The following is a 143,257-nucleotide window of genomic DNA, read 5'->3' on the forward strand; positions in this document are numbered from 1 at the left end:
TATTTCCAAAAGTATTGGGACACCCCTCCAAATATTGAATGCAGGTGTTCCAATCACTTCTATAGCCACAGGTGTATAAAATTAAACAGCTAGGCATGCAGACTGTTTCTACAAACATTTGTGAAAGAATGAGTCACTCTCAGGGGCTCAGTGAATTCAAGCGTGGTGCCGTGATAGGATGCCACCTGTGCAATAAGTCCATTCATGAAATTTCCTTGCTACTAAATAATTCATGGTCAATGGTTAGTGGTATTATAAGAAAGTGTTAGCAATTGGGAACAACAGCAACTCAGCCACGAAGTGGTAGGCCATATAAAATCACAGAGCGGGGACAATACATGCTGAGCTGTACAATGTACAGAAGTTGCCAACTGTCTGCAGGATCAATAGCTACAGAGCTCCGAACTTCATGTGGCCTTCAGATTAGCTCAAGAACAATGTGTAAAGAACTTCAGGTAATGGGTTTCCCTGGCCGAGCAGCTGCATCCAAGCCTTACATCACCAAGTGCAATGCAAAGCGTCGGGTGCAGTGCTGTAAACCACGCTGCCACTGGACTCGAGCAGTGGAGACGTGTTCTCTGGAATGACGAATCACCCTTCTGTCTGGCAATCTAATGGATGAGTCTGAGTTTGGCAGTTGCCAGGATAACAGTACTTGCCTGACTGCACTGTGCCAAGTGTAAAGTTTGGTGGAGGGGGGGTTATGGTGTGGGGTTGTTTTTCAGGGGTTGGGCTTGGCCCCTTAGTTCCAATGAAAGGAACTCTTAATGCTGCAGCATTCAAAGCCATTTTGGACAATTTCATGTTCCCAACTTTGTGGGAACAGTTTGGGGATGGTCCCTTCCTGTTCCAACATGACTGTGTACCAGTGCACAAAGCAAGGCCCATAAGGACATGGATGAGCAGGTCTAGGAGGAACTTGACTGGCCTGTACAGAGCCCTGATCTGAACCCGACAGAACACCTTTAGGATGAATTAGAGCAAAGAGCCAAACCTTCTCATCCAACATCAGTGCCTGACCTCACAAATGCTTTCCTGGAAGAATGGGCAAAAATTCTCATAAGCACACTTTTAAACCTTGTGGCCTTCCCAGAAGATATTCCCCTTCAGTATTAGACCATATACAAGAACTTGTGGCCATAGGTGGAAATTAGCAGAACATTTTTAACTAGGTTTGAGAAAGCACTTCTTTACACAGCATGTAGTTAGAGTATGGAATAGCCTCCATGTTAGTGTAGTGCAAGCTGAAACCCTGGGTTCCTTTAAATAAGAGCAACATAAGGTTTTAACTGTGAGCTATTAGTTAAGTTTTCCCCAAATGAGCTTGATGGGCCGATTGGCCTCCTCTCATTTGTATATTTCTTATGTTTTTATTGCATGAATTTTCCTCCTAGATATCTTTAGCAACCAAGAACCCTGTGCTTAAACTCTCATGAGGCACACGTAAATTGAACTTCCTCACCCTGTTCTAACCCTTCTTGGATAAAAAAAGCTAAGTCATTTAAATATGAGTTACATGTATGCAAGAAGAAAAAAAAACTGTCTGTAGCATACAGTATATACTTTTTTTTTTTTTTTTTACAGGCCCCCCCTAGGGCATATATCCAGTGATCCATGCAGGACTTCTACCAATTGTGGAAGTTGGTGAGAGTGGGACAAGTACAGATTACATGGGTGGACCAAACAGCAGGGTTGTCCAGGCAAAATGGTGCTGTCGCTTCCAACAGCACCAAATTATTATGTAGAAACTCACAGGCCACCCTACATGCTTTTATTTTAGGCATGAAACAATGAATCACAAAATAACAGTTAAGTTCCATAACTTTAAATTTATAAACACAAATGATATAAAACTGTTTTAAATACAGTCTCATTCTGGAAATGACAAATTTTAGTGTAACATTAAATAAAACTATCACTGGAAGTATAATTATTGAGAGTATTACTTATCATCAAGTACATTTCAGAATATTTTTTTGTAACGTGACTGAATATGGCTTCTACCATCCATTTTCCAAACTGCTTATCCTACTGGGTCACAGGGGGTCCGGAGCCTATCCCGGAATCAATGGGCACGAGGGAGGGAACAACCCAGGATGGGGGCTCAGCCCATCGCAGGGCACACTCACACACCATCCACTCACGCATGCACACCTACGGGCAATTTTAGTAACTCCAATTAGCCTCAGCATGTTTTTGGACTATGGGGGGAAACCGGAGTACCCAGAGGAAACCCCACGATGACATGGGGAGAACATGCAAACTCCACATACATGTGACCCAGGCGGAGACTCGAACCCGGGTCCCAGAGGTGTGAAGCAACAGTGCTAACCACTGCACCACCATGCCACCCCCAGCTTCTACCATGAATTATATATTAAGAATCTAAAGCCAGATATTTAGTTGACATACACCGTCAGAAAAAGGGTAGACGCATGGTAGTTCCGTTCACCAATATACAAACATTAATGCTACAAAAATGTTCCAGAGTCCATTTCTGTCCCTTAAATCAGAGGATACGACATAGACATCAGGAGGTACCTAAAGAACGGAAAAGAATTTTTTAGGGGAAAAAATAATTACACACACATACATAAATATTCTTAAATAATAATACTAGTGTAATTTATACTTTTTTCCTATTGCCAACATTTCAGACAAAATTGAAGAGCATCTCCTCCTTTGCTACTATTCAGTTTATATATGAATCTGTCAAATTTGGTGTTTATTTTAAAGTATTATAAACTGCTAAAATAATTTTAAAGTCTGACATGTCACATTGACAGTGGTCCGACCATATCTTGATGCACATCTCTGTATCCATAGGTATGTCCTACATCACGCAGTTGCATAACTGCGTGATGTAGGACATACCTATGGAATCAGCCACTCCCCCCCCCCCCCCCCCCCCCCCCGCATCCTCATCAGATACCTCTACATCTGCAGGACCCTTAAATGATTTGGCAGATTTGCTCTGCTTTACTAAGCAATTGGTTTTCTACAAAATATCTAATCAGAATACAAAAATCTTTGGAGAAGACGTCAATGTCCACAACGGATGACAATTACATACTGATTTGCAATGCAATTAAGTAAACTGAAAACAGGTGACTACAGTTAATAAGTCCTTACTGAATGAGAAAAACAGGAATACCATACCAAAAACACTTTATTTATTATTATTATGAGGGAAGGTAACCCCCGAGTTCAGCGACACGTGCTGTCTAACACAGCCCGGGGGGGGGGGGGGGAAAGCGCCGCCCGTACTGCACAGAGAGTGGGCGGGGGCGCGCGTCAGGAAAGCGCTCCGGGCGCGAGCCGCACGTTCCTCGTCCGCTGATTATCGATGGTGGTCGCGCGAAGAACCGTAGATCTAAGCGCGAAGCAGTTTCTGGCGCTCGCGGCGCTAACGTCACCGTTCCCCGCGTGCTCTGCTCGAGAGCAAAAACAAAGCTCTTTGTGATATTGTGACTCTCCAGCATAAAACTGTACACTTGGGTTAAAAATTAGAAATTAGGATTATGGCATCAAATGAAAGAGCACAAAAAAATCCTCAAAAAATATCTAAAAATACGACTTCCGTACGGTTTTGTGCTGGAGGGTCACATATCAAAAAAATAAGAAGCTTACCTTTGGGAAGGGTCGGGATGTGCAGGACAAAGACTTCCCCAAAAAAGTGGAATCGTGGGAAAGGCCAGAAACTAACAAACATTAAAATAATGCCAAAAACTACAGTGCAACAAACGTCTGCCCAGTGAGGACTAATCTTAATGAAACAGTGAGGCGTATACAATATTCCTGCACTACTGCGCCCCATTTGGAAAAATGAGAAATAGCAGAGTTTTAACTTTTAAAATTGCAGTAAAGATTTTTTCAAATCAACCGGTCCTTATTCTAAAAGATATTTTACCTGTGCTATTTTTCCTTATCTCAAGTGCACTATGTGAAAGCAGGCAGTGGATCTTGTTTTACACCAGTCATTTAGCAGCAGTGAGGTTTCATGACACTGCCATATACAAGTACCTTGATCATTACCACATTTTCAATTAATCACATACCAAGAGAAAAAATTGGAATTTGATATAAGGTAATGGTGAACAGTATGAAGTTATACCTTCAATGATTCATGAAGACACAATGGATGGATAAGCAACACAGATTAAGCAATTGTAATTCTATATTTTTACTGTTGTACCTCAAAATAAATAAATTTGACAAAAAATTATGTAATATTAACAGATGTACGTCATAGTAACATTCATAGTTAACCAGCGTAGCACACATTCTAAGGCACAACTTAGAATTAAAAAATTAAAAAATCAGCAGCCTGTAGGACTGGGGTCTCCAACTCCAGTCCTGGAGAGCTACTGTACTATCCAGTAGGTTTTCTGTCCCACTTGGCTTCTGATGAGCCACACCTGTTCCTGGTATTTACCTGAGAGCAGATGCAGCTCATCAGAAGCCGGGTAGGACAGAAAACCTACTGGATTGTAGCTCTCCAGGACCAGAGTTGGGAGACCCCTGCTGTAGGAGGTGCTTTGCTTAGTCAGAGTATTATTAAAATTCCATAGAACAAAACAGAAATTGAGCTATTAAAAGTTTTGTCTCCCATAATTGAAACACACTGTTCCAATCTAGATTAATAAAAATGAAAGATAAAACCTTGGACTATGGAAAAAGCAGATTAATTTTCATGGAGACTCGAGGTAATGGCCGCCTTTGTAGTGAAAATAGCTGTTTTAGTGCACTATGGACCTGAGCACTGGACTTTGCCTGGCGACCTCATCTGGCATGTGAGGCTGGTGAAGGACAGAAACCTTCAGAAAATGTGCTCTGAACCTCAAACAAGGACAGACTATTCTAGTTTCTTCTGCAGCTTCTTCTGGAAGCACACAGGCAGGATGGAGAGAAGGGCAAGTACAGCCAGCAGCAGCAGAGAGTTCCAGGACACAGCCTCCCCTGCTGTGGTCAGCTTGTACAGCGTGGTCCCGGCATTGATGGCCACAAAAGATGGAGGCGCCACTCCTGCAAGAATGGAAATGGGGTTTCAGATCCCAGTGACAGGTTAATGTAGCAGAGAAAAACCAACAACGCCAGAGAGGACAACTGGTACCACGGTCAAACAGTACATCAGCTTTCATTTATACTGGACAAACATACACAATATATACCACACTGGGAGAACATGCACTGCATATGGAGTTTGCAAGAGCAGGACCAAAGTCCCTAGTACAGGAGGTGGTATAACCAGGCGATTATGTGAACAAGTGTAAACTTAATCTCATTTGTTGATATTGACATATCTCACATATTACGTGTCACTTATTACACACATATTGGGGGCTCTGTAGTTAAATTAATGTGACATCAATGAGCATTAATTGGTCTTAATCCTTACCTAGGAATGTGCCAAGGAAAAAGAGCCCTAAAGGCACATTAACGACGGGGGATGTGATATTGATAAACCAGTTGGGAAGGAAGGGAGTGATCCTCAGGAATATGATGTAATTAATAAGATGCTCTCTGTGGTTGTCTACCTGCACAAAAGAGCCAGAGGGAGGGAACATCTTAATGAAAAGATTCAGAATGTAGCTTGTCATAGGGCTGGACAGTTAAATTACAATTATAATTTTGGCTTCCAATGATTATTAAAACAAAATTGAAGGGAAAAAAAAAAAAAAAGATTGTGCCGCATTTAATTTCGCGATGATGCTCCCACTTTGTCTTATAAATCCAGCACACCCCCTTTCCATCCACTTTTCATTTGCCCTACTCTGTCATCGTGCTGCTCTCTGGGGAGCACTCTTTAAAACAGGGATATGGAACTCATTTCAGTTATTGAATTGAGTTTGACACCAGTGCTTCAAAGGACACTTCAAACAACAGTCTGCTTTTTACTGGCCCTGATGGCACAAACGTTTTTATTTAGCTCTTCAGAGGTTGGCCAGATTCTCATACTCACTCTTGCCAGTTCAGACACCCTCACCCCCCACACCATATCAAACTCCAAGTCATCGTCAGCGTCTCCCAGGTACATCCTGACTGACCGATATTTACCTGCTGAGACCACTTCTCTGCCTTCTCCGTCAGGTATTTATAGACCACAGGTCTGCCCACCAAGTAGGAGAGCATATAGCAGAAAGAGGCTCCAAGTCCAGAGCACTACAAGCACAGGAGACGTGATCAGAAGGGGCATGAAGTACATAAAATGATATGAAGTTCTTATTTAAATCCATTATGGCATAGTATCATACTTACCAAGCAAACCAGGAACAATGCTAGTGGGAAGGAGTAAAGATAGCCTGACAGGATGCTGAGAAAGATGGAGCCAGGGATGGCAAAGGTCTGGAGGCTATGGCAACAGAATTAAGGCCAATACCAGCAGGGTTACAAAAAAAAAAAAAAAAAAAGGTTTTCATAGATGTACAGAAAAGGCCATGTATATATAATTATAAATGTCATATACAGCATACCATAGAAATAAAACTGCACGGATGACTTTTGAAAATCTTCAAGACAATTCCCACAAAACCGCTGCATCCTGATTTGAACACCACTTGGGTGATTTCATTGTACATTGAAGAGAGACTGAAGCCAGTCAAGTAGGATTATTGCTGTCCCACAGAGATGAGAATGATACAGCCCCCTCAGTTGAATGCTGCTGTTCTCAGGGGCAAAAAAGACCCCGACCACCTTCTCCTGCTCAGTTAAGCTATCTGCTATTGGGTCCTCAGCCAAAGTATCTTTCATTCATATGTTTAAAAAAAAGTTGTGGGGGAAAAAACCAGATATTAATGTACCCAGTGGTCCCTGAGAAACACACAAGCTGCATGTTGTATATTATCACTAAAATTACCTTATACACCAATTAATGAAGAGTACTGATTTACTTAACTATTTGTATTGCTTCTGAAAACTGCAAACAGTGAAGAGAGATTGCATAAACAAAAAACATCCAATGTTATCCCAGTTACAAGCTGATCGAACACCAAAAATACGTGTTCACAGACATCCAAATAAGCCCATTACCCTCAATGACATTAGCTCCAAGGGACACATCCACACACTTATCTTCTGTAACTAGTAATTAGTAACAAATTACTCGGAAATACTTCATTCAACATATCACACAGGGGAGACGGTCTAACTTTTGCTTCAGGGAGCATCAATAGCTCTAACTGTACAATCAAGTCTCTCAGTTAATTTAGGAAAACAAATGTAAATCAAAGCCAGTGCACACTTTAGTATGCTTTCATATTACAAAGGATACAAGACATATGTGGTGAAATAGGCTATCAATACTTGAGTGTAGTAAGTATCCTTGTACTTGGACAGAACTGTGCCCAAGGCTTTGGCATCATTCATGTCTTTGGGAATTTTCATTTTTTCCCACTCTTCACTGTACGGGAGAAAAAAGGTCATAGATCAGTGTGAGGAACTCCTCTGAATGGAATACAAATTGCATATTCTACCTAAGACATGGCTATAAAACAAACATATAGATTTGAAAGCAATACAGACCTAAGAAACACATAAGGGTCAGTCCGTGCCAAATCAAACAATGTCCAGAAAAGTTCCATGAGCATCATTCCTGATTTCGATGAAAACTTGGTATTTTGATCCTTATAGAGAACACTGAAAATTCCCCAAGTTTTATTGAAAAATTCTGATGCAGTCCAAAGTTATGGCCCTTTCAAATTTGGGTGCCACGCCCCTTTTTTGCACTCGCGAATCACGCATATAATTTGTAAGGGTTTTCAGGAGACTATATCTTCTAAGCAGGCTAGAGACCTGAAAATTGCTCTCCTGGTATACTTTTCCCTGCTCTTTCAGAATCTGTCATTAGTTCCTGTGACAGGTCAGTGCTTCGGGAAGTTTCCAATGGAGCAGGTATCCAGGGAGGAATTACCAGCCATGTCAACTGAATCCATGTTGGTTATTGGGAAGTCAACTCACTAATGAAATGACTGCCTTGTGTCTTAGGAAAGAAACTGAATGTACAGCAATTAGGCCTTTTCTTGGAATTGACATCATTCTTAGTAATACTTATCCAGGATGTGAAACATTCCTTAACAAGCCAATGTACCAACTGGACTACATACATGACATAACAGTTTTCATTGGAGTTAGGCTAATAATTCTTACCTAGGCTTGGCCAGTGTGACCTATTTTTACCATAGTAGACTATGTTATAACAATATTTTAAACTATTTTGAAAGTTGGCAGTTTGAAAACCTTAACAGAATGTTTGTTCTGGGATTGACTCCCTAACAAGCCACACCTGTCAACACCATGGTAGGCAGTCGTAATGAAAACCATGTCTAGGCCCCATGTTTGGCACCTAACTCAGTTGTAGTTGCCTACCTAATACCTTGATTTAGTGTAAAAATCAACCAGCATCAACCAGCATTAGTTCATAGATGTATTGAATGCAAAGGGCCATATTGCTTGGAAGCTATTTGCAGGGGGTGGGGCTCATGCATGCCAAATGCTCATTTTTTGACTGGAATACTATATGCTGAAGGAGTTGAGTTGAGATAGTTATTTTCAGCCTTTATAGTTCAGATATGCTCAACTGTACTGTGCACTGACCTGTCACAGGAACTGTGTTAGTCCGGATGGATTGACCAAAGAATATCTAAGAACTGTGAACATGGCTTCTCATTAATTCAATGATGCTACTAGTACGTTTTTCAAATTTACGATCTGATTTAAGTATCTCTGTCTGACAGTGCTCCTTCTCATGAGATTCACATTTCAAGAGGGGTATTCCCAAAATTGACCTCTTGGCAGCTGAACGGAAAGACATATTTGACCCTGGGAGTTTATATTGAAGGAATTGAGTTGAGATAGTATTTACAGTTCAGATATGCTTCTTTCATCTGTATAAGTTTCATTCCCATCACTAACTATCTACACAGTCAACCTCGCCCCCGAAGTAGGGGGTCCTGTAGGGAATTTCTCACCTGTGACCATTTTCAGATGGCAATATATCAAAGAATAAATGGTTATTTAGAATGAATTTGCATCTGCTTACAGTATCTTCCTCAAATAACAAAAATATAGAAGAACATTGGATGTAGGTATGGTGGTGACCCCACAGCTTGGGGTCAAAATCCGAAAAAAGTGAACCAAAAACTGATTTTTGCAGGTCCATAACTTTGAAGTGCTTCCCCTGAGCTTAATTTTAAACTTAGAAATGAAGATATAGTCTCCTGAAAACCCGTACAAATGACATGCGCGATTCACGAGTGCAAAAAAGGGGCGTGGCACCCAAATTTGAAAGGGTCATAACTTTGGACTGCATCAAAATTTTTCAATAAAACTTGGGAAATTTGCAGTGTTCCCTATAAGGATCAAAATACCAAGTTTTCATCAAAATCAGGAATGATGCTCATGGAGCCCCTGGTTGATTTGGCATGGACTGACCCATAAGGGATACATGCATCATTGTGAAGAGGCCAGTCAGGAAGATAAAGGAGATTAAATCTAGCCTGGAGCCAAAGAAACTATGTTTCTCATACCTAGCAAATTTTACATGCCATATTGCTCCGCTTAAGCATAGCATAACATCCATTCATCCATCCATTTTCCAAACCGCTTATCCTACTGGGTCGCGGGGGGTCCGGAGCCTATCCTGAAATCAATGGGCACGAGGGAGGGAACAACCCGGGATGGAGGCTCAGCCCATCGCAGGGTACACTCACACACCATCCACTCACGCATGCACACCTACGGGCAATTTAGCAAGTCCAATTAGCCTCAGCATGTTTTTGGACTGTGGGGGGAAATCGGAGTACCCGGAGGAAACCCCACGACGACATGGGGACAACATGCAAACTCCACACACATGTGACCGAGGCGGAGACTCGAACCCGGGTAGCATAACATCTTTATTTATAAAAGACTAAGTCAACCATAGCTGATACAAAGTGCTGTACATTGGAGCACTGGAGAGAGAAAATAAAAATAAAAACAAATACAAAGTCAGATCATTAAAAGAAAACTAAGTCCAGCTGGGAGATTAAATTTTCTTTTTTTAACTAAAGCTTAAGCAAACTGCAATCAGATTTGATTGTCATCAAATTGAACACAGCAGGGCAAGCTAAATTCACACATGGCTGACAAATCAACATAAGATAAGATAAGATAGGACTTTATTGATCCCACAGTGGGGATATTTGCGTGTTAACGCAGCTCCAGACAGCCAGCAAGAGAGAGTTTACAAGAGTAAAGAATATAAAAAATACAAGTAAGAATACAAAATAAAAATAATATAAAAAGATAGAGCAAATAATAATAATAAATAATAATGCCTATGTGCACCCATACCGTATGGAATATGGGTAGTGGGTTGTGGAAAGTGCAAATAGTAATAAAAATCAACTGTTTAACTACTATATATACAAAGGGTGGAATATTGTGGTACTTACTCGCTCATGTGTGGGAAATTTCTGTACACTAGGTACATGATACAGGCAGCACAGGAGAATATGGAGACCAGAAGGAGAAGCGACATCCGAGCAGAGCCCCTGCCAGAATAAGACAGGCCTTGGAAGGCAGAGGGAGGGGAGAAATCAAATCATTCTAAACTCTCAAAGCTCAATGGCAGAACCACATAAATATCACTGCAACATTTAGACTTGTGTTTCTCAACCTGGTCCTCGGGGGCCCCCAGAGAGTGGGAAGCTGGGAGGGAGCAAAACGTGGACTGTCTGGGGGCCCCTGACAATAAGGATATGAAGCACAAATTTAGACTCTGATGTATGTTTAATTGCGGTGCAACACCTTGCATGAATTTGCATCACTTGTTGACACAGAACATAGGAGTAGTTGAAGCTTTTTCCTCCAGGTGACGAAGAATTACTCAATATTTAATTTAATTGTCGTTGCCCGAGATTACCAAAATTTTGTAAATTTATTTTGTCGTATTTACCGGTCTAAAAAGAATTTCTTTTAATTTTACAGAATCACATCGTTTTCTTCGAAACTCGTTTGACATAACGCCAAGAGATAAGATCATTTAGGTCGGCCAAACATACAAATAAGAGCTAACTTTTTACACGCAGCCGACCAGACAAAAATACACAGTCACTACGTAGAAGCAATAATAATAATTGTATTTATCATTGTTGTTGTTGCAATTATTACTAAAGAGGAAGAAATCTTCCGAAGAACCAGAATCAAGCGGGGAACCCCACACTCCGCTAGACGGCACCGGACAAGTTCATACAATTTACTGAATGTGACAAGGAAAAATAATACTTCAAATTAAAGACACCTGAAACATATACAAATTAGCAAACGATTACCTGGTTGTTTAGATAGACTGACACAACCATAAAACCATATCAATATAACTTGCCATTTTGTTTGCCTGTCAGTTTAATAACGTAAGCCACCCTAAAATAATGCATGTCATACACATGGCGTCTGTTGACCGATTACAACTTTAAAAAGAGCAGCCGGTACCTTTTGGGACATATCCCTCCTTCGGTTTGGTTTCCTCTTGTTTTAAAGTGTCTGTCGCAATGCGCTCTATAGCCTGTCTTTCTGTTTGCCTTTTCGCCATTTTTACTTAACCTGAAAGACGTTTTTTAATCTATTGCGTAAATATAATACCCAGCATTACCGGGCAGCTAAGATAAAACCGGGTAAGTCCGGCCGCTCGCTGCCGCAGAGAACTCACTGGCCTTTCATGTTATAGTCGTTGGCTGTTGGGAAAAGAGATGAAAGAAGCTCGGGATCGTTATTAAAAACGGTGAGCCATTTCTCACTAGCGCTCCCATACGGGCGCCAGTCGAAAGTGCAGCGATGAAGATGAACGATGTATGTACACAATTACAGCAGAAAAGTGCAAATTAAATACACGAGTGCAAACTTCGTGGTAGGACATGGACCACATAGTGCACAGGAGGAGTTCAGGGGTCTTACAGCTTGTGGGACGAAGCTGTTACAAAGTCTGGTGGAGCTCGTCCGGATGCTGTGGTATCTCTTGTCAGGTGGTGAACAGCCCATGCAGTGGATGGGAAGAGTTTTTCACAATGCTGAGGACCTTGCGGATGCATTGCTTATGAAAGATGTCCTGGATGAACAGGAAAGAGGTCCCAATAATTTCCTTTGCGGTATTCACTGTATTCTGCAGTTACTTGCGGTCAGGGACATTGGAGTTCCCAAACCAGGATGTGATACAGTTGGTCAGGACATTCTCAATGGTTCCCCTGTAGAATGTGGTGAGGATGGGGGATGGGAAGCAAACCTTAAGAAATGCAGTCGCTGCTGTGCTTTCTTGGCCAGGGAGATTGTGTTGAGGGTCTGGGTGAGATCATCTGTCAGGTGAACACCAAGCTTCTGAAGGTCTCAATCTCTCATCCCATGATGTACAGTGGGGAGTGGTCAGCACAGGCCTTCCTGAAACCAGTAATTGTGTTTTTCATCTTGTCCAGGTTCAGACACAGATTGTTGCCTGTACACCAGTCTGGTAGTTACTCCACTTCTTTCCTGTAAGCTGACTCATAAATCTTTCTGATGAGACCCAAACACTGTGGTATCATCAGGGAAAGGACCTATGACCAGTGTGAGAGTGTGAGTGAGCCTTGCAATGGGTTGGCGCCCCATCCTGGGTTATTCCCTGTCTTGCGTGTGTAGCTTTCAGAATAGGCTCCAGACCCCCATAACCCTGCACAGGACAAATTGGTATAGAAAATTGATGGATGGATGGATGGATGGATGGATGGATGGACTTGTCGACAGGTATGTAGCCAGTGAGTAAAATTATAAGTTTGAACACCCTTCAAAATTAATTTTTGGGTATGGGTTAGCCAGAGGCCTCATACTAATTGACCCTGTTAGTTTATTTCAGGATTTAAAACATAGCTGCACCTTAAGATAAACCAATTTCCTCATACATGTAACACACTTTCGAAATAAAGTGATTCTGACTGCAATGTCAAAGGAAGTTCACCTAAACTGGTTTTCCTGTCAAATCACTGCAATCTGCCCAAAACAAAGCAACACTGAATTATATTTTTTTCCATTGCACTTTCATTGCAATTCTTCCAAATATATTACAGTATTTAAAAACAAATTCTAAATGAAATGCAAACTAATAGATCTTTAGACAGGTGTAATGTTTTTCTTCTACATAAAAAATAAACTAAAACTTGCTGTTTTATGTTTAATGTTGCTCTTATCACAGTCCGTGGTGTGTTAGAGTATGAGCCCTACAATTTTAGGGCCATGTTAATTTTTAAGCCCACAATTATGAGTGTGTCATGAGACCATTTTAATTTTGAAGACCTATCTTATTTAAACTGTGCTGAATTGCACTCAGCTTTCAAAAGTTAGACCATAAAGAGCCACACTCCGCCAATATTAACCACCTTGGGATTTTCGACAGTGAAAGCTTTTGAGAGCAGGGATGGGCAATCTTACCCAGAAAGGACCGCTGTATATGCAGGTTTTCGGTGCAACTCCCTAATTAGATTACTAATTAGACTGGTTGGCTAAAGAGTCCTCACACCTGGGTTATCCCAAAAACCTGCGCCCACAGTGGCCCTTTGCGGATAAAATTGCCCACCCCCCGTCATAGAAGCACCAAAGCAATACCGGACGTACTCCCCGATAGGTCCTACGTGGTGTTTCCTACACCATGTCTCAGCAGGTCAACATTAACAGGCAATTTGTAGCGTCCGTGGTTTTTCTGGATGTAATCATAACTTAAACTTTAATGTCGACATTTATATTCGGTGATTTTTTTTTTTTCTCCAATTTTTCTTCAAACGTTAGACTTTTTATTAATCACAAAAGCGTAGAGATAGGCGTTTTCATTATTATTTGAATATAAAGGGCGTTTCTTTAATTCTGGAAGCAGATGGGCTGATAGGCTTGTTTTACACATGAAACACAAAGCATTTTAATCTTCTTTGATTCGGTTTTCCTCTTCCTTTTAAGGTGCGCGTTCATTCTGGGAAATCCCACGTGAAGCTCATTGCAGCACATTATATTTTCTATCCACGTTTTTCACCTCAAGCTTTTGTACACTGATGTATAAACCAGTATAATTATCGTCATTTATAATATACACAATTTAACGTATTTTAATGGCTAAACATTTCGAGAACAGACGCGATTAATATTTGAATTACACGCAAAAAGATGACTGCAATATTTGTCAGAACACTCCAGCACCTACAATTAACTGTAACGGAGCCATTACAGCCGTCGCGTGAAATGTAGGCAGCATGGAAACGCGGAGCTCCTTAAAGATCTGGCTGCTGCAGGTATGATTTCCATCCTCATGTCTCAAAACTTGGCTTTATCAAGTCAGCTACTCGTTGGTCATTTCTCAGATGTGAGGAATGCTGTTGTATTGCTATGATCAGTATTTTTGTTGTTAATGACCTCAGTGTAACTTTTTGAAGGGTGTAAATATACTATACTTGCTGCGTGTGTGTGAAACTTTTTTTAAGATGGGCATTTAAGGATTCCCCCAATTCGCGATTCACTTCGATTCATGATTCAATCTTTCCACGATATATTTTTGAGGAAAAAAGGCTTAATTACCAAAAATGTAACACTTTACCACTTAATATATCTTTTGTTAACTTTAAAAAAAAAAGTAATTTTCTTAATTGCAGTATATAAACATTTGTAAAGCTTGCAGTAAAATGTAGTAGCCTGTTAACGCAAATATTATATTTATTCAAAATGAATAAAGTTTATAAATAGGCATTTTCTTGAATTATTTCGCCATTCCATAGTGTTATTTCTGAAGGTTGCATTGGTTGATTTCTGGTAGGGGGGCAGGCCTAGTTATTGCATTTTGCTGTATAAACAACGCAATTAAAGCTAGCAAAAACTTAGCTTTCGCAACCTAATCATTTTTAAGCTACTTTTTATTTCCACGATTCGAATAGTCAGATATGTACCGCGATTTATCCTCTTAGCCTAGTTTGAGCGTTAACCCATTTACTGTGCATTGTTATCCATGCTGTTATACTGTAGGTAGTCATCTCCAAACAGTTGGATTGAATTGCTAGGCAAACACGTGCTACTGCTCATGGTGAAGTTGAATGTGTAGGGATCCTGAGATTGCTTTTAGCCTAGAAAATGACTGGTTTGATTTCAGATGTTGTAGAGCAGTTGTCCTTGTCACCAACCCTGCTCCTGGAGACCTACCCCCCTGTAGAGCTTAGGTGCAGCAATAATTTGCTACACCTGATACTGAAATTCAGGCTTTTTTAGTGGCATCTCCATGTGTATCGTCTGTTTCTAGCAGCCGTAAGTGCTCAGCATATATGTGGGACGTCCTTCAGGACATCTGGAAAAGCATCCCAGGCGACAATCTCATGAAACTGGTGTAGAGGAGACCGGTGTAGGGTCAGTCAGTCCATGGCACAGTTGAGGTTAAGGGTCTTGCTCAATGGCCCAATTGTGCGATCACTCTGCCGACCACAGGATTTGAACAAGGAACATTCTGATTCCAAATCCACCTAGCTGCCCCACCCTGCCTAACAGAGAACTTAAATACGTTTTTGGTCAATGAATAAGCCATATGCCTGTTGAAAATAAACAGCATAGATCAGCATTAATTCCATGCCCAGCATAGCTGTTCTGGTCTTCCTGCACATGAACCTGGTCCACCAGCACCCAAAGACAACACATACCGGTATGCACAGCACGCTTTATACTGGTCATGCTGATAACCAGCTATGCTGCTCTGTGGTGTGTTTTCAACAGGGATATATTTTACAGTTTTGTTCTCTTATATGTTATATTGTCTGGCATCCCCTGGATTTACTGTAAATATTATAAAAATGAAACGATAAAATGTGATCTTAGTTTTTCCTGATTTTAACACAGAAAACAAAGCATGAAGCCTGTTTTTCTCTTCCTGTTCTGATTTTAAAATAATTTGGTTTTGAATTGGAGAATTCAAAGGACGAATGATACTCTCATTCATACATAGCTGGCTACAGTACTTATACTAAGTAGGGGTGAGTGATTTGATATTAGATTGTGAATTACTAAAATGCCTGTGGTCTGCATACATGGAGAGATCATCAGTATAGTGCTACAATGGACATTCTATCAGTGGCAGTTCTATGGCTCATACATAAAACTTTAGTTGTTTCAGCCAAATCGGTTTCAACACACCAATAAACCGGTAATAGCTAACAGTACGTAGGTTGATTTCTTCCTCCCTCCTTTTCACACCCTCATCCCAACATGCAACACGTTCCCTATTTGCCAATGTAGACATGGACGACGTGGAGGAGTTGGTCGATAATAACGGTTCATCTGTACTGTAATATGGAACCCGTTTAGATTTTCCAAAAATGACTTGGCACAAGCAACAGTTATTTGCAAAATTTTCAAATATAAGGTTCACACTTCGAATTCCGGCATGATAAACTCTTTTAGCCACCTCAAAAGGAAACGCTATTCTTTACGTTTTACCTTGTAGGGGTATATTTTTTTAAAACAGGGGAATCAGGTTGGTTCCTGCTCTACAGGATACAAGATGATTGCTGCTTGGTAATACTGTTAAGTAACTTACAAAATAGTTTTAAAACCAAACATGAAGAATTGTGATAAGATCGTGGATTGTGATGATACCTGAAAAAAATCGTGATATTTTTGCTGTATTGCCCGCCTCTAATACTAAGGGTTGGTTCAGAAAACGATAGCAAATTAATGGAATGCATTTTCTATGAAATAGCCACTATGTCTCTTTATAACCTCCTTTGTCTTCTTTTCATACCAGGAAGGAAGCTTGCAGTATGTTATGAGCATCAGTAAGAACTAGAAATCTTTGTACAGATGTACTGTTTGGAACTGGCCCGTGCTGTAGAGGGCATTGCGGTCTGCAGTTGATTCTTGTAGTAAATATTTGGGGTTATTTCTCTCAAGTGAGTTATAAGCATCAGATTTACTTGTTGAGACCTGAACTTTGAGCAGCTTCCAAACAATTTCGTCACCCTCCAGTGTTGTAACATTAATATGGTCTAACAAAAGAGAAGTTTCACTGACTTGAGGCTGCAATTTCCTGCTATACAGGAAGATGAAATATTAAATGAGTAATATTTTTTCCGCTCAAAGCATCAATATTCTAAAACACTGTCTCCTCTTTCCTGTAATAAAGGATAGATTGCTACTGAACTGCTGTCTAATGAAGACATGCGTTCACTTCCGTGCTTTTTATCCCAGGTGTCAAATACGTGAAGAACATGGTGAATCAGGATTGGAACAGGAGGAAGACCAGGACCACTGAGATTACTTGCAGCCCAGGAAAAGACTGGTGCTTGATTGCAGACATTGTAGAGCAGCGGTCACCAACTCTGCTCCTGGAGAACTACCACCCTGCAGAGCTAAGGTACTACCCTAATTTAACACATCTGATACGGATAATCAAGTTTTGTAGTGGCATGCCTGTATTCAAACACTTCAACATAGCTGGCTCCAATACTTATCTGAATCAGATGTGTTAAATTAAATCTGCCCCCAAGTTCTGCAGCATGGTAGCTCTCCAGGTGCAGGGTTGGTGACCATTGTTGTGAAAGGGTAGGGTTAGGGTAGTCCACTCAACTGAGTACATCTAAAGACAAACTGCTTGGTCATTATCATTGGCTCGGCAAATGTGATGCTGCTGTATTATTAATAGTTGTGTTTAGGCCTTGCATAACTTATACCGAATATCATAGCATGCAACTTTTTTTCTAACAGAAAAAGGAAGATGAACAGATGACGTTGTTGCTACCAAAGTAGGATACCTGAGTTAGCGTAAGTGTGCTTCAGTCTCTGGTTTATAAAAGAATAACTAACTGAAATGACACGTTTAACCTCATACATCACACACCAGTATTGAGTTTCACTCCAAAAAAAGTCGTCTTGTTTTACTTTAGCCTCATTTCCATCAGCACGGCACCGGTGCTGGACTTTTTCCCAATCCAGTACTGGTTCCATGCATTTCCACTGCAAAAAAGTCTTTGGGCCAGAAAAAAGAAATAGCTCCAGCACGGCACCACAGAAAAACTGGGCCCAGAATGTGGCACTGTAACGTCAGTTAACGTAAATGTGGGACAGGCTATAGCATCCAAGCCTTCTTTATATCTGGAAAATTCAATCCATAACCAATAGTTAGTCTAATAACGGTTCTGGCAGTGAAACAACTTTCGAGCTTATTAGTGGAATAAGGTTACATTGTTTTGTTTTTATTTTATTCTGAGAGAACCAAAGATCAATCTCTTGGGCAGATTTAATCCCAAAGTATAAATATGTCACAGGTTGAATAAATAAAATATTGTGGCGTTCGTGTGGCGAAGAGATCATGAGGCGGACTGCAAAGTTTAGTTTTTAGCAGACACTTTTATTGCATGATCCTTAAAAGGATGGCGGTAAAACAAATACTAAAGAATAAGCTCACTAATATACACAGATATGTAATATGTGACCCATCACCACGAAATGAGTCTTATGGGTGCAGTTCTACCAGTGCGATTTAAGACTCATTTCGTGGCGACGGGTCACATATGTGGATACAGACAATAGAGACAAGATGCAAAAAATCATACTCCGGAAACCTTTTTTCCGCTTCGGCAAAATAAATCCAAAACACAAAATACAGATTATTCTTTACTTTCACTTCTGCCAATGTACCATTTGTTCCATTCTTTTTTTAAACTGGTAGAAACGCATGCTGTATCTCAAAAGGCACCAAGGAAGAACCAGCCTACCGCTGGCACCAGCACCAGCTCTGTGCTGGTAGAAACGAGGTATTTGTAGCTGACCAAGACCTTTATAATTATGAAAGCTTGGATCTCTCTACTTGTGGTCATTTTCTTTTATAATACCTGAAGCTGTTCAGAGCCATGATATGTAATAGTTACATCCTTTTACATCTCTGTACTTGTATGTGCCGAACACCAGAGTATCCAGTCTTTTTGGAGACCTCGGATGGGGTACTGGAAGGCACCTTCACTGGGGACTCCATTGTCCTACTGGGGGACTTTTAACGCTCATTTAGGTAATGACAGTGAAACCTGAAATGGTGTGATTGGGAGGAATGGCCTGCCCGAACTGAACCTGAGCGGTGATCAGTTATTGAACTTCTGTGCTGAATACAGCTTGTCCATAACGAACATCGTGTTCAAACAATAGTGAGTTTATAGGTGCACCTAACACCAGAACATGCATGTTTATTGACAGCAAATTTTTTGTAACCGTGTCATTCAATCTGTCCGCATGTTTTAGACACTTGAGTGAAGAGATGAGCCGAGTTGTCAACTGATTATCACATGGTGTAGTGTTGGGTCAGGTGGGGGGGGGAAGATGCCGGATTGACCTGTTACACCCAAATGCATTGTGAGGGTATGCTCGGAATATCTGGCGGAGCCCCCTGTCCAGGAGATCTTTAACTTAGAACTTCTCTTGCATCCCAAAGGAGTCAGGGAAAATGGAACATGAATGGGCCATATTCCTGGACTGGGTTACTGAGGCAGCTATGTGGAGCTGTGGCTGTAAGGTTGTTGGTGCTTGTTGTGGTGGCAATCCCCGAACCCTGTGAAAGACACCAGTGGTAAAGTGAACTTTCAGGCTGAAGAAGGAGGCCTTCCTAGTTTGGTTTCCTTGTGGGACTCCTGAAGCAGCTGACTGGTACTGGCAGGCCAAGTGGAAAGCGGCATTGGCAGTCGCTGAATCAAGAACTCGGTTGTGGGGGGAGTTTAGTGAGGCTATGGGTAACACATACTGAATCCCTCAGATGTCAGCAACTACTAACCAGTATCACTTTGAAAAATTCTTGAACGTGCAGTTTACAATTAGCTGTGTTTCTCTCTCTTTCAGAACAACCTTCATGATCCTAACCAGTCTGGCTTCAAAGTGGCACATTCCACAGAAGACTGAACTCTTGGCTGTCACTGAGAATCTACATGCTGTCAAAATAGCCAAATTCTGTCCTCATCCTCCTTGACTTTTTCAATGACATTTGACACAGTCAACCACAACCACTCTTGTCTATCCTTATGAGTCTAGGAATTCATGGCTCAGCATGGCAATGGTTTGCTTCTTACCTAGAAGGCCAATCATATCAAGTGACATGGAAGGGATCCACATCAACTCCACACAGACATTCCACTGGCATCCCTCAGGGTTAAGTTCTTGGTCCTCTCTTTCTTCAGTTCTTGGAGCAGCTCTTCACCCAAACAAGGATACTGGAAAGTTCATTGGAGTTGCCCAACCAGTCTACATATGTTTTGTGGACGGCATCCGACTGTGTCCCTTGAGGGGGGGGTCCTGTGGTGGGAGCTTCAGGAGTGTGGGGTACAGGTTCTGTTGTTGTGGGCCATCAGGTCCCTGTATAAATGGAGTGAGAGTTTGGTTCACATTGCCAGCAGTAACTCAGACTCGTTCCCAGTGGGTGATGGACCCTGCCAGGGCCACCAGTCATTGATTCTGTTCATAATTTTTATGGACCGAGTTTCTAGACGTAGCCAAGGGGCAGAGTGGTTCTGGTTTAATGGCCTCTGGATCGTGTCTTTGCTTATTGCAAATGATGTGGTGCTGTTGGTATCATTGGGCTGCGACTTGTGCCATATACTGGAGCGGTTTGCAGCTGAGTTTGAGGTGGCCAGGCTGAGGATCTGTACCTCCAAGTCTGAGGCCATAGCTCTCAACTGGAAAAGGGTGTGTTGCCATCTCCTGATGGATGAGTTACTGTCTCAAGCAGAGTAGTTTATGTATCTCGGGATCTTGTTCACAAGTCAGGGAAGAATGGAGTGGGGAGTCGACAGGCAGTTCAGTGCAGCGTTGGTGAAGGCAAAGCTGTTGATTTACTAGTTTATCTGTACTCCAACCATCACGTATGGTCATGAGCTTTGGGTATTGACTGAAAGATTTAGATAGCGGATAAAAGGAGCAGAAATGAGTTTCCTCTGCAGGGCATCTGGGCTCAGCCTTAGAGAGAAGGTCAGGAGCTTGGACATTCAGATGGAGCTCAAAGTAGAGCCACTGCCCCTCTGCATCACAGAGCACATACACACTACCGGAAAGACACCAGTTAGTCTTGTTGCATGTTTTTGGACTAGAGGAGGAATTGCATGATTTTAAGAGCGTGCTTACTGCACACAGGGCGCACGTATGATTTGAACTATCAAACAAGGAAGTGCAAAGTAGCAGTGTTACAATTAAGAGCATGTACCTCTTAATATAGTTAAAAGGGATGTCACTGCCTTCATCTGGCCTGTGATGTAGGCAACTGAGAACAGTGCTCCATCACTGTCGTCCAGAATATGTCTACAGTAAGATGCCAAGTGGTATGTCTAGCAAATGACATGAGATGATGTTTTAAGGTGTGTGTTACTCTCCCTCCATTTGATTAGTCAGAATAGTTTTGTCATGTCTAGCAGCAGGCCTGTATGTGATTTTTAGCAGTTTTCGTCTTTGGCCTTTTACCCATGTCGCATTGGTGTTTTACAAGATTGTTTTTCCTCTGCCACACATCAGAAGATGGTCTCATTTTTGGTAGCTTTTGCCACTGCTGTATGAAGTGTTCTAGCAAGATGGCGCTAATTTCTTTAAGTGTTTGGTTTTACTCCCATGTCTCATCTGTTATATGCAACTTCTGCTTCCTCTTATTTCTGCTCTTGATTTGATTTCTTGTTTCCCTTGAGGTTTGGGGGTCTTTTATGGAGACTTCACTTTATGTATGGAGTTGACTAAGTTCTTCTGGCATAGATACAATGCTTCTGTTTTGTATCTGTGACAGTTGATACTACTGTTAGGGTCTGACCACCTTCCTTTGTACACCTGAGTTGGAAACTGCTGTACGGAGGCTGTTGAAGTGATATGACGCCATGCTGCTGGTATTCAGTTTTATATGAAATTCCTTGCAATGTAAATTCTTGCATCTTGATTTTTGGGATGAACGTGTATTTGTGATGTCTGCCAAACGTAGTGTATAATATCTATACTGGCTCTTGCAGGTTGTGGTTCTGGAGCTGCTGATATGAGGTGAAGTCTAAGAAAACGTGCCATGTGCTTCAAGATTACCATTGCTGCCCTGCATTACACCCCCTCACTCCTGTAGGACACCAAAGAACCTGAGATTCCCCAACGTCAGCGATCACATTATCAAATGTTTAGTTTCACAGCTGCAGAAAGATGTGCAGTACACCCAAGGGTAAGCCTGACTACAGTTTTCATTTGTTTTTAATCTTCTGTAAATATAAAAAAAATGGCTTTGCATAAGTTGCCATGGTATCTCAGATTTTACCAAAATTGTGAAATGTAATTTTTGTAAACAAAACAATGATTTTTGTCCAGAATTTTCACTGAATTAAGCATCCCAAGACTTTTACTGTGCACAATATATAGTAACAATTCTATACTGCTTGGACTGTATGGTCAAAGGCATCCATACATCTACATATTATTCTCATTAGGAAGCCAATGGTGTTATATTGGGATTCCGTGTTGGTTTAATTACATGTGTCTATCACTTGTTGGAGTCAGTAAAACAGTTCTTTGTCGAGTGACCATATAAGATGACTTTCCTTTTAAGTGTTCACTTAAATATGCATTTGTAATGCCAAAAAAACACAATTATAATGCTAGCAAATTTATGTTTTTATATAACTTGGTAAACTCTCCCTTTTGGCTCGTACGTGTATTAATATGAATTTGGTCCCCATGCTACTATAATGAACTCATGTCCTCTGGGAAGGCAGAAATTGAACAAACTGTCTTGCTGGAAAGGTGGCTTCCTATGATTGTGCCATGTTGGAAGCCACTGAGCTCTTCAGTATTTCATTGCCAATGATTGTTGTCATCAATGGGTAAGGTGCCAATTTCTTTCATTTATGACATGACACCTTTGTCATTTTAAAAACACGACTGCTTATTACAAATGTGACAAATGCGAGCTAAAGTATGGATTGCAAAAAAGGGTACTTGCAGGTCACATTTGCTGGAGTGCCAACTTTGGTCAGCTGGCTGGTTTGAGATTTTTAGTCTGCACATGCATTTATATGTAAGAGTTTTATTACCTTGTAAATCTGTAGGGTTTGCAAACTACCCAAATGGTTTTGATGTAGCTAATTTTAGGTTTATAGTGGAATACTATAAATTTGCAATAAGATTTCTTGCAAGAGCATCACACTAAATGTGAGAGTTGGTGATCCAGCACTTTTATTTTCTGAACATGGTAAGCACAGAACATCTGAATACTAAAATTCTGCCTATTGAAGCATTCATGCATGAACAGTCTTATGGAGGGCAAACAAAATCATGTATAAAGCGCGTAATATGGAATGTTCCTTCAAGTACAAGGAATGATAGCAAAGCAATTCTTACTGGTGTAATGCATCTTATAGGTGTTTTTTTTATTGGAAAACTGGCGAAGTACTTTAGCATGGACTGCGTAATTCGTTAGGCCTAAGTTAGTTTTCAGTATGGTTAAATGGCTAAGCGAGTTCATACTAAATAGTAAAATTAGCCTGTTGGCTATCTTGGAACCGGTTTAAGTACAGTACAAATAGCATTACATGTAAATGGAATATCGTAAAGAATGGGATGAATCCAAGGCATGGTAGCTACCAGTTGAATGTATCTAACTATTAAACGCGACTTTAAAATTCATAAAGATTTTTATTTGGCTTCCACTCATTGCAAAACCCTTAATGCAGTCAATTAGCAACACAAGGGAAAGCTTTCAAGTTGCTTCCTCTTCCGGAAACATTGCCGCGAGTGAACATAATATTCTGACGTTTTCTTCGTTTCGGTTTTAAAAACTTAAACCCATTTCGTAGTTTAGCTAAGACAAACATCACGGAAAAGCTGCAGTGAGTAAATATACAGCCATTCCGAGTTTTGTGGCTTATGCCAAAATAAACACTTTCCTTAGTTTAATGGACGCCAAAATGGCGTCCAAACATTGCCCTTCAACTGGTGTGATCTCAACTAAGGTACGAATAGCGGGCTGAAAAAATAGATTGGCCGAACATTAGACCAACAGAGAGGCCTATTTCTTTGCGTCAGGCTTTCACAGCCAATCACAGCTGTGCAATGTCCGTTTGACATGCCCATCTGGAGTATGCTCATTGTTTCATACATGTTCCTGGGTTTCAGCAACATTGTACGTTTCCTGCCCTGATGCATGGTGGTCGGACGGAGGAATTGTTGGAAAATTTCAGAGGTTAGTATATAATTGTGTTTTTACCCAGTGTGCCTTATTTCTAACAGCCATCTCCAGCGGAGCAAAGTGTAGCTAGGCATTTCCTGCGCTGAAACAGCAACAGTAAAGAGCAAATAAACCAAGCACAACAGAAAGGAGTCAGTTTGGAAAAGGTTTTATTTATGAATTAGCTAGCTGCACTCCACGTTTTGTACGAGTTGAGCCGGGCGTCTTGCAATACAGTAGCTACTTCCCCCCTCCGCGAAACTAGTTTCCCCACGGTAACGATTAATTCTGTGTAAGACAGCTGTACATTCAATGCACATGTACAACGTGCGAAACTTTATAGTTCACTTATCACCCATATAACTGGCCATGCCTAGCTAGCTATATAGTCTAGTTTAATACTAAGGTCGGTACTCATAATCGTCACTATAATTCATAGGTCAGATTTTCTTGCTGGGCTAAAATAATATTTAAATATCTGTTGATTAGCTATTAACGGGAATAATGAGTATAATAAAACGTCTCACCTTCGCCAAGCTAACCAAGATTGCGCCCTTTTTCCTCCAGGTATTTTAGGTATCTAACAAAACAATATAAAGTTGAACTTAAGTAATTTTGTTATAATATTGTTTATAGAAGTGCTTTATCAGCTTTCACAACTAATATTTTTAACTAATTTGGGTAAACCGTGTTCTCAAACGCAAGACTGCGAAGATGGCTGCATTAGCTGTTCGCCGCAAACAGGCTAGTTAGTGAAAGTGCAGCGGATTTTATTTCCAGTGTTAGTGTTAGTAGTCGTTTAAACATTTTCTCAATGTAGTTTCATACTCGTATAATGCTTGGTTTTCAGAATCAGGTGAATATAAATTTTGTATATAAAACCGAGCATTTATTTAAAAGCTAATTGTAAACTTTGGTTATGTCCATTGCAACTATTATTGACGTTGATTATTACCATAAAGCGTAAGACTGCCTTATGCATTGTATCTCGAAGTGTTATACGTGCTCATTTCGACGGAGTTATTTCTCTAAATATCTCATTTTGGTGTATAACTCATTTAGTTCGAAGAATCTTATAGGTCATGGGTTCGAATCCCACAGCTAGCAGTGTCTTTGTCATTGCTGTAGGCCCTCTAACCCCAGTTGCTCCAGAGGCACTGACTGGTCCTGCTCTAAATTCCTCACTTATTTTGCTAGAATAGAAACACCTGATGGATAAATGTAAAATGTGAATGCACATACATACAATATGGTACCAAGCTGCTGTCTTGATGTCCATTATCCTTCAGTGGGTCATTGTGCCTTTTCCATCTACTCCCCATCAACGTTTTACATTTTTTACAGGAGACCGACAAGTCCAACGCTTTCAGTATTGCACACCATTTTTATGTTCTGTGAGCCTAGTATATGTCCACTAAACAAAGGGTTTCTAACCTTTTTACATATGTTTTCAGATCCTTTATTTAATCATTATAGTCACATTGAGAGGTCTTTTTTCCAAGTGATCCCTTTACAATCCCTCATGTTAAGTTGTTTGTATCTGAAAAAGATGAAAATGGTTATACTTATGAAATCGGCGGTTGATCGCCCAGCTGTTTCATTGGCCCATGATATTTTTGTATGGCGTAAACTGGTCCGCAAACATCAAGAGGTCTGGAACCCCTGCACTAAACCTTTGACCTATTTGCTATGTATATTTAAAGATGCTTGTATGTGTGTGTTTAGGGAAGTCATGCTGTTGGCTCAGATTAACCACGAATCACAGGGTGTGGTGGATTTACAAAATGGCGGAGGAGATGCCCAACATGTCACACTTTGTCTTGCTGAGGCGGTTACGGTTTCAGGTGAGGTTGTGCAGGATTCACAACTGTTTTGCTTTAAGCTACTCTACCTTGCACTGAGATTTTAATCCAACCTTTTGTCACTGATTTGTCTATATACAGTAAATCCTAGCTATTAGACGTAATTCAGCTAATTTTCTTTGCTTCAAAGATGGTAATCATATGGACAGCATGGACACTGTCAGTTTGCAGGCTGTGACACTTGCAGATGGATCGACAGCATACATTCAGCACAATCCCAAAGGTAAGATTTTCTTTGCAGTGTCTTCAGTAAACGTCTAGTAGATTAGACGACTACATTTTTTTGAGACAATAGTTCTATCTTGCAATAAGCGGTTGAATAAAATGAGATGTGGGGTGATCAGCCTTGCAGGAATGCAGTATTAATTTTGACAGCATATTTTAATTTTAGTCTTGCTCTTTTGATGAAAATGCAGTTAAGTTTTAGTAATCTGACATTAAAATTTCAGGATATTTAGGCAACTAAATATACAGAACGTGCCGTGATTGGAACTAGTAGGTGTAGCCATGGTTTAAAACATCGTTTTCACATTTCTTTGAAAACTTCTTCACTTAATCTGTGTACACAAACACACAGATTTCTCTACCTCTCTGCTCTAGATTTCTGAAGGAAATGTATGTAAAGCTGTTTTTATAGCATTGCATTAGGTTTGAAGATGTGATTTTTATGGACACAGATTTCACTGTTGTAATATGAAACATTACACTAATTCTAAAATGACTATCAATCACTAAATATAAGTAACGCAAATTTACTTGCATATGACGCTTCTGCATTCGTATTATAAGAGAAAAAGGCCAATGGAGAACTTGAACATAGAAAATTGAAGTGTGTTCTCAAACACTGATAAGTATCAGAAAATACCACCTGGGTAGTGCTGATTTCTGCATTTGGTTTGGTTCATTACAGTGAACTTCTCAAACATTTTAAAAGGAAAACTTGGCTATTTGTTCCTATTAATTTGTTGGTGCTTTTAATTTTGCGGTGTTCCCCGTTACTGCTGCTCCACATGGCTTGCACTGAGTCTTTTCTTTCACCTCAAATGTGAAATGTATCCATATTTCTGTGCGTTTTTCTTCTGCCTAAAGCCAACCCTGGCACAGACTAGGCTTGGGTAGTAGCTATCGTTTCATACCCTGCAGAGATTATAGAGCACTAAATGGTATTTGGATAGTTTTAAAGCAGCACTATTCCTGTATTTTCAAATATTGATATTTAAATGTATATTTTTAAATTTAAAGTTTGTTAGTATTAATACTATCTGCAAGGCAGATGAGTCAATGCAACGTAATTACGTTCTGATGCGCGCTAACCGGTGTATGTTCTGAATGACAATGAAAGTAGCTATGCTATTCTGTTCTAAAATTTGGCGAACTAGTAGGGGGTTCTCACTATAAAATTCACCTAAGCCTATCATAGATATGGAGTTTACAGCCAGACTTAAGAAAATGAAGAACATGGTTTATGTGCATGAAGCAGGTTAGATTAACATTATCCAGTTATTCACAACTACAGTCTACACTAATGAAAGATACTACTTCTCATTGGGTCTGTTTAAATGTCTCTTCCTGACATTTTCATCCTTTAATTTTTTCATTGACAGTAGTGTCAGTATGTTTCATACATTTCAGTCAGTTAACTAACGTTTTTGTCAATGAAAAATCAGCTAAATTAACACCGCAGGAAAATAAGTCATTGTGTTGTTTAGTTTCCATTTCAGATGGTAAATTAATGGATGGGCAGGTCATTCAGCTGGAAGATGGATCTGCCGCTTATGTTCAGCATGTGTCCATGCCAAAAGCAGGTCAGCCCCAGGATGCGTCGTCCTCCTATAGTTCTGTACTGCACATGTTACATTTTTATCTGGGAAGCTGTACTCGTATGTTTCTAAATTTTCAATTTTATAATGTATTGTTAAGGCTGACATGGTGGGATCTGAACTACTGACTTTCTGATCACAGGCCACATACCATGGCTGACAGTGATGCTGACGTTTGGCTCTTCAGCAAGGCCCTTAACCCCAATTACTTCAGGGACACTTGCTGACTCTATACCCATAAAAAAAAACTTGCGCTCACCTGCATATTTTTCTGTCTCTCATGGGGAGTAAGATGGGGCAGTCTAAAACTACTTATTCATCACAGTGAGAGAATCGTATCAATATTAGGTTCTATGAAGCATGTGAGACCTACAATGGCCTAGCCATCTTCTCATACTTGACGTGAAATGTTATCCTTTTCCTCACATTTAATTCCCACAATATGTGTGATGCAGGAAGTGACAGTCTGAGACTGGAGGATGGACAGGCTGTGCAGCTGGAGGACGGAACGACGGCTTACATTCATGCGCCCAAAGGTATACCTTATCCTGCAGCAAACCCTGCCTGTATTCGCATTCTCTTATCCATGTACATTTCTAAACTCTGAATTGCTTGTTTACATGTAGTATTTGTTTAATGGTGCGGTAAATTCTGGAATGCCCCAAAAATGTGTACCCTTCTCTCTTGTCCTCCCTCTTTCCTCTCACTGCTGTACATATCAGAAACGTACGATCACGGTGCCCTGCAGGCCGTGCAGCTGGAGGACGGCACCACGGCGTACATCCAGCACACCGTGCAGATGCCCCAGTCCAACACCATCTTAGCTATACAGGCAGACGGCACCGTGTCCGATCTTAATGCCGAGGGCACCATCGATGATGAGACCATTAGTGTTCTAGAGCAGTATGCTGCCAAGGTGGGTCACTGTAGACTCCTTTTTGAGCATGTGCTCTGCACTGTCTTTGTTTATAAAACAAGGCTGTGGCTTGAAATGAGGTCCATATGATCCATTTAAATGAATGCTTGAGTTGTTCCCCCCCCACCACCCCCACCTACGTTTCAGACAGAGACTGCGGAATGTGTCAGTTCAGGGCTGGTCAGCAGGAACGAATCAGATGGGGCTGTTCAGATGCAGGTAAATTTTAGCCTGTGCTGAAATCCAAACTACTCCAGTGTTGCATTTTCTTGGTGCCCAAAGAGGAAGCTTATGTGTATTTCTCTGTCAGATCGTCGTCCAAGGCCAGGAAGCCGCTCGTGGCATAGTGAAGGTGCAGCCACCAGGGGAGAAGTCCTTCCGCTGCGGCTACAGCGACTGTGGGAAACTCTACACCACAGCCCACCATCTGAAGGCATGGTTTCAGAGGGACTGCAATGACTTGTTGCTTTCCTCTACAAATTGCTGGATACTCAACTTCTGCTTCATTTGCAACAGTGATATAAATCACTTTCTAGTAGACTGAAGACAATTGCCATAATATTGTATAATTATTAGAATATTTCAGAATCTGCGGAGTTAAAACCCAATTAAAAGCATTTTTGTTGTTTGTAGTACAACAGTCAGTTGGGACTTTCTGTGTATATGCAGGTGCATGAGAGATCGCACACAGGAGACCGACCATACCTGTGTGACCACCTGGGCTGTGGTAAAAAATTTGCCACAGGTAACAAGCTTCAGTTTGACTAGCTTGACTGGCTGGTCATAAACTGATCATTGTCGTCATGAATTGTTCGGACTTCTGTTTTTCGCTTGAATTTCTCAGAGATATTGTTTCGTTTGTTCTTGCTCCAGGGTACGGGTTGAAGAGTCACATTCGGACACACACTGGAGAGAAGCCATACCGATGTCAGGAGACAAACTGCCGCAAGTCCTTCAAGACGTCTGGGGACCTCCAGAAGCACATCAGGACCCACACAGGTAAACGCCTACACTGTACCTTTTGAATACTGACACTCTATCAACCTTTCATGTAATTGCTCTAGGTTTTGTGAGGGATCTGTGTTGTGTGATAGCTAAATTGGTTTTGCTAGACAAATTATTAGGTTTGATCGAACGGCGTTTAACTGTAAAGATGCTTGTACACTGCCTTGGGACAGTAACTTTTTCAATATGCTAATGAACTGTCCTATTTGTAGGAGAAAGGCCATTCATGTGCCCTTTCGAGGGTTGTGGGCGGTCCTTCACCACCTCAAACATTCGCAAGGTGCATATTCGCACGCACACGGGGGAGCGACCCTACTACTGCCCCGAGCCGGGCTGCGGACGTGCCTTTGCCAGCGCCACCAACTACAAGAACCACATGAGGATCCACACAGGCATGTTGCTGGCCGCCTTCTGCTGATTTGCTCACTTCTGCTTGATGATGATGATGATGATGATTTGATATCATTGGAATATCAGTGGCCTTGACACACAATATTATTGAAGTGTTAATTGGTAACTTTGCCTTTTAATTGCATAACTATTGATAATGGTACCACAAAATCCCACGCTTTGGCCTATAAGAGCTCATATTCACATTAATAAAATGTTTGCCGTCCATATGAGGTCCATAAGACTTCTCAAAAACTTCTATCCCAAGTTATTGCAGAAGTTTTTGCTCAGATGTAGAAGCTATAAGGAAGCTGGATTATCTCTTGGTAACAAGACGTGGTTCGGCGTGAATTTAAAGCTTTGCATTTTCATCACGCTTCATTTAATAAACCCCAGTTAGAGTCTCTAGTGTACGTGCTTCCAGACAAACATTTTCCTCCAGAGGGTCATATGGCAGAGTCCCTCGTTGGTCGCGTGCATCAAAAAACATCTGGACAGAAAAACAAACACGTTGGTGAGAACAATGTGTCACATACTTAAAGCGAAGTGACCACCTCCTTCGTTTTGTCATGCCATAACCTAAGAGTATGCAGAATGTTTTCAATGTAGCAGCCACATGCAGAGTGCAAATAAATGTATTGTGGCAAGTCCTCCTTAATAAAGGAGATGGTAGATTAAAAAGTTATGTAGTAATTTTAGATTTAAAAATAGAAATTGATTTCATACTAGCAGTGGTACAAACAGGGAAGTCAACTATTTAAATGCATGCATGCCATGGCAAAGATTACATGGTTACAACTATTACTAGTAACAGAGATGTCCGAATACACATTCATTTACACTAAAGTGTGGTACTAACTTGCTGGTAACGGCACAATCTGTGCTGCTGAACAACCCACATTTGTCAGCCAGTCATGGACAGTGGATGGAATGAGAACAAACAAATGTTTGCCTTGGGGACCCTGCAGACAAGGTGATGTGCAGTGATTACCACACATAACTCGTATGTCAGTGGTCCCCGTTTTCCTGATGATACTGTGGGCTTTTAGGCTACATTTCTGCTTTCTTTAGCAAGATATCTGTTCTATAAGAATTTCAGCATCCTAATGTAGATGATCAATGGCTTCTTTTTTTAATGTTGATTTTTAAGTAAGGAATAATTGACGACGGGCCGTTGAATTATTAGAAAATATAATAATTTTCTACGCTTCGCGTCGTGGCCGCATTACCACCTCGGGTGTGCATTATTTTCTAATAATTCAACGGTCCGGAGTCAATTATTCCGCTTATACTACGGTTGCCACACCTCAAGACATCGATCAGATGATATATTTCAAGGGATTCGTCCGGTTTTTCTACTTAAATCGCTATAGTGAGTAGGATTATTTCTTCCGCATCTCATCCAACGACTCTTGCTAGCTCCAAAACGTCATTTTAAAGCTGGCAATGGAGGCTTGAGCCGTTGATAGCAGACTAATGCAGTTAATAATGAAGTTATTAGAAAGAGAGCAAGAGAGACAGAGACACAGAGAAAGAGAAACAGAGAGAGAGAGAGAGCTTGTATGAATTAGGCCACCTCTGTGTGTCCCTCAACAGTGTTCTGAAGCACCGTCTCTAAACTGTAAGTCTGCTTTAAGGTGCAGCGCTGTTATTACCTCGCTAGTGAGAAATGTCATGTGTAGCCTTTAAGTTGGTACACTAGGCTAACTAATACTGCTGCAGCCCAGTTGTTGAAAGTTTCATATTCACCGTAAATATTAAAATTTACTTTCGGAAAATCGTCTGTCATGTTGTTGTTTTTGTTAGTCCTGTGTGCTGTATAGGTACTGTATGCTAATTTCCGTTATTAGTTAACTATGCGAAGTGATATGGAACTGTAATGCGGTCAAGAGAGCTACCTGGAACTACGTTCGCCGTGCGTTTATCTGAAAATAATTGCACACCTCAGAACGTTCGTCAGCCAATCAGATTCAAGCATTCAACGGTCCCGTAGTATAGTCTTATTTAATGTGAACAATTTATGGTGATATTTAAAAACGACTTTGCAACTTTTGAAAATTGCCTGTCAACCAGCCCCACTAGAAATAAAATCCCAGGTATTAGGGGTTCTGTTGGTGATTTTGAACACAGCTCCTTTACTTCATAGTGTACTGCTGGCCACTGGATCCCTCATATTGTATAAAATACTGTATAAACTGCTTAATGTTTTTTTTGTGTGTACGAGTTAATAAACACTAGTGGCCATTCAAAGATTAGCTAAAACTTTACGGAGAAATATTGGCCACAATACTCCCCTACCCCCAGGAATTAAGTGTATAGTATAAGCGAGGCTGATAATGATGGACTGATAAAACATGTAGCATTTTAAAATCACACGTCCTCTGAAGAAAGTTCTCCAAGAGAACTTTCTTGTAGACTTGCTGCTGTTGCTGTTCCAGTCCAGCCTGACTTCGATGTAGAAATGGCACAGTACTCTGCCATAGCATCTGCACTCTCCTGCAACCTGTACTATGTGTCGGAATGATGTCATGCAGTGCTTTGGGTCACAGCATAACCTGTGATAGGCCTGATGACCATCCAAAGCACATCTGTCTTTTGTGAGAGGGAGCATTTGTTCGGGTTTCTGAGTTCCCTCACCCCATGTCTGCAGGAGAGAAGCCGTACGTGTGCACAGTGCCAGGCTGCGACAAGCGCTTCACCGAGTACTCCAGTCTCTACAAGCACCATGTGGTGCACACGCCCTGCAAGCCCTACAACTGCAACCACTGCGGCAAGACCTACAAGCAGATCTCCACGCTGGCCATGCATAAGCGCACGGCTCACAATGACACGGAGCCCATCGAGGAGGAGCAGGAGGCCTATTTTGAGCCGCCAACAGGTAAGGACCTGTCTGCTCGCAAAGTGCCACTTTATAACACAAGCTATGCACCCTATGCATAAATATTAGGCAAGTGTGTATTTGGCTTGTATCTTCCTCACAATAGTACTAGTCCAGATTTATCTCCAGTTAAAAATGGACTGTTTAAAAATAGAGCATGGTCAGTGTTTGGTCTGAGTACTTTAATGCTGGGAGAAAAACTGGAAACCTTAGATACTACAATGTGCAGAATTATTAAACTATCATTATTAAAATGTGCCAAAAAAGGTCTTGGAGAAACTGGAAGGGGGGACAAAATGGTGAAGTGCAGATGAAACATCAAGAATGGGCACATGGACCATTTTAAGACTGATTTTCCAATGGTTTTGAGGACAGAGGAGATGAGTGATTCTTGGTGGAGCATGTGAATGGGCCCATGGATGGACAACTTAAAACGGCAAAAAAAGTGGTTGGAGGGGTGATATGGGTTGCAATTATCAGTGACTTGCGGATGGTATAGAAATTAACTAGGATCTACCAATTTCTAGATGCCACCTTCTTCACATGCTGGTACGGGAAGAAGTCTGTAGCTTTCAGAAAGGTTATGATATTCATACAGGACAATGCTCCTTCCCATGAATCAGTATTCCATAGATTGGCCAAGAAAGACTTGAAATTTGATCAAATTACGAATAGTATAGAATAGAATATATCTTTGTCATTTGTAGATACAACAAAATTTGAATGCCCAACTTCCAGTGCAAAAAAAAATAAAAAATTTACTTCATATTGCACAAAGTTCACGTTTTTTGCCATGTTAAGTGCTATTATGGCTTTGGGATAGAAACTGTTCTTTAGTCTATTGGTCCTTGTTATCATCACTCTGAACCGTCTGCCTGAGGGCAGCAGTTCAAAAGTAGTGACCTGGATGAAATTGGGTCTTTTAGGATGATTTGTGCTTTTTTTAAGACAGTGGGATCTATACAGTCCGTCCAAGGAGGTGAGTGAACTGCCAGTGAGTTTCTTGGCAGTGTTGGTGACCCCTTGAAGCACCTTCCGTTCAGCAGCTGTGCAGCTGGTAAACCATACACAGATGCAGTAAGAGAGAATGCTCTCTATTGGGCATTGGTAGAAGGACACAAGCAGCTTCTGTGTAAGATGGACCTTCTCAGGAAGTGTAATCTCTGCTGTGCTGCCTTCTTGAGAGCGGTGGTGTTGGCTTTCCAGGACAGACTGTCCTCGACGTACACACCCAGAAACCGCAAAACCTTTCCACACATTCCCCATTGATAAAAAGGCGCTGGATGTCACTCTTTTTCCTCCTATAGTCCATAACCAGCGCCTTGGTCGTAGATATGTTTAGGACCTGTTTTTTGTTTTTTTTTTTTTTGTTTTTTTTTTTTGGAACAACACAGTCGTTCCACCTCATCACGGTTAGCACTCACCCCCACTACGGTGATGTACGGGTGAAGAGCAGGGGACTCAACACAGCCCTGGGAGGAGCCAGTGCTGAGGCTCGGGTCTGCAGAGATGTGAGAGCCTCCTCTAACCCCCTGGGAGTGATTTGACAGGAAGTCTTTAATCCATAGGCAGATGGAGTAAGAGAGACCCAGGTCTAATAGCTCGGACACCAGTCTGTGAGGAAGGATGGTGTTAAAAGCAGAGCTAAAATCTACAAAAAGTAGTCTAGCTTAGCTCCCTTGCTGCTCCAAATGGGTCAGAGCAGTATGGAGGCTTATTGCTATGGCATCCTCTGTACACCTGTTCACTCTATAAGCAAACTGGTTACAGGTTTAGTCTACCTGGGAGTAATGTGTCTATGGAGCAGTTTCTCAAAGCACTTCATAATGATTCGTGTAAGAGCCACAGGACGGTAATCACTGCTTGACTTAACCACCACTGAGAACTACTGGGCCTGATAAATGAGATTTACCAATGTGGTAAGCAGTGCACTTCTCAGAGCAGCGTCTCGGCTAATATAAGATGGGATTAAATTCAAAAGCTGGCTGGTTCAGTGGACAACAAGCTCATGATGGCCTTTGAGAAGAAAGGTGGCTATACAGGACTGAGTAATTGAATTGTATAGAACAGCTGATTTAGTTTATTGCTTATATGGACAGAATAACTAAAACTGATGGTGGAGGAAAAAATCCACTTAGTTTCTGACTGCTTGATTCAGTATGCATAATTGTGTTCCTTTTATTCTTATTTGTGGCAGACTAACATTTTCTCTGAATCAAACAGAACTTATGAATTCTTTTATATGTCTACCCAACTTGCTAAAAATTCTCAGGGATAGTACTTGCTTAATACTTTTGCACATAGTGTACATTATGGTATATTGAGACTATATAGGGAAAAATGCACAATAAAGGGCAGTTGCACATAATGAATTTATAATGCAGTGGTATTCTGCATTAGATCGTGATTGTTTAAACCATTATCACAGTATACCGTGTCACAACATTAACATTCGTGAAGAACACATTAATGATGTAATACTAGCAGATGAAATATCAACTGTTACATTTAATGTTCAATGTTCACATTCATTCTGATTTAATTTGTAAAACTGACAATTTGCTGTTTTCATAACACATGCCACAGTGGGGGTGGTACAGTGGTTAGCACTGTAGCCTCACACCTCTGGATTCAAGTCCCTGCCAGGATTCCATGTGTGTGCATGTTCGTCATGGAGTTTCCTCTGGGTACTCTGGTCCCCCCCCAGTCCAAAAACATGCTGAGGGTAACTCTTGTTACTAAATTGCCCGTAGGTGTGTATGTGTCGGTGAATGGTGTTTGAGTGTGCCCTGCAATGGGCTGGCACCCTGTCCTGGGTTACTCACTGCCTTGTGCCCATAGTCTCCAGGATGGGCTCCAGACCCCCAGCAACCCTGAATAGGATAAGCAGGTTCAGAAATTGGATGGATGCCACAGTGGACAGCTTCTTAGCTAATACAGAGTGAAGATATCTATGTATTCTCAGGAAACTGAGGATGCAAGTTAACATTAAAGGGGCAAATTACACCCACCACAAAAATGGTGTATGGTCTCATTTTGGGTTCAGAAAAAAAATTATGGTTAAGAGTTATGGTTGAGAATGTCTTGCCAAATTGTAGAGCATGTGGTAAAGCTATTGTAACCCTGTGCTAAACCATTATGTACCAAACCACATTTGTCATGCTGGGACTTATTCATGCCATTGTAGCCCTGATTGTAGAAGTAATACAAGCCAGCTACAGTAATCAGAATGGGTCTACTTCTGGTTTTCATGGTGGTTTGGGTATGTGCTGCACTTGCAGTGGAATATGAGGAAACAAACAAGGGTGACAGGACTGCTTGGCAAGCCTTAAACCTGACTATGATGCAGTCCTGAAATGTTTGCTTAAGTGGCCATGTTTCATTTTGCTATTATGCTTCAGATGCCATTGATGATCCTGCCGTGACCTATGTTCCAGAGATGGAAGAGGAGGATTCTGGATCAGAACACGTGTCCTCTGAGACCGTGGAGGCCATTGGGCATCAACACGTGGCTCTTATCACACAAGATGGAACTCAGCAGGTAACTAATCTTTATGTGCTTAGTTCTGGAAATTTTCAGTAAATTTCTACCTCCACTCCTCAGTGAACAGATGACATGAATAATGCAGGATTTTCCAGTCTGAGGTCGGGAGACCTGCTTTAAGCCTAATGCAGTATTATACTGTTCAGAAAACTGCACATGTAACACAACCTTTTTTACATTTCAAATCCAAAATTCAATCCAAAATGTGAATGTTGTTGTTGTTGTTGTTGTTGTTAACACTAACACAAATACTACCATTAGACTAGATTCCAGTGATGCCTTGCAAATTGAAAATACTTTTAAGAGTAAAAATATTCACATATTTGGTTTTGCAGTTCTAAGCCACAGTGCATGGAGATAAGTGCAAAGATTCTGGTAACCAGGAGTATTCCACCCTCTTACTGATGTACTTTAAATGATTGTTATTGAATGTATCACACGTTTCCAGGTGGATCGTGAAACACTGGACGCAATTTTGTCGTGTATTTTTCTACTTGCACTTACATGCATACACTAGGTCAGGGGTCTCTGACTGAACTACCTGACCAGGTGACTTGCTGAATTGGTAACCATTCTACACTTAATGGTATAGATATATGAGTTTTTAGTAACAGTGGCCAAGAATTGGTTTGGAATAATACGTCTCAGCCTGCATGGTAGCATATAAGCTTGTCTGGACTATGCAGCTGATTACACAGGATGTTCACATTGTTTTGAATGAAAAGGGGGAAAAGAGATGGCAAAAATGTATGGATTCATTCTTAAGCACAATATGGGTCACAAACATACCATAATCCATCAATTTTCTCTTTTTAATATTAGTTTGAAGAGAGAGAATTAAGTTATGCAAGTTGTGATAATGTTTAAAATGCCTCTGGGGCAGTTCATCATTGTTTAATTATCCATCTATTTCTGTAATTAACAAGAGTGTATCATTAAATCTAGGACAATAGTTGCAGAGAAAATGACAAAACAAAGTGAACAAATAATTATGGAGCCCCCAAGTGGTCAGGGTAGGAAAATGTTTTTTATAAACTCTGTCCATCCACCGCCAGTGTCATTAAGCAAGACAGCTGGACTGTTGAACATGAAGTGCACACACAAAATTAAAATGTATTGCAAACATTGAAAGATATTACCACTGGAAAACTGCATATAAAGCTAACTTTACCACGGTGTTGGAGTTGAGGTTTAAACTAGAACCTGCTTTCTGGAATATTTCAGTATACAGTAGATCTAGTAGAGCACACACCATCAAGCAAGAATACCAGGTATACCAGGTGGTGTAGGCCTACCCAAATGTGGTTGTGGGTTTAATCCTTAACTATGACACCACGGTAAGGTTATATTTATATTCAGTTTTCCAGCTGTAATATCTTTCAATAAAAGCAAGCAGCACCCCTTAACTTTCCAACTTTCTTTATGGGCAAATTTCAATTAATATTAAAGAAAATATATTTTTTTTATGTATTGTGTGTGCACTTCACATTCAATAGCCCAGCTGTCTTGTATACAGTTGCTGGTGATGAATGGACATGTCTGTATCGTTTACGTTTATTCTTATTAGTCCATTAATTCTGTTTTGTACTTTTAAATGGAAATAGAACAGTTATTAGTAACGCAGAACTATTGCAAGGGAACGGAAAACTGTTTAAAAAAAAAATGTTTTCCCACCCTGGCGCCTTAGGTGCTCCATAAAAATGTACATCATATACAAAACGTTTATAGTGAGTTGCATGCAATAAAGTTACAATTAAAAAAACATTTGATCTAATGTCATAAGATCTTTGCACTGTGACAGTAGTGAGATTTTTGGCTATTTATGTAGGGAGAATGGTTGAACAAAAATTGAGTTACAGTTTGTAATACAGTGATTAGTACTGTTGCCTCAACTCTGGAACTGGGGTCCAGATTTCTGCCATGGCTCCATGTGTGTGCAGTTTGCATGTCCTCCCTGTGGTGGTGTGGGGTTTCCTCTGCATAGTCTGGTTTCCCGCCATGGTCCAATATTATGCTGAAGGTAATTGGAGTTACCAAATTGCCTGTAGGTACGCATGTGTGAGTGACTGGTGTGTGTGTGTGTGTGTGTGTGTGTGTGTGTGTGCGCTCTGCAATTGGTCAGTACCCCATCCTGGGTTGTTCCCTGCCATGTGCCCATAACCTCCAGGACAGGCTATGGGTACAGTTGATTTTGGATGGATGGATAGATGGATAAGTAAAGCACTACTTCACTGTAACATCAATTTTTTTTGTTGTTGATGGATTCCCTTTTTTGTGAGAGATCAAATGTATGTGTAGTAATCTATTGCCATGCTTTTGTTTTCAGAATGAAAGGGTTTCATTTAAGTTCACAATACAATTAGTCCATGTTTCACAGTTTACTTAATGGTAAAATCATTGAGGCTGTAACCCCCTCTTCTTGCTTAATAAATTATACTTCTTGCACAGCCACGCCTTCATTTTGAGTTACATGTGGTGGACGTGACCTCGCTGATGAGGGTAGAATACACAACTTTTCAAGTGCTTTTTTGACATGTGTGCCTGATGGACCCTTTAATGTTTTTAGTTTTTGAAGAATATTAATTTCTTGTGGAAATCAGCAAATGTATATGTCCCTAGGTCAGTATATCCCAGGCAGATGTGCAGGCGATGGGAAACACAATCACCATGGTCACTCAAGACGGCACAACCATCACTGTGCCTGCCCATGAGGCGGTTCTCTCTTCGGAAGGAACGCACTCCGTCAGTATGGTAGCAGCTGATGGGACGAATGAGCAAGTATGTTTCCTAAGCATTTATATGACCTGGTCCTGTCAGGTGTTTGTTAGAATGTTGTAGTGGGAAAATGTAAGCAAACTTAAAGGGAATTTCCTTTTTTATAGTCTTGTGAAGTAGGGCCTATCTAGTGATTAAAAAATATCTATATTTCACTGTTGTGTTTCTGGGTATTTCCTGAATGAGTTTGGGAAAGCACCTTTTTTTAACTTGGCTTGAAAAGCTGTCTTTCTTAGAGCCTTTGGGACTTAAACATGATAGTACTTGTTTTGTACTTCTGTGTTGTCTCCCTGCAGGTAACCATCGTGACTCCAGAGTTAACATTCCATACTACACAGGCTGAGCTCGTCCAAGATCATGAGCACCACCTAGTGGCAGCCAGTCCGCACCCCGTCACCTTATTAGCCACGTCCAATGGCACTCAGATTGCAGTACAGGTAGGTCACCGAGAAGCTATTCGCACAAGAATGTGGAGTGAGCCATGCAAGTATTTTACCTCATTTGTAGCCCTATCAGATTGCGCAAAATGTTGGTCATAGGCTAAGAAAATATGCAAAACCATATCTCTGTGCTTTGACAGGAAATGTTCATAGGGACAGGATACACTGTGTATTTTTTAAAGCATGCACTGGATGTAGGTTTATGACTTTGTGGGCAGGAGTGTGGATGGGTTGAACCCACAAGAGGCCCTACTTTTTGAAGGGGAATGCATTTTTGAGAGATTTACATGATATAGCTTCTAATAAATTTAGCTATAAATTAAGCTATAGAAGCATTTATTGTTGCTTATCAGAGTCTCCAGCAATTGAATTGAGGAAACGCCTGTTAAGGTGTTGGGTTTTTTTCCCCTCCCTTTCTGTAACATTTTTAACCACCTGTCATTGCACTACGTTAAGCCTTTGAACAATTGCCTTATGTTAAATTTAGCAGTGATGTTATTAGCTACAAGTCATAATACCCCTGTATTGCACAAATTGATTTTGCAATTAAGCAAACAAATAATTCTTCTAGACTGTGATCATATGAAGGAGACCCATCTGCTGTTGGACAGCCTAGGTTCTGTTTCCATAACAGGAATTACAGCCTTGACTGAAGCGTGAATGATTCATTTCATTACCAACTTTAAATTCCTTGTAGCTCAGTGAACAGCCATCACTGGAGGAAGCCATTCGAATAGCTTCACGAATACAGCAAGGAGAAACTCCCGGGCTGGAAGAATGAGACGGCTGCTGTTTTTGCTTCTAAAGAAAATTTCAGGGAAAAAAACTGCAGATGTTTTTGGCTGCTTGCTTGTTTAACAGGGCTCTTGCAGTTTGCTTACTCACAGGTATTGATACTGAATATGTGCATATTTTAAAATATGTACCTGGCAACTACTTTTGGATAAGCATTCACTTTAAAAAGTTTGTGAAATTTGGAACACTGAATAATTCCACTGTCTGAACTACCTAAACTTTTTTTTTTTTTCATTTTTATGATAAATATATACTTCTGTATATATGCAGTCAATGTAAATTGTGCATATTTTACCTTGGATTATGTACAAATAAAGCATTAAGCTTTAGTTACCTGGAATTAAAGCAATGCATCTCTTGTATTCTTTTCATTCAGTTTAAACTGTTTTTCAATATTATTGGTATATAGTTGATTTTCAGTTTTAAAACAATTTTAGAATATTGCACATTAGGTATACATTTGAAACGAAGGAAAACCACGTATTAAGATGCCTACTTGGGAAATGAACTACTGTACTATAAATGTTTCAATCTTAATGTTTGTACACTGGAAACACCAGATTTAGACAGGACCCGCCGTCAAAATATGTACCTGTTTAGTCCTAATAAACTTAGAGGACAATTATTAAGGAAAACGGTCCTGTGTAGTAATTTTACCTCTCAGTTTCAACTATCATTTCGAAAGGCGTCTCATCTCACTCGAACAGTGTAAAGGTCAATATAAAACAATACCAAGACAAACCCTACTTCTATTCTGGGCTCTACTAAATCAGATCAGTGATCACACCAAACTTTTACCACTATTTTTGTGAACGTTGTGTTTGACATTCTTCAAAATGTTAATACAATGTTACTCGTAATTATATTCTCTCTGTGGTCGCTGATTAAACGACTAACCCTTAGAGCTTGTGCCCTGAATGCACGTTGTCTCACCCTTTTCAGCAACCCACGCGTTCTGCTACATCATCATGAATCGCAGCGAAAGCAATGTATGATGTTCTCACTAGTGCGCTGCGTTGCAGGAATGCTGCACCCATTTCTTTGCACTGCGCACTCCCATTGATCATAATGAAAAATGGATACAAACGCATTCCAACGTGTTTGTATGGGTTTTACTCTTTCCTCCACAAACACTAGGGACAATCATGTACATAGGTTATTATACCGAAACAAAAATTTAAGACGCACAAGAACGTGGACAAACGCGAGATAAAAACGCAGTACAAGGCGTTGCGCTTTTCATTGTGTGATTTCCCTGGTGTGAACATACCCTTACATACTAACAATATCGCATCCCTAACAAATGAAGGCGAAAAACTGGCGCCAAAATGACGTATATCCAGATTCCCAAACGCCACAGATGTAACCATTTGCCCCGCCTCCGATTTAAACTCGGAAGGTTTGTTCCAATTGGCTGTCGGCCGGACTCTCCGACCAACGGTCGCCATGAGTGTTTTACTGGGCCGAGCGCAAGTTGTATTAGTGGTTCGGAGTCATTTCGTAAACAAACACGAGTTGTAACTTGTGGCGGCTGAATTTGGCAACTGAGAAGTTCTTATTGACTGCTTATTTCACATTGAAATGTTTAATTTATCATCTTTTATGACAGGATGCAATGCGTTAAGTTAGCATGCAGTATGGTAACCGGATGAATCTGTTGTAGCCATTTTCGTTCTGTGTCGCCTCGGTTGTCTGCTGAAAAGTGCCGGCTGGTTCAAGGACTGCTTCTCCTAGAAGAGTCATCTATTTTTGGTTAAACTTATCCGGTCCTATGTTTATTCCCGTGTAATGATATCGTAAAGTGACTTTTAATTAAACGTCGGCAACACAATTTCGAGATACGGCGATATCACCCCTGGGAATATGTACTAAATGTACTAATTAAAAGACCGTTACCGTTTTTGCTGCAAGTAGTGGCGTTAAAGGGCAGTCGGCATGAGCTTCACGGTCTGTCGTCAGCTTGATTCCCCAACGGCCGGGAAAAACATTCGTCAGAAGTTGCAGTTTTCTCCCGGCGACGAAGACTCTTCGGTGGAAGAGGACGGCAACCGCAGTACGGGAGCCGAGTCGGGCTTCACGGAGATGGACTCTCCGCGGCGTGTTCGGCGGAGCTCGGCCGATGACCTGAATGATGCTGGAAGCAGCCCCTTGGACAGCACCAGAGAAGATGCCGAGTCTTGGGACGAGGAACGTTTCGGCTCACTGTCCCCCTTGAAATCGAGCATTTATATGATGCGATCCCCGTCTCCGAGGAAGAATGTTCGCAGTTTCTGCCGCTTCGGCGACCGACGTAACTGTGGCTCCCCTGTAGCTGATCGGCCCGATACTCCTCCGCACAAAACTTTCAGAAAACTTCGATTGTTTGATACCCCGCACACACCGAAGGTAACTGGCGCTTTGCAAATATAAATAGTTTTACTGGGTATATTTCAATCTGCGACTAAAATGCTTAGTTCATGCATTTTTGTATGTCCATTCGCTGATTGCAGTAAATTCCAAAATGCATGAATAATGAACGGCATCAAGTGTAGTCTGGTGTGTGTACGTAGCGCTATTCTGTATGCTATTTAAATTTGAGTGTGAGGTCTATATTCCAAGAACTAATTGTATTTCCCTCCCCCCAGAGTTTGCTGTCTAAAGCCAGTGCGGTCAACACGCGGTCGTTAAATAGGAGAGTTTGTCTCTCCAAGAATGTGGATCCGACGGAGAAGGTCAGCCAGACCTTAAGAAACAGTCATACGCCCCTTATTAACATCAACCCGTTTACTCCAGAGTCATTGCTCCTCCAGTCGGGGACGTTGCAGAGGATTTACAGAAAGCGGTCACACTGGAATGAGTAAGGACCTTTTTATTACAATAATAAAGGCATTTTATGCAGTTTTGGGTTTTGACACGCAGTTCACTTTAACACTTGAGCTACAGTAGAGGTAGACCTTTTTCCCCCACATATCCCACTTTGCTCTACTTTGAGACGCACGCACGTGTACATGTGAGAGCGAAGCGCAGGATCAGTCATCTGGCGCTCCTGAGCATTTCGGACTTCCTGGGTTTGGCATGCTGTTTGAAGCAGTTACAGGTTAAACATACTTCATTCACATGTGTTATAAAATTTGCATGCTTTATAGTTTACAGGGTTTGCAGTTCGTGTGATACTTGCAGGAAACCAAGTCCACGTGGTCGTTAAGTACTCGCTGCTCCCTCTAGTGGTTGGTCTTCGTATTCAGAGAAATGTTTTGGATTTCAGTTCTTGCGGAGAAGATATGGAAGCAAGTGATGCTGAAATTGAAGATGAGATCGTTCCACCATCAAAGGTAATAAGCAGTATATAACAGCAGTGCATATCTTGAATATTTATACATTGAGATGATGCATCCTAAAACTTTTTTTTTTAGAGGCTGACTATAATGGAGAGTAACATGATGTCAAGGTATGCCACAGAATTCCACGAGCTGGAGAAGATTGGATCTGGGGAGTTTGGCTCTGTCTTCAAATGTGTGAAACGCCTGGATGGTTGCATATATGCCATCAAACGGTCCAAGAAGCCACTAGCTGGCTCTGTTGATGAGTAAGTGAGCACTATATCTGTACATGAAAGCTGGCTCTCGGAGAAATTTCCTAATGTCACTCACTGTTAGTTATTCCTTCCACAGGCAAAATGCACTGAGGGAAGTCTACGCCCATGCAGTGCTGGGACAGCATCCCCATGTGGTCAGATATTATTCTGCATGGGCAGAAGATGATCACATGTTGATACAGAATGAATACTGTAATGGTGGCACCCTCTCTGATGTCATAATGGAGAACTACAGAGCCTTGCATTTCTTGTCTGAACTGGAGCTTAAAGATCTTCTTTTGCAAGTTGGCCGTGGCCTCAAGTACATACACTCCACATCGCTGGTTCATATGGATATCAAGCCAAGTGCGTTTCTCTCCGAAAGCAATTGTGCGTTGTGAATTTAGTGATGACAATAATGTAATGCATCTCTTTGTTTCAAGGTAATATATTCATATCTCGGAGGACGGTATCCTGTGTTGATGATTGTGATGATGATGATGGACCAAATACCAGTGTTGTTTACAAAATAGGTAAGGTAGCAAATGTGACTGGCCTGGGCCAGAATTCTTAATTTGAAGTGACAGGATATTAATTGTGGGTTATTTTAATTTAGGTGATCTTGGACATGTGACTAGGGTTGACAATCCTCATGTTGAAGAAGGTGACAGTAGGTTCCTAGCAAATGAAGTGCTTCAAGAGGTAATTTGGGCATGGTTTTTTTCCTTTGGTATGCTCGTTTTGCTTTTTGTCACTTGACTGAAGAAAAACTTGATTTCCAGGACTATACAGACCTTACAAAGGCAGATATCTTCTCACTGGGATTGACTGTGATAAGCGCTTCCGGTGCTGAGCCGATGCCGGCCAATGGTGACAAGTGGCATGACATTCGGAAAGGGAAGTTACCCTTGATACCGCAAGTGCTCTCTCAGGATTTCCTTAATTTGCTCAAGGTAAAATATTACACACACCACAATTATCTGTGAAAAAGGCTTTTAACATGATCCCGACTTAATATGTTTATTTAAAAGATGCCTTTCAGGATGCTCAAGGTCACCTCACTGAAGTAAAAACAACTTCAGTTTCATGTCTGTCAAACATGCTGCTATTTGCTGATGATATTTCTTGCTTGTTGTAGCTGATGATCCATCCAGAAGTAGAGCGGAGACCATCTGCCTTTCTTCTTATTAAGCACCCGGTGCTGCTGACAGCAGCTAGGATGAATGCTGACCAGCTGCGTGTGGAGCTTAACGCTGAAAGATTCAAGAATACCCTCCTACAAAAGTATGATTCTTGTCATGCTCATTACCCCTCAGGCTCATCTGACATATTAAAGTTGCTGCCAGGTTACTTTTTGAGGGTATTGGGTTGATTTATTATTTTTTTTGTGCATAATAAAGTTGACAATCATACTGTTCTAATTGTGAAAGAATGTTTCCTTCACAAGTGTGAGTAGTGTAATTTTATTGCAGTGGTCTTTTGCATTGTGTTGCTGATAGAGCTGAATAGTTGTCATTTGTTTGAATCGTTGCTTTGCAGGGAGCTGAAAAAGGCCCAGCTGGCTAAAGCTGCAGCTGAAGAAAGGGTGCTCTTCACAGACAGGGTACTCACTCGCTCCATTGTCCAGTCTGGTAACAGGACATCGAGACTCATCGGCAAGAAGATGAACCGTTCAGTCAGCCTGACTATTTATTAGCTATTAATCAGCTGTTTTTTGTTAGATCTGTAACTCTGTACCTTGGAAGTCGGGCAGAATGTCAGTTTCACTAACTTGGATTGTGCTGAGATCTTGATAGTACTTATTCCTTTTTGGGTACTTGGAACGTTTGTTCTTGTTGAAGCTGCATCTGAAATTTCTGCTGTCATAAATCCTTCAGAGTGAGGGGGTTGCATGAATGCCCCTAAGCACATGAGAGGTTTCCTTCTATGCGGCGTTACTGCTGTTTGAGGGAGGCTGTGCATGGAAGCGGCTTCCCTTCAGTGTGAGGATGCAGCCTGTTTGATTTTTTGCACCTTACAGTCTGTGAAATATCTGATGTCCAGCAAACACTGGGGCATCAGATAAGATTCACACAATTGAGCACTTTTATGGCAATGAATATATTTTTGTCAGGCATGTTTGCTGCTATAAATGTTTTGTCTGCAACTGAGGTCGGGATTGTTTGGGTCGAAATTTTCTGGCCCTTGTGAATCATTGATTTTTAAAACATTTTAACAGTTGCTGTCTTCTCTCAGTGTATGCATTGCTTACACACCTCAGCCAGGAGTCTCCAGTTCCGGTCCTGGAGAGCTACTCTCCAGTAGGTCTTCTACCTGACTTCTACCACTATGTGGCTCATCAGAAGTGAAGTAGGATAGAAAATCTGCTGGAGAGTAGCTCTCCAGGACTGGAGTTGGAGGCCCCTGTATCAGGACAGATGTTAACTGTTATGGATGTCAACTATATCTTCACCATTGCGTTCTACATTCATAAAGCACCATCACCTATGGCATAAGTAGCTGAACCATGGCATGTGAAAGGTGTTAGGGATCCTTCCTCTTATCCCATAAAATCTTTTACTTTACACGTGGTTCTTATGGTGCTAAAGTAAATAGAGCCGGAAATGGGAATCGATCCAACTCTGCCTCTAGCGTTAGTATAGATCATTGCCTTTTTCTTTTTGTGAGCGATGTTTTTTTTTTCCTCATAGTTCTCATCTGTAATGTTTGTTGGCTCGATTACTTTCTCTCATTCTGTAGGTTCGTTTTCATTTGTTTGTCACCTTCATTATATATGGAGTTCGTTGCTTTTGTACAAATGTTCCTAATAAAATGGAGTTTTGATCAACGCGGTTCACACGGTTTTTTTTTGCGTTTGAGTGAACGCTGCCTGTATTTAAAGCAGCATGTTCAGTAGCGGCCTTTAGATGGCGTTAAGGGTCCTGTAGATCGCTGTGGGCGTGCCTACGCCGATCACGTGGCTGTCATTGTGTCTGTGAGTTGCGTTTATTCGCATAAGGGAACTAAAGTTAAAGCGATATCCATCAAGATGGGACTCAGGGACGAACTTTTGAAATCTATATGGCATGCTTTTACAGCTTTGGATGTTGACAAAAGTGGGAAAGTGTCTAAATCTCAACTAAAGGTAAGAATTTTGTTTTTTTGAAACGTAAAATCCTTTTTACAACATTGCTATGCGCTCACTACGAACGAAACGCTAAACAAGTAGTTAACCTGGCAACATTTTCTTTAATCAAAATACAACTCTGGTTTTGGGATATATTTAGCGCTATACACACGAAAATGCAAATGAAACATCTTGCTGAGGTATTGTGTTGTAATATTAGTGATGTATTTCACTGTTCCAGTGCATGTTATGTTTAAATAGTGACTGCAATTAAATTCACAATGCCACCTGTTAGTCATCCACATCTGCCTGTACTAAGAAAATAGGGAAGTCCATGGCTCTGCCGTGGTAGCAATCGGTTTGCCATTGTTATCGTCAGGAACGACCCCCTTAGTTGGGAATTTTATGGTATCACAGCGGGTCGCGAGGCTTGAACCGTATTTTTTGGGGGCGTCTCTATACAGAAGGTCATCTTTGACGGGACGCTAGTCACAGGCACGCGTGAATAATGTAGGACCTGCAAAACGGAGGGAAGAACACGTGTGGGCTAACAGTCACACCCAGTAATTATTCTTTGAATTATCATGACTGCGTATATTTTCATATATAGGTGCAGATCAGTTAAATATAATTGTAAATATTATTAACTTGGCAATACAATAACATAATCATAGGCTCATATCTGGAGATAAATCTTCACGTCCTTGTGTCCTGTGCATAAACAGAGTACTCAGTAACTCAGTAGTTAGTGCTGTGGTCTTACACCTTCATTTATTGTGTGTTTGATTCCTGTCCTGACTGCCCAAATTCCTGCGTGGGTTTCTTTTGGCTTCTGGAATTTTCCCCACTTTCCAGGGAACTATGGTGTAGGTGGCTGGATATCTTAACATTTCCCTGTTTGTAAGTGTGACCTGTAATAATCTGGCATCTCCGCCCTGGAATACCTCTTGTGATAGGCTTCTGTCTAACAGTATCCCTGCAATGGATTAGCATTTCTGGAAACGGTTCAGTAGTATTGCATTTAATGGTTTGAAACTATTGGTTAATATGTATAACCTTATACTGGGCAGAATTGAACATGAGTGAATGGAAAAAATATCTGAAATCATTGTAGATGTTATTACTTAAGCACAATGATACACCCCTATTTTATAGTTTTATAGGTTGTACAGAGCTAACTCGTAAAGAGTGTATCCTCCATATTGTCTATAAGAATGATGAAACACTTCCTTTAAGAAACAGTGCATGTTGTTATTAAGAATGCAGTCTGCAGTGTGGAACCACATACCTCATATTGTTCAAACAACCCTGAAAGACTCGACTGTTCAGCTGCTGCGTTACGTCAAGGTGGTGTGTTTTGTAAATGTTGTGCTTCTGCTATTGGCCCCCGTCTTGTATTATCAATGTGTTCTTGTGTCTCTCTTCCCCCTGCCCCCCTCCCTTAACAAACAGCTGTGTGCTCTGCCTCCGCATAGACGGCTAGCATGGCACAGTTAGTCCCGCTGACGAGTGCTTCTTACAGGTTGTGCTGCTTGAGCCTGACACCCCAGAGCAGATCGATATGGTGTTTATGACATCTTGTATGGCTCAGATATGAGACCCTTGTGTGTATCCATTACTGTTTATGGTTTTAATAATCAAAGAGACTGAGGACTGCAACATTTGTCACTAAAACTAAACCCATCCAACTTAACTGTTTTATTTCCACGGGGTCATAGGGAGCTGACATTATTACCCTTTTACTATAATCACAGAGAGCCTTTCTGTAATCAAAAGGACTAGATGTTGTGGTTCATCCTAATTTTGCACTTCTGTTATTATTGATGTTTCACAATCAATGTATTTGACGTAATTAATATATATTGACTGTGATATTTATCAGGGTCAGATTTTGACACAGGATTTAGGTCACTGTCACCAAGAGACCAGCTGCTAGAGGCTCCTATCACTGCATGTTAATGAAAAGTAGGGGGGACTGATTTCAGCCGGTCGGTTTGTCTAAATGTTTGCATGACAGGTTTTTTTTTAAGCATGTGTTAAATTCTTGCAAAGAGGAAGTGAAGATAGTGGTAGAGAGGAACGATTACAGGGAATTAAATCTACAGTAGCCAGAACAAATAATATCACAATAACTTAAATAGCACTGATAGTATTATCTGGAAATTTGTTTTCCCAAAAAACTAATCAGTATTTATGTATCTGATGCCTTTATCCAAATTAGCAAAGAATTGAGAAAGCAGGGTTAGGCACTCTGTGAGCCGTTGGGGTTGCTCAAGTGCCCAACAAGGAAATAATTATGCTGATTAGGAGATTTGAACCAGCAGTCTGCTGGTCATATCCATCCCTGCCGAGCCACATACTGCCCCAAAGATACGTAATTGCTTCTTGGTAGCACACTTATTACATTATTAAACAAACTAGCCATAGACTGAGTTGCATTACACTCATTTCACCCTTTTATTCAAACCCACATACAGCAGAGGGAAAGCTTACAGTTGATGTTTGCTCCCTGGCATTTTAACCCATGACCGTTGCATTATTAGCTTAATGCTGTAATTGTAGAGCTACAGTAGATCAGAATTGATTAACCAATCAAAGAGTTCAGCACTCAACCAGTACTGCGGTGCCGCGTTTTAGAAAGCTATTCGGTATTACAATTCACACTATTAGAGACAGCGCTAACGCGATTATCCAAAGTAAATCCAAGTTATTAAATATAGTGCAGAATCCTGCCTGGTCCCAAGAGGGTAAACAAACTGGCTACGTTAACATCGGCAAACTAGCTGCTGTACCTACGGGTTGTTATTTTAAGCAGTTAGATAATCAAGAATGTCGTTATGCGGGAAGAAAACTTTTATTTATTTTTGTTTATTGAGCACATGAATGGAAGAAAGCAGCTTGTTACTCTTTTTACAGAGGAGAGTAATGATGATGATTTTGATCGAGGCAGAAATACATTTCTCTCTTTTGCGTGCTTGCGTGTTTTTCACTCCGTCAGCAGTGTGCCCTCTCGAAGTCCATATAGCGAATCGCATCCATACTGTACATTACGGTAGGCTCATGTATTTCCTGTACGTTTAATGTTTCAGTGTTGTGATCATCTCTATCCATAGTCCTTAATGTCCTTTACTCATCAAATGAGTGTCTGATTTCAAGTGTGTTTTACTTTAAGTGATATTATTCAATGACGTAAGTGCATAATTTACCTTGAACAATAATGTTTTTTTTCCTTCATTGGTATCATTGCAGTACAACCATTTAGATACTGAAATTGGTATCGGCATGGGGGTTATAATTTTGGTATTGTGACAAATAAGGGTTTATCGGGACATTCTGATGTGTAATTGAGGGGGACAGTGGTGCCGCCCTGGGCATCCACTGACATCCCACCCTGTGCAATGACATTGAGAAAAGCATTTCCTCCCACACATTCTCCACGTTCTCGCATTTACCCAACATTCTAACCATATTCTCACATTCACTCTGCAATCTCTTGATCACTTCCCTGCACTTACTCTTACCCTGCAAGATGTGTTTTACCATGAAGTTTTCAAAAGAAGACATTTTCATTTTAAAAGTCTTTCATATCACGCTTTAAATTTTTGAATTATCATTGTCATTTTGTAGTAAAACTCAAAAACCGTTTCTTTGACACATGTCATGATCTGAACGAGTTCTATGAGGGCCTTTCTTCCAGGACACCCCTGACAGCAATCTTCAGTGTGCAGCTGCCGCATTTCTGCTTCGCTGACTGTGTGCCTGTGGTTCCATTGGCAGGTGCTGTCACACAACCTGTGCACCGTGATGAAGATCCCACATGACCCTGTGGCACTGGAGGAGCACTTTAAAGACGACGATGAGGGACCCGTCTCCAACCAGGGATACATGCCCTACCTGAATAAGTTTATCCTGGATAAGGCAAGCGTCCCCTCTCTGTCGCTGCTGCCCGTAGCCCCACTGCAGAATGCTTACTCTAAGAAGTCGTAGGAGGTTCCACCACTTCCATAAGACCCCAAACTGAATAGATCTCATCATCCTTTGTAGGGAGTTGTGGCAAGTCAAGTATGCAGGCTTGCATGAAAGGGACCTGGCCTTCGCATGCAAACAGCTGAATGTAGCACGATATGAGAGCTCAGTTTTGTGCATCAGAATTTAACAGATAATAGTTTCACAATGTGGCGTTAACTTCCCATTAGGCATGTGGCTTGGCCTGCGGTGGTAGAGCCTGCAGACGCTGACCACAGGAATGCCAGCACTGCAAAATCTATTTTGATTCTTTAAGGACCAGTGATAGGTCACGATTCAAAGCAGGATTCAGGAGCAGCACAGCAAGGATGCCTAAGGGGTCCCCCAGCCGGGAGATCAGTATTATGGCGGCAGCTGATGTACCGTTGACTCTAAAGTGTCTCTGTCCCTGCCGTTGAGTGAAAGCTGAGAGTAAGTGGACGGCTACAGCAGGCACGCTCCCTGCTGACGTCACAGCGGCAGGTTTGGCAGCTTTATAATGTCCTCAGGGCTGATTCGCTCAATTCTGCGGGAAATACAGTACTGTGCTTCGTGCATAGCGAGGCAGTCCAGTGGACAGAAAGCTGGTCTCGGGCCCATGATACCTGCATAACTACTAATAAAGGCTTAAAAGACTGTGAGAAGGCATTTATAAGCAAACCTAAGCAAAATATTTATTCCTCTTCCTTAAGGTTTAGAACTGAGGTTTCCAACCTTTCTTAAGTCAGGCAATTGTTATTCTTTCCCTGTTGGGAGGCTATAATGGCTTGTTGCTGCATGTTCCATTCTCTCTGTGGTGTAAATGCCCTTTCTATTTATGTTTATTACAGAAGTATAGTAGCATTTGCACAGCAGGGTGTGCTGACAGAGTCTGTATGAAACACTGGGTTGGCAACTCTCACGCATCTGATGTATCACGCTTTCAGACTCTCACGCTCATGCAGGAAATCTTATGGCAAATCTATACCATTCCATTATAAACCTAAAATTAGCTACATCTAAAGCGTTGAGGTAGTTAGCAAACCATACAGACTATTTACAAGGTGATAAAACTATTACATACACGAAAATGTGAGTGCATGTGTGTGCAGACTCGTCGTCTTGAATTGAAAATCTCACTCCAGCCAGCTGAGCAAAGCTGGCAGCCTTGGAAGCGGCTTCACCCGTGTCTCTCATGAATGCAAATCGATATTTCTTTAGTACCAAAAGGAGCTGCTTGGCCTTTAATAAGGCTGCCATTGTTGATGCCTGAAAGGCAGCAGAACATCCCCAATTATGGAAAAGGGAGGGAATTATACTGAGAATGACTTAATCACTAAAAGCCAAAAAAACAAAAATGACAAAGCTTTAGTTACTGTGGTCTCCTCCTGTCCTGTGTCAGAATTAATGAGGATGAATACTTTTTTTAATGACTTTTCTTTAATTGTCACATCATATATTTGCCTAGAAGCGCCACGAATCTAAACAGAAATTTGTAATTTCTTGTTTATTGTTTTAAAAGCATTACATGGAGATCCTCTATTGACATTTGTCTGTAAACCATGTAACTCTTTACCTGCATTTGAACTGATATCAAATCTTCCTGAGATCATGTGGCTGCCTCAACCTCTGCTTTCTCTGAATTGTTGGAAGGCAGGTGTGTGCTTCTTTGATAGGCTTGTGAGAAGCTTGTGTGTCCCTGTAACTGAAACCCCCCAGGCTGCAGTCCCTCAAACGATGCCAACATAGCTGAGACTGTCAGATGTAGGACTTGGAAATGATTCACCCAGTCTGCACCCGCTGGTTATTTTATATGTAACAGGCCTCTGACTTAATGCACGCTGGCCACAAAAGCTGAGCAGGGGGTGAAGACTAGCACCCCTTCCTCTGGTTTCTGCGCCCGCTTATCACCCTCTGTGACAGAGACGTCATCCAGTGATGTGAGGTGCTGGTGTAATGATGTGCTGCTGCAATTTGTCTGTCTGTCATTAATTACTGGCTAGCCGGACAACTTACATGTTCTTTAGCATAAAGCCGGGCCTTCACAGGGAAATCGCTAGCAGGTTTTATGATGGTTTAACTTGCTTCAGAGTCATTTAGTGAAGTACAGGATGTGGACGTTTCCCTTTTCTCAGTACATCTGACAGTTGGAAGCTGTTCCCTGTCTTTGTTGAGTGTAATTTTAAATAGAGAAGAACATTTGTTATTCAGTGCATTCAGACCTTTTAGTTAGATTATGTCCTTTCAAGTTACTGAGCACTATTTTCTGCTACAGGCCAGAGGGAGATCCTTTTTATGTCTGTTGCTTATCACAAAATGTTGGTGTCATACTTTAATATGTGAGCTGCATTTATAGAATCATATTTATGCATTATTTTAAAGTGATAATTTAGATATAGGTATAGATGCTGTGGTCTGTAACATCAGTGTTTACTGGAAATAGGGGCACATCCATTGTAATAACTTAATTTACATCATATTAATCCACAAATAGCATTCAAATGAACGTCCTACATCAACATGACTTTCAGGGAGTGTAGTAAACATGTAAATACACAAGCATATCAAATGAACTGTATAAATAGTTGCTAATGTCTCAGTAATAAACATCTATTCTTTCCAAGTATTCTTCCTCCTGCTTGTGGGTTTATCAAGTATTTTATGCTGCCACTGCATTAAGAGAACGTATGCAATGATTTAATAATGACCAGATCTAATGTAAACTGCTTTTGGGTGCAGGTTCAAGAGAACTTCGAACGTCTGGATTTCAACAGGATGTGCTGGACCCTATGTGCCCGTAAAAATCTGGACAGGAATAATCTGCTAATTAGTGATGATGATGCCTTCAAGGTCTGGTGCATTTTTAATTTCCTGTCGGAAGACAAATACCCGCTGGTCATCGTCTCTGAAGAGGTGGGTCTGACAGTGTTGATCAACTCAACACTTTTTGTCCTCCTTCTCTCAGCTGTGTGTATCACTTTGTATCATGACACAGTTTTGTGATGCAGACGTTACTCACTTAATGACCGAATGCCGTTATTAAGACTAATTCATTAAGCGAAATGGTTGATAAGTGATGAGCCGACCCTTACCGGTACTCTTACCGATACAGCATAGCAAAGTTAATCATCAGTGTAATTACAAATAAATGATAGGCTAACATACATAGGCATGTATCGCAAATTAGCATCAATGCAGTCCAGTGAATCACTGTTTTTGTTCGATAATGTGCAAAAGAACACTAACAGCATATAGAAAATAAATAAACTCACAGCCATTGCTGTCCAAGATGTAAGAAAAGTATAAGACACAGGAAAACTTTAAACTTGCACACGTCTGTGTTTTATGCGTTACTGGAGGTTCCCTATCCCACAATACAAAGTATATGCGTCACACTAAAGGTAACTGTTGATCCCAAGTTCAGTGTAAATATCAAAATAATGATGGTCCCGAATAAATCAAAGCGAACAAACAGAATACAATAGAGATGCTGTGCTGTAGTTTCCACCACCAGTGGCCTCATACAGTGTACAATACCAGCTGGTCTGTGAGCTGACCGTAAGTCCGGTCGGTCATTAAACAGGAAGCTCATTAATTGAGGAGTGTTTGTATGCTGTATATATTCCTGTGTTCAGATTTCATAGGTTAGGTTTTCTGATTATAGTTATTAATAATTAACTTTCTTCTTCTACCTTGGGAGTCTGGTATGCTTCACATAAACAAACCCAATTCCAACCAATCATATGGATGTCCTTTTGAATGAATGTACTTCTACACGCAGCAAGGTTGCTTAAGTTAGTTGAGCACGTTGCCATTTTGGTAATGCAAGTGAATCATGGAAGAAATGAACGTTTACTAGGGAAAATTCGATGTTTGTGAGAAAAGCGACAGCTCAGTGGCTACAATATCTTTTAGAAAATTTAGATATTGTGGATAAGCAAGCAAAAAACATTGGTGGTGTGGCGGTACTTTGGATCCAGCATGCAACAGACTGGCGCTAAGTACTGTGAACTATGCCGAACACTTGTGTAGACTAGAACTGGAAATACTACAAACGTCCTTTTCACCCCTTGAAGTGCTGGCATCCAGTAGAACATACAGAGTGGAAGTGCTTACAGTCACCGACACCAGTAACGACAAACCCAGCCTTTTCTAGTGTTATGTTGTACGACAAAAAGATTGTTTTTGTATGATTTATTAAAATTAGATTTCAGTTTGCAGTCAGATCAATTTGTGGTTATTTTCATGTTCTGAATCCATTTAAGGGGAATCCTAAGGAAATTTTAAGCAAAAATATAACTGCAAAGTACAGAAATAATTATCAACATAGACTGAAATGAAGAAGATGATCGTGATACAATATTTTGCCTTATAGCCCAGTGCTAAAGGTGATTGACCCTGTTGGTCTTGCTGTCCCTTATTCTGAATGTCAGTTTGCATGTCTGCTCTGTTTCTCAGTATTCCTGGAGCAGAACAAAAGCTTAACACTTTTTAGACATCCAAACCGCAGCGTATTTTACTAGAGAAATGCAGGCTACTTCCTTATTTCTTGAATTTTCATGTTTCAAAATTCCTGCTGCCAAGGTAGCATTACAGAGAATGTGATTGCGTGACTTAACCTCTTGAAGTTGTGAGTTATTATGCTGTTATTAACATGTATTATGTCCTGAATATGTATTTTTTTTGTGATCAAATGAACTAAAAAATATGATACTGTAATACTTCTTAAGGCACACTGCCCTGGGTTGTGCTTTGTCCCGTGCTTTAATCATCATACTTCCCTTTGTATGAAAGCCATGCTGAGCAGTGCATACAGAACAGGAAGTACATTTTTTCCTCAGTATTGTGACACAGTTAATAGTGCCGTGGTTACATTTTACATACTAACAGAACAAAAGCTGCTGCATGCCCAGGGGTTACTGGAAAGTATCTATTGCTGTATTGTAGGTGCTTTGCTTTCTGTGGCTCACTTTTTAATTTTGAATGGTTAGTCACTAAGTAGGTGCGTTTTTCTAGATTGAATACTTCCTGCGGAAACTCACAGAGGCCATGGGAGGCAGCTGGATCGAAGAGAAATTCGAGGACTATAAGCTGCAGCTCGACCAGGAGCAGCAAAGCCTGAACGTATGGGAGCTGATCAGCCTTGTTGGAAAGGGCAGTTTCAGCAAGGGCATGGACCCCCAGACTCTCAGCATGGCCATCACCGAGGTCTTCCAGGAGCTCATCCTCGACGTGCTCAAACAAGTGAGAATTTCCCTACCTATACCCAAATCATGCGAATGACTGACTAAATAACACATCAGTACTCTTCCATTCATGAAACCTCAGCAAGACTGTGAGGTAGTACCCTGTGCATCACACTGCCAAACAAGCACATTCAGAAAACACGACTCCAGGAAACACACATGAACCTATTAAAGACAACTGTGAAGCAAACCCACCAATCCTGAACCAGGGAATAGATGACAATGTAAATCTGAACCTCAAGATTCCCCTGGAGATGTTATGGTGTCGTACTTGGGTAGGCTGTGATTGTAATAGTCTGTTGAATGCTGAATGACCTTATAGTCATATATACAGTAAGGCCTGCTGAAATCCCACTAAAAGCTGTGCAAAATTATCATGCTTTTGTCATGTCTAATTGTGCTAATATAAAGTGGGGGGAATAAGTATTGGCCGTGTCAACATTTATATCAGTAAATATATTTCCAATGAGGCTATTTACATGAAGTTTTCCCAGGACATTGGAATTAACTCAAGAAATCCACAACTGTAAAGAATTCACAAAGTCCACAAGTTATAAACAATAACAATAATGTGTAATAAAGTGGAATGACAGGAAAAAAAGTATTGAACGTGTTAACTAGTGGAGAAGCCTTTGTTTGTAATCACAGCTTCAAGACGCTTCCTGTATTATGGAAATTTTGACCCTTCTAAACAGATTGTCTTGAAATCTTGAAGATGCTGGGGGGGTGAGGGGCTTTTGTGATCCCCGATCTTTTGTTCCTTCTACAAATGTTCAATTAGATTTAAGTCAGGTAATTGACTGGGCCATTGTAACAACTTGATTTTTTTTCTTTGAAACCAACTGAGAGTTTCCTTTGTATGTTTTGGGTCGTTGTCCTGCTGGAAGGTCCAGCCACATCTCATCTTTATCCTGCTGGATGGCAGAAGATTCATTTGAAGAATCTCTGGGTACATGGCCCCATTCATAGTTCCTTCAATTATTCAAAGTTTGCCAGTACCATGAGATGCGAACCAGCCCCACACCATGATGCTTCCACCCCCAAGTGTCGCTGTTGGTACAGTGGTTTTTGGGTGATGTGCAGTGCCATTTCTCCTCTAAATACAGTGTGTAGTATGACAGCCAGAAAGTTCACATTTGCTCTCATCTGACTAGATTACATTCTTCCAGTATTTCATAGGCTTGTCCAAATGTTGGGTAGCAAACTTTTTTCGATCTGCCTTTTCTTCAGTAATGGAGTCTTGTGGGGTGAGTGCACATAGAGGCCATGCCGGCGGAGTGCACTGCCTATTCTATTCTCTAACAATTGTACCTGCCGCCTCCAAGTCTTTCTGGAGCTCTTTCCGAGTGGCCCTTGACTCTTAGGCTACTCTTCTGATTATCCTTTTGACTCCCATTCGAGGAGCTTGCAAGGAGCCACTGTGTGTGACTGTGACCAGTTGATGGTGGAGTGATGTTCCTTCCACTTGTGGATAATGGCTCCAATGGTGCTTACTGGAAGATTTAAAAGTTTTGAAATATGTCTGTAATCAGTTCCATTGATATGTTCTGCAACAATCAGGTTCTAGAGCTCTTTGCTTTTACCCATCATGAGATGTTTCTTGTGGGGCATCTTGGTGGTAAACTTGGTGATACTTACCCAGCTGATATTACAGACAGGAGGTAGAATTACTTTCTAACTACTTATGGATTTCAGTTGGTTCCTTGCCTTTCCTTACGTTGGCGTACTTTTTTTCTTAGTTTTGTTCGATATGTTTTCCCTTTGTCATTCCACTTTATCACACATAACGTTATTTATGGACTATAGTGTTGTGAATTCTTTATATTTGTGGATTTCTTCAGTTAATACCAATGTCTGATGAAAATGTCATGTGAATATTTTTACAGTTACATTTACAAAATATGTTAACATTGTTAAATCCTCCGCTGGACTGTGATAGCGTAAAGACTGGGATCCAGCCCAATGATGCCTTGATGCTAAGACTGTCTTCTTTATACAGGGCTACATGATGAAAAAGGGCCACAGAAGGAAAAACTGGACTGAGCGCTGGTTCTTGCTACGGCTCAACTCCATCTCATACTATGCGAGTGAAGACCTCACAGAGAAGAAAGGTGACATTGTGCTGGATGGAGACTGCTGTGTTGAGGTAATAGCTGATTTGCATAAACAGCACAAAGCTTGATCTCCGTTTCTGGCTCATAATGCATCATTGGCTGTGTTTCTTAATAATAATGACATACTCATTGTGTTACATACTGTTTATTGAGCACCTAGTCTTGGACAGCAGGTTTATATGTTAGGGATTTTAATGGAAAAAGTTTTCTGTATATATGTTGATTCAGCTGGCTACACATATTATTTCTTGAATGCCATGAAGATATTGCCTCTTACTATTAAAGAATGAAGTCAGTTCCTTATTAGGTCATCACAAGTGACTTAATTGATATGTGTTTTAAGATCAATCCATCTATCTTCCACCATATACAGAGTATGTAGAGCAGTGAAGGCACAAGGTGCATACATCAAGATTTTATCTAAACACAAAATCACTGGGAATGTCATCAAAAAGGCTCCTGTGTTTTCCATAGGAAATGTGAACTGTGACTGCAAAATTGTGCTCTCTTTGCAGCCTTTGCCAGACAAGGAGGGAAAGAAGTGCCTCTTTATCATCAAATGTTCTGATAAAAGCTTTGAGATTAGTGCATCTGATAAGAAGAAGAAACAAGAATGGATTCAGGGTAAGAACTAGCAGAGGATTAACTCGAACAACAATCTTAAACTGATGTCGAAACCTTTGAAGTGTCTTGATGTGTTAAGAATCATTGTTGAAATTTCAACCACATGGAAAGTGCTACTATGATTCTAAATCCAGCCTGTAGCTCACTGACAGATTTGTGTTAGATTGTGAGAATACTGCACATTGCCTATATGTATGTGATTGTGACATCCTCTTTCTTGATGTTCCCATAACACACAGAATACACTCCAAAAAAACATGAACCATCCATCCCTCCATTTTCCAAACCGCTTATCCTACTGGGTCGTGGGGGGTCCGGAGCCTATCCCGGAAGCAATGGGCACGAGGCAGGGAACAACCCAGGATGGGGGGCCAGCCCATCGCAGGGCACACTCATACACCATTCACTCACACATGCACACCTACGGGCAATTTAGCCAGTCCAATTAGCCTCAGCATGTTTTTGGACTGTGGGGGGAAACCGGAGTACCCGGAGGAAACCCCACAACGACATGGGGAGAACATGCAAACTCCACACACATGTCACCCAGGCGGAGACTCGAACCCAGGTCCCAGAGGTGTGAGGCAACAGTGCTAACCACTGCACCACCATGCCACCCCAAAACATGAACTAAAACTGCAAAACATTAAACTTTTAATGGTCTCAGAAGAAATAATTTGTCAGGACTTTGGCAAGAATTAAAGAAATAGATAAATTAACTTAACTTTTCCCTTTGATTTGCTTAAATGTTTAAGTGTTGTGGGTAAACTTGCAGGCAGCCCTTTTCAGAAAGAAGAAAAATGTATCCTGGTTAATTTGTGTTTATTGTGAGACCAGATATTCTCTATAGGGTTCAAATATGGACTCTGACTAGGGAATTTTTGAATTTGGGCCATTTTTATGGTACATGATTGTAGTAGTTTACGAACCGTACAGAGAAGTTGTTTCATATTCCTCTTTATATTCTGATTTGAGACAGTGTCCCGGAGGAGATAATCCCCATCACATAGTGTGTAGGGGCTTATGGGTAGGAGGGAGGCCAGCATAGCACACATGCAGTCGCACTCAAACCCAGGTGCTGTTTGTTGGTCATGGCTGCACCCCAGCTAAGCCCTGGCTCTGTCTCATGCCTCGCAGTCATGTGTGAAGGCTCTTATGGAGGCTATCCTGTCATCATGTGCTTCCCTCAGCCATCCAGACCTCCATCAGCCTGCTGCGGCTGGGTCAGCCGGCACCACACGTCGAAGCCCGACAGAAGCGCAAGGAGTTGCGGCAGAAGTTGCAGACAGAGCAGGAGGAGCTGCAGAAAAGGATGAAGGAGCTGCAAACTGCCAACGAGAACAAGCAGCAGGAGCTGGAGAGCATGAGGAAGGTACAGACTGACTGACCTTCCAGCAGGAGTGGGTTGTACAGTGGCGGCAGGGGCTGTCTGTGGGGTTCCAAAAATTAATTACTGTAGACGGTCAGTTACCAAGAGGGGAAAAGTCAAATTCCTTCAATAACGTTTTACATGACCTTTTCCCGAAAAATAAATCAGACAATTCCAGAAATTAACGGTTTATAAGTGGCAAACTGCCCAGTTCGTGACTCCTCCCCCTTTGTCCCCGTACCCACGCTTCCCTGCAGAACTCTCTTCTAGTCTGCCTCTAGCATTCTCGCTGATCACATTCGGTACTGTCACTGCAAGCGTTTGTGTCACAAAAATGTATAAAAAGCATGGTTTTTATTGCTCCATCATACATACATAATACTTTTCATTGCTCTATCAACTCTTGAGAATTAGGCTAGCTTGAGAATCCCTTTCATTTCAGAGGAAGAGTACAGAATTGCGCAGTAATGTATAATGTACTTTATTAATAGCTTTCATAGATTTCAGAAGTTGAGGAACTTCACAGAAACAGCACTGGGATTTTTTTATATATATATATATATATATATATATATATATATATAAAATGTTTTTTTTTTTCTTTTTTTTTTTTTCAATGTTCCAGCAGACTCCTTCTGTCACAGGTAGTTTCAGTAATAGAAGAATGTTTAGGGTCATTGTCCTCTTGGAAAATGAATCCAGGCCCAGTAATACGACTCCCAGATGGTACTCCATGCCTCACCAGAATGTTGGGGTATACTTTCTGATTCATGGTTCCATCAAATTTCACTAAGTCACCTGTTCCTGAGGCTGAAATGGCACCCCTCACCATAATACTACCCCCTCCGTGTTTAACTGTTGGCAAGAGACACTCCTTTTTATCTCTCTCCCCCTTCCTCCGTCGAACATACACTCTTTGCTTGTCGCCGAACGGTTCAAACTTGGACTCATCAGTCCACAACACTTATTACCAATCTTCCTTTGTCCATTTCTTATGTTCTTTTGCAAATTTCATGCGTTTCACTATATTGTTCTCTCTCAAAAATGGTTTCTTTGCTGCCAACAAATAGTCCTTCTTCTCCCAGTCTCCGACGCAGTTCTTGAGGACACTGACGCACCATTAGTCACTGTGGTGTTGATCTCATCACGCAGATCTCATGAGGTCTTTCTTCTGTCCTTAAGACTTAGAATTTTGAGATGCTTCCCTTGTCTGTCTGAAAGTTTCTTTTTCCTACCTCTTCCCTTTCGGTTCTGGTGTGAATCGGTGGCATCATGGTGGTCTAAGTGTACTTTACAGTGCTTGGACTGCATCTCAAGTCCTTGGCTATGTGGCAGTAACTCCAGCCAGCGTCAAAAAGGGCCTTTAATCCAACCTGTTGCTCACTCATTAACTCCTTCACCTTGGCCATGTTCAAAGAAGAGCAACATGTGCTTCAAGACTCCTTCTAGAGGCTTTGAATTTATACCAATTGGTGGTTTGGCCTCAGTGACAAACCCTGATGTTACTGTACCAATCACTTAATGGGCAGGATAGACCTTGTACATTCAAAAGAATCACTCAGCTGTGCCCCAAGACTCTTGATTCACGATCACTGTAACTATGATCACACCTGACAGTGATTAAACAAATAATTTGGCTTCTTCTGTGAAGGAACATGATTTTGTGACATTGACAGTGAAATAAGCCTGGCTTGTTTTTTGTAAGGAACATGACCTAAATTTCCTTATGGTGGCTCTGTTCTATGGTTTATAGAGCATAATGATGACTTTGTAGATATTTCATTCGTCTTATGGATATTTTAATGGCCACTTCAACAAAAACAACTGACATCTCTTAAAAATGCCAAGTGTTCTAATAATTTTGGCCACCACTGTATATATAAAGGGGCGGCATGGTGGTGCAGTGGTTAGCACTGTTGCCTCACACCTCTAGGACCCGGGTTCGAGTCTCCGCCTGGGTCACATGTGTGTGGAGTTTGCATGTTCTCCTCATGTCATCGTGGGGTTTCCTCTGGGTACTCCGGTTTCCCCCCACAGTCCAAAGACATGCTGAGGCTAATTGGAGTTACGAAATTGCCCGTAGGTGTGCATGTGTGAGTGAATGGTGTGTGAGTGTGCCCTGCGATGGGCTGGCCCCCCATCCTGGATTGTTCCCTGCCTCGTGCCCATTGATTCTGGGATAGGCTCCGGACCCCCCGCGACCCAGTAGGATAAGCGGTTTGGAAAATGGAGGGATGGATGTATATATAAACTACAGCAAAGCCTGATATGTTAAATATACTCTGCTGATGGTTACTGGTGATAATTTCCAGTTTGTGGCTTGTGAACTTGTGTAGCGTCGATGAAGTAATGATTAGTAGGAAACCAGAATTACCCTTACAGCTGAAAATGTTTCACGATGTTCTATCAGGCACTTCATGCTTCATGTTTTCAGCTGCCTGAATTAGAGATTTACTTTATAAGGGTTTTATTTTATTTTTGAAAGTCGTGGAATGTCCAGTTATTCTGGTTTGTTTAGTCACATCATTATTTTTGGCATTAAAAATATAGTTTATTACCAAATGAGTAATGTCCTTTGGTAAAATAATGCTTGGATTGAAACTGAATAAGTCTTCAGAAAATACTAGTCATTACTATTAAAGAAAGACCAGATATCATGAGTCAAAGTCAAGCAAAAATATATCAGTTGCTGACCATGCAGTCATCAGCATGACACATATCCTTGCAGCACAACAGTGGTTTTATCTAGTCTGTTGTGTTGCATGAAACAAGTCCCTGACAGGACGGGATGTTCTCTAAACATGCATTCCTTCATGCAGAGGTCATTCAGCATTGTGGCTTTGTGGGCCGTGCTGCAGGCTCTTTCAGTTTGCATGGTCTGTCTTTGTTTGTGTGGGTTTGTCCTGCTTTCCGCTTGAATATCTGGAGTGCAGTGAGGAGTAATGGTCCTTATCTGTGATTTGACTTGTCTGTGACCCCATAAAATGGGCAACACAGTGACCCCGGGTTAAAACAATTGCCTCATTCTGGAGAGGTGGAGTTTGCATGGTCTCCCTGTCATTGAAGGGTTTCTCCCAGGTATTCGGGTTTCTCCCTACAGTCTAAAAACGTTGCTAAACCGTCTGACTGTCTGTGTGAATGGTGATCGTGCCCTGCAATGGGTTGGCGCCCCATCCTGTGTTATTCCCTGCCTCGTGCTGATTGTTTCTGGGATAGACTCCAGAACGCAGTGAGTCCATGACCCTGCATAAGAGTATGGAAAATAAATGAATGAATGACACAATTAAATCCAATCCGAATGGAGCCGATGAGCTTTATGCCCTTTACGTATGGCAGTGTGTGAATCAAGCTTTATGTGTGTAAATCACCCAACATAAACCAGCCGGTAACGTTTGTAGTGTGCTCATGGTTACTTATGTTACAGGTCTTCTTTGTTTGTTAAAGAAAGGCCTAACTATAGACGATTTGAAAGGCTTAGTGTTTCAGATCACTGTTTCAGAGGCAGGACAATTTACTATCTTTAAACGTCCCTTGATATCTTATCCTTGGTTCTGTATGTCTCCGAAATTTCTGCAGATAATGTCTGTTGGTTTCTCAAGGATGTTTTTTGGCCAAAAACCTTCTAATCTCAATCCTTTTTATTTTTATTTAACTGATGGGGAAAATTCATAATAATACTTTTCATAGTAGTATTTTTCAAGTCATTGCTACCTGTGTGTAATGGCTTTTTTGTCATTGTGCTGTGCTAATGTTAGCCTATTAGTTTGATTTTGGTATAGAAAATCATCTAAATGACCTATCATGTATCATGTGTGTAGTTTATTATCCCTTGGTTGCTATGCTTGTTACTTATTTCCGTCTCACTTGCATATCACTGTAGACAAAACAGTCTGCAGAAAATGAATAATGTTTTATTTGGCTCTTCTAAACTTAACCATATCAACAGATGTCGGTGTGAATGTTTTGACCTTGCTGATACCCCATACAATTTATTGTTAATGAGAGAACAGCTGAATTGGGGGTGGGCGTTAGGGTTTTCTGTCACAAGCATGTCGGTTTCACTTCTCCAATGCTGAGAACTATAACCAGGACTTTTCAGTGTATTAACCTCTGAGCCTTTTAAAGGCAAAGCGAATTTGGCAGAGCGAATCTTTAACCTGTGTAGTAACTGAGTAGCGGAGTGTTTATGTTTAATCAGACAAAGGTTTCCATACCTTTTGGTCTGACTAAAAACTTTCAAATACAAAATATGAAGTCTTTAGTATGTAGCCACCCATGAAGGGAGAATAACCAAGCTTAGCTTAGAGGGAGTTTTGATTGCAGTGTTGGAAATGTTTTATTGAATAACTTTTTTACTCAATTCACTTTTTGTTCTTTTATCAGTTCATACATTCTAGATTTTCTCATAGGAGAATGACTTTAGGACAGGTTTGATTAAAAACCTTAATTTTTGGCATATTTCACTACTACTAACATTATCGTTATCATAGATCTGAAAAGGCAATCTAATGCACTTTGCCATAATTTAGAGGTTTTGCCAGTTATGTCCAAAGTCTTTAAACTTTTGTATTTTGCAGGTGCAGATTGTACGTGGTAGCTATTGCCGTGCAGTTGGTGAAACAAGCGTTCCTGGTCTCTTCGTATCAAGACATGAGAGCATTCTGAAAGTCTTCACCCTAAGGTTCATTGAGATGTTGATTAAATGTTGTGGTTTTGTTCCTCAGAAACTAGACGAAGCGGCAGCCCAAGCGGTAGAGGAGGAGCAGCGGCGCCTACAGACGCAGAAGGAGCTGCAGGAAAGCTACAGAATAGAGCTGGACAGGGAGAAAATGGTACTATGGGTGAATGTGTTCCCCGGAAACTGTGCAATGCTGCATATTTGGCTATAACTTTCATCAAAAGTGCATGTACCACATTACGCTGGTTTTAATTTGTCTTCTTGCTCCTTCAGAAGACTATGGGATTAAAATTCTATAGGATTTTCCTTTGCTTTTGTTGATAAAGGGAAGAGCTTAAAGTAAAATGAATGTGAAATCCACAGAATGTGGAATCTTCTTGAAGTTTTCCATCACCTCTGTTCGTGTTAAGTGAGTCAGATCTATTTATTGTATTTCCTCAAATAAAAGCTGGTATTCAATTAAAAGCCAGGTCTGAGATAAAGGCCGGGGGCGTGTTTGACATGAACAAATAATGGCTGGACCCCAAATAGAGGCTGGGAAAAAGCAAGCCAGGGTGGATATACTCGTTTATAAAGGCTTTGTACAAATGAAATATACAAAAAACATTCATATGCACATTTATACAATAATTGTGGGATTTATAAAGAAACAACAAATAAAACGAATGATGCAGAGCAGTCATACGAATGTTTTGGCGGAAACAGAAAAAAGTGACATAGTTTAGGTCTAAGTTGCATTTAGTGAGTTTTAGTGCGTGACGAAACATGCATCAATAAATACAAAAACATTCTTATTCTATCTGATAGACTTGTTAAAAACTAATGACTTTATATATACCAATATATTTACTGGATAGAATCTAAGAGGTTTGCATGCTGAAAAGCTACGCTGCAAACTTTAAAGGATACAAATTTAGAAGGCAGTTACTGTTATTGTTAGCCAGCTCTTAAGATGGCCTTGAAATCTTCCGTTAAATAGTTTTAGGAGAATATTACCACTAAATGTACTCGGTATATTTTACAGGGTTCAAGCTGACACAATGGTGGCGTTTCATTCATCCATATATAGAATTTGTATTAACGGCATAATGCAGTTATGGGTAATTAGAAATAAAGACCTGCCTCTACAACAAGCCTCAAATGAAGGCCTTTACTTCTGTGGCTTAGTTGAATAAAGACCCTGGTCACTATTTCAGGAAATTCCATACTTCTTTAATTTACAGTTCAGGTAAAAAGGGCAGTCATGCACCTGATGTGCCTTTGCAGGAACTCGGCTCACTATCATTTGTGGGAGGAAGTAACATGTTCAGAAATTTCCCAGGTACGTCAGCAGATGGAGGAACAAGTGGCCCAGAAGTCAAGTGAGTTGGAGCAGTATCTGCAACGTGTGCAGGAGCTAGAGGACATGTATCGCCGCCTGGAGGAGGCGCTGGAGGACGAACGGCAGGCCCGGCAGGACGAGGAGACGGTGCGCAAACTGCAGGCCAGGTGAGAGCATGTGCAGCAGACACCATCGCATATATAGTGCAAGTCCATTCATATTCCTCTGATGGTGCCTCTTTTATACATTCATATGTAACACAGATACATCCCTAACGGTAACCCTAAGCCACATCAAGGTGATACTGCCTTTAAATGCCCTTAAATCTCTGACTGTAATGCTGAGCCTAAGCAACATTAATGTCATACAAACCCATCTTCATTCACTCACAGTCAAGAATCTGGAAATCTGCTGACTCTAAAATAGAATAGAATAGTCTAAAAGCAAATATTCATCTGGCTTAGTTGGGGTATTTCTTGCAATCATTACAGTAACTGGCTAATTGTAGGAAAATGATCCTGCCACAGTACAAACAGATTGAAGACATCCAGGATTGGGCTCCACCTGAAACAGAAAGAGGGCGTTTTCTCTACCAGAAATGTCGTTCTAACGTGACTAACAATTTTTCCCGTGCCTGTGTGTCACATGTCCCCAGGCTGCTGGAGGAGGAGGCGTCCAAGAGGGCAGAACTGGAGCAGATCCATCTGCAACAGCAGAGGGCCATCTCCCAGACAGAGGCGGAGAAGCAGGAGCTGCAGAACGAGCGGCTGGCCAAGGAGGAGGCGCTGCAGGTGGCCTTGAATCAGCTAGAACACTTGCAGAGCGAAAGAGAGGATGCGCTACAGCAGTATGAGGTGAGACAATGCTGTAGATGTCAGTTGTAGTTAGGGCCGTGGAGTTCCACATCCTATGCCAGGGAAGCCTAATGCCAGCCACACACAAACAAGGAATTTCGAATTTGGAAATTTCAGATCCAGAAAGTAAAAATCCAGGCCACAATTTTGCGTCAACCAAGCAATTGAGTATAAAGCAGGTGTGGGGAATCTGTTCCATGGAGGGCTGGTGTGGGTTTTTGGGATGTCCTCTCAATCGGCCAATAACTGAGGGCCCCGGGACTGGAGTTATGCCAAAAACCTGCAACCACATCGGCCCTCCATGGACCAGGTTCTGCACCCCTCGTATAAAGAGTCTCAGAGGGCTCAACTGATTGGTTGAAACAAAATCTTGGTCTGTGTTTTTACTTTTTGGACCAGAGAATTAGTCTCTGTGCATTTAGTGGAATAAAAGTGTAATATCCATTAATTTCACAGAAATTCTGTGTGTGTGAACTATTCTCATCTGGTTTGGAAACAGTGCCATGGTTTTTTTAGAGCAATGGATTTTCCTCAAGATTAACAGGAAGTGAACTGACTACTGACTAAAACTAGTCATAGTTAAGACTAACTGAATCTACACTGAAACTGAAAGTGCAAATAAAAACAATACGTATACAAATGAATGAACATTTAGAAGCTGTAAAAACCCCTGGTGCTATCAGGGAAACTGCACTTTTTCGCACATTATGTAACTTGTTGCTCTACGCAGCGGAATTTTGCCCTGGGATCAATAAAGTTAATCTTATCTTAATCTGTAATGGCTGGATGGCAGAAGTGATCACAATCCTGGAGCTGCTGGTAGAGAAGCCTCTTCTGACTTGCCCTCCCGATGTGTCTTTCACATTCCTGCTTCACAGAACCTTCCCGCTAAGAACCTCCAAAGGTCTCAACCATCCCATTCATGTGCTAATTTGCTTTTAACAATTTGGACAAGACTGGCACCTAGTGGTTGTTATCGTAAATGCGCTTTTAAAATTGCTGATCAGTTGTACAACGAAATCGCGCCTAAATTTGATGTTTGCCATTCTTACCATCCATCCATCCATTTTCCAAACCGCTTATCCTACTGGGTTGCGGGGGGTCCGGAGCCTATCCCGGAAGCAATGGGCACGAGGCTGGGAACAACCCAGGATGGGGGGCCAACCCATCACAGGGCACACTCACACACCATTCACTCACACATTCACACCTACGGGCAATTTTAGCAACTCCAATTAGCCTCAGCATGTTTTTGGACTGTGGGGGGAAACCGGAGTACCCGGAGGAAACCCCACAACGACATGGGAACAACATGCAAACTCCACACACATGTGACCGAGGCAGAGACTCAAACCCGGGTCCCAGAGGTGTGAGGCAACAGTGCTCCATTCTTACCATTTGCTGAAAAATGTTAGTAAGTTATTTAATGTTATTTAATGTTAGTAAGTACATGAAAGGGAAACTTAGCGTTCGGTGTATGGATCAGTTGGAAGCTTCAAACTGTTCCCAGTCATAAGCTGTCATGTAATCTGTTCTTCACCATGTTCCCAAGAATTTACAGGACACGGACAACAAAAAACCATGAGAGTGGGGAACACCCATATTTGACGAAGTGTCTGATGGGAGAATAGACCCCTCGCTGTGTAAATCCTACATTATTTTTCAGTACATAGAAAAAAATATTTCTGCTATTACTGATATCAGTGAAGCTGTTTAAAAACCAGTGACAAGTTTCAAGGTGTATAAAGTACATTTTCATAAATAGAACATCATCTGATAGCTGTTTAATATTAAATATCCATTTTTGGTAGCATTCTTTCAGTATCTTTAGTCTTATGGTTGAAATTGCACATATAGGGATGTATGTGTGATGCAAACTCATCAGGGGTGAAAAAGATGACAAGGATGAAGCAACAACCCCAAGGAAGAAAAAACTGTAATCATCAGATTCAACTGCTGGTTGATTTGACATTTTACAGTTGATTTTAACACATAGATACGGGGAAAGAAAAATCACCCTAGAATTCATGTAATTTCACTGAAAAAGTGCAGAGCCAAGCTGTATTCAAGAACAGTGCATCCACAATACAAATAAAGTTTATTGAACATTACGAAAACACAATACACACAACTGACAAATAGAAAACACAGGCTGTTATACTGGTATGCTTGATAGAGAGAGCGGGAGAGACTGTACTACCATCTCAAACACCTGCATTCTTAAAGTAAAGTAAATTAAGTTAATTATCACAAATGCTGCCAATCATCTTTCATTTACTCAGACAAATGTCATAATTACATTGCTATATGAATAGAATGTCTCTGTATAAGTGTGATATATTTTTTTTATTAGTTATTTGCTCTTTAACACTTATTTCATCAGTTAGGTCAGGGCCAGGATATGATGTTTATAAATAGATTTCACAACCACTGCTACAGTACTAACAAAACTATCACAAGGTCACTTCAATGCAGCTTCTGCCATTTACAATGAGTTTTTACAAGTGGCATTTGTCCACTTCATAATTAGGCTACTATAATGGTACCTCCAGTGTTTGCTCTATTTTGTGCTTCAAACTAAAATGTTCTCCTTAAACAAACAACACTGATTGGTCAATTAAAAAAATTGCCGCACTGCCACTGCAAAAGTAGAATTTCTTATCTTGGAGCTGGGCGAGCATGTTCTTGATTCATACACACAAGCAGCAAATTTCTTGGAACTGCCCCTATACCACCACCCAACCCACCCACTTCCCATTGAAAATGAATTAAACATTAGGTGTCACTACCCTTGTGAGAAGCATGTAGCCACATCATAAGTAACTTCATGACAGCATTGGCTATATTTCCTGGGGTCTGTCCTTGCAGACCCTACCCTCCCCCCATTTTTTCAAACGGATCTACACGAATCACAAAAAAAATAATAACCTTTTTTGGGTTCAAACAGTGAATTTTGTCGAAAGGTGACAAGTTTGCATCCCTGACAAACCAACCCATCATGTAATTGCTGTTAACGTATCTTTTTGGAACTATTAATTTTATTATGGGTAAGAAAAAAAGTAAAGAAATTCCAGAAGCAGGTTCACCCTGTTCATGATTTTTATAAGTGTTACATGATTGCTATAATAATAACTATTACTGCTAGTACGTTTAACAGCAATGATATGACTGCTGTGTGTGAAACAGGAAGTGATTAAGAAACTGGAGGATGCTGCCAATAAGACGAAGAGCTGGAAGGACAAAGTTGCCCAACAAGAGGGACTCATTCGTCTCATCCAGCCAGGTGAGGCAGCAGGGAAGTGTGACAGCAGCAGGCACCATTAACACGCAGTCCCTCTGAAGGTGCTTTCTTCCCTGTCACCTCCCAGGCTCAAAGGGACCGTGCAAGATGACAAACTGGGGAGCAGCTGCTTTCACAGAAGCAGAACTGACCATGAGGGAAAAGAGCTGGCAAGATCAAAAGAACAGGTCCACCCAGGCCTAGCAAAATCCAGTCCTTTCATCAGAGTGAAGATCTGTCAAGCGCTGATTAGATAATGCTGCAACTTACACTGCAGTATTACAGTGTAAATACGGATAGTGTAATGCTGGGGTTTTGCGATTGTGCTGAAAGATGTTTTGTCATCAGTTCTGGAATGTTATCCTGAACAGCACCATAAGCATAAAGCAAACGTGACACAAGGATAAGCCTAGTCAGACAGGTGAATCACAGCAGTTTCTGACCATTACATTCCATAAAATGACTACTTCTAAATATTTCCCTCTTCATTTAATTTTTCCTTAGTTTTCACTCTAAATATTTGTCTTTTTTTGCCAGAATATTAAAAAAGTGGAAATTACATTTCTCAGAATTGTTTAAACATAAACTACTTTCCATTATTGAGAATTTTGTCTCACCATTATTGAAATATCCACTGTTTTAAATACATTTCAGAAAGTACATATTTATTGGTTCTGGTATTGGCAACATTACTATACTCTCATACTAAATATATAATGACATCATACTACAAACAGAATTATTGTAAGGACCTTTTGTTTTTACTTTAATACTTTGTTCCTTATGCATATTTTATATTGCTATGAATTGTGCTGACTACTGATTTATGGTTAAACCATTAAAACATACTACTAAATCCATATCGTTATAATTGTCAATTTTTCCTCAGATACTTGCAATTCTCTCAAGTTTCAATCTAGATCTAGTATTGATGACTAAGAGAATTTTAATCATTACCAGGAGCCCAAGTTTGTTTCAACATTGGTAGGGATCATATCCACCCCAAATAGCGACATGTCCCTATACTGCATGTCCATACCCAAATCTACGCCCACATGCATTCCTACTGGCAATTTAGCAACTCCAATTAGCCTCAGCATGTCTTTCGACTGTGGGGGGAAACCGGAGTACCCGGAGGAAACCCCACGACGACATGGGGAGAACATGCAAATTCCGCACACATGTGACCCAGGCGGAGACTCGAACCTGGGATTCAGAGGTATGAGGCAACAGTGAAGTCCCTCCTTATGATGCAAAAAATTGTTTGGTCTGCTGTTTTGGGTGTTGTGTCGAAATCCCTCTACCCTGCCCCATTCGATACAAACCGGTCGCTATAATGTTTTTCTGCAAATAAAATGTGGTTAAAACACTGCAGTTCTGGGAATTCTGGGAAAAATCTGCATCAATGTATTTAATTTTCCGTCAGGTTTTTATCTGTTGTATGCCTGAGACGTCGACGAGGTGATTAACCTGGTTTAGCATTTCATAGATTTCCAACGGACCCAGAAAGGTGCAGTAAGTGGACTGTGTCAGTCAGGTGACAGAAGTGGCAGCCCATTTAATACACGCCTTTCTGTATTATATATATATATATATATATATATGATTATGCTGATAATCGGCTGATTCCGGTCTCTGGCCGATGATTTATGTGTGTTTTTTATGATTTATTAAAACTAGATTTCAGTTGGTAGTCAATTCAAATATTTATTTACATACACATTGAACAAGGTCCTCTCAGTTTTCTTTGGGGGCCTTTTGGCTGGGGGCTCATTTTATGGAATATTATTTAGCACTATATAACGTAGAACAATCATGGTATCAAAAAGCATAACAAATACTTGAAATCATTACAATGTAATCATAATGTAATTAACTGAGTGTATCTGCACCTTATGTTAGCCTCAAAGTCTCTGTTAGCTGTTTTATGTTAGCCTTGGTTGTATGAATATCCACCTTTATTAGTGTTGCAGTTTCACAACATTGAAGGACAAATATATTATCATCTTTAGTCAGACAATGTGCAACAAGTTGAAGCTGCCAAGGTTTGTTACTGAAGCGAAGGGATTCATCTGAGTTCACCAAAAGTTCATGGCTGAGTATTTTCAATAAAGCAAGTAGAGATGGTCTGGCCACAATAATGTTCAGCCGAGGGACCAAACAGTAAAAGAGTTGATTGACAAACATCACCTATGGGTGTGGATCAAGGGAGAAAACAATGATGGTGAATGGTTGAGGGACTGATGATGCTTAAGTTAGAGATATTGTTAAACGATATAAAAATTGTAAAACACTATTGGACACAGCCTTGGTTGTAACCTCATTGTTGCAATAAAGACTGAATTTGGATCTACACAAGCGGCTTCTGACTTTGACAGGGAAGAAAGACCCACGACAGTTCTTGACGTCCACCTCAATTAGGGTGGCATAGCTGACTAGCCCCAGGGTGGCAAAGGTCTCTGCTATTCCAGTCGTAATTTTCGGTCCTGCCAATTGTCAGTTTTGGACAGGAGACTGCCACCCACTGGCATTGCTTTATCCTACACCCCAAATTGAAGGAGTAGGACCGAGCTCGATCAGAAGAGAGAGAGACAGCAGTGTGGTTTCCATGACACAGCGGTACATACCCTTATATCCCTCCACGCTGTGCTAGTGGATCCTCAGTGGCTTCTTTCTTCTGAGCCTCCAGCGCTGGGTCCGTAGATCTTTTTGGAGAAGGGCCAAAGCTCTGGGAGAACTGCTGTATCATTGATTTTACTTTCTTCCCAGTCTTTCTGCTTTTCCCCATGGTTTATTTTGACTTTTCATGTTGGTACATGCATAAAATGGACTGGTTCAGTATTGGAAATAGATGAGACTGATCAACCTGTGTCTGGTCCAGGCCGAGCACACTGATAATCGGCTGATTCCGGTCTCCGGCCGATTGATGAGTGCATCTAAGAATCGCTGTAACTGATGTGAGAGCTTGTCACTTCAGTGATTGATTGTTGGCTTGTTTTGTACAAATACATCTTCCGTGGCACTCAATGTGTTACCAGGCCACAGTCTGCAAAGTCACACTACACTATGAGACACTCGCAGCAAAGTTGTGAGACACCGGCTTTACGTGCATGGCACAATGTACCACAATGTTCTGGCTGAAAGCCCCTGGTGAAATCACGAGACACTCGCATGCATCACACTGCCATGGAAAATGTAACAGTACAGTACACTTTGTTCTCTAACTGCTGCTGATCTGTTTGTTGACCTACTATAGTTATGGGAGGTATTTTCTGCAAAAAATAAAATGAAAATGATCAAAAGAAAATACAATCTCCACTTTGCTATTTAGTTTCCAAAGTCTGTGTGCAAAAGTCCTGCAAAAATTAAAATGAAATAGCACTATTTGTATTTTAATTTTCCACTCATGTATGAGTCTGATTTGAAAAATTTTAAGAAATAAAATTAAAAACCCTTTTTGTCTTTTCATTTTCCAATTTGTCTTTTCATGTTCAAGTTCACTTCATGCAAATATATGTTAATCGGAGTGGGGTGGTGGGTGGAGCTATGGGATACTGCTTTCTCGGTGTGTTTGGGGGATTCCGTTGTCGTTGTGTTCCTTGGCCATGGTCAACCTTGTCACCCAAACTAATGGCAAAGTCACACGGGGCTTAAGTTAGCTACTTATCTGCAGCTTCTGATTCGTTTAGCTTCTTATTCACAGCGTCTTATTTCGTGGCTTAAGTTAGTTTCTTTTTCGCAGCACCGCTAGAAGGTATGTTTGCTCAGCACATAATGCAGTTTTTGAGTTATAGAAATAAAAAATTATTATGAAACAGTTGCAAACCAATTTCATTGATCTAAGGAAACAGTACACCGCAGTGTACCACAACAATGACGCATCACCTTGAAGTACATATGAAATGGATTTCTGAGTTTAAAAAGACCTTTGTTAGATGGGTTTGCTGGTATAGTAAGACTGTATGCAAAAAAGTGAACCAACTTTCAGCACAAAAACTCCACACGAGGCAGCCTCCCTCTGAAGGGAATTGCGGATTGTGTTGGATGGCCAAGAGGACAATGCCTGTCCCCATGTTTTCATGAATGCCCTGAAAAACAGACATAAAAGCCATTATAAAAAATGGCATGACAAAAATCTATTTGATATCATTCACAGTGAGAAACAATCTTACTCCGAGAACCTAGAGCCTGGGTTCTCATACTGTGGTACACGGGCTCCCTCCAGTGGTATGCCGGGAGTCTCCGATGTCCTTTTATGAAGATAAAAACCCTTAACCACAAAATCATTGAAATTGAATTTAAGGTAGGTTTTGTCTTTCTTAGGGGAAAAAAAACGTTCGTTTTTATATGAGCCAATAGGCTACAAGCTTACTGTGCTAACCCAACTTTTTGGAGCATTAGCATTAAGCAGTTAAGTTGGTAAATCAAGCAGTGGTGGCAAACAAAGGAAATAAAAATAATGATTCAGAAGCATTTCGATCGTGGCTCCAAATGGGAAGTATTACAAAGAAAAGTTTGGCGAATATGTCAAGCACAGGAAAATGTCGACTTTTTATTTCTAATCAAATTAACAGTTCCCCTTCACTTTAATATTTCTGTATAATTTTCCGTTTAAGTGTGTACTTTTGATGTTACAAGAACACAAGAATTTAAGAAGTTTACAAAGGAGAGGAAGCCATTCAGCCCATCAAGCTTGTCTGGGTAGAACTTAACTAATAGCTTAAAGTTGCTAAAATCTTATCTAGCTCTAATTTAAAGGAATCCAGGGTTTTCGCTTGTGCTACACATCAGGAAGATTTCTTTGTTTATACCGAGTTCTACTTTTCTTTCTCCCTTTGTCCCACTTAATTATCACTTGGCTTTGTACTGGTGTTATTCCTGAACAGGATGTTGAAGTTCCCTCTACCCTTATCTTTTATGTTTGGTCCCCTTTCCCTTTAGACTATGTGTTGAGCCTGTCTCAAAAGGGATCATAACATAAGTGGGGGCTCCTCTGGGACTTCCCTTGTCCAGTACAAAGTGCATAATGCGCACCGTTGATTGGCTTTGTGGCTGAGCATTAAAACTGTAGTGTTGACACACGGCTCGTGTTTAGGAGTTCATTTTGGCACCTTCAAAAGCTAAATTACCATAATTTGAGAACTATTAAGCACACCTAAATTCGCACCCACTGAATTCGAAATTTTTTTTTATTTTGAACATAAATATGCCGCACACGTCTATAAGCTGCAGGTGCCTACATTGAAACAAATGAACTTTACATAGGCTTTAACGAAAAACAGTGCCTGTAACACAACTTGAAACAAAACAGTAGCCTACCAAGAAAGTCAGTGGTCACTGTCTTCCTCCTCCTGCGCACTGAAACCACTCCTTCGGTGTCGGAGTTGAACAGCCTCAGAATTGCTTCATCCGATGTTTTCTCAGGATCGTTTTCATTGTCGCTATTGTCATTTTCATCTGGAGGCAAAATCCCTGCTGAGATCGTGCTGCCCTCTTCAACACGCAGCAGTCCAGCCTTTCGAAACCCGTTGATTATCGTGGATTTTTTGACAGTGCTCCACGCTTTCAGGATCCACTGGCAGACTTGACCATAAGTTGCTCTTCGTTTTAGTGAAGGATTTCTCCCCACTTTTCATCCAGCGCCATCTTAAATGGACGATTTACACTGTTGTCGAGTGGCTGTAAATACTTTGTTATGCCCCCAGGAATGACAGCTGGAATTGAGTTTGTCCTCTTGATGGCTTCTTTCACAGAATCTGTTATGTGGGCCCTCATGCTGTCCAAAACGAGCAATGCCTTGTTCCTGTGAAAGAATCCTCCCGGTCGCTTGCCGTTACACACCGTCAGCCACTCATGCATTAGGCTTTCCGTTTTCCGTCCTTTCTTGTTGACTTTCACAACAATTTCACTTTGGAGTTTTCTTTCGGCATCGTCGTGCGTTTGAAAATCACAATCGGTGGAAGCTTTTCTCCCGATGCCGTACAGCTCAGAACACAGTTTTTCATGCCCAGTTGTTTTCAGCGTGACGAATAATTCGCCTTTCCTGTTAACAGTCCAAGTGAGAGGCAGGTGAAACGTTAGAGGAACCTCATCCATATTTATGATGTCGTGCGGGCCGATGGAATGCTCCGCTATCTTTGCATGAGTGAATTTGTGGAAGTTTGAAACTTTTTCCTTGTAGTCGGGAGGAAGCTGCTGACACAGAGTCATCCATGCCCTGATGGACAGGCTTTTACTTCTCATAAATCTGAGACACCATGATGGTCCACCTCTAAAATCCTCAAACTTCAGTGCGGTGGCGATTGTTTCGGCTTTCTGTCGGATCTGCACTGTTGAAACACCTCGGCCGTTTGCTCTCTGTGCGTTGACCCAGTCTTCGAGCTCATTTTCTAGTTCGGGCTTTTCTTCCCTTTGAAAGCTTTTGTTGTCTTTTTGCACTGAGTCAGTTCCTCACGCTGCTGTTTCTAATGTCTTATCATCGACTCATTAAGGCCAAGTTCCCATGCAGCAGCTCTATTTCCTTTTCCAACAGCCAGATCGGTCGCCTTCAACTTGAAAGCTGCATCATATGCATTTCCCTGTGTCTTTGCCATGATGAGGGTGTGTACATGACAAAATGACTACCTTAATCAGAATGATTCAGTGTGAGCACGTTCGATTTAATGTCAAGAGTTTCATTGGTTCACCTTAACCTGTTCGGCAATTTCATTGGTCTAATGTTACGGAGCTCAGTTTTTTGGTGGCATGAAGCTTGTGAAACCGGGACAAATCCATAAATTAGCCGCTTCATTGTTTAAGCCACAAGGTTCAAAGGGTGGGGAAAAAAGTAGCATCTTATAATCCGTAAATTACAGTAATGTCCTTGGGAATGGATGAGTTAATTTGGGTAGCAGCACATTATGGACTTTCTCTGTTCCTGAGAGTTCTCTGAAAACAGATCTACAAGAGCTGGGGTGCGAGGTGTCTCCAGAATATTTATCCTCTGGTCCTGAAGTGGGTAGGGCTGGGTACCGAACGAAATACTCTGAACCCATTGAGGATCGAAAAATTTATTATCTTTCGGTGCCAAATTCCAATACCCAAACAGTAAATCTCAGCGTGTGCGAGCTAATAAGCATGCAGCATGCTTTTGTAAAGACCTGAAGTTGCTGGTCATTGGCTAATGTAACATTACACATCGTCACAGAAGGATGCTCGCCAGAAGGAAAAACGCATGCCCAGAGACAAACTTGTGAACTGGTTGGTGCCGATGTTGTTATTCTTGTTGTACAGTGTAAAAAATGCATAAGAAATCAAGTGTGGCTCCACAGCGTTCCAGACTGTGACCATTTAGTCACATTTTGCGACCATTTTTGGAGATATTTGGAGCAATAATTAGGCACATCAGTACGACTTGCAAATATGCCCCCATATAGAGGCTGATTACGTCATCATATATCACCTGAAACAACAGAGAGAGTGAGAATTGCTGTTTATGGGTACGCATGTGTGCGTGAGCGAGATAATCGGAATTGGGTCTGATTGTAGTTCCTCAGAGACACTACAGTGGAGGCGGTAACAATGTTTACTTGCTGATTGCTTGGCCATAAGCACCGGCACTAACAATGAAGTTATGCAGAAGTGCAGAAAAAGAGACAGAGCAGATGGCTCTCCCTCAGAGATAGGGTGAGAAGCCTGATCATTCGGGAGGGATTCAGAGTAGAGCCGCAGCTCCTCTGCATCGAGAGGAGCCAGATGAGGTGGCCCGGGCATCTGGTATGGGTTTCCCCACTTAGACTACTGCCCCTACAACCCGACCCGGAAAAGCGATAGATGATGGATGGATGGATGGATGGATGGATGGAAGATTACATAGGATAAGACTAAGGATATGTTAAGATAAGACTGTATAACTTAAGATATCACAGAATAAGTTAAGACTAAGATAGGATAAGTTAAGGTTAAACTAAGATAGTATGACATAAGATTACATAGGATAAGATAAGAATAGCTTAAGATAAGATTGTATAACGTAAGATAACATAGAATAAGATAAGACTAAGATAGGGTAAGTTAAGATAAGGTTAACCTCTCCTGGAGCTGACACCTTATCGTGGTGGAGGGGTTTGTGTGTTCCAATGATCCCAGGAGCTAAGTTGCCCAGGGCTTTATGCCTCTGGTAGGGTCACCCAAGGCAAACAGGTCCTGGGTGAGGAGCCAGACGAAGTGAAGCTCACCAGACCCCTTATGATGAATAAAAACATAGATCAACGTTTTCCCTCACCCGGACATGGGTCACTGAGGCCCCCCCCTGGAGCCAGGCCTGGGGGTGGGGCTCGATGGCGAGCGCCTGGTGGCCAGACCTGCACCCATGGGGCCTGGTCGGGCACAGCCCAAAGAAGACACATGGTTCCCCTCTCCAATGAGCTTACCACCTGTAGGACGGGCCAAAGGGGTTGGTTGCAGTGCGAGTTGGGCGGTAGCTGAAGGCGGGGACCTTGGCGGTCAAATCCTCCGCTGCAGAAGCTAGCTCTAGGGACATGGAAAGTCACCTCTCTGGTGGGGAAGGGGCCTGAGCTGGTGCGTGAGGTTATGAGGTTCCGACTAGATATGGTCGGGCTCACCTCGATGCACAGCTTGGGCTCTCCTTGAGGGGGGTTGGACCCTTTTCCACTCTGGAGTTGCTCACGGGGAGAGGCGCCGAGCAGGGGTGGGCATAATTATTGCCCCCTGGCTGGGCACCTGTATATTGCGGTTTACCACGGTGGACAAGAGGGTAGCCTTCCTTCGCCTTCAGGTTGGGGGACGGGTCCTGACTGTTGTTTGTGCTTATGCTCCAAACGGTAGTTCAGAATACCCACCCTTTTTGGAGTCCTTGGAAGGGGTGTTGGAGAGCGCTCCTCCTGGGGACTCTCTTGTTCTGTAGGGGGACTTCAATGCTCACGTGGGCAATGACAGTGAGACCTGGAGGGGCATGATTGGGAGGAACGGCCCCCCCGATCTGAACCCGAGCGGTGTTTTGTTATTGGACATCTGTGCTCATCACGGATTGTCCATAATGAGCAACATGTTCAAGCATAAGTGTGTCCACATGTGCTCTTGGCACCAGGATACCCTAGGCCGCAGTTCAATGATTGACTTTGTGGTCGTGTCATTGGAATTGTGGCCGCATGAATTGGACACTCAGGTGAGGTGAGGAGCGGAGCTGTCAACCGATCACCACCTGGTGGTGGGTTGGCTCCCCTGGTGGGGGAGGAAGCCGGTCAGACCTGGCAGACCCAAGCGTATAGTGCGGGTCTACTGGGAACGTCTGGCGGAATCCCCTATCAGGAGGAGCTTTAACTCCTCGGATTCAGGAGGAGCAGTGTGGTTTTCGCCCTGGCTGTGGAACACTGGACCAGCTCTATACTCTTGGCAGGGTCCTGAAGGGTGTGTGGGAGTTTGCCCAACCAGTCTACATGTGCTTTGTGGACTTGGAGAAGGCATTCGACCACATCCCTTTGGGAGTGCTCTGGGACTGCCGGGCTTCCTTTTAAGGGCTGTTCGGGCACTGTACAACCGGTGTCAGAGCTTGGTCCTCATTGTCGGCAGTAAGTGGGACTCGTTTTTGGTGAGGGTTGGACTCCGCCAGGGCTGCCCTTTGTCACTGATTCTGCTCATAACTTTTATGAACAGAATTCCTAGGCGCAGCCAGGGCGTTGAGGGTGTCCGGTTTGGTGACCTCAGGATTAGGTCTCTGCTTTTTGCAGATGATGTGGTTCTGATAGCCTCATCAGACCATGACCTTCAGCTCTCACTAGCATTTCACAGCTGAGTGTGAAGCGGCTGGGATGAAAATCGGCACCTCCAAAACCGAGACCATGGTCCTCTGCTGGAAGAGGGTGGAGTGCTCTCTCCAGGTCGGGGAGGAGGTCCTTCCCCAAGTGGAGGAGTTTACGTATCTCGGGGCCTTGTTCACGAGTGAGGGAAGGATGGAGCGGGAGATCGACAGGCGGATCGGTGCGGTGTCAGCAGTAATGTGGACGCTGCATCAGTCTGCCATGGTAAAGAAAGAGCTGAGCCAAAAGACAAAGCTCTCGATTTACCAATCGAACTATGTTCCTACCCTCACCTATGGTCATGAGCTGTGGGTCGTGACCGAAAGAATGAGGTCGCGAATACAAGCGGCTGAAATAATTTTCCTCCGCAGGGTATCTGGGCTCTCCCTTAGAGATAGGGTGAGAAGCTCGGTTATTCGGGAGGGATTCAAAGTAGAGCCGCTGCTCCTCCCTGGTGAGATGTTCCGGGCATGACCTACTGGGAGGAGGCCCTGGGGAAGACCCAGGACGTGCTGGAGAGGCTATGTCTCCTACCTGGCCTGGGAATGCCTTGTAATTCCCCCAGAGGAGGTGGATGAAGTGGCTGGGGAGAGGGAAGTCTGGGTTTCCCTGCTTAGACTGCTGCCCCTGCAACCCGACCCGGAAAAGCAGTAGATAATGGATGGATGGATGGATGGAAGATTACATAGGATAAGCCTAAGGATAGGTTAAGAAAAGACTGTATAACGTAAGATAACATAGAATAAGATAAGACTAAGATAGGGTAAGTTAAGGTAAGATTATATAACATGCAATAACACAGGATAAGATAAGATTTGTCAGGGACTGTATCGTTCCTATCCTCCCCTTCAATCCCCAAATGGGGGGGGGGGGGGGGTGAAAAGTTGAGGAAGACAGGTTCTGACCCTGCCAGGATACGATTCAGATAGGATAGGATAATATAAGGTTGTATAATGTAGGATGACATAAGTTTAAGATAGAATAGTGTAAGATAAGGTTAAAATAAGACAATATAAGATGAATTTTTCTTATTTATCCAGAGGGAAATTGTTAAAATGACAGGCTTAACTAAAACGAGACTTCTTATTCTTGTTTTTCTATTACATAAATATGGATTATTTTGCGTATGGTTTGTGTCTGTGAGGTTATTTAAAATATTGTGAAGTTTGACACAAAATTTGATTAGTTTAAATAATGATTGGTTAGAGAATTGTAGTAGAGCAGGCTGGGAGGACGGATCAGGTACCGGGAAGGGTCTGGAACGGGAGAGAGAGAGGGGTAAGGAGGAGACACTAGGTAAACAGGCAGGGTTGGGTATCAGGGAGAGACAATCGACAAGAAAGTGCTTGGTATGGCTTCTATACATCAGCGCAATACTTCGCAACGTGTAAGTGACGTCTGACTGGTTTTAACTCTAGGCTCATTCTGCGCAATGAGCCGCAGCCGGTGGTGTCCGCCTGCGTGGGCGTGACAGTACCCCCCCCCCCCGACGGCCGCCTCCTGGAGGCCGAGGGCACTTGCGGGGACGACCCCGAGGGCGCGGAGCAGGACGGGAGGGGTTGGCCAGGTGAAAAGCCGCCTTGAGCTCTGGGTCGACCACCACGCTGGCCGGCACCCAGCTGCTGTCCTCCGCGGGTTCCCCCTCCCAGTGCACCAAATATTGGAGCTGACCGCCCCGTCGGCGAGAGTCTAGGAGGACACGGGCTCGGGGGGTCGGATCATCCTCCGGCATGTCCTCCGGGGAATCCTCCTGCGGAGGGACTTCGGGTCGCAGGGGACAGAGCTTTACTGGTTTGAGGAGAGACGCGTGAAAGGTAGGGCAGATACGGTAAACCTTGGGGAGCTGCAAGCGGTAGGCCACCTGACCCACTCGCCGCAGGATGCGGAAAGGGCCGAGGAACCGGGCGGTCAGTTTTTTACATCCAGGTAGCCGCAGGTTTCGTGTAGACAACCATACAAGCTGACCCACCCGATACGTGGGTCCCGCCCGACGCCGTCGATCCGCCTGAAGTTTCTCCTTTTGCACGTGGGACGTCAGTGCTCGTTGGACCTGCTGCCACGCCCGTCGGCCGTCCTGGAACCACTTCTCCACGCTAGGCACAGGTCCCTCCGGGGAGTCCCAAGGAAAGAGCTTGGGCTGGTAGCCTAACACACATTGGAATGGGGAAATCTGCGTGACGGGACTCACCCGGGAGTTGAGGGCGTACTCCACCCATACCAGATGGGTGGTCCACTTGGAGGGCTCGGCTCGGCAGGCGAGACGTAGAGCCTTCGCCACCTCCTGGTTTGTCCGTTCGGCGAGACCGTTAGACTGGGGATGATATGCAGAGGACAGGCTGAGAGAAATGTCTAGCTTACGGCACATCTCCTTGAAGACCCGGGAGTTGAACTGGGGTCCCCGGTCACTGACGATGTCCTCAGGGATTCCGTAGTATCGGAATAGCTGCTGGATTAGAATGTCGGCGACCTCGGAAGCAGATGGCAACTTAGGGAGAGCGACGAGGCGACACATCTTTGAGAATCTATCTACAATCGTAAATATAATGGTTCGTCCTGCAGAGCGTGGAAGATCTGTAATGAAATCCATGGCCAAGTGGGACCATGGACGGGCGGGGACAGGTAAGGGGTGCAGCAGGCCGGCGGGCGCCTGAGGTGGAGTCTTCATGCGGGCGCACTCGGGGCAGGACTCCACGTATCCAGTCACCTGTTTCCGCCAGTCGGCCCACCAGAATTTTCGAGACACGAGATGTAGTGTGGCGGCGATACCTGGATGTCCGGTTCCCCGTTGTGCATGGATCCAATTGAGCAGGGTCTCCCGATGCTTCCGTGCAACAAACTGGAGTCCCCGCGGGCAACCTGGAGGGGGAGCCCTCACCTCGTTCTCTCGTCGGATGTCCTCCTCCAGGTCCCAGGAAATAGTAGAAGTGAAGCAGGCAGGGCTGAGAATGGGCTCTGTCCGTTCAGCACTGACGGGGGGGTCGAACTGCCGAGATAGTGCATCTGCTTTCATCTTCCGGTTTCCTGGGAGGTAACGGACCTGGAACTCGAATCTGGAGAACCACTGGGCCCAGCGAACTTGCCGAGCTGAGAGGCGTTTGGCTGACTGGAGGTATTCTAGGTTGCGGTGATCCGTGAACACCACGAACGGGTGACGGGCCCCCTCCAACCAGTGTCTCCATTCTTCTAGCGCCAGACGGATGGCGAGCAGCTCCCTTTCACCTATGGGGTAATTATGTTCAGCAGGGGTTAGCTTCTTCGAGTAATACGCACACGGGTGCCGTCGTCCGGTTTGGGGATTTCTCTGGAGAAGCACCGCGCCTACTCCGGACTCGGAGGCATCTACCTCCACCTCGAAGGGAAGGTCGGGCTGTGGCTGAGCGAGGACGGGGGCGGAGCAGAAGGCTCTCTTGAGCTTTCTGAAGGCGGCATCGGCCTCCGTGGTCCAGATCCATCGTGTGGCTGTACTACGAGTCAGGGAGGTGAGAGGTGCCGCCACCTGGCTAAAGTTACGGATAAACCTCCTGTAAAAGTTAGCGAACCCAAGGAAGCGTTGCAGCTCCTTCAGGTTGCGAGGCGGTAGCCAGTTGCGAATCGCTGCCACCTTCTTCTCCTCCATGGCGACGGTTCCTTGTCCAATGAGGTAACCTAGGAATTGTATCTGGGTTTGATTGAACTCACACTTCTCGAGCTTCGCGTAGAGGTAATGTTCCCTTAGCTTCTGTAGGACCTGCCGGACGTGTTGGTGGTGTAGTTGTTCGTCCGGTGAGTAAATCAGTATATCATCGATATACACCACCACACAGCGATGAATGAGGTCCTTGAACACCTCATTCATAAAGGCCTGAAAGATAGAGGGACTGTTAGCTAAACCGTACGGCATCACGAGATACTCGTACTGCCCCCTACTGGTGATGAACGAGGTTTTCCATTCATCCCCCTCCCGGATTCGGATAAGGTTGTAAGCACTGCGTAGGTCGAGTTTGGAGAAGACCCGCGCCTCTCGCAGCTGCTCTAGGGAGGAGGGAATCAGTGGAAGGGGCTCTCTCCGTTTCACCGTGATGGCATTCAGGGCCCGGTAGTCGATGCAGGGACGTAGTCCTCCATCCTTCTTCTTAACAAAGAAGAAACCCGCGGAGTAGGGAGACGTGGAGGGCCGGATGATTCCCTGCTTCAGGCTCTCCTGGATATAGGTGTCCAATGAGTCCTGCTCCTGGAGTGAGACTGGGTACAATCTACCCTTAGGGGGCTTAGCCCCCTCCACGGTCTCGATGGCGCAGTCACACTCACGATGGGGCGGTAGGGCGAATGCTCTTGCCTTGCTAAAGACGTCCTGGTACTCCTGGTAAGCCTCCGGGAGCTGACTGAGGTCTTCGGGTCTGGGGCTCTCGACGTTGGAGGTCCTACAAGGAACAGACATACAGGCAGATTGGCATGCAGTGGACCACTCAGCTAGCTCGCCTGTCCTCCAATCGAGTCTGGGATTATGAAGGAGTAGCCAGGGGTACCCCAAAATTATGGGGTCCTTAGCTCTGGGTAGGACATACATAGTTGTCTCCTCCCTATGGAGGACTCCGATGCGCAGAGTAAAGGGGCGAGTGCAGTAAGTGATGGTCCCCTCCTTCATCTGTTCTCCAGTCACTCCGAACACTGCGAGAGGTTTCGCAAGCCTCTGCAAGGGCAGCCCTAATTGGCGTGTGAGAGAGAGACTGATAAAGTTCCCGGCCGCACCGCTATCAACCAACGCCTGAATTGAGGGTCCTCGTTCTTCGGTCCCAATGCTCACCGGAACGGTAAGTTGTCGGCGGGTGAGGGATACAGCAGGCGGATCGCCTCCTGGAAGCGTCTCCTTTGTTAGGCGAGGGCGCCCGGGGTAGGTTCGGAGTGGGTGTTCTGCCTCTCCATAGCAGAGGCATGTACCCGCCTGGATACGCTGCTCTGCCGCAGGGACCGGCGTTCGTCCTAGCTGCTTAGGTTCGGGTGTTTCTGAAGCTGACGTCAGCGAGACGCGACGAGCCTCGCTTCGGAGCCGGCGATCCCTCACCGTGTTGTCCAGCCGCACAGCAAAGTGGACGAAGTTATCGAAGGTTACTGCTTCCCCTCGCGAAGCGAGCTCATCCTGGAGTTCCTGGTTAAGACCGCGGCGGAAGATCGTAAGGAGGGCATCGTCCGTCCACTGGAGCCCCGCAGCGATGGTGCGAAACTCTATGGAGAAATCCGCTGCGGAGCGATTCCCCTGCCGACACTCCAGGAGACGATCTCCGGTCAGGCGCCCGGCAGCCGGATGGTCGAATACCTCGACCAGAGCGCGGTGGAAGTCCTGGGTTGACTCAATGAGCGGGCTGTGAGTTGTCCACAATGCCGTCGCCCACTCTCGTGCGCGGCCGGTGAGGAGCGAGACTACGAACCGCACCTCTGCCGCCTGGGTGGTGAACATCTCGGGGTGTTCCTCAACATAAATGCCGCATTGCATTAGGAAGCCGCGGCATTGGTCGGGATCCCCGTCATAACGTTCAGGAACCGGGATCGGAGCGGACGTCTTTTGGCGAAGTGGGGATGCTGGACGTGGGGTTCGGGCTGCCTGCGCTGCTAGGAATTGCTCTACAGCTGACAGGCGAGCCTCAAAACGAGCGCGGCTTGCTGGATCCATATGCCAACGGCGAAGTATTCTGTCACGACAACCAGGACCGAGCGATCGGGATCCGGGTATGCTAGCCGCTAAGCGCTTGATTTGGATAAACCAAACAGAGGCACTGAAAGGGACAGGCAAGAGGCAAGGTCGAAAGACAGGCAGGGAGGTCGTAAGCCAGGGGGTCAGTCCTACAAGGAAGCTCAAGACAGGAACACACAAGGGTGCGGGAACAGGACGAGCAGGAGCAGGCTGGGAGGACGGATCAGGTACCGGGAAGGGTCTGGAACGGGAGAGAGAGAGGGGTAAGGAGGAGACACTAGGTAAACAGGCAGGGTTGGGTATCAGGGAGAGACAATCGACAAGAAAGTGCTTGGCATGGCTTCTATACATCAGCGCAATACTTCACAACGTGTAAGTGACGTCTGACTGGTTTTAACTCTAGGCTCATTCTGCGCAATGAGCCGCAGCCGGTGGTGTCCGCCTGCGTGGGCGTGACAGTACCCCCCCCCTGACGGCCGCCTCCTGGAGGCCGAGGGCACTTGCGGGGACGACCCCGAGGGCGCGGAGCAGGATGGGAGGGGTTGGCCAGGTGAAAAGCCGCCTTGAGCTCTGGGTCGACCACCACGCTGGCCGGCACCCAGCTGCTGTCCTCCGCGGGTTCCCCCTCCCAGTGCACCAAATATTGGAGCTGACCGCCCCGTCGGCGAGAGTCTAGGAGGACACGGGCTCGGGGGGTCGGATCATCCTCCGGCATGTCCTCCGGGGAATCCTCCTGCGGAAGGACTTCGGGTCGCAGGGGACAGAGCTTTACTGGTTTGAGGAGAGACGCGTGAAAGGTAGGGCAGATACGGTAAACCTTGGGGAGCTGCAAGCGGTAGGCCACCTGACCCACTCGCCGCAGGATGCGGAAAGGGCCGAGGAACCGGGCGGTCAGTTTTTTACATCCAGGTAGCCGCAGGTTTCGTGTAGACAACCATACAAGCTGACCCACCCGATACGTGGGTCCCGCCCGACGCCGTCGATCCGCCTGAAGTTTCTCCTTTTGCACGTAGGACGTCAGTGCTCGTTGGACCTGCTGCCACGCCCGTCGGCCGTCCTGGAACCACTTCTCCACGCTAGGCACAGGTCCCTCCGGGGAGTCCCAAGGAAAGAGCTTGGGCTGGTAGCCTAACACACATTGGAATGGGGAAATCTGCGTGACGGGACTCACCCGGGAGTTGAGGGCGTACTCCACCCATACCAGATGGGTGGTCCACTTGGAGGGCTCGGCTCGGCAGGCGAGACGTAGAGCCTTCGCCACCTCCTGGTTTGTCCGTTCGGCGAGACCGTTAGACTGGGGATGATATGCAGAGGACAGGCTGAGAGAAATGTCTAGCTTACGGCACATCTCCTTGAAGACCCGGGAGTTGAACTGGGGTCCCCGGTCACTGACGATGTCCTCAGGGATTCCGTAGTATCGGAATAGCTGCTGGATTAGAATGTCGGCGACCTCGGAAGCAGATGGCAACTTAGGGAGAGCGACGAGGCGGCACATCTTTGAGAATCTATCTACAATCGTAAATATAATGGTTCGTCCTGCAGAGCGTGGAAGATCTGTAATGAAATCCATGGCCAAGTGGGACCATGGACGGGCGGGGACAGGTAAGGGGTGCAGCAGGCCGGCGGGCGCCTGAGGTGGAGTCTTCATGCGGGCGCACTCGGGGCAGGACTCCACGTATCCAGTCACCTGTTTCCGCCAGTCGGGCCACCAGAATTTTCGAGACACGAGATGTAGTGTGGCGGCGATACCTGGATGTCCGGTTCCCCGTTGTGCATGGATCCAATTGAGCAGGGTCTCCCGATGCTTCCGTGCAACAAACTGGAGTCCCCGCGGGCAACCTGGAGGGGGAGCCCTCACCTCGTTCTCTCGTCGGATGTCCTCCTCCAGGTCCCAGGAAATAGTAGAAGTGAAGCAGGCAGGGCTGAGAATGGGCTCTGTCCGTTCAGCACTGACGGGGGGGTCGAACTGCCGAGATAGTGCATCTGCTTTCATCTTCCGGTTTCCTGGGAGGTAACGGACCTGGAACTCGAATCTGGAGAACCACTGGGCCCAGCGAACTTGCCGAGCTGAGAGGCGTTTGGCTGACTGGAGGTATTCTAGGTTGCGGTGATCCGTGAACACCACGAACGGGTGACGGGCCCCCTCCAACCAGTGTCTCCATTCTTCTAGCGCCAGGTGGATGGCGAGCAGCTCCCTTTCACCTATGGGGTAATTATGTTCAGCAGGGGTTAGCTTCTTCGAGTAATACGCACACGGGTGCCGTCGTCCGGTTTGGGGATTTCTCTGGAGAAGCACCGCGCCTACTCCGGACTCGGAGGCATCTACCTCCACCTCGAAGGGAAGGTCGGGCTGTGGCTGAGCGAGGACGGGGGCGGAGCAGAAGGCTCTCTTGAGCTTTCTGAAGGCGGCATCGGCCTCCGTGGTCCAGATCCATCGTGTGGCTGTACTACGAGTCAGGGAGGTGAGAGGTGCCGCCACCTGGCTAAAGTTACGGATAAACCTCCTGTAAAAGTTAGCGAACCCAAGGAAGCGTTGCAGCTCCTTCAGGTTGCGAGGCGGTAGCCAGTTGCGAATCGCTGCCACCTTCTTCTCCTCCATGGCGACGGTTCCTTGTCCAATGAGGTAACCTAGGAATTGTATCTGGGTTTGATTGAACTCACACTTCTCGAGCTTCGCGTAGAGGTAATGTTCCCTTAGCTTCTGTAGGACCTGCCGGACGTGTTGGTGGTGTAGTTGTTCGTCCGGTGAGTAAATCAGTATATCATCGATATACACCACCACACAGCGATGAATGAGGTCCTTGAACACCTCATTCATAAAGGCCTGAAAGATAGAGGGACTGTTAGCTAAACCGTACGGCTTCACAAGATACTCGTACTACCCCCTACTGGTGATGAACGAGGTTTTCCATTCATCCCCCTCCCGGATTCGGATAAGGTTGTAAGCACTGCGTAGGTCGAGTTTGGAGAAGACCCGCGCCTCTCGCAGCTGCTCTAGGGAGGAGGGAATCAGTGGAAGGGGCTCTCTCCGTTTCACCGTGATGGCATTCAGGGCCCGGTAGTCGATGCAGGGACGTAGTCCTCCATCCTTCTTCTTAACAAAGAAGAAACCCGCGGAGTAGGGAGACGTGGAGGGCCGGATGATTCCCTGCTTCAGGCTCTCCTGGATATAGGTGTCCAATGAGTCCTGCTCCTGGAGTGAGACTGGGTACAATCTACCCTTAGGGGGCTTAGCCCCCTCCACGGTCTCGATGGCGCAGTCACACTCACGATGGGGCGGTAGGGCGAATGCTCTTGCCTTGCTAAAGACGTCCTGGTACTCCTGGTAAGCCTCCGGGAGCTGACTGAGGTCTTCGGGTCTGGGGCTCTCGACGTTGGAGGTCCTACAAGGAACAGACATACAGGCAGACTGGCATGCAGTGGACCACTCAGCTAGCTCGCCTGTCCTCCAATCGAGTCTGGGATTATGAAGGAGTAGCCAGGGGTACCCCAAAATTATGGGGTCCTTAGCTCTGGGTAGGACATACATAGTTGTCTCCTCCCTATGGAGGACTCCGATGCGCAGAGTAAAGGGGCGAGTGCAGTAAATGATGGTCCCCTCCTTCATCTGTTCTCCAGTCACTCCGAACACTGCGAGAGGTTTCGCAAGCCTCTGCAAGGGCAGCCCTAATTGGCGTGTGAGAGAGAGACTGATAAATTTCCCGGCCGCACCGCTATCAACCAACGCCTGAATTGAGGGTCCTCGTTCTTCGGTCCCAATGCTCACCGGAACGGTAAGTTGTCGGCGGGTGAGGGATACAGCAGGCGGATCGCCTCCTGGAAGCGTCTCCTTTGTTAGGCGAGGGCGCCCGGGGTAGGTTCGGAGTGGGTGTTCTGCCTCTCCATAGCAGAGGCATGTACCCGCCTGGATACGCTGCTCTGCCGCAGGGACCGGCGTTCGTCCTAGCTGCTTAGGTTCGGGTGTTTCTGAAGCTGACGTCAGCGAGACGCGACGAGCCTCGCTTCGGAGCCGGCGATCCCTCACCGTGTTGTCCAGCCGCACAGCAAAGTGGACGAAGTTATCGAAGGTTACTGCTTCCCCTCGCGAAGCGAGCTCATCCTGGAGTTCCTGGTTAAGACCGCGGCGGAAGATCGTAAGGAGGGCATCGTCCGTCCACTGGAGCCCCGCAGCGATGGTGCGAAACTCTATGGAGAAATCCGCTGCGGAGCGATTCCCCTGCCGACACTCCAGGAGACGATCTCCGGTCAGGCGCCCGGCAGCCGGATGGTCGAATACCTCGACCAGAGCGCGGTGGAAGTCCTGGGTTGACTCAATGAGCGGGCTGTGAGTTGTCCACAATGCCGTCGCCCACTCTCGTGCGCGGCCGGTGAGGAGCGAGACTACGAACCGCACCTCTGCCGCCTGGGTGGTGAACATCTCGGGGTGTTCCTCAACATAAATGCCGCATTGCATTAGGAAGCCGCGGCATTGGTCGGGATCCCCGTCATAACGTTCAGGAACCGGGATCGGAGCGGACGTCTTTTGGCGAAGTGGGGATGCTGGACGTGGGGTTCGGGCTGCCTGCGCTGCTAGGAATTGCTCTACAGCTGACAGGCGAGCCTCAAAACGAGCGTGGCTTGCTGGATCCATATGCCAACGGCGAAATATTCTGTCACGACAACCAGGACCGAGCGATCGGGATCCGGGTATGCTAGCCGCTAAGCGCTTGATTTGGATAAACCAAACAGAGGCACTGAAAGGGACAGGCAAGAGGCAAGGTCGAAATACAGGCAGGGAGGTCGTAAGCCAGGGGGTCAGTCCTACAAGGAAGCTCAAGACAGGAACACACAAGGGTGCGGGAACAGGACGAGCAGGAGCAGGCTGGGAGGACGGATCAGGTACCGGGAAGGGTCTGGAACGGGAGAGAGAGAGGGGTAAGGAGGAGACACTAGGTAAACAGGCAGGGTTGGGTATCAGGGAGAGGCAATCGACAAGAAAGTGCTTGGCATGGCTTCTATACATCAGCGCAATACTTCACAACGTGTAAGTGACGTCTGACTGGTTTTAACTCTAGGCTCATTCTGCGCAATGAGCCGCAGCCGGTGGTGTCCGCCTGCGTGGGCGTGACAGTACCCCCCCCCTGACGGCCGCCTCCTGGAGGCCGAGGGCACTTGCGGGGACGACCCCGAGGGCGTGGAGCAGGATGGGAGGGGTTGGCCAGGTGAAAAGCCGCCTTGAGCTCTGGGTCGACCACCACGCTGGCCGGCACCCAGCTGCTGTCCTCCGCGGGTTCCCCCTCCCAGTGCACCAAATATTGGAGCTGACCGCCCCGTCGGCGAGAGTCTAGGAGGACACGGGCTCGGGGGGTCGGATCATCCTCCGGCATGTCCTCCGGGGAATCCTCCTGCGGAGGGACTTCGGGTCGCAGGGGACAGAGCTTTACTGGTTTGAGGAGAGACGCGTGAAAGGTAGGGCAGATACGGTAAACCTTGGGGAGCTGCAAGCGGTAGGCCACCTGACCCACTCGCCGCAGGATGCGGAAAGGGCCGAGGAACCGGGCGGTCAGTTTTTTACATCCAGGTAGCCGCAGGTTTCGTGTAGACAACCATACAAGCTGACCCACCCGATACGTGGGTCCCGCCCGACGCCGTCGATCCGCCTGAAGTTTCTCCTTTTGCACGTGGGACGTCAGTGCTCGTTGGACCTGCTGCCACGCCCGTCGGCCGTCCTGGAACCACTTCTCCACGCTAGGCACAGGTCCCTCCGGGGAGTCCCAAGGAAAGAGCTTGGGCTGGTAGCCTAACACACATTGGAATGGGGAAATCTGCGTGACGGGACTCACCCGGGAGTTGAGGGCGTACTCCACCCATACCAGATGGGTGGTCCACTTGGAGGGCTCGGCTCGGCAGGCGAGACGTAGAGCCTTCGCCACCTCCTGGTTTGTCCGTTCGGCGAGACCGTTAGACTGGGGATGATATGCAGAGGACAGGCTGAGAGAAATGTCTAGCTTACGGCACATCTCCTTGAAGACCCGGGAGTTGAACTGGGGTCCCCGGTCACTGACGATGTCCTCAGGGATTCCGTAGTATCGGAATAGCTGCTGGATTAGAATGTCGGCGACCTCGGAAGCAGATGGCAACTTAGGGAGAGCGACGAGGCGACACATCTTTGAGAATCTATCTACAATCGTAAATATAATGGTTCGTCCTGCAGAGCGTGGAAGATCTGTAATGAAATCCATGGCCAAGTGGGACCATGGACGGGCGGGGACAGGTAAGGGGTGCAGCAGGCCGGCGGGCGCCTGAGGTGGAGTCTTCATGCGGGCGCACTCGGGGCAGGACTCCACGTATCCAGTCACCTGTTTCCGCCAGTCGGCCCACCAGAATTTTCGAGACACGAGATGTAGTGTGGCGGCGATACCTGGATGTCCGGTTCCCCGTTGTGCATGGATCCAATTGAGCAGGGTCTCCCGATGCTTCCGTGCAACAAACTGGAGTCCCCGCGGGCAACCTGGAGGGGGAGCCCTCACCTCGTTCTCTCGTCGGATGTCCTCCTCCAGGTCCCAGGAAATAGTAGAAGTGAAGCAGGCAGGGCTGAGAATGGGCTCTGTCCGTTCAGCACTGACGGGGGGGTCGAACTGCCGAGATAGTGCATCTGCTTTCATGTTCCGGTTTCCTGGGAGGTAACGGACCTGGAACTCGAATCTGGAGAACCACTGGGCCCAGCGAACTTGCCGAGCTGAGAGGCGTTTGGCTGACTGGAGGTATTCTAGGTTGCGGTGATCCGTGAACACCACGAACGGGTGACGGGCCCCCTCCAACCAGTGTCTCCATTCTTCTAGCGCCAGACGGATGGCGAGCAGCTCCCTTTCACCTATGGGGTAATTATGTTCAGCAGGGGTTAGCTTCTTCGAGTAATACGCACACGGGTGCCGTCGTCCGGTTTGGGGATTTCTCTGGAGAAGCACCGCGCCTACTCCGGACTCGGAGGCATCTACCTCCACCTCGAAGGGAAGGTCGGGCTGTGGCTGAGCGAGGACGGGGGCGGAGCAGAAGGCTCTCTTGAGCTTTCTGAAGGCGGCATCGGCCTCCGTGGTCCAGATCCATCGTGTGGCTGTACTACGAGTCAGGGAGGTGAGAGGTGCCGCCACCTGGCTAAAGTTACGGATAAACCTCCTGTAAAAGTTAGCGAACCCAAGGAAGCGTTGCAGCTCCTTCAGGTTGCGAGGCGGTAGCCAGTTGCGAATCGCTGCCACCTTCTTCTCCTCCATGGCGACGGTTCCTTCTCCAATGAGGTAACCTAGGAATTGTATCTGGGTTTGATTGAACTCACACTTCTCGAGCTTCGCGTAGAGGTAATGTTCCCTTAGCTTCTGTAGGACCTGCCGGACGTGTTGGTGGTGTAGTTGTTCGTCCGGTGAGTAAATCAGTATATCATCGATATACACCACCACACAGCGATGAATGAGGTCCTTGAACACCTCATTCATAAAGGCCTGAAAGATAGAGGGACTGTTAGCTAAACCGTACGGCATCACGAGATACTCGTACTGCCCCCTACTGGTGATGAACGAGGTTTTCCATTCATCCCCCTCCCGGATTCGGATAAGGTTGTAAGCACTGCGTAGGTCGAGTTTGGAGAAGACCCGCGCCTCTCGCAGCTGCTCTAGGGAGGAGGGAATCAGTGGAAGGGGCTCTCTCCGTTTCACCGTGATGGCATTCAGGGCCCGGTAGTCGATGCAGGGACGTAGTCCTCCATCCTTCTTCTTAACAAAGAAGAAACCCGCGGAGTAGGGAGACGTGGAGGGCCGGATGATTCCCTGCTTCAGGCTCTCCTGGATATAGGTGTCCAATGAGTCCTGCTCCTGGAGTGAGACTGGGTACAATCTACCCTTAGGGGGCTTAGCCCCCTCCACGGTCTCGATGGCGCAGTCACACTCACGATGGGGCGGTAGGGCGAATGCTCTTGCCTTGCTAAAGACGTCCTGGTACTCCTGGTAAGCCTCCGGGAGCTGACTGAGGTCTTCGGGTCTGGGGCTCTCGACGTTGGAGGTCCTACAAGGAAAAGACATACAGGCAGACTGGCATGCAGTGGACCACTCAGCTAGCTCGCCTGTCCTCCAATCGAGTCTGGGATTATGAAGGAGTAGCCAGGGGTACCCCAAAATTATGGGGTCCTTAGCTCTGGGTAGGACATACATAGTTGTCTCCTCCCTATGGAGGACTCCGATGCGCAGAGTAAAGGGGCGAGTGCAGTAAGTGATGGTCCCCTCCTTCATCTGTTCTCCAGTCACTCCGAACACTGCGAGAGGTTTCGCAAGCCTCTGCAAGGGCAGCCCTAATTGGCGTGTGAGAGAGAGACTGATAAAGTTCCCGGCTGCACCGCTATCAACCAACGCCTGAATTGAGGGTCCTCGTTCTTCGGTCCCAATGCTCACCGGAACGGTAAGTTGTCGGCGGGTGAGGGATACAGCAGGCGGATCGCCTCCTGGAAGCGTCTCCTTTGTTAGGCGAGGGCGCCCGGGGTAGGTTCGGAGTGGGTGTTCTGCCTCTCCATAGCAGAGGCATGTACCCGCCTGGATACGCTGCTCTGCCACAGGGACCGGCGTTCGTCCTAGCTGCTTAGGTTCGGGTGTTTCTGAAGCTGACGTCAGCGAGACGCGACGAGCCTCGCTTCGGAGCCGGCGATCCCTCACCGTGTTGTCCAGCCGCACAGCAAAGTGGACGAAGTTATCGAAGGTTACTGCTTCCCCTCGCAAAGCGAGCTCATCCTGGAGTTCCTGGTTAAGACCGCGGCGGAAGATCGTAAGGAGGGCATCGTCCGTCCACTGGAGCCCCGCAGCGATGGTGCGAAACTCTATGGAGAAATCCGCTGCGGAGCGATTCCCCTGCCGACACTCCAGGAGACGATCTCCGGTCAGGCGCCCGGCAGCCGGATGGTCAAATACCTCGACCAGAGCGCGGTGGAAGTCCTGGGTTGACTCAATGAGCGGGCTGTGAGTTGTCCACAATGCCGTCGCCCACTCTCGTGCGCGGCCGGTGAGGAGCGAGACTACGAACCGCACCTCTGCCGCCTGGGTGGTGAACATCTCGGGGTGTTCCTCAACATAAATGCCGCATTGCATTAGGAAGCCGCGGCATTGGTCGGGATCCCCGTCATAACGTTCAGGAACCGGGATCGGAGCGGACGTCTTTTGGCGAAGTGGGGATGCTGGACGTGGGGTTCGGGCTGCCTGCGCTGCTAGGAATTGCTCTACAGCTGACAGGCGAGCCTCAAAACGAGCGCGGCTTGCTGGATCCATATGCCAACGGCGAAGTATTCTGTCACGACAACCAGGACCGAGCGATCGGGATCCGGGTATGCTAGCCGCTAAGCGCTTGATTTGGATAAACCAAACAGAGGCACTGAAAGGGACAGGCAAGAGGCAAGGTCGAAAGACAGGCAGGGAGGTCGTAAGCCAGGGGGTCAGTCCTACAAGGAAGCTCAAGACAGGAACACACAAGGGTGCGGGAACAGGACGAGCAGGAGCAGGCTGGGAGGACGGATCAGGTACCGGGAAGGGTCTGGAGCGGGAGAGAGAGAGGGGTAAGGAGGAGACACTAGGTAAACAGGCAGGGTTGGGTATCAGGGAGAGACAATCGACAAGAAAGTGCTTGGCATGGCTTCTATACATCAGCGCAATACTTCACAACGTGTAAGTGACGTCTGACTGGTTTTAACTCTAGGCTCATTCTGCGCAATGAGCCGCAGCCGGTGGTGTCCGCCTGCGTGGGCGTGACAGTACCCCCCCCCTGACGGCCGCCTCCTGGAGGCCGAGGGCACTTGCGGGGACGACCCCGAGGGCGCGGAGCAGGATGGGAGGGGTTGGCCAGGTGAAAAGCCGCCTTGAGCTCTGGGTCGACCACCACGCTGGCCGGCACCCAGCTGCTGTCCTCCGCGGGTTCCCCCTCCCAGTGCACCAAATATTGGAGCTGACCGCCCCGTCGGCGAGAGTCTAGGAGGACACGGGCTCGGGGGGTCGGATCATCCTCCGGCATGTCCTCCGGGGAATCCTCCTGCGGAGGGACTTCGGGTCGCAGGGGACAGAGCTTTACTGGTTTGAGGAGAGACGCGTGAAAGGTAGGGCAGATACGGTAAACCTTGGGGAGCTGCAAGCGGTAGGCCACCTGACCCACTCGCCGCAGGATGCGGAAAGGGCCGAGGAACCGGGCGGTCAGTTTTTTACATCCAGGTAGCCGCAGGTTTCGTGTAGACAACCATACAAGCTGACCCACCCGATACGTGGGTCCCGCCCGACGCCGTCGATCCGCCTGAAGTTTCTCCTTTTGCACGTGGGATGTCAGTGCTCGTTGGACCTGCTGCCACGCCCGTCGGCCGTCCTGGAACCACTTCTCCACGCTAGGCACAGGTCCCTCCGGGGAGTCCCAAGGAAAGAGCTTGGGCTGGTAGCCTAACACACATTGGAATGGGGAAATCTGCGTGACGGGACTCACCCGGGAGTTGAGGGCGTACTCCACCCATACCAGATGGGTGGTCCACTTGGAGGGCTCGGCTCGGCAGGCGAGACGTACAGCCTTCGCCACCTCCTGGTTTGTCCGTTCGGCGAGACCGTTAGACTGGGGATGATATGCAGAGGACAGGCTGAGAGAAATGTCTAGCTTACAGCACATCTCCTTGAAGACCCGGGAGTTGAACTGGGGTCCCCGGTCACTGACGATGTCCTCAGGGATTCCGTAGTATCGGAATAGCTGCTGGATTAGAATGTCGGCGACCTCGGAAGCAGATGGCAACTTAGGGAGAGCGACGAGGCGACACATCTTTGAGAATCTATCTACAATCGTAAATATAATGGTTCGTCCTGCAGAGCGTGGAAGATCTGTAATGAAATCTGTTGGAGAAAGCGTCAGGCTTTCCACTCCAACTCTGCACACAGGACCAAACTACAGTACAGTATATGTTGGAGAAAGCGACAGGCTTTCCACTCCAACTCTGTACACACCATTAATTACGAGACAACACACTTAGAGTTTTACTTGCACAAGGGTAACCACACTCTCTGCATGCTAGGCTACAAAGGAATGTGTTACAAAGGGTGGTTCCCCTTGGCACCTTTATTTATAGTCAATGGGGGGCAGGGGTCTTGGAGTGAGAACAAAGAAAAGACTGTGAGAGTAAGAAGAAGTTCTGGTTTTACTCAGGTGGACAACTATTTAAACACGTGCTCAGGATACGTGTAAACTAATATAATCTAAAGTATGAAGGTAAAGAAAAACAAAATAATGTATATACATATTTACACTCATTGCTTATTATACAGAAATGATAACAAATGATTACTAACAGTTTCTTCAACCTAACAGTCCCTCCTGTTTATCATGACAGTATGATCAGAAGCATCAGTATTGTACAAATTGCAAAAACACTTTCAGCACAACCGTCATTCAGATCACATCATCATCATTATTAAGAGGGCTAGACAAGGTTAGTAAATCCATTCGTTCTTCTGCAGTGTATAGCAGAAAAACAGAACTAAAAGTATGTTGTATCATGGAATGGAGGCAGGGTATAATACAAATGAAACAACAACATACAAATAATAATGTAACAAGAATGGGGAGTGAGAACTTTAGCAGTAACTGCCACCAGGACCCAGTGAGAAACCAGTCCAACCATGAGGGACTGGCATGGGGATCCAGGGACATATGTGTACAGACATAACAGTTAGTTAAATTGTCTTTCTTTGCTGAATCATAAACATAACGATACCAGTAATTTTGTAGGAAAGGATGGGTCTCATTTGTGGAGATAGGTCTCAGGTGGGAGCCGTCATGTGTCCATCTAGGTGGGCGAAACACCTGCTCTGGTGAGTGCAGAAGCAGACCAACAATTCCCATAAAGAGAATTACACCGAGAGTTACCTTACCACATCCCCACCCAATCAGAGCCATTCTAAATGGAGTGCAGATCAGCTGTTTTCTTCACCGGGTTGAGACGTCAGTATCCTATTGATTGCTGCGCCTTTGTAGCGGACTTCCACTGCTACTCCGAAGGTACAGAGGTCTCTGATACGGGCTTGATGGGCTTACAGTGACTCTTATGTATCCAAGAAGGTCGCTCTGCTATCTTCACCGCTGTTGGTGTTGTGAGGAGGACTTGATAAGGTCCGTCCCACCGAGGCGTGCTCCAATCCTTTCGCAACAGGACCTTGACCAGGATCCAATCTCCTGGCTGCAGATTATCCTGTTGAACAGAAACAGAATTTACTGGCAGACTACTGGGGTTATGTTTTTGTTGTGATGATAATAGCTTACGCATCCAATCGGCTAACGTATTTTCTCTGTCTGCTTTTCCTATATCACTCATTTCGGTTGCTAAGGGAAACGGTCTACCATACACTATTTCAAATGGTGTCAATCCTGCAGGAGTGGGAGTTATTCTCATCCATAATTTTACTAGAGACAAACATTCTGGCCACGGTCTTTTTGTCTCTTCCACTGTCTTTCTGAGCCTTGTTTTAATGGTGCCGTTGGTCCTTTCCACCAAGCCTGCGCTCTGGGGGTGATAAGCACAATGATTTTTGATCGTAAACCCGAGTGCTTGTGAGCAAAGGGACATGGTTTGATTCACAAAATGAGTCCCATTGTCCGATCTTATAATATGAGGTATGCCATAGGTAGGGAAATAATGGCCTACCAAACATTTTGCAACGGTCATTGCATCACAGTGTTTTACAGGGTATATTTCTACCCACTTAGAAAAGGTGTCTATAATGACTAGACAGTACTTCTTCCCTTGTGACCAAGATAATTCAATGAAATCCATATGTACAATTTGAAATGGATACTCAGCTGCGGGAAACTGGCCACGTTTTGGCCTTATGTTGCCTTGTGCATTGTGTTTACAGCAAATTAAGCACGCTCGACAAAATTGTTTTGCATAATCAGAAAAATTTATAGTATAAAAGTATTGTTGAATAATATGTACCATCCCTCCTGTTGAGACATGGGTGTTTCCATGGCTCACTAAGGCAGCTGTCTTGTATACATTTTTTGGTAGGATGGGCTTGTCATTCATATAATAAGTTTTCCCTTGTTGTATTGCTCCTCTCTTAATCCAGCTCTGTATTTCTGTTTTAGGTGCATGAGTCTGTGCATCACATAGTACATCACTATCTATCAACAAGACATCTGTAACATTTAAGGCAGGTTGTTTTTGTGCAGCACTTTTTGCCGTCATGTCCGCAAAACTGTTTCCTTTAGCTATTGCGGAAGCATCAGTTTGGTGTGCCTTACATTTGCATATCGCAAGGCAGTTTGGTAATTGCACAACATCTAACAACCTGAGTAATAGGTTCGTATGAGTTAAAGATGTTCCTTGCGATGTCTTGAATCCTCTATTTTTCCACACTCTTGCATGGTGATGAACAGCTCCAAACACATATTGACTATCAGTGTATATTGTAAGTGGCTTGTTTTTGAAGAGCTCACATGCCCTAATTACAGCATAGAGTTCAGCCGCTTGTGCTGAACAAGCAGGTGGGAGTGCATTGGCCTCTAACACTTCAGTAGATGTAACTACAGCATATCCGACCTTGTTCTTCCCCATGTCATTTTTTGATGCTGATCCATCTACAAAAACAACCGTTGAATCTGGTATTGGGGTCTGTAAAATATCTGCTCTTGGTTTGGTTTGTTCTTCCACAACTGCTTTGCACGAATGTGGCTCTCCATCTTCCGCTGTCGGAAGAAGGGTGCTAGGGTTGAGAGGACCACATCGCTGTATTGTGATGTTTGACTGTGAAAGCAGGAGTGAGACTAGGGTCAGATGTCTAACATGTGTGAGGAATGGCAGTGGCGTCTGCAGTAAAACTAAAGAAACTGAATGTGGCACCTTCAAAGTGAGTGGGTGACACAACACTAATTCTGCTGATAATTTCACTGCTTCTGCAGCAGCTGCACATGCCTGCAAACACTGCGGAAAACCAGCTGCCACTGCATCTAATCGTTTAGAATAGAACGCTAATGGCCTCTCTTTTGCGCCGAATGGCTGTGTTAATACTGCCTTCATATACCCTTGATTTGCATCAACACATAGGGTAAATGGTTGTTGATAATCTGGCAGAGCAAGTGTCACATTAGTTTGTAACATCATTTTTAAGTTTGTGAATGCCAATTCTCCTTCTTTTGTCCACTGAATTTTATCTTTCAGTGCCATGTCCTTCCCATAAATCAGGGTTTGTAAAGGTTGAACGAGTGCAGCATAATCAGGTAACCATTCCCTGCAATAATTGCAAAGTCCTAAGAAGGACATCATTTGCTGTTTAGTCTTTGGCTTTGGTGCCTCTTGTATTGCCTGTTTTCTAGTTTCTAATAATGATCGACCTTGTTGGGAGAGTTTATGTCCAAGATATATAACTTCCTCTCTGCAATACTGTAATTTTTGTTTTGATGCTTTATGTCCTGTATCATACAAATGCTGTAACACTAACAGTGTGGCTTCTTTGCAATGCTGTTTTGTATCTGAAGCAATTAATATATCATCTACATACAGTAGCACTTGACTATGGGATGGTATTTTACAGGAACTCATTGAATAGCGTAGTGCCATTGTATATACATGTGGACTTTCTGAAAACCCTTGAGGGAGTCTAGTGTATGTGTATTTATGTCCTTTATAAGTGAAACCAAATAAGTGTTGTGAATCAGGATGTAGTGGTACTGAGAAAAAGGCATTACTCAGATCCACTACTGAAAAATACTTCTTGTCAGGGGACAAGGAATTTAACAAAAGGTGTGGATTAGGCACATCTGGTGCAGCATGTTGTACTATTTCATTTACTGGTCTTAAATCCTGCACCATGCGCCATTTCCCTGTATGTCCCTTCTGGACGGGGAATATAGGAGTATTGCAAATGGCCTCAGGAGCCTCTCGCAATATTCCTGATGCCAACATATCCTGCACTACAGGGGCTATACCTTTCTCTGCTTCAGGTTTTAACGGGTATTGTCTAACTACCGGGCGGTGTTCTGATTTCACAATTACTTTGTATGGTGGGAACCCCTTTACCAGTCCTACATCAGTGGGGGAGGACGACCACAACCCTTCCGGGAGGCGATCTAGATCTGGACATGATCCCTCCTCCAGGGTTGGAAAAATTTGTCAGGTTGGGTCCTGCAAGTGTGTGGTGAGAGTGATTTGAACTCTCCATCCCAAAGGAAACCGCCACACATTGTGTTTTTTGTCATAGCTCCAAAAGGAGCCTGGTACGGGTTGGTAGTCATTGTAACTATGCATGGAATCTCGTAAGAACATCTCTACATCCCTCCACTGCATCTGAGGTGGTTTTGATAGAGATACGTGTGGTGTTTCCCCTCTGAACACAGCCTGTTGTTTATTAGATAAGATGACTGAAGCAGCAGAAAAGCCAGTAGTGGAGTTAACATATATATGTTGTAAGGTGATACAAGTGTCTTGAAGGGCATGAAACGTTTTGTCATAGACATAATCTGGTCCTGGGGTGCCTTTGTACCACATAGTGACGTGTAAGGCATCGCCAGGCATGAACTGGGTTTGTTTAGGGGACTGCTTTTCTCTAGTTTTTCTCAATATTTCACGTGTCTGTGCTGTCCCCCCCAGATCTAGGGACCAATAATACTGTGGAGCTGACATGCCATGTATCACGAAAGTTTGCTTTTCTACTATAGCCTTCATGCCAGTGGGTGTTGCAATCACACTAATACCCATTTGTATCATAAGATCCCTTCCTAACAGATTGACTGGACATGAAGGGCTTATTAGCACTTGGGCGTGACATTCTAACTCTGTTTCCTCATCTTTTATGCTAACTGGATTTGTCAATTGATGACTTTCAGCTTGGCCTCCTGCAGTTCGGATATTTATGGAGGACGAAGAAAAGGTGACCCTTGGAGGGCTAGTGGTTAACACTGTTCTACAGGCTCCGGTATCACATAGGCACTCATATATTTTCCCATTTATAATAAGCCTTCGTTTTGGTAGTTCTTCAAGTTGTTTTAGTGCTAGCAGCTGGCAAACTGCTTGCAAATCTATCTCTTCTGTCTCATCCTATTTTTGCAGCTTATCTGGCTCTTTTGATAGTTCACAGGCTAATTGTCATTGATTCTCTGTGGAATTTGGGTTGTTTATAAACTTGGTTCTACATTGCCTAGCTAAGTGCCCAAGTTTTCCGCATGTCCAGCAAGTGTTATCTTGCTGTAATAAATTTCGCTGATTGCTCCTAAAAGCACCTCTCCCCCTTCCTCGGCCTCGTGACCTTCCTCTGAACCCTCCCCTCCCCGGAGGATTCATATGTATTATTGCAACAGTATCATTAGCAGCAAACACTGCGTCTGATTTCTGTTTTTGTGCTGTATGGGCGTGTTGGGCATATTCTAGGGCTTGCTGTACTGAACCAGTATTCTGATGTACCCAATGTTTATCTATGTATCTCTTCAGTTCAGGTTTTAGCCCTGTGATGAACGCACGTTTTAACTGTTGCTGATAAACTCCTCCATTTTCCTCATTATAAGGAATTCCTGAATTCCCTCTAAACACCACTCTCATCCTATCCATAAAATCCTCTGGCTCTTCTCCATCTTTTTGCTTGCATTGTGCAATTCTGCCATAATCTGCTCGTCTCATAAACACTGTCTCTATCCTTCCATGTAATTGCTGCATACTCTGTTGCAGAGCTTGTGAATTATGTGCAAGTGGTTGATTGTCTGGTCCATGACCAGTAAAGTCTCCTGCTACTCTTCCCCATTTATGATTGAACAGCTGTCTTTGTGACGCCCGCTCCGTCCGCTCCTCGTGTGTGCCACGCCCCCTAATTACCCACGTGTGATTTCCTGATCGTGCCCAGTCGTGTCTTGTTTCCTGCTGCCTTGTTTCTTGTATTTAAGTTCCTGTTGTGTACTAATCCAGTGTCTGTCATTGATGTTAGTTGGCGTCTTCTGTTCCCTGCCCCGTCTTTCGGAATAAACCCCTTGTTTGCCCTGATTACGGCGTGTTTGCCCGTTTCTGCCTGCTCGCCCGCACGATCGCCGCTCTGCCCGCGATCGAGTGTGACAGAATGACAGACCAACTCAACAAGGCACAGCAGCAGACCGAGAGCCAACGTCTCGGTCTGCTGCATGAGGTACACTACTGGCTGAACCAGCCCGACGTTCGGGAGGATCCCGTCGCGCTGGATTTAGCCAACCGAAGCTGCGACCTCCTGTTGGCGATGTCTTCACCTGAGGACGGGCATCGTCTAGGAGAGGTGCGCTCCCACCTCAACCAGCTGGTTCAGCGCCTAACAGCGCGGAGGTTGGGGCTGGACGCACGGTGCGTCCCGGAGGTTGTTCCCCAGCCGTCCGTCCTGTCGGACGTGGAGCAGCCTCCCGCGGACACCGTGACAAAGAGGAAGAAGAAGAAGAAGAAGAAGCACGCGATCGCCCCTGCAATCGTTTTGGGAGCGTGCGCGCTCATCCCCGCTTCTCTCCTAACCGGGGAATTGGAGGACTCCCCGGCTGACCTCGACGTCATCACCGCAGCTAAGCTGCCTGCGCTGGCAGCTTCCCCAGTCCGGGGAGAGCACCCAGCCGCCGCTGAGCTGCTACCGCCCCTCGAGCGGTACTACTTCCGGCCGGAGCGGCTGGCCAACAAGGGGGCCCGCGCGGTGCGGGACGCTATCCCGCGTGTGCCCCGGGCACTTAAAGGGACCACGTCCGTCTTGCCCGCACGGGACCTGCCGGTCCCGCCGCCTGCAGCCCCTGCTCAGCCCGAGCAGCCGCCTCCTGTGCCTGCAGCCCCTGCTCAGCCCGAGCAGCCGCCTCCTGTGCCTGCAGCCCCTGCTCAGCCCGAGCAGCCGCCTCCTGTGCCTGCAGCCCCTGCTCAGCCCGAGCAGCAGCCGCCATTGCCGGCGGACCCCGCTCCCGTGCAGCCGCCATTACCGGCGGACCCCGCTCCCGTGCAGCCGCCTGCGCAGCCGCCTTCGCTGCCTGCGCAGCCGCCTTCGCTGCCTGCACAGCCCCCTTCGCCTGCTGCAGCTCCAGGGCAGGCGCCCCCACTGCAGCCGCCTGCTGCAGCTCCAGGGCAGGCGCCCCCACTGCAGCCGCCTGCTGCAGCTCCAGGGCAGGCGCCCCCACTGCAGCCGCCTGCTGCAGCTCCCGGACAGGCGCCCCCACTGCAGCCGCCTGCTGCAGCTCCAGGGCAGGCGCCCCCACTGCAGCCGCCTGCTGCAGCTCCCGGGCAGGCGCCCCCACTGCAGCCGCCTGCTGCAGCTCCCGGGCAGGCGCCCCCACTGCAGCCAGCTCCTGTTCCTGACCGTGCTCCTGTTCCTGCAGAGGCGCCCCCTCTGCAGCCGCCTGCTGCAGCTCCCGGGCAGGCGCCCCCACTGCAGCCACCTGCTGCAGCTCCCGGGCAGGCGCCCCCACTGCAGCCAGCTCCTGTTCCTGACCGTGCTCCTGTTCCTGCAGAGGCGCCCCCTCTGCAGCCGCCTGCTGCAGCTCCCGGGCAGGCGCCCCCACTGCAGCCACCTGCTGCAGCTCCCGGGCAGGCGCCCCCACTGCAGCCAGCTCCTGTTCCTGACCGTGCTCCTGTTCCTGCAGAGGCGCCCCCTCTGCAGCCGCCTGCTGCAGCTCCCGGGCAGGCGCCCCCACTGCAGCCACCTGCTGCAGCTCCCGGGCAGGCGCCCCCACTGCAGCCAGCTCCTGTTCCTGACCGTGCTCCTGTTCCTGCAGAGGCGCCCCCTCTGCAGCCGCCTGCTGCAGCTCCCGGGCAGGCGCCCCCACTGCAGCCACCTGCTGCAGCTCCCGGGCAGGCGCCCCCACTGCAGCCAGCTCCTGTTCCTGACCGCGCTCCTGTTCCTGCAGAGGCGCCCCCTCTGCAGCCGCCTGCTGCAGCTCCCGGGCAGGCGCCCCCACTGCAGCCGCCTGCTGCAGCTCCCGGGCAGGCGCCCCCACTGCAGCCGGTTCCTGTCCCTGGCCCCGCTCCTGTCCCTGGCCCCGCTCCTGTCCCTGGCCCCGCTCCTGTCCCTGGCCCCGCTCCTGTCCCTGGCCCCGCTCCTGTGACTCCTTCACCCTCACCCCGGCGACATCGACCCCGACCGGGGGTCGGTATGTCTGTGTCCCGCAGAGGGAGGGGACACAGACGTCGGACTGGGGTCCCTCCCGCCCTGCCCCCTGGCTCGCCCTCCCTCGCCTGCGCTCTGGCTCGGTTGGCGCCTGCAGGTCCTGGCCCTCCGGGTCGGCTGTCGCCTGCGGGTCCCCCTCCGATGCCTCGTCACCCTGCCTCGCTCCCCCCTCCGGTGCCTGGTCGGTCGCCTGCGGGCTCCCCGACGGCGGCTCCTCGGTTGCCTGCGGGGCCCCTACCTCCGGCCCTCCACCGGACGTCGCCGCCTGCTGCGGCTCCCCCCTCCTCCGGGCCTTCGCCGTGGGCCCCTCCTGCTCCCTCGTCCCCTTCCCCGGTGCTCCCTCCTGCTTCCTCCCTGGCCCCTCCGCAGGTCCCTCGCCCTGCCTCCTCGGCCCCTCCGAGGTCCCCTCCGGCTCCGGCCTCCCGGCCGCCTGCGGCCCCTCCGGCTGCCTCCCGTCGCCCGCTGGGGCTCCCTCGGGCTCCCCTTCCTTCCTCCTCCTTCTCTCCCTTCTTTCCTGTCTCTGTCCCGCCTGTCCTTGTTCCTCCTCCTGCCTTTGTTCTGCCCCGCTCTGTTCCTGGTTTCCCGTCGTTCCCTCCCGTCACTCCCGCTCCTTTTGTTCCACCTGTTCCCTCTGTTTCTCCCTTCCTGGTCTGTCTGTCGGCTTTTCCTGTCTTGTGTAGTGTCCTGTCCTGGCTCCTGCCTCTTTGTCAGTTTTGCCTGTCTGTCTTGTTCCCTGTTCCCCGTTGATTTTTTTTGCCCTTGTCTTTCAGGTTCTGGTTTCCCGGTCTCGTCCCGTCCTTCGCCTCCTCCCGGGCGCGCCCGGTGTAGCGCGCCTTTGGGGGGGGGTTCTGTGACGCCCGCTCCGTCCGCTCCTCGTGTGTGCCACGCCCCCTAATTACCCACGTGTGATTTCCTGATCGTGCCCAGTCGTGTCTTGTTTCCTGCTGCCTTGTTTCTTGTATTTAAGTTCCTGTTGTGTACTAATCCAGTGTCTGTCATTGATGTTAGTTGGCGTCTTCTGTTCCCTGCCCCGTCTTTCGGAATAAACCCCTTGTTTGCCCTGATTACGGCGTGTTTGCCCGTTTCTGCCTGCTCGCCCGCACGATCGCCGCTCTGCCCGCGATCGAGTGTGACAGTCTTAAACACTGGAACATTTCTCTACCATTCAGGTGGAAACTGCTCTGTAGTTCCAATATTACTGTCCAAAATTCTGGTACCCCCTTCATCAACAGGAGGTATTCCCTTTAATGCTGCCGTTCTATCTTCAGCTGTCCATGGTCTATAGACTAACATTGTTTCAGGTCCTCCATCTGGCTCTCTATTAGGGTTTGCCACCTCCACTAGGGGGCATTGTAATTCTATTTCTTCCTCTTCACTATCAATATCAATGCCTTCATTTCGCGGATGCCATCGAACCTTAGCAGTAGCTAGATCGCGCACAGGGTATAACGTAGGATCTCTACTCCTAGTTATAATGGGGGAAGAAGGAAGAGCTGATGGCTTCTTTGGTATTGTGCCCGTAGCTGATGGTTGTTTTATTTCCCTTCTATCTACGGGTTGCATAGGGGCAGGCAATAGTGGTGGTGTTGGTGGTCTATTTTCTCTATGTTTTATTTTGGCCACCGTCTCATCATCTAAAGTGATTAGAGCGGCTGCAGTTAATTTATCCTTTCTATCATCCTTTTTCTGCTTTCTACGTACATCTCTTAACTTACTTTGTTCCAACCAATTATCTGAATACTTATATTCTTTTTTCCTTTTCTCCAATTTTCCTTTCTTCAAGGTTTGTAACATTTCTAGTCTTAAATTTCCTTGTAATTTTAAGATATCTGGAGTGTGGAGTTTCCCTTCAAACCCATGTTTTTTTTCTCCACCTCTGATTACTTATTTGTCCTGAACCTGGTTTATATCCTTCCATAAACTTCTCATCTCCCTCTAGTTCAATCCTCTTACTATGATTCTTTCCCATTTTTTTTCTTTCCCGTCTCCGCACTACACAGGTCCTGGGTGGAAATTCACTGGTACGAGATATATGGGAGGACACCAATACGGCCTTCTACTACACGCTGTTCGTGCAGCGGTATCGGTTTTCAGGGATGAAACCCGTCCTTGATCCTTCAATCACCAGTACTTCTTTCCCACCAGGCAAAATAAGAAATGGACTGACAGAAGCAACTCTAAGCCTCTATAACAGTCTTAGTCCAGTCATTCACACAATACATGCATGTTCATATTTCGCTTAATTACGGCTAAGCCTAACCCCTTTTCTGCTTAATTACGGCTAAGCCTAACCCACGTCAATTGACCCGGTTATTTCGCTGAATAACCTTTGTTGTCTCACCTGTCCTGTGTGCCTGTGTTCCGCCACCGAGGTCCGTCAGACATCACCAGACGTCGAGCGCAGTTCTAACCACCGGCCTGATGACGAATTCACGTCACAGGTCTTTTTTGCACCCGTCTCCGAGTGGCTGCCGGCAGGCTTCAGTGTCGCTCCTCTCGGCGTGCTGGCGATGTCGTCAGGTGTCCTCGGATCCGGCTCGAAGGACCAAATTATATGTTGGAGAAAGCGTCAGGCTTTCCACTCCAACTCTGCACACAGGACCAAACTACAGTACAGTATATGTTGGAGAAAGCGACAGGCTTTCCACTCCAACTCTGTACACACCATTAATTACGAGACAACACACTTAGAGTTTTACTTGCACAAGGGTAACCACACTCTCTGCATGCTAGGCTACAAAGGAATGTGTTACAAAGGGTGGTTCCCCTTGGCACCTTTATTTATAGTCAATGGGGGGCAGGGGTCTTGGAGTGAGAACAAAGAAAAGACTGTGAGAGTAAGAAGAAGTTCTGGTTTTACTCAGGTGGACAACTATTTAAACACGTGCTCAGGATACGTGTAAACTAATATAATCTAAAGTATGAAGGTAAAGAAAAACAAAATAATGTATATACATATTTACACTCATTGCTGATTATACAGAAATGATAACAAATGATTACTAACAGTTTCTTCAACCTAACAAAATCCATGGCCAAGTGGGACCATGGACGGGCGGGGACAGGTAAGGGGTGCAGCAGGCCGGCGGGCGCCTGAGGTGGAGTCTTCATGCGGGCGCACTCGGGGCAGGACTCCACGTATCCAGTCACCTGTTTCCGCCAATCGGGCCACCAGAATTTTCGAGACACGAGATGTAGTGTGGCGGCGATACCTGGATGTCCGGTTCCCCGTTGTGCATGGATCCAATTGAGCAGGGTCTCCCGATGCTTCCGTGCAACAAACTGGAGTCCCCGCGGGCAACCTGGAGGGGGAGCCCTCACCTCGTTCTCTCGTCGGATGTCCTCCTCCAGGTCCCAGGAAATAGTAGAAGTGAAGCAGGCAGGGCTGAGAATGGGCTCTGTCCGTTCAGCACTGACGGGGGGGTCGAACTGCCGAGATAGTGCATCTGCTTTCATCTTCCGGTTTCCTGGGAGGTAACGGACCTGGAACTCGAATCTGGAGAACCACTGGGCCCAGCGAACTTGCCGAGCTGAGAGGCGTTTGGCTGACTGGAGGTATTCTAGGTTGCGGTGATCCGTGAACACCACGAACGGGTGACGGGCCCCCTCCAACCAGTGTCTCCATTCTTCTAGCGCCAGACGGATGGCGAGCAGCTCCCTTTCACCTATGGGGTAATTATGTTCAGCAGGGGTTAGCTTCTTCGAGTAATACGCACACGGGTGCCGTCGTCCGGTTTGGGGATTTCTCTGGAGAAGCACCGCGCCTACTCCGGACTCGGAGGCATCTACCTCCACCTCGAAGGGAAGGTCGGGCTGTGGCTGAGCGAGGACGGGGGCGGAGCAGAAGGCTCTCTTGAGCTTTCTGAAGGCGGCATCGGCCTCCGTGGTCCAGATCCATCGTGTGGCTGTACTACGAGTCAGGGAGGTGAGAGGTGCCGCCACCTGGCTAAAGTTACGGATAAACCTCCTGTAAAAGTTAGCGAACCCAAGGAAGCGTTGCAGCTCCTTCAGGTTGCGAGGCAGTAGCCAGTTGCGAATCGCTGCCACCTTCTTCTCCTCCATGGCGACGGTTCCTTGTCCAATGAGGTAACCTAGGAATTGTATCTGGGTTTGATTGAACTCACACTTCTCGAGCTTCGCGTAGAGGTAATGTTCCCTTAGCTTCTGTAGGACCTGCCGGACGTGTTGGTGGTGTAGTTGTTCGTCCGGTGAGTAGATCAGTATATCATCGATATACACCACCACACAGCGATGAATGAGGTCCTTGAACACCTCATTCATAAAGGCCTGAAAGATAGAGGGACTGTTAGCTAAACCGTACGGCATCACGAGATACTCGTACTGCCCCCTACTGGTGATGAACGAGGTTTTCCATTCATCCCCCTCCCGGATTCGGATAAGGTTGTAAGCACTGCGTAGGTCGAGTTTGGAGAAGACCCGCGCCTCTCGCAGCTGCTCTAGGGAGGAGGGAATCAGTGGAAGGGGCTCTCTCCGTTTCACCGTGATGGCATTCAGGGCCCGGTAGTCGATGCAGGGACGTAGTCCTCCATCCTTCTTCTTAACAAAGAAGAAACCCGCGGAGTAGGGAGACGTGGAGGGCCGGATGATTCCCTGCTTCAGGCTCTCCTGGATATAGGTGTCCAATGAGTCCTGCTCCTGGAGTGAGACTGGGTACAATCTACCCTTAGGGGGCTTAGCCCCCTCCACGGTCTCGATGGCGCAGTCACACTCACGATGGGGCGGTAGGGCGAATGCTCTTGCCTTGCTAAAGACGTCCTGGTACTCCTGGTAAGCCTCCGGGAGCTGACTGAGGTCTTCGGGTCTGGGGCTCTCGACGTTGGAGGTCCTACAAGGAACAGACATACAGGCAGATTGGCATGCAGTGGACCACTCAGCTAGCTCGCCTGTCCTCCAATCGAGTCTGGGATTATGAAGGAGTAGCCAGGGGTACCCCAAAATTATGGGGTCCTTAGCTCTGGGTAGGACATACATAGTTGTCTCCTCCCTATGGAGGACTCCGATGCGCAGAGTAAAGGGGCGAGTGCAGTAAGTGATGGTCCCCTCCTTCATCTGTTCTCCAGTCACTCCGAACACTGCGAGAGGTTTCGCAAGCCTCTGCAAGGGCAGCCCTAATTGGCGTGTGAGAGAGAGACTGATAAAGTTCCCGGCCGCACCGCTATCAACCAACGCCTGAATTGAGGGTCCTCGTTCTTCGGTCCCAATGCTCACCGGAACGGTAAGTTGTCGGCGGGTGAGGGATACAGCAGGCGGATCGCCTCCTGGAAGCGTCTCCTTTGTTAGGCGAGGGCGCCCGGGGTAGGTTCGGAGTGGGTGTTCTGCCTCTCCATAGCAGAGGCATGTACCCGCCTGGATACGCTGCTCTGCCGCAGGGACCGGCGTTCGTCCTAGCTGCTTAGGTTCGGGTGTTTCTGAAGCTGACGTCAGCGAGACGCGACGAGCCTCGCTTCGGAGCCGGCGATCCCTCACCGTGTTGTCCAGCCGCACAGCAAAGTGGACGAAGTTATCGAAGGTTACTGCTTCCCCTTGCGAAGCGAGCTCATCCTGGAGTTCCTGGTTAAGACCGCGGCGGAAGATCGTAAGGAGGGCATCGTCCGTCCACTGGAGCCCCGCAGCGATGGTGCGAAACTCTATGGAGAAATCCGCTGCGGAGCGATTCCCCTGCCGACACTCCAGGAGACGATCTCCGGTCAGGCGCCCGGCAGCCGGATGGTCGAATACCTCGACCAGAGCGCGGTGGAAGTCCTGGGTTGACTCAATGAGCGGGCTGTGAGTTGTCCACAATGCCGTCGCCCACTCTCGTGCGCGGCCGGTGAGGAGCGAGACTACGAACCGCACCTCTGCCGCCTGGGTGGTGAACATCTTGGGGTGTTCCTCAACATAAATGCCGCATTGCATTAGGAAGCCGCGGCATTGGTCGGGATCCCCGTCATAACGTTCAGGAACCGGGATCGGAGCGGACGTCTTTTGGCGAAGTGGGGATGCTGGACGTGGGGTTCGGGCTGCCTGCGCTGCTAGGAATTGCTCTACAGCTGACAGGCGAGCCTCAAAACGAGCGCGGCTTGCTGGATCCATATGCCAACGGCGAAGTATTCTGTCACGACAACCAGGACCGAGCGATCGGGATCCGGGTATGCTAGCCGCTAAGCGCTTGATTTGGATAAACCAAACAGAGGCACTGAAAGGGACAGGCAAGAGGCAAGGTCGAAAGACAGGCAGGGAGGTCGTAAGCCAGGGGGTCAGTCCTACAAGGAAGCTCAAGACAGGAACACACAAGGGTGCGGGAACAGGACGAGCAGGAGCAGGCTGGGAGGACGGATCAGGTACCGGGAAGGGTCTGGAACGGGAGAGAGAGAGGGGTAAGGAGGAGACACTAGGTAAACAGGCAGGGTTGGGTATCAGGGAGAGACAATCGACAAGAAAGTGCTTGGTATGGCTTCTATACATCAGCGCAATACTTCGCAACGTGTAAGTGACGTCTGACTGGTTTTAACTCTAGGCTCATTCTGCGCAATGAGCCGCAGCCGGTGGTGTCCGCCTGCGTGGGCGTGACAGTACCCCCCCCCTGACGGCCGCCTCCTGGAGGCCAAGGGCACTTGCGGGGACGACCCCGAGGGCGCGGAGCAGGACGGGAGGGGTTGGCCAGGTGAAAAGCCGCCTTGAGCTCTGGGTCGACCACCACGCTGGCCGGCACCCAGCTGCTGTCCTCCGCGGGTTCCCCCTCCCAGTGCACCAAATATTGGAGCTGACCGCCCCGTCGGCGAGAGTCTAGGAGGACACGGGCTCGGGGGGTCGGATCATCCTCCGGCATGTCCTCCGGGGAATCCTCCTGCGGAGGGACTTCGGGTCGCAGGGGACAGAGCTTTACTGGTTTGAGGAGAGACGCGTGAAAGGTAGGGCAGATACGGTAAACCTTGGGGAGCTGCAAGCGGTAGGCCACCTGACCCACTCGCCGCAGGATGCGGAAAGGGCCGAGGAACCGGGCGGTCAGTTTTTTACATCCAGGTAGCCGCAGGTTTCGTGTAGACAACCATACAAGCTGACCCACCCGATACGTGGGTCCCGCCCGACGCCGTCGATCCGCCTGAAGTTTCTCCTTTTGCACGTGGGACGTCAGTGCTCGTTGGACCTGCTGCCACGCCCGTCGGCCGTCCTGGAACCACTTCTCCACGCTAGGCACAGGTCCCTCCGGGGAGTCCCAAGGAAAGAGCTTGGGCTGGTAGCCTAACACACATTGGAATGGGGAAATCTGCGTGACGGGACTCACCCGGGAGTTGAGGGCGTACTCCACCCATACCAGATGGGTGGTCCACTTGGAGGGCTCGGCTCGGCAGGCGAGACGTAGAGCCTTCGCCACCTCCTGGTTTGTCCGTTCGGCGAGACCGTTAGACTGGGGATGATATGCAGAGGACAGGCTGAGAGAAATGTCTAGCTTACGGCACATCTCCTTGAAGACCCGGGAGTTGAACTGGGGTCCCCGGTCACTGACGATGTCCTCAGGGATTCCGTAGTATCGGAATAGCTGCTGGATTAGAATGTCGGCGACCTCGGAAGCAGATGGCAACTTAGGGAGAGCGACGAGGCGACACATCTTTGAGAATCTATCTACAATCGTAAATATAATGGTTCGTCCTGCAGAGCGTGGAAGATCTGTAATGAAATCCATGGCCAAGTGGGACCATGGACGGGCGGGGACAGGTAAGGGGTGCAGCAGGCCGGCGGGCGCCTGAGGTGGAGTCTTCATGCGGGCGCACTCGGGGCAGGACTCCACGTATCCAGTCACCTGTTTCCGCCAGTCGGGCCACCAGAATTTTCGAGACACGAGATGTAGTGTGGCGGCGATACCTGGATGTCCGGTTCCCCGTTGTGCATGGATCCAATTGAGCAGGGTCTCCCGATGCTTCCGTGCAACAAACTGGAGTCCCCGCGGGCAACCTGGAGGGGGAGCCCTCACCTCGTTCTCTCGTCGGATGTCCTCCTCCAGGTCCCAGGAAATAGTAGAAGTGAAGCAGGCAGGGCTGAGAATGGGCTCTGTCCGTTCAGCACTGACGGGGGGGTCGAACTGCCGAGATAGTGCATCTGCTTTCATCTTCCGGTTTCCTGGGAGGTAACGGACCTGGAACTCGAATCTGGAGAACCACTGGGCCCAGCGAACTTGCCGAGCTGAGAGGCGTTTGGCTGACTGGAGGTATTCTAGGTTGCGGTGATCCGTGAACACCACGAACGGGTGACGGGCCCCCTCCAACCAGTGTCTCCATTCTTCTAGCGCCAGACGGATGGCGAGCAGCTCCCTTTCACCTATGGGGTAATTATGTTCAGCAGGGGTTAGCTTCTTCGAGTAATACGCACACGGGTGCCGTCGTCCGGTTTGGGGATTTCTCTGGAGAAGCACCGCGCCTACTCCGGACTCGGAGGCATCTACCTCCACCTCGAAGGGAAGGTCGGGCTGTGGCTGAGCGAGGACGGGGGCGGAGCAGAAGGTTCTCTTGAGCTTTCTGAAGGCGGCATCGGCCTCCGTGGTCCAGATCCATCGTGTGGCTGTACTACGAGTCAGGGAGGTGAGAGGTGCCGCCACCTGGCTAAAGTTACGGATAAACCTCCTGTAAAAGTTAGCGAACCCAAGGAAGCGTTGCAGCTCCTTCAGGTTGCGAGGCGGTAGCCAGTTGCGAATCGCTGCCACCTTCTTCTCCTCCATGGCGACGGTTCCTTGTCCAATGAGGTAACCTAGGAATTGTATCTGGGTTTGATTGAACTCACACTTCTCGAGCTTCGCGTAGAGGTAATGTTCCCTTAGCTTCTGTAGGACCTGCCGGACGTGTTGGTGGTGTAGTTGTTCGTCCGGTGAGTAGATCAGTATATCATCGATATACACCACCACACAGCGATGAATGAGGTCCTTGAACACCTCATTCATAAAGGCCTGAAAGATAGAGGGACTGTTAGCTAAACCGTACGGCATCACGAGATACTCGTACTGCCCCCTACTGGTGATGAACGAGGTTTTCCATTCATCCCCCTCCCGGATTCGGATAAGGTTGTAAGCACTGCGTAGGTCGAGTTTGGAGAAGACCCGCGCCTCTCGCAGCTGCTCTAGGGAGGAGGGAATCAGTGGAAGGGGCTCTCTCCGTTTCACCGTGATGGCATTCAGGGCCCGGTAGTCGATGCAGGGACGTAGTCCTCCATCCTTCTTCTTAACAAAGAAGAAACCCGCGGAGTAGGGAGACGTGGAGGGCCGGATGATTCCCTGCTTCAGGCTCTCCTGGATATAGGTGTCCAATGAGTCCTGCTCCTGGAGTGAGACTGGGTACAATCTACCCTTAGGGGGCTTAGCCCCCTCCACGGTCTCGATGGCGCAGTCACACTCACGATGGGGCGGTAGGGCGAATGCTCTTGCCTTGCTAAAGACGTCCTGGTACTCCTGGTAAGCCTCCGGGAGCTGACTGAGGTCTTCGGGTCTGGGGCTCTCGACGTTGGAGGTCCTACAAGGAACAGACATACAGGCAGACTGGCATGCAGTGGACCACTCAGCTAGCTCGCCTGTCCTCCAATCGAGTCTGGGATTATGAAGGAGTAGCCAGGGGTACCCCAAAATTATGGGGTCCTTAGCTCTGGGTAGGACATACATAGTTGTCTCCTCCCTATGGAGGACTCCGATGCGCAGAGTAAAGGGGCGAGTGCAGTAAGTGATGGTCCCCTCCTTCATCTGTTCTCCAGTCACTCCGAACACTGCGAGAGGTTTCGCAAGCCTCTGCAAGGGCAGCCCTAATTGGCGTGTGAGAGAGAGACTGATAAAGTTCCCGGCCGCACCGCTATCAACCAACGCCTGAATTGAGGGTCCTCGTTCTTCGGTCCCAATGCTCACCGGAACGGTAAGTTGTCGGCGGGTGAGGGATACAGCAGGCGGATCGCCTCCTGGAAGCGTCTCCTTTGTTAGGCGAGGGCGCCCGGGGTAGGTTCGGAGTGGGTGTTCTGCCTCTCCATAGCAGAGGCATGTACCCGCCTGGATACGCTGCTCTGCCGCAGGGACCGGCGTTCGTCCTAGCTGCTTAGGTTCGGGTGTTTCTGAAGCTGACGTCAGCGAGACGCGACGAGCCTCGCTTCGGAGCCGGCGATCCCTCACCGTGTTGTCCAGCCGCACAGCAAAGTGGACGAAGTTATCGAAGGTTACTGCTTCCCCTCGCGAAGCGAGCTCATCCTGGAGTTCCTGGTTAAGACCGCGGCGGAAGATCGTAAGGAGGGCATCGTCCGTCCACTGGAGCCCCGCAGCGATGGTGCGAAACTCTATGGAGAAATCCGCTGCGGAGCGATTCCCCTGCCGACACTCCAGGAGACGATCTCCGGTCAGGCGCCCGGCAGCCGGATGGTCGAATACCTCGACCAGAGCGCGGTGGAAGTCCTGGGTTGACTCAATGAGCGGGCTGTGAGTTGTCCACAATGCCGTCGCCCACTCTCGTGCGCGGCCGGTGAGGAGCGAGACTACGAACCGCACCTCTGCCGCCTGGGTGGTGAACATCTCGGGGTGTTCCTCAACATAAATGCCGCATTGCATTAGGAAGCCGCGGCATTGGTCGGGATCCCCGTCATAACGTTCAGGAACCGGGATCGGAGCGGACGTCTTTTGGCGAAGTGGGGATGCTGGACGTGGGGTTCGGGCTGCCTGCGCTGCTAGGAATTGCTCTACAGCTGACAGGCGAGCCTCAAAACGAGCGCGGCTTGCTGGATCCTTATGCCAACGGCGAAGTATTCTGTCACGACAACCAGGACCGAGCGATCGGGATCCGGGTATGCTAGTCGCTAAGCGCTTGATTTGGATAAACCAAACAGAGGCACTGAAAGGGACAGGCAAGAGGCAAGGTCGAAAGACAGGCAGGGAGGTCGTAAGCCAGGGGGTCAGTCCTACAAGGAAGCTCAAGACAGGAACACACAAGGGTGCGGGAACAGGACGAGCAGGAGCAGGCTGGGAGGACGGATCAGGTACCGGGAAGGGTCTGGAACGGGAGAGAGAGAGGGGTAAGGAGGAGACACTAGGTAAACAGGCAGGGTTGGGTATCAGGGAGAGACAATCGACAAGAAAGTGCTTGGTATGGCTTCTATACATCAGCGCAATACTTCGCAACGTGTAAGTGACGTCTGACTGGTTTTAACTCTAGGCTCATTCTGCGCAATGAGCCGCAGCCGGTGGTGTCCGCCTGCGTGGCCGTGACAGTACCCCCCCCCCTGACGGCCTCCTCCTGGAGGCCGAGGGCACTTGCGGGGACGACCCCGAGGGCGCGGAGCAGGACGGGAGGGGTTGGCCAGGTGAAAAGCCGCCTTGAGCTCTGGGTCGACCACCACGCTGGCCGGCACCCAGCTGCTGTCCTCCGCGGGTTCCCCCTCCCAGTGCACCAAATATTGGAGCTGACCGCCCCGTCGGCGAGAGTCTAGGAGGACACGGGCTCGGGGGGTCGGATCATCCTCCGGCATGTCCTCCGGGGAATCCTCCTGCGGAGGGACTTCGGGTCGCAGGGGACAGAGCTTTACTGGTTTGAGGAGAGACGCGTGAAAGGTAGGGCAGATACGGTAAACCTTGGGGAGCTGCAAGCGGTAGGCCACCTGACCCACTCGCCGCAGGATGCGGAAAGGGCCGAGGAACCGGGCGGTCAGTTTTTTACATCCAGGTAGCCGCAGGTTTCGTGTAGACAACCATACAAGCTGACCCACCCGATACGTGGGTCCCGCCCGACGCCGTCGATCCGCCTGAAGTTTCTCCTTTTGCACGTGGGACGTCAGTGCTCGTTGGACCTGCTGCCACGCCCGTCGGCCGTCCTGGAACCACTTCTCCACGCTAGGCACAGGTCCCTCCGGGGAGTCCCAAGGAAAGAGCTTGGGCTGGTAGCCTAACACACATTGGAATGGGGAAATCTGCGTGACGGGACTCACCCGGGAGTTGAGGGCGTACTCCACCCATACCAGATGGGTGGTCCACTTGGAGGGCTCGGCTCGGCAGGCGAGACGTAGAGCCTTCGCCACCTCCTGGTTTGTCCGTTCGGCGAGACCGTTAGACTGGGGATGATATGCAGAGGACAGGCTGAGAGAAATGTCTAGCTTACGGCACATCTCCTTGAAGACCCGGGAGTTGAACTGGGGTCCCCGGTCACTGACGATGTCCTCAGGGATTCCGTAGTATCGGAATAGCTGCTGGATTAGAATGTCGGCGACCTCGGAAGCAGATGGCAACTTAGGGAGAGCGACGAGGCGACACATCTTTGAGAATCTATCTACAATCGTAAATATAATGGTTCGTCCTGCAGAGCGTGGAAGATCTGTAATGAAATCCATGGCCAAGTGGGACCATGGACGGGCGGGGACAGGTAAGGGGTGCAGCAGGCCGGCGGGCGCCTGAGGTGGAGTCTTCATGCGGGCGCACTTGGGGCAGGACTCCACGTATCCAGTCACCTGTTTCCGCCAGTCGGGCCACCAGAATTTTCGAGACACGAGATGTAGTGTGGCGGCGATACCTGGATGTCCGGTTCCCCGTTGTGCATGGATCCAATTGAGCAGGGTCTCCCGATGCTTCCGTGCAACAAACTGGAGTCCCCGCGGGCAACCTGGAGGGGGAGCCCTCACCTCGTTCTCTCGTCGGATGTCCTCCTCCAGGTCCCAGGAAATAGTAGAAGTGAAGCAGGCAGGGCTGAGAATGGGCTCTGTCCGTTCAGCACTGACGGGGGGGTCGAACTGCCGAGATAGTGCATCTGCTTTCATCTTCCGGTTTCCTGGGAGGTAACGGACCTGGAACTCGAATCTGGAGAACCACTGGGCCCAGCGAACTTGCCGAGCTGAGAGGCGTTTGGCTGACTGGAGGTATTCTAGGTTGCGGTGATCCGTGAACACCACGAACGGGTGACGGGCCCCCTCCAACCAGTGTCTCCATTCTTCTAGCGCCAGACGGATGGCGAGCAGCTCCCTTTCACCTATGGGGTAATTATGTTCAGCAAGGGTTAGCTTCTTCGAGTAATACGCACACGGGTGCCGTCGTCCGGTTTGGGGATTTCTCTGGAGAAGCACCGCGCCTACTCCGGACTCGGAGGCATCTACCTCCACCTCGAAGGGAAGGTCGGGCTGTGGCTGAGCGAGGACGGGGGCGGAGCAGAAGGCTCTCTTGAGCTTTCTGAAGGCGGCATCGGCCTCCGTGGTCCAGATCCATCGTGTGGCTGTACTACGAGTCAGGGAGGTGAGAGGTGCCGCCACCTGGCTAAAGTTACGGATAAACCTCCTGTAAAAGTTAGCGAACCCAAGGAAGCGTTGCAGCTCCTTCAGGTTGCGAGGCGGTAGCCAGTTGCGAATCGCTGCCACCTTCTTCTCCTCCATGGCGACGGTTCCTTGTCCAATGAGGTAACCTAGGAATTGTATCTGGGTTTGATTGAACTCACACTTCTCGAGCTTCGCGTAGAGGTAATGTTCCCTTAGCTTCTGTAGGACCTGCCGGACGTGTTGGTGGTGTAGTTGTTCGTCCGGTGAGTAGATCAGTATATCATCGATATACACCACCACACAGCGATGAATGAGGTCCTTGAACACCTCATTCATAAAGGCCTGAAAGATAGAGGGACTGTTAGCTAAACCGTACGGCATCACGAGATACTCGTACTGCCCCCTACTGGTGATGAACGAGGTTTTCCATTCATCCCCCTCCCGGATTCGGATAAGGTTGTAAGCACTGCGTAGGTCGAGTTTGGAGAAGACCCGCGCCTCTCGCAGCTGCTCTAGGGAGGAGGGAATCAGTGGAAGGGGCTCTCTCCGTTTCACCGTGATGGCATTCAGGGCCCGGTAGTCGATGCAGGGACGTAGTCCTCCATCCTTCTTCTTAACAAAGAAGAAACCCGCGGAGTAGGGAGACGTGGAGGGCCGGATGATTCCCTGCTTCAGGCTCTCCTGGATATAGGTGTCCAATGAGTCCTGCTCCTGGAGTGAGACTGGGTACAATCTACCCTTAGGGGGCTTAGCCCCCTCCACGGTCTCGATGGCGCAGTCACACTCACGATGGGGCGGTAGGGCGAATGCTCTTGCCTTGCTAAAGACGTCCTGGTACTCCTGGTAAGCCTCCGGGAGCTGACTGAGGTCTTCGGGTCTGGGGCTCTCGACGTTGGAGGTCCTACAAGGAACAGACATACAGGCAGACTGGCATGCAGTGGACCACTCAGCTAGCTCGCCTGTCCTCCAATCGAGTCTGGGATTATGAAGGAGTAGCCAGGGGTACCCCAAAATTATGGGGTCCTTAGCTCTGGGTAGGACATACATAGTTGTCTCCTCCCTATGGAGGACTCCGATGCGCAGAGTAAAGGGGCGAGTGCAGTAAGTGATGGTCCCCTCCTTCATCTGTTCTCCAGTCACTCCGAACACTGCGAGAGGTTTCGCAAGCCTCTGCAAGGGCAGCCCTAATTGGCGTGTGAGAGAGAGACTGATAAAGTTCCCGGCCGCACCGCTATCAACCAACGCCTGAATTGAGGGTCCTCGTTCTTCGGTCCCAATGCTCACCGGAACGGTAAGTTGTCGGCGGGTGAGGGATACAGCAGGCGGATCGCCTCCTGGAAGCGTCTCCTTTGTTAGGCGAGGGCGCCCGGGGTAGGTTCGGAGTGGGTGTTCTGCCTCTCCATAGCAGAGGCATGTACCCGCCTGGATACGCTGCTCTGCCGCAGGGACCGGCGTTCGTCCTAGCTGCTTAGGTTCGGGTGTTTCTGAAGCTGACGTCAGCGAGACGCGACGAGCCTCGCTTCGGAGCCGGCGATCCCTCACCGTGTTGTCCAGCCGCACAGCAAAGTGGACGAAGTTATCGAAGGTTACTGCTTCCCCTCGCGAAGCGAGCTCATCCTGGAGTTCCTGGTTAAGACCGCGGCGGAAGATCGTAAGGAGGGCATCGTCCGTCCACTGGAGCCCCGCAGCGATGGTGCGAAACTCTATGGAGAAATCCGCTGCGGAGCGATTCCCCTGCCGACACTCCAGGAGACGATCTCCGGTCAGGCGCCCGGCAGCCGGATGGTCGAATACCTCGACCAGAGCGCGGTGGAAGTCCTGGGTTGACTCAATGAGCGGGCTGTGAGTTGTCCACAATGCCGTCGCCCACTCTCGTGCGCGGCCGGTGAGGAGCGAGACTACGAACCGCACCTCTGCCGCCTGGGTGGTGAACATCTCGGGGTGTTCCTCAACATAAATGCCGCATTGCATTAGGAAGCCGCGGCATTGGTCGGGATCCCCGTCATAACGTTCAGGAACCGGGATCGGAGCGGACGTCTTTTGGCGAAGTGGGGATGCTGGACGTGGGGTTCGGGCTGCCTGCGCTGCTAGGAATTGCTCTACAGCTGACAGGCGAGCCTCAAAACGAGCGCGGCTTGCTGGATCCATATGCCAACGGCGAAGTATTCTGTCACGACAACCAGGACCGAGCGATCGGGATCCGGGTATGCTAGCCGCTAAGCGCTTGATTTGGATAAACCAAACAGAGGCACTGAAAGGGACAGGCAAGAGGCAAGGTCGAAAGACAGGCAGGGAGGTCGTAAGCCAGGGGGTCAGTCCTACAAGGAAGCTCAAGACAGGAACACACAAGGGTGCGGGAACAGGACGAGCAGGAGCAGGCTGGGAGGACGGATCAGGTACCGGGAAGGGTCTGGAACGGGAGAGAGAGAGGGGTAAGGAGGAGACACTAGGTAAACAGGCAGGGTTGGGTATCAGGGAGAGACAATCGACAAGAAAGTGCTTGGTATGGCTTCTATACATCAGCGCAATACTTCGCAACGTGTAAGTGACGTCTGACTGGTTTTAACTCTAGGCTCATTCTGCGCAATGAGCCGCAGCCGGTGGTGTCCGCCTGCGTGGCCGTGACAGTACCCCCCCCCCCTGACGGCCTCCTCCTGGAGGCCGAGGGCACTTGCGGGGACGACCCCGAGGGCGCGGAGCAGGACGGGAGGGGTTGGCCAGGTGAAAAGCCGCCTTGAGCTCTGGGTCGACCACCACGCTGGCCGGCACCCAGCTGCTGTCCTCCGCGGGTTCCCCCTCCCAGTGCACCAAATATTGGAGCTGACCGCCCCGTCGGCGAGAGTCTAGGAGGACACGGGCTCGGGGGGTCGGATCATCCTCCGGCATGTCCTCCGGGGAATCCTCCTGCGGAGGGACTTCGGGTCGCAGGGGACAGAGCTTTACTGGTTTGAGGAGAGACGCGTGAAAGGTAGGGCAGATACGGTAAACCTTGGGGAGCTGCAAGCGGTAGGCCACCTGACCCACTCGCCGCAGGATGCGGAAAGGGCCGAGGAACCGGGCGGTCAGTTTTTTACATCCAGGTAGCCGCAGGTTTCGTGTAGACAACCATACAAGCTGACCCACCCGATACGTGGGTCCCGCCCGACGCCGTCGATCCGCCTGAAGTTTCTCCTTTTGCACGTGGGACGTCAGTGCTCGTTGGACCTGCTGCCACGCCCGTCGGCCGTCCTGGAACCACTTCTCCACGCTAGGCACAGGTCCCTCCGGGGAGTCCCAAGGAAAGAGCTTGGGCTGGTAGCCTAACACACATTGGAATGGGGAAATCTGCGTGACGGGACTCACCCGGGAGTTGAGGGCGTACTCCACCCATACCAGATGGGTGGTCCACTTGGAGGGCTCGGCTCGGCAGGCGAGACGTAGAGCCTTCGCCACCTCCTGGTTTGTCCGTTCGGCGAGACCGTTAGACTGGGGATGATATGCAGAGGACAGGCTGAGAGAAATGTCTAGCTTACGGCACATCTCCTTGAAGACCCGGGAGTTGAACTGGGGTCCCCGGTCACTGACGATGTCCTCAGGGATTCCGTAGTATCGGAATAGCTGCTGGATTAGAATGTCGGCGACCTCGGAAGCAGATGGCAACTTAGGGAGAGCGACGAGGCGACACATCTTTGAGAATCTATCTACAATCGTAAATATAATGGTTCGTCCTGCAGAGCGTGGAAGATCTGTAATGAAATCCATGGCCAAGTGGGACCATGGACGGGCGGGGACAGGTAAGGGGTGCAGCAGGCCGGCGGGCGCCTGAGGTGGAGTCTTCATGCGGGCGCACTCGGGGCAGGACTCCACGTATCCAGTCACCTGTTTCCGCCAGTCGGGCCACCAGAATTTTCGAGACACGAGATGTAGTGTGGCGGCGATACCTGGATGTCCGGTTCCCCGTTGTGCATGGATCCAATTGAGCAGGGTCTCCCGATGCTTCCGTGCAACAAACTGGAGTCCCCGCGGGCAACCTGGAGGGGGAGCCCTCACCTCGTTCTCTCGTCGGATGTCCTCCTCCAGGTCCCAGGAAATAGTAGAAGTGAAGCAGGCAGGGCTGAGAATGGGCTCTGTCCGTTCAGCACTGACGGGGGGGTCGAACTGCCGAGATAGTGCATCTGCTTTCATCTTCCGGTTTCCTGGGAGGTAACGGACCTGGAACTCGAATCTGGAGAACCACTGGGCCCAGCGAACTTGCCGAGCTGAGAGGCGTTTGGCTGACTGGAGGTATTCTAGGTTGCGGTGATCCGTGAACACCACGAACGGGTGACGGGCCCCCTCCAACCAGTGTCTCCATTCTTCTAGCGCCAGACGGATGGCGAGCAGCTCCCTTTCACCTATGGGGTAATTATGTTCAGCAGGGGTTAGCTTCTTCGAGTAATACGCACACGGGTGCCGTCGTCCGGTTTGGGGATTTCTCTGGAGAAGCACCGCGCCTACTCCGGACTCGGAGGCATCTACCTCCACCTCGAAGGGAAGGTCGGGCTGTGGCTGAGCGAGGACGGGGGCGGAGCAGAAGGTTCTCTTGAGCTTTCTGAAGGCGGCATCGGCCTCCGTGGTCCAGATCCATCGTGTGGCTGTACTACGAGTCAGGGAGGTGAGAGGTGCCGCCACCTGGCTAAAGTTACGGATAAACCTCCTGTAAAAGTTAGCGAACCCAAGGAAGCGTTGCAGCTCCTTCAGGTTGCGAGGCGGTAGCCAGTTGCGAATCGCTGCCACCTTCTTCTCCTCCATGGCGACGGTTCCTTGTCCAATGAGGTAACCTAGGAATTGTATCTGGGTTTGATTGAACTCACACTTCTCGAGCTTCGCGTAGAGGTAATGTTCCCTTAGCTTCTGTAGGACCTGCCGGACGTGTTGGTGGTGTAGTTGTTCGTCCGGTGAGTAGATCAGTATATCATCGATATACACCACCACACAGCGATGAATGAGGTCCTTGAACACCTCATTCATAAAGGCCTGAAAGATAGAGGGACTGTTAGCTAAACCGTACGGCATCACGAGATACTCGTACTGCCCCCTACTGGTGATGAACGAGGTTTTCCATTCATCCCCCTCCCGGATTCGGATAAGGTTGTAAGCACTGCGTAGGTCGAGTTTGGAGAAGACCCGCGCCTCTCGCAGCTGCTCTAGGGAGGAGGGAATCAGTGGAAGGGGCTCTCTCCGTTTCACCGTGATGGCATTCAGGGCCCGGTAGTCGATGCAGGGACGTAGTCCTCCATCCTTCTTCTTAACAAAGAAGAAACCCGCGGAGTAGGGAGACGTGGAGGGCCGGATGATTCCCTGCTTCAGGCTCTCCTGGATATAGGTGTCCAATGAGTCCTGCTCCTGGAGTGAGACTGGGTACAATCTACCCTTAGGGGGCTTAGCCCCCTCCACGGTCTCGATGGCGCAGTCACACTCACGATGGGGCGGTAGGGCGAATGCTCTTGCCTTGCTAAAGACGTCCTGGTACTCCTGGTAAGCCTCCGGGAGCTGACTGAGGTCTTCGGGTCTGGGGCTCTCGACGTTGGAGGTCCTACAAGGAACAGACATACAGGCAGACTGGCATGCAGTGGACCACTCAGCTAGCTCGCCTGTCCTCCAATCGAGTCTGGGATTATGAAGGAGTAGCCAGGGGTACCCCAAAATTATGGGGTCCTTAGCTCTGGGTAGGACATACATACACTCTAAAAAGAGAATTTGAGCTGTAGTTGAGGTAAAGCAATATTTTAAATGATTATTATTCAGTTTTCTGCTTTAGTCACGGTTATATGTGTTTTGGGTTTCCCTCAACTTGAAATTACAACCTGTTCTCTTAACTTGCTATTCTCATTTAAACCAAAGAGCTCTAATTAAGTTCCACTTATTGTGCGTCGTGCATCTGACGTCATGACGTCAAAGTCTTCCAGAATATTCCTGCTGCGCGGTTAAGACGCCATTATCTCGTTAAGGTGACTTCCAAAGAAAAGTAAGTATATAATACTGTTTTTAAAGTGTATTGTGTGATGAAATAATGTATCCTGCTACATATTTATTGGTTTTCCTATGTTGGTGAGATTTTGTTGTTGAAGTAGTAAACTGAATCAGACCAGCTATCGTCAGGTTATGCGAACTCACGCGGTTTCGCGCTGTGGCCATATGATTCACCGCCATCATGATTCACCGCGAGTTTTTGGCGCTGTGAGTACGTTTCCATCTTTATGTGCGAAAAATTAAACGTTTGATTTTTTTGTCGGTCCTCGCGGAATATAACGTTTTTCTTAATAGCAGTAAAAGTTTAGTGAAACTTCTACTGAGCGCGTGTGTGCGTGCACGCGCTCTCGGCATGGGCAGCCATAACTTAAATTTGGAACGTTTTTGCTACCGCGATTTTGAGGACGGCTGTGCGTTAGTTACAATATTGAAAGGCAATTTTTGACATACTGTATTCTGTTCTCGGGAACGTGTACAAATGCAGCAATGAACAGTGTTCTACATTTGCCTACCGACGACAGGAGGTAGTCAACCAAGAACCCGCCATAAAGGACTTCAAGGATAGATGGCCTGCATTGTTCTGTCCAAAAGAGGTAATGAGAAATTTAGTGACCTTAGTGATCTTGTTTTTTGGTGGTGGTTTTTTTTTTTTAATTTTTTTTTTACATTCACTTGGTCATAATTTGTATAAAATTGTTCTTACTAACAGTTATACACACATTTGTCATACTTTTGGGGGCATGTTACTGTACAGTGAGATTGTATGTAGACTAAGATAATCATTTGCACTTTTTTGGACTGCCCTTTTTTATTTCAGATTAATGCAGAGTTCCAGAGGCTCATGGCAGTCCCTCTTGAAGAAAAATTCATGGCCCAGTTAGACCTGCACTCAAGTCAGCTCATCAGAGTCGTCCGTTCTAAAGGAGGAACAACCCGGCAAAAGACTGTTCACATTATTGAAACTTTGGACCAGGTAAACATGCTTAACACTAAGGGCCCGTGATTGTTTCGTTTCCTAACTAAATGTGTTGTCAGGTATTTACTTTATAACACATACCTTTACATAAAACTAATACTAATGTTACTTACTGATATGGTAACAAGGCATGTTTTTTTGCACTTCAACTTGCAAATGATTCATAGAATTAGGTTATCACTAGCAAATGTTAATTCCTTCCCTTATTTGACCTAGGGTAAATATTGTCAATTTAAAAAAGAAAAACACAAATGTTTCATTTGAAAAAGTTTTCCTAAATATTAATGTTGTCCCTATATGTATTTTTTCCCTTCAGAGTGTCTATATAAACAAGTGTCAAAATAAGTGAAACTTATAAAGATTGTCATTTCAGACAGAGGACATTCATCTTCGGAGGGAATCGGTTCTGAAAGCACTCATCATCTTTCTGGGGGAAGATCCAGATGATCTGATCAAGGAATATTTTGTAAGTTTCAAGTAATTTGTATGTCTACACATCTTAATAAAAGGGACACACATAAATATTCTAGATTACTATCTAGAGTCTAGTCTAGTTTGTAATAGGGGTGTAAAGGATCACAAAAGTCATGGTCACAGATTTTAAGTTACAGATCAAATAATTTTTTGGAACAGCCCTACCCCCAATAAAATGTTAAAAGAAAATTGTCTGTGTGGAGCAGCTGAGGTCATACAGACACAGATAAGAGGCTGCAACAGAAATATCATAACTGTATTTTCACATCTGCTAATCTCACTCACTAGTCCTTTCAAGGGCTAATAAACTGCTCTATTATAATATTATATTAAATGATGTTGGATTCATATTACACTGCTCCACCTGCCACTACTGTCATCGTCAATTGCTTTGTGCGTTGTTCACATGAGCAGACAACTACTTTGCATCTTCACACAGCAGTTTTGTGTGAATATGTAGGGAATAAGTAGATCTGCTCTAAAAAAGCAACTGTAGCAGTAAAACTGTTTATAATATTGTTAAAATCAGGAAATCATCTGTAGTTCATGTGTCAAACCATCGAGGGTGATCAAAACAGATTGCACATCAGCTGCAGTCCCTTACAGCACTAGCTTGATCTATTTTAGATATAATAAAGTAAAAATGTTACCTAATGTTTAACACAGTGTTGCGTTCTGTAATGTTACTATTACATTGGGCCTGTTCAAAAATCTTGCCAAAATAAACTGTTCAGTAATCGTGGTCTATAGTATGTATATGGTCATGATGATGATTTTTTTTTCTTGCCGTAATCGAGCAGCCCTAATACTTAACAGTTCATAAACTGTGCTGTTAGATTTTTGTATTCTCTTTAAGGTGAAATCAGTGAGTTTTCACATTAACAATGGAATGATTAAATTATTGTTCCATAAAGCATGAATATTTACTTTGTAACCTGATGTATCTGATGTTTTGTGTACTGTACTGTAGGACTCGACTGCAGATGATGCACAGAAGGACCTGGAGCAGCTCACCATGGGAGTGTTTGTGATACAAAAGGAAGGGGAAGGACCACAGGAGCCAGCTGAAAAGATAGGCATCGTCATTGAGGGAGTGGAGGTCTTGAATGAACTTAATTCAGTTGCTTCTGCTTGTGCCCTGCTTCTGGGTTTGATATATGAACTCAATCTGGCTTATCCAAAATGTCTCCATTTCACTTTTGAAGTGCTTCAGAAAATTATCATGGAGCTTGACAAGCACAAGATGTCCCCCAAAGTTCAGAACCTCTTTTGCAGGCTTAAAAGCTCAGAGTGATGACATTCTGCAAATGCATTGCTCCTCTGGACCAAACTTTTTTTTTTCCCCCCCAATTCAAAATTTCTTTTGGGGAACTAAAGGAAGACAATGATATTAAAACAAGAGTATTTAAATGTAAAATGGAGTCTGTTGTTGGGCTGTTGGACGTTCTTTGTTTGTTGAGCTGGCCTCAAACCACAATTTGAAATACATCTCTGGTTTTACACAAGGTTTTCTCAAGACATGTTTTATTGTATTTGTATGGAACTTTTTTTTATTTCAGTTTTATATCAATGTTCAAAAAGTTAAGCGTACACAGCTTCTTTAGATCAGTTGTTAAAGCTCAAACTAAGGAGCCACTGTGGTTTATGTGGAAAAACTTCAGGTAGGGAAGGACATACTTTACAGTATATAAATGGCCATTTTCAGTTTTCTCCTAATCACCTTTTGTATCTAGGTGGTGGCAAACACTTTTTGTTGATTTATTTTTTTTCAGTACTACAGCTGTCCATTTAACAGCAATGTAATTGTGTTTTTAAGATTTAGACATAATTAACAGACCAAAAGTGTTTTTAGTTTTTCCTCTCCTGGTGAATGTTCCCTTACGCTGCACAGTATTCACTGCCTGTTGGTAAAAAAATTTGTTAAAGATGCAGAATTTGGCAGGAAGTCAAATTTGTTCATGTTATTTGGACACTAGTGTGAGCTGTATGTTGTGAAACAGTTAAGCATAGCCTATTGATTCCTTCCTTGACACCTGGGTAAATCAGTAGTTTGTTTTTGATTAGTACTCAATTTGTTTTAGTGAAAGATAAAAAAAAATTAAATTGTGTGCATGTAATGCATGATTTCAAACACTGGTATGTAAGTACAATTTCTATAATAAAGTGTATAATGTAACTTTAAAAAGTGAATTTTTGAATTTAATTTAGTTTAAAGAAAAAATATCTGACATTAAGGTAACTGTAAAAATTTATTTTCCTAAAGGAAAATTACTATGTTGGAAATTAGTGATATAGTACTTTGGAGCAAAGCTAATAATTTAAGTTAGATTTTTTGGAAAGTTTAAGTTGACTTGACTGAAAATCAAGTTAAAATAATGCACACTTCTAAATTAACGACACTTAAAATATTAAAGTACATTGAAGTTAAATCTGTTGAGTTGGTCTGACTTGTTAACTTAATTTAAAAAAACTTAATTTAATCATGTGTTACCAGTTGACATTATATAATTAAGTTGATCCAACAATTCTCTTTTTACAGTGTAGTTATCTCCTCCCTATGGAGGACTCCGATGCGCAGAGTAAAGGGGCGAGTGCAGTAAGTGATGGTCCCCTCCTTCATCTGTTCTCCAGTCACTCCGAACACTGCGAGAGGTTTCGCAAGCCTCTGCAAGGGCAGCCCTAATTGGCGTGTGAGAGAGAGACTGATAAAGTTCCCGGCCGCACCGCTATCAACCAACGCCTGAATTGAGGGTCCTCGTTCTTCGGTCCCAATGCTCACCGGAACGGTAAGTTGTCGGCGGGTGAGGGATACAGCAGGCGGATCGCCTCCTGGAAGCGTCTCCTTTGTTAGGCGAGGGCGCCCGGGGTAGGTTCGGAGTGGGTGTTCTGCCTCTCCATAGCAGAGGCATGTACCCGCCTGGATACGCTGCTCTGCCACAGGGACCGGCGTTCGTCCTAGCTGCTTAGGTTCGGGTGTTTCCGAAGCTGACGTCAGCGAGACGCGACGAGCCTCGCTTCGGAGCCGGCGATCCCTCACCGTGTTGTCCAGCCGCACAGCAAAGTGGACGAAGTTATCGAAGGTTACTGCTTCCCCTCGCGAAGCGAGCTCATCTTGGAGTTCCTGGTTAAGACCGCGGCGGAAGATCGTAAGGAGGGCATCGTCCGTCCACTGGAGCCCCGCAGCGATGGTGCGAAACTCTATGGAGAAATCCGCTGCGGAGCGATTCCCCTGCCGACACTCCAGGAGACGATCTCCGGTCAGGCGCTCGGCAGCCGGATGGTCGAATACCTCGACCAGAGCGCGGTGGAAGTCCTGGGTTGACTCAATGAGCGGGCTGTGAGTTGTCCACAATGCCGTCGCCCACTCTCGTGCGCGGCCGGTGAGGAGCGAGACTACGAACCGCACCTCTGCCGCCTGGGTGGTGAACATCTCGGGGTGTTCCTCAACATAAATGCCGCATTGCATTAGGAAGCTGCGGCATTGGTCGGGATCCCCGTCATAACGTTCAGGAACCGGGATCGGAGCGGACGTCTTTTGGCGAAGTGGGGATGCTGGACGTGGGGTTCGGGCTGCCTGCGCTGCTAGGAATTGCTCTACAGCTGACAGGCGAGCCTCAAAACGAGCGCGGCTTGCTGGATCCATATGCCAACGGCGAAGTATTCTGTCACGACAACCAGGACCGAGCGATCGGGATCCGGGTATGCTAGCCGCTAAGCGCTTGATTTGGATAAACCAAACAGAGGAACTGAAAGGGACAGGCAAGAGGCAAGGTCGAAAGACAGGCAGGGAGGTCGTAAGCCAGGGGGTCAGTCCTACAAGGAAGCTCAAGACAGGAACACACAAGGGTGCGGGAACAGGACGAGCAGGAGCAGGCTGGGAGGACGGATCAGGTACTGGGAAGGGTCTGGAACGGGAGAGAGAGAGGGGTAAGGAGGAGACACTAGGTAAACAGGCAGGGTTGGGTATCAGGGAGAGACAATCGACAAGAAAGTGCTTGGTATGGCTTCTATACATCAGCGCAATACTTCGCAACGTGTAAGTGACGTCTGACTGGTTTTAACTCTAGGCTCATTCTGCGCAATGAGCCGCAGCCGGTGGTGTCCGCCTGCGTGGCCGTGACAGTACCCCCCCCCTGACGGCCTCCTCCTGGAGGCCGAGGGCACTTGCGGGGACGACCCCGAGGGCGCGGAGCAGGACGGGAGGGGTTGGCCAGGTGAAAAGCCGCCTTGAGCTCTGGGTCGACCACCACGCTGGCCGGCACCCAGCTGCTGTCCTCCGCGGGTTCCCCCTCCCAGTGCACCAAATATTGGAGCTGACCGCCCCGTCGGCGAGAGTCTAGGAGGACACGGGCTCGGGGGGTCGGATCATCCTCCGGCATGTCCTCCGGGGAATCCTCTTGCGGAGGGACTTCGGGTCGCAGGGGACAGAGCTTTACTGGTTTGAGGAGAGACGCGTGAAAGGTAGGGCAGATACGGTAAACCTTGGGGAGCTGCAAGCGGTAGGCCACCTGACCCACTCGCCGCAGGATGCGGAAAGGGCCGAGGAACCGGGCGGTCAGTTTTTTACATCCAGGTAGCCGCAGGTTTCGTGTAGACAACCATACAAGCTGACCCACCCGATACGTGGGTCCCGCCCGACGCCGTCGATCCGCCTGAAGTTTCTCCTTTTGCACGTGGGACGTCAGTGCTCGTTGGACCTGCTGCCACGCCCGTCGGCCGTCCTGGAACCACTTCTCCACGCTAGGCACAGGTCCCTCCAGGGAGTCCCAAGGAAAGAGCTTGGGCTGGTAGCCTAACACACATTGGAATGGGGAAATCTGCGTGACGGGACTCACCCGGGAGTTGAGGGCGTACTCCACCCATACCAGATGGGTGGTCCACTTGGAGGGCTCGGCTCGGCAGGCGAGACGTAGAGCCTTCGCCACCTCCTGGTTTGTCCGTTCGGCGAGACCGTTAGACTGGGGATGATATGCAGAGGACAGGCTGAGAGAAATGTCTAGCTTACGGCACATCTCCTTGAAGACCCGGGAGTTGAACTGGGGTCCCCGGTCACTGACGATGTCCTCAGGGATTCCGTAGTATCGGAATAGCTGCTGGATTAGAATGTCGGCGACCTCGGAAGCAGATGGCAACTTAGGGAGAGCGACGAGGCGACACATCTTTGAGAATCTATCTACAATCGTAAATATAATGGTTCGTCCTGCAGAGCGTGGAAGATCTGTAATGAAATCCATGGCCAAGTGGGACCATGGACGGGCGGGGACAGGTAAGGGGTGCAGCAGGCCGGCGGGCGCCTGAGGTGGAGTCTTCATGCGGGCGCACTCGGGGCAGGACTCCACGTATCCAGTCACCTGTTTCCGCCAGTCGGGCCACCAGAATTTTCGAGACACGAGATGTAGTGTGGCGGCGATACCTGGATGTCCGGTTCCCCGTTGTGCATGGATCCAATTGAGCAGGGTCTCCCGATGCTTCCGTGCAACAAACTGGAGTCCCCGCGGGCAACCTGGAGGGGGAGCCCTCACCTCGTTCTCTCGTCGGATGTCCTCCTCCAGGTCCCAGGAAATAGTAGAAGTGAAGCAGGCAGGGCTGAGAATGGGCTCTGTCCGTTCAGCACTGACGGGGGGGTCGAACTGCCGAGATAGTGCATCTGCTTTCATGTTCCGGTTTCCTGGGAGGTAACGGACCTGGAACTCGAATCTGGAGAACCACTGGGCCCAGCGAACTTGCCGAGCTGAGAGGCGTTTGGCTGACTGGAGGTATTCTAGGTTGCGGTGATCCGTGAACACCACGAACGGGTGACGGGCCCCCTCCAACCAGTGTCTCCATTCTTCTAGCGCCAGACGGATGGCGAGCAGCTCCCTTTCACCTATGGGGTAATTATGTTCAGCAAGGGTTAGCTTCTTCGAGTAATACGCACACGGGTGCCGTCGTCCGGTTTGGGGATTTCTCTGGAGAAGCACCGCGCCTACTCCGGACTCGGAGGCATCTACCTCCACCTCGAAGGGAAGGTCGGGCTGTGGCTGAGCGAGGACGGGGGCGGAGCAGAAGGCTCTCTTGAGCTTTCTGAAGGCGGCATCGGCCTCCGTGGTCCAGATCCATCGTGTGGCTGTACTACGAGTCAGGGAGGTGAGAGGTGCCGCCACCTGGCTAAAGTTACGGATAAACCTCCTGTAAAAGTTAGCGAACCCAAGGAAGCGTTGCAGCTCCTTCAGGTTGCGAGGCGGTAGCCAGTTGCGAATCGCTGCCACCTTCTTCTCCTCCATGGCGACGGTTCCTTGTCCAATGAGGTAACCTAGGAATTGTATCTGGGTTTGATTGAACTCACACTTCTCGAGCTTCGCGTAGAGGTAATGTTCCCTTAGCTTCTGTAGGACCTGCCGGACGTGTTGGTGGTGTAGTTGTTCGTCCGGTGAGTAGATCAGTATATCATCGATATACACCACCACACAGCGATGAATGAGGTCCTTGAACACCTCATTCATAAAGGCCTGAAAGATAGAGGGACTGTTAGCTAAACCGTACGGCATCACGAGATACTCGTACTGCCCCCTACTGGTGATGAACGAGGTTTTCCATTCATCCCCCTCCCGGATTCGGATAAGGTTGTAAGCACTGCGTAGGTCGAGTTTGGAGAAGACCCGCGCCTCTCGCAGCTGCTCTAGGGAGGAGGGAATCAGTGGAAGGGGCTCTCTCCGTTTCACCGTGATGGCATTCAGGGCCCGGTAGTCGATGCAGGGACGTAGTCCTCCATCCTTCTTCTTAACAAAGAAGAAACCCGCGGAGTAGGGAGACGTGGAGGGCCGGATGATTCCCTGCTTCAGGCTCTCCTGGATATAGGTGTCCAATGAGTCCTGCTCCTGGAGTGAGACTGGGTACAATCTACCCTTAGGGGGCTTAGCCCCCTCCACGGTCTCGATGGCGCAGTCACACTCACGATGGGGCGGTAGGGCGAATGCTCTTGCCTTGCTAAAGACGTCCTGGTACTCCTGGTAAGCCTCCGGGAGCTGACTGAGGTCTTCGGGTCTGGGGCTCTCGACGTTGGAGGTCCTACAAGGAACAGACATACAGGCAGACTGGCATGCAGTGGACCACTCAGCTAGCTCGCCTGTCCTCCAATCGAGTCTGGGATTATGAAGGAGTAGCCAGGGGTACCCCAAAATTATGGGGTCCTTAGCTCTGGGTAGGACATACATAGTTGTCTCCTCCCTATGGAGGACTCCGATGCGCAGAGTAAAGGGGCGAGTGCAGTAAGTGATGGTCCCCTCCTTCATCTGTTCTCCAGTCACTCCGAACACTGCGAGAGGTTTCGCAAGCCTCTGCAAGGGCAGCCCTAATTGGCGTGTGAGAGAGAGACTGATAAAGTTCCCGGCCGCACCGCTATCAACCAACGCCTGAATTGAGGGTCCTCGTTCTTCGGTCCCAATGCTCACCGGAACGGTAAGTTGTCGGCGGGTGAGGGATACAGCAGGCGGATCGCCTCCTGGAAGCGTCTCCTTTGTTAGGCGAGGGCGCCCGGGGTAGGTTCGGAGTGGGTGTTCTGCCTCTCCATAGCAGAGGCATGTACCCGCCTGGATACGCTGCTCTGCCGCAGGGACCGGCGTTCGTCCTAGCTGCTTAGGTTCGGGTGTTTCTGAAGCTGACGTCAGCGAGACGTGACGAGCCTCGCTTCGGAGCCGGCGATCCCTCACCGTGTTGTCCAGCCGCACAGCAAAGTGGACGAAGTTATCGAAGGTTACTGCTTCCCCTCGCGAAGCGAGCTCATCCTGGAGTTCCTGGTTAAGACCGCGGCGGAAGATCGTAAGGAGGGCATCGTCCGTCCACTGGAGCCCCGCAGCGATGGTGCGAAACTCTATGGAGAAATCCGCTGCGGAGCGATTCCCCTGCCGACACTCCAGGAGACGATCTCCGGTCAGGCGCCCGGCAGCCGGATGGTCGAATACCTCGACCAGAGCGCGGTGGAAGTCCTGGGTTGACTCAATGAGCGGGCTGTGAGTTGTCCACAATGCCGTCGCCCACTCTCGTGCGCGGCCGGTGAGGAGCGAGACTACGAACCGCACCTCTGCCGCCTGGGTGGTGAACATCTCGGGGTGTTCCTCAACATAAATGCCGCATTGCATTAGGAAGCCGCGGCATTGGTCGGGATCCCCGTCATAACGTTCAGGAACCGGGATCGGAGCGGACGTCTTTTGGCGAAGTGGGGATGCTGGACGTGGGGTTCGGGCTGCCTGCGCTGCTAGGAATTGCTCTACAGCTGACAGGCGAGCCTCAAAACGAGCGCGGCTTGCTGGATCCATATGCCAACGGCGAAGTATTCTGTCACGACAACCAGGACCGAGCGATCGGGATCCGGGTATGCTAGCCGCTAAGCGCTTGATTTGGATAAACCAAACAGAGGCACTGAAAGGGACAGGCAAGAGGCAAGGTCGAAAGACAGGCAGGGAGGTCGTAAGCCAGGGGGTCAGTCCTACAAGGAAGCTCAAGACAGGAACACACAAGGGTGCGGGAACAGGACGAGCAGGAGCAGGCTGGGAGGACGGATCAGGTACCGGGAAGGGTCTGGAACGGGAGAGAGAGAGGGGTAAGGAGGAGACACTAGGTAAACAGGCAGGGTTGGGTATCAGGGAGAGACAATCGACAAGAAAGTGCTTGGTATGGCTTCTATACATCAGCGCAATACTTCACAACGTGTAAGTGACGTCTGACTGGTTTTAACTCTAGGCTCATTCTGCGCAATGAGCCGCAGCCGGTGGTGTCCGCCTGCGTGGGCGTGACATAAGCTAATTTCCGAGATCCTTAAATTTGCAAGCACTCATTTGAAGAGACAATGAACCTTTACCATATGTAAACTTAATCAACTTAAAACACATAAAAAACATTCTCCTTCACCTTCTCCCTTATACTACAAGCCTTCCATTTCAGTTTAGCTGATTTTTAACACAGCTGACTTCTCCACTTGTAATGAATCCTGCATATGTGACAAACCACGATACGCCACTGCCTGGTCATGCCTGTGAAGTTAACTAGAATGTCACTAGCAGGCTGGCAAATTAATCCACAAGTTGTAGAGTACAGCACTGCTGCTTGCTAATTGCTTTATTTTTCCCGCCTATAATGACATTCAGTGAGGAATATTTGATAGCGTACTTTCCTGCATACTTTGTCAATTTGCACCAGGCACCAACGCAGCTTCTCCCCTTGGTTTACTAGTCATGGGAAAACAATGTTCGCGGTGAGCAAGCTGGGCCCAACAGGGTGTGTCACGTGACTTACTTGCATCTTGCCACAGGCAGTGATGGGCTATATTAAATTGTCTGCAAGCCTAGTGATAAAGGTCCTTAAAATGACAGAAAACAAACTAATAAATAAAACGACACATTTTTGTTAATACTTTCAAATGCGTCAGACACATACAATAAGATCTCTCAAAGTATTTTCTGACATTTTTTTTTCCCGCCCACTAAAATACAAATCAGAAAATGCTCAGAAGCAATTACACATGTATTCTAAATACGTTGAACTACATCCACACTAGGGAAACTTAAAATATTATCTTGACAGTTGGTTAAAACCAGGCACAACTTGAGGAATAACGGAACTCAAAATGGGCTGGGATATCCCTGATCTGTCTGCCAGTTCCTTTTGGTATGTTCCACGACAAATTCATCATTCAGTTCTACCAGAATCACTCTTGGCACTCTGAAAGAGCGGATAAGCCACAAATCATCACTGGGAAGGTAATCATTGTCATCTCTAAATACTCCCTCCCTTAATATTTGGGCACAATGTCCTCTGCCATAATCAAGCTCCGAAGATCATCAATAGTGGCGGAGTGAACTCCCGGATACGTGGTTGAGTCAGGTAGCTGAGTTGATGTTAAAGGCGATACAGCAGGCGAGGCTTGTATGTGGGGGAAACACTGCAGTGTGTTTGCAGTTGAAAACACCCGGCTAGCATGATGAGCATTCTCAATCTGCATTGCAAACTGAAGAGCAGAATCCAACGTTGTCAGTCCTTGTTCATGACAGCGTACCTGGAGATAAGGCTCAATTCCTGCAATAAAACGCCAGAATTTTTCTCCATCCTTAGCATTTCGACCATATGAGGGGAATGCTTCCTCCACCAGCCTGCTAATTTCAGCAGCAAAGACCGGAAGTGCCTCACCAGGCAAACGGGTACGCGCATTAACATAACTTTGGAAGGTTGTGAGATAAGCATGTTGTCCAAAAATCTCTTTAAGTTTATCTTTCACTGCGGTATAATTTGATTTTGTTGTATCTGGTAGGCTATCCCAGTAACTAAAAGCAGCACCGCCTAGGCGTGTTGGCAGCAGCTTAGCCAAACTGGCCTCTTCAAAATTTGGAGTAGCCTCCACAGCAACTTCAAATCGTCTGCACCATTTCGTAAAATCTTCTTTTCCATCTCCCATGAAAACATCAGGAAAATCGCCTTTGCAGTATTGCCACATTTTAGCATGCGCCGAGTCAGAATGAAAAGGAAGTTCGTTCCAAAAATTATTACTATTAGCTATAGTTCATTTTCATACGGAGACGTATGAAACACTTATGGTGCTAAACTGTGCTAGTCTTTCTCACGGTAAAACGCAGAGGTGCAGCGTAATAACTTTACCATGCGACCGTCGCGGGCAGATCCACTCACAAGCAGTCCACTTGTTGCGTGAAGCAGGGTGAAAATCCACGTAAATTTTTATTTATTTATTTATTTATTTTAAAGGCAGTATGCACAGTCTCTGTTTCTCGCGAGCATGAACGACAGAGTTCGCCTATCTTCTTTAATCTACAACCGACTGACGTAGTCTCCGTTTAGCTTTAGCTTGTAGCCAGCAGGAGCAAGATACGGCGAGAGAGCAAGAAGAAGAAAACTTAGAGACGACTCGTTAATCTCCGGGCAGACTTAAACAAAAGTTTGTAATCCACAAACCCGCTGCCACCAGTGTAACGCTGACTTTGGGGTACTTCAGCGTTATCTTTATTTCAGGCCGTTGGTACAGAGACGACGCAGAGACGACGTATTGTGCTGAACATGGAAGACTGACTCCCCCTTTATTTTCCCGCACCCAAATATATATACAAATAGTCCCGGCTCCTAACCACAAGAACACTATTGCTCCGCTCCCAAAGCGTCATATAGTTCCCTTATCTTTAGGTACTATATAAAGAATCAAAACTAAAATAAACATGAAATTATAAAGTAATTAATCTTAATGAAAATGAAATATCCTCTTACATCATCTCTAAATACTCCCTCCCTTAATATTTGGGCACAAAGTCCTCTGCCATAATCAAGCTGCATGTTATGGATTTTTACACTGATGGTTCACACTCTTCCCCAATCAGGAACCGTGGGTTGACAGATTGATCCGCGCTGCAGTGAACGCCCGGACCACCGCATATAATGCTGGTCTCAACACTGGACTTTCTACTACGGCGCTGTGGAGAGCATCCTGACTCAGAACATTACTTCCTGATTTGGGAATAGCTGTGTTCAGGATCGAAAAGCCCGCAATTATTTAAATCTGATTTTAGGAAAACTTGTCATGGTATAAAAAGCACACCACCAAATGCATGAAATCTGAGTAAAATGTTTACCTTTTTAACGCAACCATAATAGAGGGGTCTGCATTTGCATTTATCACAGTCCCTGTAACAATCTAACATCATAGCACCACAACTATTGCGGATTCAGCCAACGGTGGCAACGTTACTAGCCAGCAGCGTTGTGCAGGTTACTGGAAATTACTAGTTATCAATTACTGCATATAAAAGTACTTATAACGAGGGTGGGACTGGGCCATGAGTCTGCGAGGAGTTTCGACGTGTGGTGGGTGCGGCAAGGGGCTGCATCAGCGCATGCTCCCCCAGCTTGACCTAACCTGTATATATATATATATATATATATATATATATATATATAGCCTGATAAAGGAAGATAAGAGTGGGCTAAAGGTTGCATATTGATCACTTTAACATCGCGCCAACATCGGGGGAATATGGAATCAAATGATCGGTGGCGATGGTTCTGCAACACAGATCGAGATGTTTGCCGATGGATTTTCAAGCATCGCGGAGACATAGCGCCAAAGCATGTGTGCTCTCTGGCTAGTTATATTATTTCAGCGTTGCAGCCATGACAGTGCCAGACAATACAACCGTCTAATTGTATCTGTCAGCGTACCTACAATATCACACATTCATCACGCCACGGTGAGGTCGGATGGCGTTACATCATAAACAGGAAATTAGGGGAACATGCTAACACTGATATCTCTTCAAGCCATCATTAGTGGCTCCCTCATCTGGCCTCAGAAGTGGTTGCATCCCAGAGCCACCTGCTGGTCTTGGTGGCACTTCAGTGTTTGCCTGTAGAGGAGATGCTCAGTGGCAGTGATGGTGGGAGTCCCAGATGAGACAAGATGAGCACAGAGCTGTCCAGCCCATTGTTGCCAAAGGTCACATTCTACCAGAATGCCCTGACACTAACTTCCAAACATCCCACGGACCCCAGCTATCCCCTGTAGGGAAACTGAATAAGAAGCCTTTACCCTGGGCAGAAAATGCATTGTTTGTACAGTACGTCTTAGTGACAGAGTACCAATTTCAGAGGGCATTTTGTTGAAAAACATGCAGTGAAATATCTAATAACGATATCTGAACATTCAAACACAGCATACAATACAGTTTGCAAATGTAAACAGTTTTATTTAAAAGGACAGTTTAATTTCAGAGCCAATGGCCGTGTGACCAAAAACATTTGAATCATTATTATTCTCTTAGTAAAATGAAAAGCAAGAAAACATTCCTGGAGCCTTCAATTTAGCGTGCACAGTGCCCTCTACAGGATTCTGTCGAAACAGCATCCCCGTCAGCCTCGTTCGCAGAACGTAGGAGTTCTTTTCCCAGCGTACCCTTTTCTTTATAAATCCCAAAATCTCCTTACAAATGTAAGTATGAATGTTTGTCATCTTTTTCGGTCACACGAAGCCTTTATAAATGAGATTCCCCCATTAATGCGTTTACATGGCTAGCTCTGTAACTGCGCCATTAAAAACCACATGAAAACATCTTAATTGCGTCAAGGCACGTAAACGTAGTCACATGACAAAAGATAACTTCGTGACTTAGCAAAGTGCAGGTTCTTCATCTCCTCTGTGTGGACCATAGAGCTGTGTATCCGAGTCTGACGACCCGCCACGTTTTAAGATACAGAGAATACACGTCAATATGCTGCTATATTTTGGAATTTTTTAAATCTGATCTCAGGAAAACTTGTCAAGGTATAAAAAGCACACCGCCATGAAATCTGAGTACAAATGTTTGCTTTTTTTTTTTTAACGCAACCATAATAGAGGGGTCTGCATTTATCACAGTCCCTGTAACAATCTAACATCATAGCACCATAACTACTGCGGATTCAGCCAACGGCGGCAACGTCACTAGTCAGCAGTGTTGTGCAGGTTACTGGAAATTACTACTCATCAATTACGGCATATAAATGTACTTTTAATACGGGTGGGATTGGACCATGTGTCTGCCAGGAGTTTCGACGTGTGGTGGGTGCAAATGGTCGGTGGCGATGTTTCTGCAACACAGAGATGTTTGCTGATGGGTTTTCAAGCATCGCGGAGACATAGTGCCAATGCATGTGTGCTCTCTGGCTAGTTATATTATTTCAGTGTTGCAGCTATGACAGTGCCAGACAATACAACCGTCTAATTGTATCTATCAGCGTACCTACAATACCACCCATTCATTGCGCCATGGTGAGGTCGGGTGGCGTTACATCATAAACGGGAAATTAAGGGAACATGCTGCCTTTATCCATTAATATTTTCACGCAAGACAAAGGTAAAGAGTGCATTTAAATTTCAGCACCTTCCGTGTTTTTTTAATGGCAATTAGTTACATTACTCCTTACAGACAAGAGTAGTGGGATTATAGTAACGCCTTACTACCAACACTGCTAGGTTTGCTAATGCTAACGTTAGCAGTACAGCCTTATGCTACTTCCTCTCGCAAGATAAGATAGCGTTACTGTCACTGTGCAAATACAATGAGATGTCTTTGGAGCAAGGCTGTCGACGCCATGTTAAGGACAAAAATACAAGTAAAATACAATATAAAATCAAAGAAACATACACCAACAGTAAAGAAGAACAAGGATGCGTAAAATACTGGTACCGGAAGCAAATAAACCAATAAAACACAGTCAGAGGAACACTGGAGAGTTCGGAGCAGCTGCGAATGTGCCGCCATCATTGTTCAGAATTCTTCACTTTGCGTTGCTACAGTGGAAGAGTGAAATGGCTGAAGATGGATTACAGCACTGCTGTCTAATGGTCCGGGGGTCAGACAGAGCACAAAGTAAACCACCGCGGGAACCTTTGCATGTAAACTGTTAATTAGAATCCGTACCTTTAGGACAAAACACAACATGGCAATAAGTGTATCGACATATCCCTAGATTCTTAGGAATATTGGCAATACGGGAAATTTTCCAAGTGTGCTAAACATTCAGTTGTAAATAAAAACCAGTGTGAGATAAGAACGTCTCCTCGCCATTTCCTTCTATTCTGATTGAATGGGTCGCTTAATGATCGCTGTGAATTCTGGGAGTCTGTGGAACGTCACGTCTGCAGCTCTCGCGTTACTTGCTGCCAGGAAGGAATTCTATTTAAATACTTCAATACATTTTATTTATAACATTTTCTGTTTTTAGACGTGTCTTCTAAATTTACGGTGCTTCTATTATCTTTCCGCGCTTTTGTCAATATATATCGTGTGTCTGGTCATTTGATTAAAGTGCTTGAAGACTTTGCCACGCGCTGACACTAATCGACCACCATATCTTAGCAACCGCATCATAACAATTCTAATTCCGTTTCGAGTTTTGATTCAAACATTCAAAGCAGCTCAGATTTGCACTTTCCCAGCAAAAGACAAGACGCGAAAGATGTCTGCCTTCATCTACCTGCGGAGAATCGACTGGCTCCTGCCAAATGACGCCGTCAGTGTCCGGATTGCTCCGGAAGACATCCCCGGTTCAGTCAGCCATGGTAAGAACGGCAAAATGATGCCTAGAATATCTCAGCACTCTAAGAATGAAAGTCAGAATAGGCTTGGCTGGTCTTGTTGAATCTTGCAGTCTGTGATAACTATCTTATTTTGGAACTACGTGTCTTAGGATACTAAATAATAAAATGGTTCACCTTTAGCCCAACGGTGATTTGTTACCATGAAGCAGTAAAAATACGGGGCTCTTTTCAGCATGTCTGCTGTACTGCACAATGAAATCCGTAAAATCTGTGGCTGTGATGTGTTTGAACATAACAGGAAAGCGACGTCAAATGGTAAGGTAACAGGTGAACATGTCCCACATTGGCAAAAGCCAGCCAACGGGAGTAACCCCCCTCCTTCTGGGGGTGTGCCTAAATTCTCGTCTGAACGCGCTCATTTATTCACTTGCAGGGTGTTGCCATGAGATGGCGCTTTCTTTACAAAAACACATTTTAGTTGTGGTCACAAGTTCATACACAAGTACAACAAGTATCAACGAGAATCTTTTGGTAGCCATTAGCAAGCTTCTGGCATAATTGATACTTTATTGATCCCCTGTAGGGAAATTATCAGCGTGTGGCTCAGTGGGCTAAGCCTGTGTCCTTGTAATCGGAAGGTCGCAGGTTCAAACCCAGCCTCAGCACGTCTGCGGCTCCTTGAGCAAGACCCTTAACCCCCAGCTCGGGTGGCAGCCCTTCGTGGTCAACTTACTCCACAAAAGAGCAAGTTGAGGGAGGCGTAAAGATAATTTCCCTACAGGGGAGATCAATAAAGTATGAGTTATCAAGCTTCTGGCATAATTCCAGCTGCATGTTTGACCACTCTTTTTTGCAGAATTTCTAGTTCATTTAAACTAGTTGGGCTCCTGGCACGGACCCACAAATTTTCAATAGGGTTGAGATCGGGGGTACTTCACAAAGCAGGATTTCTTGCTTAGCCGAATAACTTGTTGGAGTTAAAGTAAACTGAAGCTACAGCCAAAGTTTTTACAACACCGGAGACAAACAGGGCTAGGTACTTGGATAGCGAGCATGCCGGTACATACTAATCCAGCGCTATGATGTCATACAGTAACGAGACAGGAACTGTTTTGAAGCTTGGCATCCTGATCAGGAGTGACAATTTGTTGTTCTAATATTCATTTATTGTTTTGCATTGTTCCTGGAATAATGTGATTGCACATTTTATTCATCGACGTTTAATCCGTTGCATGTTATAAACTGTAAAAAGGCTAGTATTGTGTCTTTTCTTACAGTTGTTTTCAATTGCTAAGACAGGGTAGTATCTAGGGTAGCATCTCCACATGCCTGATCCATCCTTGGCATTGCTCTGGAGGAATATCCTGGCATCCAACATTCATTGTTTGATCTTGTGTCAACTGACATAATTTCTTTGTATTATGTGTTTTTTACAATCTGTTTTAGAAAGGGTCTTGATAGTGATTTAGCAAAATGACATGTTTCAGTTTTGACTGTCTTATTAGCAGTTTTTGGGTCAGTATGTAGGTATGTGCAAATTGGCCTCTGACAATGTAATATTGTGAGTGAGACAGGAATCCATGGCTTTTGAAGCATTTAGTCATTGATTGCATTTTGTATGAAAGCAAAGTGAAATGCTAAACAGTTTAGCCCACATAAGTAAATGTTGTGGTGACTGCATGAAGAGTTTTGAGAAAGCAACTTCAGTATTGCAGTATTTGTCTTAGCAAATGAAAAAAAAACCTGTAAAATTCACACTGCCTTTCCAAACTGATTGGTGTGAAGAGCAGTGACAGACAGTCCAGACTGATGGGCCATTAACAGTATGCAAAGGTCTGGTGACTCCAAAGTCACTTCAAAGTTGTAACACTTTAGTAATCAAACCTCATACAATTTTCTGAATGTCTCATTCACCTTTGTGTAGCCATCCCCTATGTCTGTAAGCTTCAGAACTCAAGCTTAGGCTAGAAATATTTATAATGTGATTTTTTACAATTTGTCAGCACCACTGAAAATAGGTTTTTGAAAAGTGTATGTTTAAAGTAGATTTTAACAAAAAAAAAAAATATATATATATATAGAATAATCACATTCTAAATGTTGACAGATTATTGGTGCTGAGTTTGTGCTGAATAAAAGCATTCGTAGCACTTTGGGATAAATGTTTTTTAGACAGGTGAAATATTTAACAGTTTTTCTGAATTGCTGAA

General features: G+C 46.4%; 4 protein-coding genes across 7 annotated transcripts; 3 read left to right on the forward strand and 1 right to left on the reverse strand.

Annotated features, from left to right (window-relative positions):
- Positions 1–3,151: 3,151 nt before the first annotated feature.
- On the reverse strand, positions 3,152–11,737 carry LOC125751905 (transmembrane protein 41B-like). Its single transcript, XM_049031324.1, has 7 exons — positions 11,473–11,737; positions 10,434–10,551; positions 7,271–7,399; positions 6,259–6,352; positions 6,058–6,162; positions 5,399–5,537; positions 3,152–5,025 (listed from the first exon to the last, which is right to left on the reverse strand). Exons 1-7 carry the CDS (start codon positions 11,570–11,572, stop codon positions 4,856–4,858), a joined length of 855 nt encoding a protein of 284 aa, XP_048887281.1. The 5' UTR covers positions 11,573–11,737; the 3' UTR covers positions 3,152–4,855.
- Positions 11,738–13,858: 2,121 nt separating this feature from the next.
- Positions 13,859–40,948, forward strand: LOC125751899 (zinc finger protein 143-like). Of its 3 annotated transcripts, none has more exons than XM_049031308.1 (21): positions 13,859–14,282; positions 17,212–17,377; positions 17,728–17,784; positions 19,846–20,151; positions 21,984–22,180; positions 24,127–24,193; positions 25,904–26,022; positions 26,171–26,263; positions 27,750–27,845; positions 28,316–28,396; positions 28,583–28,776; positions 28,924–28,995; positions 29,087–29,209; positions 29,446–29,521; positions 29,650–29,775; positions 29,994–30,173; positions 32,822–33,049; positions 36,451–36,590; positions 39,213–39,371; positions 39,665–39,805; positions 40,506–40,948. In XM_049031308.1, exons 5-21 carry the CDS (start codon positions 22,162–22,164, stop codon positions 40,587–40,589), a joined length of 1,998 nt encoding a protein of 665 aa, XP_048887265.1. In that variant the 5' UTR covers positions 13,859–14,282; positions 17,212–17,377; positions 17,728–17,784; positions 19,846–20,151; positions 21,984–22,161; the 3' UTR covers positions 40,590–40,948. The 3 variants fall into 3 exon arrangements, with proteins under 3 accessions (XP_048887265.1, XP_048887266.1, XP_048887267.1); XM_049031310.1 differs by having other exon boundaries at positions 13,860–14,282; positions 36,487–36,590; XM_049031309.1 differs by lacking the exon at positions 19,846–20,151.
- Positions 40,949–42,003: 1,055 nt separating this feature from the next.
- Positions 42,004–46,983, forward strand: LOC125751900 (wee1-like protein kinase 1-A). Of its 2 annotated transcripts, XR_007400809.1 has the most exons (11): positions 42,004–42,988; positions 43,228–43,439; positions 43,848–43,914; positions 43,996–44,168; positions 44,254–44,522; positions 44,600–44,689; positions 44,773–44,858; positions 44,939–45,109; positions 45,295–45,440; positions 45,696–46,422; positions 46,534–46,983. XR_007400809.1 is itself a non-coding variant. In XM_049031311.1 (10 exons), exons 1-10 carry the CDS (start codon positions 42,539–42,541, stop codon positions 45,850–45,852), a joined length of 1,821 nt encoding a protein of 606 aa, XP_048887268.1. In that variant the 5' UTR covers positions 42,004–42,538; the 3' UTR covers positions 45,853–46,983. The 2 variants fall into 2 exon arrangements, 1 of the variants encoding a protein (XP_048887268.1); XM_049031311.1 differs by having other exon boundaries at positions 45,696–46,983.
- A 136-nt stretch (positions 46,984–47,119) lies between these two features.
- swap70b (switching B cell complex subunit SWAP70b) lies at positions 47,120–71,592 on the forward strand. Its single transcript, XM_049031312.1, has 12 exons — positions 47,120–47,280; positions 51,040–51,180; positions 53,986–54,159; positions 56,263–56,490; positions 58,492–58,638; positions 59,122–59,230; positions 60,421–60,602; positions 65,324–65,431; positions 66,599–66,765; positions 67,254–67,452; positions 70,639–70,735; positions 70,821–71,592. The coding sequence occupies exons 1-12, from the start codon at positions 47,185–47,187 to the stop codon at positions 70,934–70,936; spliced, it is 1,764 nt and encodes a 587-aa protein (XP_048887269.1). The 5' UTR covers positions 47,120–47,184; the 3' UTR covers positions 70,937–71,592.
- The last annotated feature ends 71,665 nt before the right edge of the window (positions 71,593–143,257 follow it).

Source organism: Brienomyrus brachyistius, chromosome 11 (assembly GCF_023856365.1).
Source record: "Brienomyrus brachyistius isolate T26 chromosome 11, BBRACH_0.4, whole genome shotgun sequence".
NCBI lineage: Eukaryota > Metazoa > Chordata > Actinopteri > Osteoglossiformes > Mormyridae > Brienomyrus > Brienomyrus brachyistius.

What these genes read in the sequence shown, in the direction of transcription:
- LOC125751905 (XM_049031324.1), bottom strand. Translation starts at nt 11,572, where the DNA reads ATGGCGAAAAGGCAAACAGAAAGACAGGCTATAGAGCGCATTGCGACA. An exon ending in AATTTCCCACACATGAGCGA is followed by an intron (nt 7,400 to 10,433) that starts GTAAGTACCACA and finishes TCTCCCGTACAG; the next exon opens with TGAAGAGTGGGAAAAAATGA. An exon ending in CAGAGAAGTGGTCTCAGCAG is followed by an intron (nt 5,538 to 6,057) that starts GTAAATATCGGT and finishes TCTTTTGTGCAG; the next exon opens with GTAGACAACCACAGAGAGCA.
- LOC125751899 (XM_049031308.1), top strand. An exon ending in TGAGGCGGTTACGGTTTCAG is followed by an intron (nt 26,023 to 26,170) that starts GTGAGGTTGTGC and finishes TTTGCTTCAAAG; the next exon opens with ATGGTAATCATATGGACAGC. An exon ending in CTATTTTGAGCCGCCAACAG is followed by an intron (nt 33,050 to 36,450) that starts GTAAGGACCTGT and finishes ATTATGCTTCAG; the next exon opens with ATGCCATTGATGATCCTGCC.
- LOC125751900 (XM_049031311.1), top strand. Translation starts at nt 42,539, where the DNA reads ATGAGCTTCACGGTCTGTCGTCAGCTTGATTCCCCAACGGCCGGGAAA. An exon ending in AAGCGGTCACACTGGAATGA is followed by an intron (nt 43,440 to 43,847) that starts GTAAGGACCTTT and finishes TTTGGATTTCAG; the next exon opens with TTCTTGCGGAGAAGATATGG. An exon ending in TCATATGGATATCAAGCCAA is followed by an intron (nt 44,523 to 44,599) that starts GTGCGTTTCTCT and finishes CTTTGTTTCAAG; the next exon opens with GTAATATATTCATATCTCGG.
- swap70b (XM_049031312.1), top strand. Translation starts at nt 47,185, where the DNA reads ATGGGACTCAGGGACGAACTTTTGAAATCTATATGGCATGCTTTTACA. An exon ending in ATAAGTTTATCCTGGATAAG is followed by an intron (nt 51,181 to 53,985) that starts GCAAGCGTCCCC and finishes TTTTGGGTGCAG; the next exon opens with GTTCAAGAGAACTTCGAACG. An exon ending in TGGTCATCGTCTCTGAAGAG is followed by an intron (nt 54,160 to 56,262) that starts GTGGGTCTGACA and finishes GCGTTTTTCTAG; the next exon opens with ATTGAATACTTCCTGCGGAA.